Source organism: Rosa chinensis, chromosome 7, assembly GCF_002994745.2.
Source record: "Rosa chinensis cultivar Old Blush chromosome 7, RchiOBHm-V2, whole genome shotgun sequence".
NCBI classification, from domain to species: Eukaryota; Viridiplantae; Streptophyta; class Magnoliopsida; order Rosales; family Rosaceae; genus Rosa; species Rosa chinensis.
In genome coordinates, this window is record NC_037094.1 from 46,737,941 (window position 1) to 46,882,119 (window position 144,179).

Below are 144,179 nucleotides of genomic sequence, written 5' to 3' on the forward strand. Positions count from 1 at the left end.
CGCTCGATTTTGGATCCGTGAGGATCCGGCCTTTCGATCTATTTGTAGTTTTGTCATATCAACCGTAGAAGTATTCCGGAGACTTTTGGTGGTATCGGATGAAGTTCCGCCTCTAGTGGCGTTACTTTCGAGTTGTAGTCCGATTTGGGAATTCGAACTTTAATCGCTTGCTTTGAAATTAGATGCTTTCGTACCACAAGTGGTATTAAGATGTGACCTTGATATGATTAGGTATGTGGAAAGTGTGTTGAGTGGATTGAGGCGATTAGTACTTATCTTGATTTGTGTGTAAAGACGCAGCGGGATTCAGAGCTGAGTAATCTCACAATGTTCATTTATGAACGGGTTTACATTATTGTTTTGAGTTATTTATTTAACTACAAACTATAGTTGGTATTAGTGGTATTCCTGAGTGAATGACCACATGTGTGTGTGTGTATACGTAAAAATATATATGTGTTGGTGGATTTGTTATGATGAAAGCAATATTTGTGATAGGATTCATATTATTGTTTTCGGGTTTACTTTTCGAGAAATAATATATTGTGGAAATGGTTGATTTCTATTGTTTTGAAAAGTGTTGTGTATTGTTGAACATTTTTAGGTCATGGGTGACTTATTTAAATGTTAGGTCTTTGTACCGGGAGTAATTGATAGGGATCAATTACGGGGAATCTTTTATTTTAGATTCGGGGAACATTTTGGATCCATTGTGACTTACTTAATGTTTTGGTATTTATACCGGGGATCCAAATACCTGAGGGTTGAGGATCGGGGATTACCTACAGTGATCGGGGGTCACGAATGTGGCCATGACATATTATCAGGAATCACACCTTGGCCGGGTTAGTGGTTCCGATCAATTAGAGCTCTAGTTTATCTATCTGGATTTTAGTTGTATCTTATGGGGGTAATAACTGAGATTACTTGAGAATCATAAGTACGAGTTTGAAAGAGAGTCTCGAGAGTATTCTTTCTTTTATTGTCTATAGGGGACTTTGGGTTTCATATTCATTTTATTGTGTGATCAAATGATATGATTGTCACGGAGTGGCACGTGTTTTCTTTTGAGAAAAGGATGTTGAGTTTTGGAAAAGAAAACAATGCTTGTGTTGCTTCAAGTTGATTTGAGTAGATTTATCGCGATATGTGTGAGTTGCTTCCTAAAATAGATTTGAGTGGATTTATCGCGGATTATGTGATTTTGTGAAATTGAATTTAAGAATTCTTGTTGGTACATATTTCTTATGTCATCCTCAACAGAGTCGAAAGAGCACAAGACGCGCTCTAGTCCTGGAAACCACTTTATGATCATTTCATTAAACACATCCACATCATCGTTTTTTGGAGTAATTATTGCACTTTCAGTCATAAACGAAGCATCATTTACATGGCAATTCAAATTAGGAAATATTTCACTTACCAATTGGTTAATTGATTCTTCACCCTCCCATGATATGACTATAAGTGAAGGTAATTGTATCATATTCAATATCTGGGATATCATGATCCAGATATCTTAGATATTGGAAAATTTTACCTAAATATATATAGGACATATTTCTAACAATCATACCGGATCCCAATATCTTTGGGATCATACTTTCTTCCTTCTGCTTATAATATCTTTCACTCATACCTTCTCTTTTTAGATAGTGAATGTATGAGTGAAACAGATATTTGGTTTGCATTCTCTTTGCAAAGGATCGGTTTGCATTCTCTATGTCAAGTATACATTCCTATCACATTATGAGTCTAATTTTTTTTTTCTATGACGCTCTTCTTTTGCAACTAGAGGGAACTTAAGTTTGACATTTGATCTCGAATCCAACATTTGCTGAAACATCAAACATAATAAATTAACTAAAGTTCACAAAGAATATGAATTCGCTTACAATCTAGAGAATCATTTTCATATCTTAATATGACTGATCCCGGCGAGGTTGTAACCAATAATATCTTTCCTTTCATGGAAATATGCAAACCTCATCATATCAACAGAAATCCAAGTTTCTTTACCTTTTATATAGAAACTACATGCATTCGAAGGAGAATCATCTTAAAATGAACTAATAAACATCTGATTTTATGGCCTAAAATGAATGCCGAATGGTCTTGTTACCTTTAGTCCAAGATGAAAAATCTCTTTTAGGGATGTCAGTTTTGTTTTAATTGCTGCATAAAAAACAATAGTGAAAATGCAACTACAACAAGAATACAACTACCCTGCTGACAAGTTCAACCTAAAAACAATTGTTGTGTTTCTTCTCTTAAAGAAAAGAATATGTAGATTAATTCTAATTTGTAAATACTAAACTAGAAAATTTCATTTCTTATGTAGTCCTTAGTACAACCCTCAACTTCACTAAGTAAGAATCCACAACCTTTCTGGGATTAATTTTGGGACCAAGAGCACATGTGACTAGAAGAACCATATCTCTTACTTTAAGTAAGAGTTTCTTTCTGAGTTATGAGAATTGAAATTCCCACCAATATTGATATCGACCTCCGTTTAAACAAGTATTGCCATACAAAAATTGCATTTGTATCGTTTTATTTGGTTATGTATTTTAAAGCTGCAAACTCTTCTGTTTAATGTTTGCTTAGGAAAAGAGGAAAAAAAGGTAAAATGGTGACTACATTGGCTACAGGCACCAAGGCAGCTATGCTGTCTGTTTTGTTCAAAATGAGGAAAAAAAAACACATATGGTGTTGCACTACCACTACTTTGGCCTATTTCAGGTATTGAAAGTCCCTAAAATAATGGCAGCAAAGATATTCACCCTTCCAATAATCCAATAATTCATATGATATTATGATCAAAATTTCATCCAGCTATATCTATTGGTAGTCATATGTTATGACCCTAAGAGTGCACAATCACTCAGATAGATCAAAATTGAAAGCAGAGAAAGCCGAGTGAATCCAACTCTTTTCATTGCTCTAGTGAAGTTTGAATTTGCACAAACATGAGCAAATTAACTTTCTTAACACCTATCTAAAGCTAATGATCTCAAAAGTTGTAGCTAAAAAATTTTAGGCCAGCTACAAGGGGGCTTCAGTCTAATCATTCTGCTCCTAATACTAGAACAAAGTTTGTTGAACCATATGAGGGATTTTCAATCTTCCTCCTATGTAAAGATTTTTAGTTGGATTCACTAGATCATGTTTTCTTACCAGTGTCCGTTAGTATTACAAGTGATGACAAAAGTAAGATGTGAAGATTGGAAGGAGGTGAAATATAAGTGTGCTAGGCACATGAGACATTTTACAAGGTTTATCACATGTTTTGCATGTGAAAATTAAAATCAGACTTGGATTTAAGATTTCCCCACCTTGAAAGATTGATTTTACACCTATGTTGTGTAGCCTTTGGGGAACGTATCAAGATCTCTAGTGAGCATCTAAAATATTTTCTACTTTTTAGTAATTCTTTGATGTCGAACTTATTGTGTACGTCTACAAATTTTTCAAATTTATTGGAGGCTATAATCAGACTTGGGTTTAACGTGTTCGACGACGTTAGAAAGATGCTTCAAGTAGGAGATTTTCTTGGACATTTTGATTGCTCAAGAAAAGTAAGTCAACATGTGTCTGACGCTGAGGTATAAACATGCTGAGTTATAAACATGGAAATACCCCCCTCTTTCTACACTATAATATGTTATAATTAACATATGCACGTGCCCACTCACATCTTACATTAGACTAATTATGTTTTTCTTTTCTTGATGGTGATAGACTCTTATATTTGAAGAAGATATAAGAAAGACACGTTCTCCACGATTACCAAGTCTCAAGCATCTTAAGGTAGAGTTAAGCAAATATAACAGCAGTAACACATACTGCCTTGATATACTCCTTGTGTTGGATGGCACCCTCATCTATCAAGTTTCTATCAGTAATACAAAATTCAGGGCTTCTCTTTGAATTTAAACAGAGAGAATAAGTACAATATTCTTCAATAGCACCCCTTTTTAGCCACCTCTTTGAAAAATGTTGGTAGAGATTCGCAAGAGAATGAGAGAACAGATGTTGATCTGATGAAGATGAAGATGGGGCAGATTAGATTAGATAGAAAAAGAATAGGGTTTAAAAGATAAAATCAAGAAAGTGAAAAAAGACAAAAGGAATTTTCATAGTTAAGAAAAAATAAAAATATAAAAGAATTAGAAATTATACTTTGATGATGTGGCTGCCACCTAAAGTGGGCTCTAGGTGGTTCCTCAAAAGGTGGTTCACCTAGCATTACTCTAGACAAAATTTATTAATTTGAAAATAAATTTTTTTACTTTTAACAGTAAATAAAAGAAAATTTGTGCAACTGCAGCCATTGGCTGATGATCAGAATTTGCATTCATGGCTCAAGAAAAAAAATGAGGTATTTTTGGCTTTGAAAGCAAAAGGCATCAGCATTTGTATGGGAATGACATGTTCATAAGGACAAAAATGTCCGGTTAATTTTGTTTGAAAAAATTATTATGATTGTCGTTAATTCATGTTAGCTCATGTCATAAGTTACATGTTGGGTTAAATTGAAACTCTCGTGTGCAATAACTTAAATTCTATAGACAAATTTGACAAGACCCACCCCGAATTCCACCCTGGAATCCGGAGTGGCCCTGCGGGACCCACCTTTAAAGGAGATTTACCAAAAATTTCGGCATAACCTCCCTCAAAAATGGTTAACCCAAAAACCTGCGGAAAACCACAATTCACTTCTAATTATCCAACCACAACTCCTGGAGCCACCCTGCTCCCAAATTCAAACAATCCAATTTTACCTCGAAGTGGTCGAATCAAACCGGTGAAGGAAAGCCCCGAAGCCTCAAGAACCCTAGAAATGAAAAATCATCAATTCAGCCTCTACAATGCAAATTGGAACGAACTACCTTAGGGGAAATGATCTCCATCAAAAACAGAACCTTCGATGCTAACCTGGTGGCCGGAGGTGGCCGGAATGGCCGGAAATCGGCGAAATCCCAAAACTGCAACCGGAGCAAACCTTGCTTCGATCCGGACTTTCACGGCCAAAACTCCAAAATCCTAGGTCACTAGTGTCAAGAGCGGGTTGAGGCGCTCCTGTGGTGACCGGTTGCACGCCGGTTGGTGGCCGGAAAGTGAAGAATCGAAGGGGAAGAGGAGAACCCGAAGGGAAAGGGAGAAGAGTCGGGGGAGAGGAGAGAGAAAGAGGGGTGGGTTTCCGGTTTTGGAAACCTACCTGGGTAACTTTCTATATTTATTCAAATTTTACCATGAACAGTAACTTTTGTATTTCACTCATAACTTTTTCATACGAACTCCGATTTTTACGTACCACATATGCACGCGCTCGGTTTAACGTCCTCTACAACTTTCATGAAGAAAATTTTCTCAAATTATTAACTCATAAAAAGTCAATTTTTAACCACCCCCTAAACGTTAAAATTATAACCGCGAACGGTAACCATAAAGAATTTCATGTAACTCAGTAAAAAGGGTATATCAGATGTGGGGTGTAACAAAATTAATGGTGATAAACGAGAAAAAATTTGAGAATAACATAAAAAAACAAAAAGATACAGAGAAAATCAGTAGACACAAGAAATATTAATTATTGTTTCTATATTTCATTTTTGCTATGTATAAAAAGGTCTAATGGCAGAATTAGAAAAAGATCTAGAATTGCTAATTTTTTAACATTTTTTTCCTATTACTAGTGCCCTAAAATTAAAGTTAATTCACTGTCAATTTCATAATTACTCAATGACCTTCCTCCCATTGCAAAGTGTAAAGTAAACTTTTTTTTATTTGTGCAGTATTGCTAGCATGGCCCAAGGCACAAGTTCGAGCTACATCTACACAAAAAGGTACAAGAAATCTTATTCATGTGTTAATTGCTCTTCATATGATGCTTGCTTTTGTGTAATAGTTGCAGTAAATCTTGGATGCATGTTCTTTATTTCTCTTTCTCTTGGTTGATTAATAATAGAATTAGGATTCAAAATCACTAGAATATTCCTCATCCCAGTGACCCAGTCTTGAAAAATGAAAATTGCGTCCCCCAAATGGCAGTGTTTTACAAGCCCCAAATAGTTATTTTCGAGAGGGACAAAACTTCCCCACTTTTTCAACAAATATGAACAAAAAGCAATTAACCTCAAACATTCAAAAATAAAAATTTAACCCCAAGGCTTTTCACTCTCTGTAAGTTTCAAATAGGCACGCTGCCAACAATATCCCGGTGACGGCTTGTCTCAGAGAAGAGTCTTGTAACAGTCAGCAACATCCCCTGAATAAGCTTTAATTAGTGCAGTGATCACTTTAATTCCTAATATAAACCTAGTTTTGATAACCAGACAATGCAGTTGATAACAAAACTTAGTGACCACTATATATATCATCAACGCCATTTACTCCATTCAAGGAAGAAAAAATGCTGACAAGTGTGGCACAGTCAAACTCGAGTCCATCAACGTGCATTTATACAAACAGATCAATAGCTTGAGCTCCAAGTCCACGCCACTGAAACCCTGCAATCAATAGGTTGGCTGTTGGCATACATGTTGATGACGTGGTTGGAGACAAAGAGGTCGGGATGAGGAGTGATGGGGTTGTCGGCAAGCATGTAATGGTGCAGAGGGAGGCCTTGTTAATGGGAGTGGTGGCGAGCGCATGCGTGGAAGAGAGTGGCGTAGGTTTGGTTACAGTGAGTTAGAGATGGTGGCTGTTGAAGAGTGTAGAAGAGGGAGAGTGCTTCGTTGAGTTGGTTGCGTGTGGCCAGGGCCCCTACTTTGTCGAGAAGATTGTTCGTTTGCAGGTTGAGGCTGGGAGGCATGGGAAGAACCTGGATGGTTGATTGAGGTGAAGGTTCTATGACACGCTCGAGCACATGGGCGTAGCATGACGCTACAGAAGCTTGAGTAATAGGTAACCCAACGTAGCTTAATATACACAGGAATTGGGCGTCAGTCCATTAAATGTAAAAGTATATAACAATACACTAGTCTATGACTGCCCTGATTGTATCATTGTGTAGGTAACTCTAAAGTTACCTAAATAAAGCTATCCTAGAAAGAAAGCTCTGAAATCAGTAATCTAACAGTCTGACACTACAAAGGTTGGAGCTGAGCAATTCAAATAAGGGTCGCTTCCCTAGGACTATACATTGCAACTTCAGACCCAACTTGATCACAACATGCTCATTCATCACCATCTTCTTCTGCTTTTTGGGAAGCTTTTTCCAACAGTCATAACTTCTTCATACGAACTCCGATTTCCGCGTTCCGTATATCCACGAACTCGCATCGATGCACTCTACGACTTTCTTGAAGGAAGTTTTCATAGAATCTAAACGTATAAAAAGTCATTGAATCGAAGCATTCTAACGAATAATTCCTCGAATTACTTTCTGCTCCACCCTCAAACTACAAAATAGCTCAAACAAATACTTTATTAATTCCCGGAAACCATAAGAAATTAATAACGAATTTTTGGGGTCTTACAGATGGTGGCTCTCCTATCGGTAGCTTTGGCACTTACAGAAGAGGCAGAGGTGAATTTTGGAGACGTCATTCTATTGGTGGGGGAGGTTGATCATCCACAAGCCTTGGGATGACAAGGGTTTGCTCGGAACTTTGGCTAATGTGTGGGGATTGAAGGACAGATTGCCTATTATCGTGCGGAGGCCCTTGGAATTATAATGAAAGAATGGTGCTGCTGCGGGAGTATGATGGGACCGGAGATCTCGCAGCGTCCCTCTACATACAATGGAAACTTAGGTGATGGTTCGTGGGTTGTCGCCACATCTGAGGACTGAAGAAACACTAATCTTATTGGGTTCTTCAATGGGACCCTTCCTGAGGGCGGTTACCTTTGCTTTGCAACACTATGAGGTTGAGAACTACTTCAGGGAGGTGATTGACGTCCGGCGAAGTCTCTGGTCGGCCGGCTTTCAAATTCATACTGCGGTGAAGACTAAGGTTCAGCTGCATTATGAGACATTGTAGGGGCTTGCAGATCTTATGGTTGGTTTTCTCACAGAGCATAAGGTTGTGTTCAGTTTTTGATCAAGCAGTGCAACTGGCGGCGCTGGAGGCAGGACAGACTCACGCAGGTCCGGCTAAGCTGGTGACTGAGGCGAGAGTGGATGCTGTGGTGTCAACCCGTACTAGTTCTAGGTTAGGTTCGATGAATACTGGGGGATCTGGTACTGCTAGGTTTCCAAACCTTAGAGTGAAAGCAGATGCTAGCGTAGTGGTTTCTTCTCCACCTAGTACTGCGATGGTGAAGTTGGTTTTAGTGGCTTACCTTCAAGCCAATCCTAGTTGAGAGTCAAGGGTTGCGTCTCCTCCGCCAATGGTAATGGCTCCGAAGTAGTTGGTGGTGGCTGAGAGGGTTGAGCAAGAGGTCAAACTTTTAGCGGTACGCAGTGAGGGACCGACGGTGCTAAGTAGGTCTGGAAAGAGGTTGACTGGGGTGCAAGCTGATTGCCTTTGGATGTGGAGAAGGGCTTTGATTTGCCTAATAATAATGGGGTTCATATTTCTCCGAAGAAGAAATAGGACGCCCGGCAGAAAGGTAAGAAGAATGACTTGGTGCCCAAACCAAGGAAGCACAAGGTTCCCTCGGAAATAGGTTGATATGGTCATTGATGAGGTGGTTGTTGTTTCTACACTATGGTAGCTGTTCAAGAGGTTTTGGAAGCACCTCTGGATGAGAAGGTTGATGGTTGTGCTACTCTTGTTTTGGTGTTGGCATCAAGCTCGTCTAAGTTTGAGGATTGTCGCTAAGAGTACATGTAATATCTATGCACATTTGAGTTATACATATATAGTTAGTGTAGGGTATTTTTGAATGTGATTCATTGTCAATTTAAAAAGTTGAATTGCTTAGGTAATAACTCTTTCTGACAGCCCTACTGGTCGGGTCGTTATGTGTAATTTTGCTCATCTATAAAAGAGTTGACAATATTCTTAAAAAAAAAAAAATGATGATTTACTTGGGTTCCTAATGGGGGTCATGGTAAGTTTACGATTAAACAACTTCTGATCTTCAATCGAAACATATAATACCTCATTCTTAATCAAAATTTCTAAATTTTATATGGAATATAAACTTACCTCCCAAAATAAAAGTTTTCAGTTGGCAACTTTTAAGATCACGATGAAAAACAAGAGATAGTAATTATTCTAGTAACATAATTCATAGAAATTACCCTTTCTGTAATAACAGTAGTGAAACCATAGATCATCTTTTCCCACATTGCCAATTCACTAAACAAGTTTGGTTCCTGTTCTATAAAGATCTTATTCGTAATAAATGGAATCATTCCGATAATATTGATTGTCTCAAGTTCCTTCTGGTCTCTAATCATAAGGATAAAAAACAACTTATAGAATACATTTTAATTCTCAATTGAAACATTTGGCATTCAAGAAACAAATTAATTTTTCGGAATATAAATGATTCTGCTCATCCAATTATCATTGCTTGATAGGAGTATTTTAATGCGACGTTATAAATGTTATTTTCTCATATTTACTTAGTTATTTCCTTAAATAAATTCTTCCTTTTTAAGAAAGTTTATATTTTTAGTAAATTTAATAAAAGTTTCTATTTTTAGGTCCTATGGAGCAAATGGAGCTGGAATGAGCTTAAAGAAGAAAGAAAAGCAAGAAAACGTTGGAAATGGCTAAGGAGGGCACAAGGGCAGCGAAAATGAGCTGAAATGAAGAAATGAACTTTTCCTGGTTCAACCAGGAAATCCTGATCCAACTAGGAAATCCTGTTCAAAATAGGAAACTTTGTCAAAGCAAGACTCCTGAGTCAACCAGGAAGCATGGTTGGAAAAATGAAGACAAATGAAAAAAAGAGAGGAGCCCTGGAGGCACTAGGAGACCACATGGCTTGAAGATGACGCAAGAAAGCTCAAGATTCTTCTAGAATAATTGTGATTTTCGGCAAAAAGGAAGAGACCTAAGTATACTAGGGTTTCTTGGACGCAAAAGGAGTGAATTTTAAGTGAAATAATTGATTTTGCAGTGAGATATATAAGGGGGTATAAAAAGTGACGTTTTTGGGACTAAAAATATGTCTAGATACATTCCTGGAGAATTTCAAGGGATTGCAACAAGAAAATGTCCAAAACGAGTCTAGATTCATTGTCCAGATTCATTGTCTAGGTTCATTCCTATTTCTTTGGCCAAAAATGAAGAGAAAAATCAGATAAATCCTTGGAAAATTCGGCAATAATATATTTGAAGTATTATGGACTTTATTTTGGAGGTTTTTGATTGGTCGGATGACACAATAGGGCTTATGTGGCATTATTTGATTGGTTGAAGCTGTGTGGAGCATCCAGATAATTCCTTGGAAATTAAAAGAAGATCCATGAAGTCTTGTCGTCCCCTATATATACCCCCACTCCCTTGGACGTTTGACACACCTCTCTCCCCTCAGGAAAAAAAAAAAAAAAATCTCAACGTCCAAACTCTCTCTCTCTCTCTCCATCCTCTAGTTTCAAGTCTCTGTGTCTTTAAGCAAAAAGAAGAAGAGAAGAAGAAAGCTGTGAAGCCTCCTAGCCGCCCTCATCCACCTTGAAGCCGTGAAGCTTTGAAGCCTTGCTTTCAAAATTCAAGTTCAACGTCTCAAGCTCTCTACCACCCTATCCATTCACGGTGTAATTCCATCTTTTTCTTTATAACCTTTTAGGTTTTCTTTGTTTTGAATTCGTATGAACTTGATTTCTAGTTGACATAAACGTTTAAGGCAAAGTTTAAGCCCAATTCTATGTTTGAATAAAAATTTCGATTCCTATAAGTTCATTAAGTTGTGATTCTAAGGGCACGTTTACTTACTTGGAATGAGAGGGAATGATTATGGGGTAAAAGCATTCCTGCGTTTACTAACACAAAAGAATCAGAATGATTCTAGGTAAAAGAATTCATGCGTTTACTAACACATGAAGGAATTAGAATGGATGTAGGTCACACCTCCTTATCAGGAATTGATTCTTGAATACTCAGGAATTTGATTACGAAGGGGGGAGATGGGTTTAGGAATCAATACCAATTCATTTCTTCTCTCAGTCCACTTGTCTCCGATTTATGATTATTTTCCATTCTAATTAAGTAAACATGCCATAAGTTGCTTTTGTGAGTTTGTTCAATTGGTTTTGCTTGATTGATATCTTTTACATGTTTATCTTATTTGGGTCGACACTTATAAGATTTGAATATAATTGGTGCTAGATTTAGGTTAACAATTCACCTAAAGTTTTGTAACCCTAAATCAAAAGTAGTAAAGGCTTTGGACAAAAGTCGAAATCAATTGAAGAAGATTGCAAATAGATGAACTTATTCATACTAGGTTGTGCACTCAAGTTGATATCCTTTCTCTATGCTTATTGCGTTGAACAAGTCTTGATTAGCTAATTTTTTAGACTTTGATTGCATGTTTAATATGATTAATTTAGGTGCTTTCACTTAGATTAATTAATTAAGGAAAGTAAAATATGGGAAATCATTTGCTTTGAATGTTTCATATGATCAACTTCTCTCTCATGACTTAGATGATCAACTATAGGATTTTAATTGAATTCAATCATATGAATTTGATTTTGATCTTTATTCCTTGCGTTCCACCCTTGTATAAATGTTTTTGTTATTTCTTTCTTTTTATTTTAATTTTCGAAACCCTACTCCTAAAATCCCCTTTATTTCGTTACTTTGTATATACTCTTTGTTTTATTTTTGTAAATATAATACTCTATACTTTTATTAAATCTTTATTTGTTTTACAATGACAGTTGTATCTTCAATTTCCGGCTAGAACGATCCCTACTTACCGCATATTAACAATGACATTTTTTTAGGGTTAAATTGCGCCCTTACTTTTAGCGTATCATTGCTTTTGCAAATATGTACTTTTGATACAAAAATGCCAATGACCCTCCAAAGAAGTAAAAGAACTAGACAAAATTAATCAGATGAATTCCACCTATAAACTCTTATATCAAAATGAAATTTGATGTTCATTTTGATGCAAATTTCATTTTGATGGTTCTATTATTCAAAATAACTCAGCAGCTTCTACTTTTGTGTTTAGAGATGAAACAGGTATATTATTACTAGCTTCTACTAAGAATATTGGAAGAATAGATGTACTCAATGCTTAAGCTCAAGCTTTGAGAGCAGAACTGCTGGCAGCCTCCCAATTAATGGAAAGATTAAACTCCTTGGAGAATCAAAGTAGTCATGAAGGACATCGAAAATTTAGCAAGATCATTTAAAGACATAAGCTTCAAGCACATGTGGAGAGAAGTTAATTTCTTGGCAGATTCACTTGCTCACTTGGGCCACACTAATCCTATAGCAAGCTGGAATTAATGGAGCTCTTCCTATCTCAGTAGCTAATGTCTCTCATTTTGAATTTCTTAACATGGTACTTTGTTTTTTTTCTCCTCATTGAAAAAAAATATATATATATATATATATATACACACACACACACAGGTAAAGTGCAGACAGCGCTGCTGCAGCAGCTTTCAGGCGACTACGGGGCGGCGGGGCTTGTCGGATGGAGGCATCCCAGACAGCTTCTAGGCAGCGATCGAGGTCGGAGGAGGTCGAGGTTGCAGGTTTCTGGGCAACGACCTCACCTGCAACTGCAGGTTCCTGGCCAGCGCTGCAACCACGTCGCCGGCGACTCCACCAACTGTAGACCGGTCCGTTCGACCCTTGGCCTCCATCCGGCAAGTGCCGCCGCTCCGTCGCACCCCGAGCCGAGCTGCAGCAGCGCCGTCCGCACTTTAACGAAAGTACGAACGTCCTCTTTGGTGTAGAATAGCTGTAAATCTTATGTAATTATGATTCTTATTTATTTAGGTTATCATGTAATTATAGGAATGATTGTTTCCTATTAGGGTTAGACTACTCCTCTTGTCCTTGAATATATACCCCTTTGTGGGATGAATAGTATTATTATTGAAAACCCTAAAATCAAAGTATTCTTTTCTACTTGGTATCAGAGCAGGTTCAATCCTTTGAACTTGCCTGCATCCTTTGAATCCTGAATCCTGAATCCCAAAGCACACCACAAACCGCTGCGTACCACCACCATTAAAATCAAGCCATCCCTGAATTTTTTGAAACCCTAGAAAAACCAAACCTGAAAAAAAAAAAAAAAAAAAAAAAACAAAAACAAACAAACCCCAAATTCCTTAATGGCCAGACCTGCAATTGAAGGCGAACAGTCAAATCTCGAGAAGACAATGGTGTCATCCTCACCGATCATCCATCACCACTACATCACCCAACAAGACAACTCTGCTTTCCCCACAAGAGTTGTCTTGAATGAATCCAACTACACCATATGGGCTCCTCTTATGAGAATGCGCATTGGAGCACGAGGGAAGGTTGGTTATCTGACCGGAGTAAAGGCTGAACCCGCCATGAATTCTGCAGAGTATGAAGCTTGGGCCACGGACAATGAAAAGGTGAAAAGTTGGCTAATTGACTCCATGGAATCCTCTCTCATGAACCGGTATATTCGTCTTCCTACTGCGAAAGATATTTGGGAAGCTGTAGAGAAAACCTTTTATGATGATTCTGATGAAACCCGAATCTTTGAGTTGAATAAAAAGTGTTTTGAAGCAAAGCAGAATGGAAGGCCCATTCCGACCTACTACAATGAGTTAGTGGCAATGTTCCAGGAGATTGATCAAAGGGTGGCCTCTCAACATGATAATGTTGCAGCTGTCGTTCAAGAAACTTCAGCAATGTCCCGGATGCGTGTTCACTTGTTTTTGGGTGGACTTGACCCAGAGTATGATCAGGTGTGTCGAGAAATCCTACGCAAGGAGCCTAAATTCTCCTTGGAGCAGAGCTATGCTTACATTCGCAAGGTGCAATTAGACAAACAAGCTATGGGGCGTTCAGTACCTACCGAATCTTCTGTTATGGTCGTTCAACGCAGACCAGGTCCTCCTCCAGGCTTCTCAGGTCCTTCTCCACGCCGTCCTCATGACAAACCAAACCCATACCTAAACAAAAAATGTGTTGTCTGTGGGGAAGTAGGTCATACCAAGGAGCGGTGCTATGAAGTGATTGGCTACCCTGATTGGTGGGACTTCACCAGGAAACCGCGAAAGAATCCGAGCAAGGCGGCTATTGCTACTACAGAGGAAGAGCATCTCGACAATGCCTCCGCTAATGTAGCGCAGTCAGGTATGAAGGGTAAGGCTACTTTGAATAATACATGGATAATTGATACAGGTGCATCTGATCATATGACCAATGACCCTAGTCTTGTGAAAAACCTTAGATGTTCCTCTCAAAATATTGTCTCTACTGCTGATGGTACTCCAACTCTGGTCACCGGAGAAGGTTCTATTGTTGTATCTGATACCTTAACCCTTGAATCTGTCCTAGTTGTTCCCTCACTAGCTTATAATCTCTTATCTGTTGGTCAGATTATTTTAGCACTTGCATGTATTGTGACCTTCTATCCATCTTTCTGTGTGTTTCAGGACATTCTGACTCGGTGGATTCTTGGTTATGGTGTTAGAAGGGGAAAATTATACTACCTGGATCTGACAGAGACTGGAGAAAACCAGAAGCATCTTTTGGGGCAAGCTAATCAGATTAATGGGGTAGAGAATGCAAAGGAAGCAGTATGGTTATGGCATCGCCGTTTAGGTCTTCTATCTTTTAGTTATCTTAAGAAGCTGCAACCTCATTTGTTTTCGGTTGTCAGTGATTTGGATTTCCATTGTGACATTTGTGAACTGGCCACGAGCCACCGTATTTCATATTCACCAAGTCTTAATAAAAGTCTTGTTCCTTTTATGAAAATTCACTCTGATGTCTGGGGTCCTGCAAATATTCCTTCTCTTTCTGGAGCTCGGTATTTTGTAACGTTTATTGATGATTGCACTCGCATGACATGGGTGTCATTACTGCAGAATAAAAGTGATGTATTTGGAATGTTTATCGAATTTCACAAAATGGTGGCAACTCAGTATCAACAATCCATCAGAGTGTTTCAGTCTGACAATGGTGGAGAGTTTGTGAATGGCCCTATGATTGAGTTTTGCTGGTCACATGGAATTCGTCATCAAACCTCCAATTCTTATACTCCTCAACAGAATGGGTTAGCAGAACGGAAGAACAGGCAGTTGATGGAAGTTGTTCGTGCTTCCTTATTTGGCATGAATGTACCTCGGTCCTATTGGGGAGAAGCAGTAAAATCTGCAGCATATCTTATCAACCGTACTCCTTCACGGGTGATTGAGTTTCAGAATCCTCATCAGAAGCTTCATACATTTTTGACCATCCCTTCTATGCCTAATTTGGAGCCCCGGGTGTTTGGGTGCATAGCCTATGTTCATATTCCCAAGCCTCAACGCAACAAGCTTGATCCCCGTGCCCGTAAGTGTATCTTTGTTGGTTATGCTGACTTCCAGAAGGGTTATCGATGTTATGATCCCCTTACTGGCACTTTACATGTCTCTCTTGATGTTGCTTTTTGTGAATCCGAGCCTTTTTACTCAGGGGGAGCTTCTCTGTCTTCCCTTCAGGGGGAGAGAGGTTGTGAAGGAAATCCTCGTTCTATTATTGATTTTGATGTCTTTGAAGACTTGGAAAATTTGGAGGATACATTGAGGGTAGAAATTTGGAAACAGAAAATGTAGTTGCCGAACAGAGCATTGTGAATTCCGAAATAGACAATGCGACTGCCGAACGAAGTGTTGCGAATTCCGAAACAGAAAATGCGACCGCCGAACAGAGTGTTGTGAATTCCGAAACAGAAAATGTAACTGCCGAACAGAGTGTTGTGAATTCCGAGACAGAAGAGACGACTTTTCTGGATAGTTTGAATCAAAATCAAGACGTATCTGAAGCTCACACACAAGATATTCCTCCTTATGCATCATCAACTGAAGATCCCGGTCAGAATGATCCTCCTCAGGTACCCCTAAACTTTAATGAATCTTCTGGGTTAGAAAGTGTCGAACCTAGCAAATCACAAAGGGTTACCAAGGGAATTCCTAAGAAACAATATGAACCAGATATCAAAGCCAAAGCTAAATACCCTATAGCTAATTTTATGTCTAACCATAGGATTTCTGGGTCACATGCACTTGTTATTGATCAATTATCTATTGTATCTATTCCTAGTAATGTGCAGGATGCATTGACGGATCCAAAATGGACAAAGGCGATGAATGAAGAATTGGAAGCTCTTCAAAAGAATGCAACATGGGAACTAGTACCTATGCCGGTTGGAAAGAAGACTGTAGGGTGTCGTTGGGTATTTACTGTGAAGCTTAATGCAGATGGAACTATTAATAGATACAAGGCGAGGTTGGTTGCCAAAGGATACACACAACGTTATGGGATTGATTATGAGGAGACTTTTGCACCTGTGGCAAAGATCAATACTGTTCGGATTCTAATCTCACTTGCAGCAAACAAAGATTGGCCCTTACACCAGTTTGATGTGAAGAATGCGTTTCTTAATGGGAAATTGGAAGAAGAAGTGTACATGGATGTGCCCCCAGGTGTTAAGAATTACCCAAGTGAAGTTGGCAAGGTGTTTAAATTGAAGAAGTCTTTGTATGGCCTGAAGCAATCTCCAAGAGCCTGGTTTGGGAGATTTTCAAAGTCCATGAGAGCCTTTGGGTACAGATAGAGCAATTCTGACCATACCTTGTTTATCAAGCGCAAGAATGGTAAGATTACAGCTCTTATTGTGTATGTTGATGACATGATTGTTACAGGGGATGATCCGAAAGAGATGAATGAGTTACAAAAGTATCTGTCAAAGGAGTTTGAAATGAAGGATCTGGGGCAGCTGAAGTATTTTCTGGGTATTGAAGTTGCGAGGTCTAAGAAGGGAATTTCACTGTCACAGAGGAAGTATGTTCTTGACTTACTTACTGAAACGGGGATGTTGGACTGCAGTCCAATTGAGACACCCATTGAGATGAATCACAGACTTGCCATTTATCCTGATCAAATTCCAACTGATAAAGGAAGGTATCAACGTCTTGTAGGAAGGTTGATTTATCTTTCACATACTAGACCTGATATTGCTTATGCTGTGAGTGTTGTCAGTCAGTTTATGCATTGTCCTAGTGAAGAACATATGGATGCAGTTTTTCGGATTTTGAGGTATTTGAAGATAGCACCAGGTAAAGGATTACTGTTTGAGAAAAAGGATGAATTGGAAGTTGGGGGATACACAGATGCAGATTGGGCTGGTGATAAAACTGACAGGCGTTCTACATCTGGGTACTTCACTTTTGTAGGAGGGAACCTTGTCACTTGGCGTAGCAAGAAACAGAAAGTTGTGGCCAGATCAAGTGTAGAAGCTGAATTTCAAGGTATGGCACATGGAGTCTGTGAAATGTTATGGATTCGTAATGTCCTGAAAGATCTAGGTTACAAGCTTAGACAACCTATGGATTTGCATTGTGATAATAAAGCTGCAATTGAGATTGCACATAATCCAGTTCAGCATGATAGGACAAAGCATGTGGAGGTTGATCGTCATTTTATTAAAGAAAATCTTGACAGAAAGGTTATTCGTTGTCCATTTGTAAAATTAGAAGAGCAGTTAGCTGATGTTCTTACTAAACGAGTGTCCAGGAAGATATTCGACAGCTCAGTTGACAAGTTGGGCATGATAGATATCTATGCATCAACTTGAGGGGGAGTGTAGAATAGCTGTAAATCTTATGTAATTATGATTCTTATTTATTTAGGTTATCATGTAATTATAGGAATGATTGTTTCCTATTAGGGTTAGACTACTCCTCTTAGCCTTGTATATATACCCCTTTGTGGGATGAATAGTATTATTATTGAAAACCCTAAAATCAAAGTATTCTTTTCTACTTTTGGAACTCCTCTCTGTGTGTGTGTCTATATATATATATATATATATATATATATATATATATATATCCATTTTCTCTCTCTACAATTTTCAGTGAAACCCCAAACCTTACTCCCCTCTTTGGTCCCCTGCCAGCAACTCATTTCCCTTGTCCGAGCACCGTCAATGCTTATGAGCCCACCTTCTAGTGGCCATTTTCTTCCTCCCTTTTCAACTTCCTTATCATGGAAATTGTCTAGCCCTCTATTAAGGGAATCGAGTATGATTCTGAGTTCCCAAAGTTGGTTGATGATAGGTGGATCCCAAGTTTGGCACCTCACTAGGTGTGGGCAGATATTATTTTGGGGTTCTGGTTTTTGTCCGAGGCGGTAAGTTTACCTCTCATTATCGACCGCTGTCTGTGGAGCATTGTTGGTAGTGATTCCGAGCTCATTTTGGTTTTATATAAAGGAAATGTATCCATGTTTGATTCATTCTACAAGCTAAATCATTTAAACCACTGAGAATGAATAAACCCAGAAAAGAGGTAACATGGGAACTTGTATTTCTCCTTTTTCCCCAACGGGGACAACTATACTCTTTGCTTCGTAGGTTTAATTTATCCCTTTTGAGAGTACCATGTCATTACATGCATGCATGTTTCGTTAATTTTGCATTATTTTTGCTCTCTAACGTTTATGAAAACTTGACAATCATAATTCATTGTTACGTTAATATAATGATCTCACAAGGAAACCGAAATTTTATTAGGTCCCACATAAGGACTGAAAGAAATTTGGTACTTATTTCATTGAGAACAGAACCAAAAGAAACATACAGTTGCACGTTATTAGCGTTTGCTTGTAAGTTTAACCCTATTCTCCTTTGCAACTTGATTCATGGTTTGCTCGCAGTTATCTTTGCCTCTCAATGAAAATTCTCCTCAACTTGAGAATCTGTACACATCAATGAAAATATAGAAGGTGAAAAACAACCAATTGAAAAATTGCAAGACTACTATTGAAGCACTATAAAGCTCTTGTTGAAGAAGCAAAGAGAGACATATAGGAGCTTAATCAACAAGTACTTCCAAATGCATTTTTAGGAAGCAACTATATTTTTTGAAAACTTACATGTCTCTAGCTAAAGCACTTTTAATAAATGTAATGGCATTGAGCAAAAGCATTTTTTTTTTCAGTGCATAAAGCTAGAATAAATACAGAACAAATACAGGGAAGTGTCAAATAAAGCTAGCATTTCAGAACAAAATTGAATGGCTAAGAAGTTACCTGGACCACATTTAATCTGGCATTTGCGATCACATCGTGACATAAGCCTCGCTGCATGTAAAATACCCAAATCAATCATCATTAGGATTAGATAACTAAGTTGGAAACATGTATGATTTACTTCATTCATTGGAAGCCTGGCTACTAAATTGATTACTCATGATATAAAAGGCTTTGACCACATAAGAACGCATAAATCAAATTTTTTTTTTTTTTACCTGCGCAAGATCTAACTAATTGTACTTCATTTAATCAAGCTACTACCCTACTAAAACGTTTGGCATTTTAACTAATAAGCAACCACAGCCATCTCGATCAGAAAAAAATGAACAGAGCATTGCAATTACATGTAGGCAGGTCTATGGTCTTCATGATGGGTAAGAACTTAATTTACAGTACGTTCATATTACAGGCTATGCAATGAAAGCAAAACCCAGATTTCAATATCCTGATGAAATCGCAGATTTCAATATCCAGATTTCAGAGAGGTTTGAAAGATTGGTTGCGAGTGGACTTACGGTTGTTTATATATGAAACACAGCCAGTGGAACAAGCATCGTAGCAGTCAACCTGAGCAAGGCTCTGCTTCACATTAGAGGTCATCACGCATAGAACCAACACTAGAACTAGAACACTTATCTTCTTCATCTTCGATCTAGTTAAGCTTCTTCGATCTTTGGCGGTGAATACTGAACATAGATCATTGTTTTATGGGCTCCAAGGTTACAACACTGCCCCTCAGCAGGCAATGGAACCACGAAAAAGCCAGCGCTAGCTGGGGCTGCTAGTCGCCTATCTTGACTCATTAGATCACCCTTTAATGGCTACACGTGTGGTGGAGGCGGACACGTCTCATGCATATACGTCGTAGGATTACAGGGTGCGTAGCTCCCCCTTCACTGCAGATCCCAGTGCATACAATAATTTCCATTATTTTGTATCAACAAGTTCATCCATTGGGTCACTAGGTCACTCACCATTCATTACTTTTTAGTATTAATTTCACCATCTGGGTCACGGGCACAGTGTATTTCGTGACCCAGAGAATGAAAATATACACTAAAAAACAGTGAATAATAAGTGACCTGGTGACCCAACAGGTGAACTTGCTTTAATAGATACTTTGCAATTATTTTGACCGATCCACCTAGCTTTGACCTTACTGCTGTTTGAAGTCAAATAGTATTATATTAGGGGGGTGAAATTTGCACACCCTTAATTACAAATGGCACACCATTTTATTTTTTTAATACTATTTCATCTCACAACTTTTTACTCTTCCTAAAATACCCTAAAGTCTGTTTTTTTCTGTTTTCTTTTTTGGGTCCTAAAGTCAGCTTCACGGGGTAGATGATGCCATCGACAAAAGTAAACGATACCCATCGGCGGCTTCACTGGTTTTCTCAACAATTGTTTTTTTCCTAAAACTTTCTAAACCCAACGATACCCATCGGCTTGCCATCCTATTTCTTTGTGATGCTCAACAGACCCATGAATGTTCTCGGTTGTTGTGAAATATATGAAAGACTCCATCAACTTCAAGTATCTTTTTATAACTGAAAATGGAAGCCGAACCAGAACATACACCCACTTTTAAGAGGGAGGGAAGATTTATGCATTGTTAACCTGGGAACTTCTTGTCAAACAAAGATTACTACCAAATTTACAGCAAACATGCATGAAAAATGAAGGTGTCCACAATTTAACTGTAAGATACTTGAGTACAGTATTTTCAAGAGCAGAGCAATATCTAGTTCTTACCGAGCAACCAAATGTAACACCGATTGGTTTTGCAAGAATCAGGAGGCTCTGAATCACAGCAACAAACCAAGCAAATATCTCGAATTACTAACACTTGAACCAGTAGTATTCACAAAACCATCTTGCAAAACCCCAACTAGTGGCAGAACCATTATCTGAACAACCCCTGCAAGATCCTAACAAACCAACTCCACTGGTACCCAATTTGAAAACAAATCAAACTGCACCAATACCAAGAACTCTGAAGCTGTCAAAATGATCTACAAATCTTGGGTAACAGTAATCAAGCACAAAACCCAAGAAACTTACTATGATCCTGCATGCTCAAACTTGGTACTTCGAATCCGATCTCTGCCAAAATCGGGGTTGAATTTCCGATCTCTGCCGGAAGATTCACAGAGGATTGTAAAATGGGGTCTGGGTCTTGGATACGTCGAATTCACCCAAATTGACACTGTCTACGCTGCCTTCGAATCCGTAGCTGTGGGATTTCTTCCAATGCTCTGCAAATGGGTCTCTATTCTTTAACCTCGCAGCTAGAAAGAGGAACCCAGCATGGGCTCATACATGGAGAAGAAAGAGAGAAGATTGTCGTGGGTTTTGGAGAGGAGAGAGAGAGAGAAGACAATATGACTTTAGGGTATTTTAGGAAGAGTAAAAAGTGGTGAGATGAAATAGTATTAAAAAAATAAAAGGGTGTGCCATTTGCAATTAAGGGTGTGCAAATTTCACCACCCTTATATTAACACTTGGTGTGCTTAGTTTGAATTCACCTTAGATCGATGGTTTACTTTTTGGTCTTTTTCTGAAGAAATATTTAAATAATTTTTTATTAAATATAATAAGGACTAAATACTTGTTACTCCTCATACTTTTCCTTTAAAAACAGTTTAGTCCAAATTTTTAAAATTAAACAGTTTAGTCCTTATTCTCTCCAATTTTCACACAACAAGTCCTAAAATGACTATTATACCCCTCATTTCCTTTTAATATATATATATATATATATATATTAATTTTTCTCTCTTTTTCTCTTTTTTGTTTTGTTTTTGTTTTTTGTTTTTTTGTTTTGTTTTGTTTTTTTTTTTGGTTCCCCCTCTCTCTCGATGCGGTCTTCCTCAATTTCAGGCTAAGACTCGTGCTTTTGCCAGGGTCTTTAGTAACCCTCAGTTCATCAATGTTCTGAAGCTTCAAGAAGCAAGATTTCCGGCGATCCTGTATTTTCTGAACAAGGATTATCTCAAGCTTGGTTGGTCGCCGGAACACGGCAGTGGCGATAATTTCCGACCACCCCAAACTCATACCTCTATATTAACCTTCGGCCTGGCACTCAAATTCAAAGACTCCTCAATCTTTCTCAACTCATCGGAATTCTTCACACTCTGCTATAAAGGCTCCATGAAATTTGCCGCCACAACTCTGCCGCGCTTCTCCACCACCTTCTGGGCCTTCTCTAGTTTCCGCAATTCCAGCCTTGAATTCAATCGGCTTATCTCTTTCTCGATTTCCTCAATCTCCGAATCGATCTTCCCTAGGTCTCGACCTTTCTCTTTTTCAACCTCAAACCCCATCTTCTTCGGCGCCATCGATAGCTGCCGTGAATTTCTGTTCAGTGGCTTAAACGACATCGTAGACAACGTGAAAAGAGAGGATTTCAGAACGGGGCTCAGAATCTCTTTGCTGCAATCGGATTCGAAAGACTAGGAGAGTTTAACGGCGACGCTGGAGAATCAGAGCCTTTATTGTTGTCGAAGGAGACCAAGCGTTGTTCTAGACCTGAAGCCTTGGGACGTTAATGACATTTAGGTATTCAAGAACACTCATTTTTGCTTACTGGGTATGAGAAATTTCGAACAATGATTGATGGGTTTTTGGTCCTCCGGTTTGGATTTTTGTATTGAGTTTGTGTATGTAACGCTCTCTTGTTCTTGATCTTGACTTGGAAGATTTAGTTTTCGAGATTTGTGTGTGTGTGTGTGTGTGTGTGTGAGAGAGAGAGAGAGAGAGAGAGAGAGAGAGAGAGAGAGAGAGGCAGAAAATTTAAAAATAAAAAAGAGAGATAAATAAATAAATAAAGTGAGGGTGTAATAGTCATTTTAGGACCTTCTGTGTGAGAATTAGAGAGAATAAAGACTAAACTGTTATTAAGGGAAAAGTATGAGGAGTAACAAGTATTTAGGCCATATAATAAATAAGAAATTGAGAAAATTAGAACTTAATTAAAAGAGTTAATGACCACTAGCTACAAATTCTTTCATTTCTTTCCCATGCTCAAGGGCCACAAACACGGTCCCCGTGCGGTCAAATTAAAATAGCTACAGTAATGATTCAATATATTAAGGACAAAAAGGACAGTTAAATGTTTATGAAATTACAAAAATTGCCACTCGTTCAATATTTATCACGATGCAGCTCTCGCTCTCTCTCATATCTATTTCAGATCCATTTCTAAGCAACAAATTAGAGTAGCAAATAGAGGCTCCGATGGTTAAGTAGCCGGTGAGGCGAGGCGAGTGGCGAAGCGAGGCGGCAAAGCAAGGCGGCGAGGTGAGGCGATCGGCGAAGCGAGGAGTTGAAGCAAGTGGAGAGGCGGCGAATCGAGGCGGTGAAGCAAATTTTCAGGTTAGTGAGGTTTTGACAGATTGGGGTTAGCTGTTAGGCTTTGTGCATGTAAACCGTTGTGTTCGATGGTTATCATATTTGGAAGATCATTTTTGAATTTGCTTCGTTAGTCAATTAGTCATCATTTCTAATTTCTGCAGGGATATGAAACTACAAATCAAGCTGGGAGTGCCTCATATACTACAACAGTCGCTTGATGTCGAGAAGGCAAATCAGTCTTTTAATAGTGAGTCAACATCCATTAGCTGAAACATTGTGCACTCTAGGCTGTATTGACATCATTCTGTGTATCCAAAGGATGCAATATCTATTGTTTTTGTGGAATCAGTGAATGTGATTTGTGTCTGTAGTCCTGCTGTGGAATCATAGTTTTAGAATTGTGTTGTTGCTGGTACTATTATTCCTGTTTGATCAAAATTCTATGGAGAGCTTGAAATGGCATCTAGTACCTTAGTCTTATGGAGAAATGCAAGCTTCTATGATAACCCATCTTAGGACAGTAAAATAGCTTGGCAAATTTTTGCTTCATTAGTTTTCTTTATCAGTTTTGTATTGAGGGCCAGTAGTTTTAGTTTTGCGTTTATTTTAGTTTCTTATGGGATTGGTGGTGTTGTGTAATGCTTTAGTTTTATGTTTACGTTAGTTTGACAAAAAATTTGTTGCTTTTTTAGGTTCTGTGTTCTTTCAAGTTCATGGCTTAGTTGCAAAATTTACTGCTGGTATCTTCTACTTCCTTTTGTTTTTTAATTTTTATCTTAGAAAGAAATGGAAGAAACTATAGAGATTAGGCTCCAAGTTTAGTGACAGTTCCTATGTGTTTGAATGCTATGATTTTTGAAGAGAAAGGATTAGAGTTGTAATCGCCAAAACATTTTTTAGCACACTTTGTCATCCCTTATGCTCTATGTTGCTGGTTGACTTGCAGGATGGAGCTAATGAAAGCAATGCTAAAGTGAACAAACGTAAGAAGGCCAGGCTAGTATACTACTGGGGGTCAGTAAACTACTGGGGATCAGTACACTACTGAGGGTCAGTATACTACTGGGGCTAGTATACTACTGGGGGTCAATATACTACTGAGGGTCAGTACTCTAGGAAATCCTGCTGGAGAAACTTCTTCACCATAAGAAGAGGTGAAATTCAATGCAACTTGTATGTGCAAGCAACAAAGCCAGATATAAATGATATATTGTTCAAGTTTCATATTGTAATATTTATAAATAGTTTTTGGAATTATTAAATAAATGAGTTGTTTCTAAGAAAAACAAAGATGGAATATAGAAATATTATTTCTTCACAATACTACTGACATTCAGCAGTGTTAATTCACATTATCAAACTCACAATGGCAGATTTGTAAATTACTTACCAATAGAAATAATTCAAAAAGTGAAGGAGTTTGACCGCATGGGCCTTGCACAGTACCACATGGGAATTCAAAAAAATAGACCTGCTAATGGTAATTTATGGATTAAAAGTGTAGGTAGTGGTAATTTGCTATAATTAAAACTAATGTCAAAAACACTACCTCTAGTACTAAGTTGAATGCCAAATAGACTCTACCAGAAAAGAAATAAAGTTATTTGTTCGTATTGAATAAAGAGAGAAAAGAGGTTGAAAATATTATAGTAAATTACCACTATCTACACATTTTGGTTTAAAATTACCATCAGCAGGTCTATTTTTTACTTGAATTCCCCTGCGGTAGTACACAAGTCTCATGAGCAAGGTCAAATCCCTTGCGGTCAGATTCCTTCCATTTTTGAATTATTTATGTTGACAAGTAAATTACAAAACTGCTCCTATGGTTTGGATAATGTGTATTAACAGTGCTGAATGTCAGTAGCATTATGAACAATTATCTTTCGATGCTATTGTTTCTTTTTTAGTACATGTTATTCATGAATGAGTATTCTGTGACATTTTCTACATATATGGACTTGAAGAACCTATTTAGGATTTTCCAAATGTGTCATTAAACTTGAAGAAAAATATTCCTCTGGTTAAAATCTACTTTATCACAATACAAAAAAAAGTATTTTTTTTTTCAAGTTGTGAAATATACAAAGAAACAGAGAAATATTTCTACATTTGTTTTTCTGAGAAACTCATTTATATAATAATCTCAAAAACTATTTATACATATTACAATATGAAACTTGAACACTATATCTCTGATTTTGCTGCTTTCACATACAAGTTGCTTTGAATTTCGTCTCTTCTCATGGTGAAGAAGTTTCTCCAGCAGGATTTCTTCATGTATGAGGCTCTATTCGATTTCATTTTCAATTTGTAGCACATTGTCTGCCTAAACACTTCTATCGTTGACTTTTTGGTTAGCAACTTGTTGTATATAGTTTAGGATATATATGCTCCATTATCAAACTACAAAAATGATAAATAATATGTTATTTGCTTGCCTTCAATTATCACCTACTTTCGAATACAAGTTGCTTTCGAATACCAACTCTCGTCATGGTGAAGAAATCTCTCCACCATGGTTCTTCTCATTTCTTCAATCTGTACATCCTCTTTGTCTATTGTAGCAGCCTTCCTCTTTGTCATTTGCGATTAATATGTGTATATGAGAAATGCAAATATATGAGTATTGACACTCAGTAGTTTATTGACCCTCAATAGTGTACTGACCCCCAATTTGATTTAAAAACTATTACAGCTTATAGGAATGCAAAAGACCAAATCAAAAAAATACTCACAGTTGCAGCAAATCAATGACCAGAATTTCAAGCAGAAAATAAAGACCAACAGCAATACTAAGATCAAATATCCACAGAGCCTATAGTTACACATAATTGCAATGACCTTCCTGACCTGCACAAAGTTAGTGCTCAATTTAAAACTCTATCAATGTAGTAAGAGTAAGTAGGTTATCGTTCTCAACCGGGGATTAGGGCCTTATTAATTCCTGAAAAATAAATGTTAGAAAAAAAATTCAAAGAATATATATACATTATTCACGAAAATTACATGTAAACGGGATTTAGGATTTATTTTCTAATTTAATAACTAAGTAAATATATACATGTGTGACACATCAAAACACATAATCAAGTAGAATTATATGGATGGTATGAAATTAGATAGAATTAACTACCATTAACACATTGACAAGGTTTCAAACATCAAATCACGAATCAAAATATGTCACAGCATAGAATCAATCAAGAACAAAGATGAACGCATACAAAGTTCTTTTTACTTCCCTTAATTAAATTAACTAGATGAACCTACCATAGTTAACCCTATCAAGCATGCAATTACTAGTGGTAGCTAATCACTAACAAAAACACTTTTAATGCAGTAAACACAATGGAAGTTTGATCAATTCAAGCCAAGAACACAAGTTAGAACGCTAATCAAGCATGCAAGACTCATTGTTAATTTACCTAAGTAATTATAGGTTCTCCACTTTAATTATTAAAACCTAGAACGCTAGCACCTTAATATGGATTCAATTACATGTTCATTAACTTAAGTATGCATCCAAAGATCAATTAACACATAAAAGATGGGATTGAAGCTCAAAATTAACAATCATGCTTAACATATGTCAAATCGCAATTTATCAACTAGAAAACCTAAAACCTAAAACATGCTTCATAGTATTCGAAAATCACATATCTAAAATCAACACTTCATCAACCATAGAAATCGAAAATTAAAGATCCAAATAAGAAAATCAAATTGCAATCTTATATAAAACCCAAAATAGTTTACATTCAAAAACCGAAAACAAATAAAGATGTTCATGGTTACACTTTTTGATTTTCAAGGATGCAAGAAGCTTTAAAAGGTAGTGCAATGGATGAGGATCACGGTAGGGATGCTTGAATGGAGAGGATGATTGCTCACGGCCTTGAACTTTGGAATCTCTTGAAATTGCCGAAACTTGGAAGAAAAGAGGAAGTGTTTGTGGCTTTTGATTCTGAATTTTGTAGTGTGTGAAATGTCTTCACAAACCTCCTTTATATAGTGAACGGCAAGGGTTAGGGTATCAAGGTTGAAATCTACTTGTGACATCATCCGACCAATGAAAATATTCCTTGAGAATTAGAGAGCAAGTCACCTTTATTTTGCTGAAATCTTCCTTGAACATAGACCATATTTCGGCCTCCAAGTATGTAGAATGGAATCAGGAATCCAAATTCAATATTTATTCCTTTATTTTCTTCTCCAAAATTCCATAGAAATCCAAAATTAACCCAAATTGAGCGTTGCCGAAAAATCCTTGAATATCTCCTTTCTATGTCACCGCAAAAAGTAATATTTGTGGCCCATGGACTCCTCAAGAGACTAAAGTGCAAGTCACATGCTTCAATCTTTGGGCCAGATTTCTTCAAATGATCTAATTTGAAAGCCCATCTTTATGATTGCCGAAATTCTTCATTATTCTAGAACATTCTTGAACTATCTTGAGTCATCTTCAAGACATAACATCTCCTAGTCTCACCAGGTCTCCTAGCAGCATCAGGACTCCTAGTATCATCAGGTTTCCTAGTCCAACTGGGACTTTGTCATTTCTTCATTTCTGAACATCATTTTTTTCGAGCTCTTTCCTAGTTGCATTAGGATTCCTACTTCAACTGGGATTCCTTTTCCTGGTAGAATTGGGAAAACTTTATTTTTTCATTTCTCCACATATAACTCCTTGCCTTCCATTTCCAGACTCAAAACTACTTAAAAACACAAAACAAGTTAGAAATGACATTGTTAAGGAAATAACTAAGCAAAATGTAGAGAGAAATGATCTAAAAATGTAGTCGAAATTAGTCTCAACGCTTCCCATAAAGTAAACATAAAAATGAGGTTGCAATACAAATAAAATCAGCTAAAGCTACTGACCCTCATAAATAAACATAAAAATGAGCTTGCAATAAACATAGGGTTAGTGAAATCATGAAGCTAAGGCTGCTGACCCTCATAAATAAACATAAAAATGAGCTTGCAATAAACATAGGGTTAGTGAAATCATAAAGCTAAGGCTACTGACCCTCATAAAATGAAGCTCATACAATTCATTTTGTACTATTGTTGGTCACAGAACTCATCATTTTCCATCAAGACAAAGAAATCTCAGAAACTAAAGCTAATTTTATAATGGGCTAACAACCCATTACAATTGTTGGCCGCACAGGCTATTGGTAAATAATAGTGTCATTTTGTAGTTATTGATGTTTAACTCAAAATAATATTATATTGAAACTAATACAGTAACGACCGAATAGATCAAAGTCACACACAAGGGAGGCCCAATGTCTAACTTGGAGCCCAGTATGCACTGGGAGAAATAAAAGAAAAAAAAATTAGAAGAAAATAGGAAGTAAAAGAAAAAAAGAACTAGAGGAACATCAATAGCAAGATTCAAACTTGGGTGGGCTTGGTACAAATTAAAACAAGTACCAAGAGTGCAAAATCTTGAAATATGTTTATATTACATATACTCAGAAATATATTTTAGAAATCTTAGGTGGGCTTCAAACCAACCGAACTTGTACTTAATTAGATCAGCCCTTGAATGGAACCTGAGTTGATCAGTTGTCAGTTTTACGGAACAAAATGAAGAATAAGAACTTTGACTTAAATCTAGGACCGGACTTGAGATTTTGAGGTTTGAGGCAAAAAATAAAAATTGGCCTACATTTATTATAGAAAAGAAAAAAAATAGCCAAAACAATATTTACAAACAAAAAATTTAAAAGAAAAATAAATATACAACAGAAAGATGATTCGAACCTAGGCTAAGAGTTCTTTTAATGAATGCAACTTGCAAGCAATCCAATCTTATTGTTTAATAAAAAACTTACATTTTATTTACTTAATAATTTTTTTTAAATACTCCTAGAAAAAAAAATTTGGCTTGACGAGACACTAGACCTGAGACGGCCGACTTACGGGCCTTATGTCAGGTCCGGCTTTGCTTGAAACCCAAAATGACAGCAGACAAACACATGCACCGATAAGACTAATTGCTATATCTACTTATATCTTGATGTATGTTAGCGTGAGTCATGCCGTGTATTAGAGTTAACTTGTGATAATTCGGAGAAGTCTAAAAACTAAAGCAGGGATCAAATTGAATAATTTGCTTATGCAACTATGCACGCAGTAGAAATTGAGATTTGATTTCAACAATACACCAATAATGACTCCACAATTTAAGAAAAGCGCACCTAATTAATCAATATGGAGGCTCATAACATGATAATCTTACATCTAAATGAACACTAGGGATTCCACAGTTAAATTTATGTACCTAAATAATTATCATGGAGACGCATAACATGACAATCTTACATCTAAAGTAAACCGCAGAAAATAACCAAATGTAAATTTGGTATTTCCATACAGTATTACATGGTTTGCGAAATTGCAAGACTCTCCTGATTACTTCCTAAACTCTTGCCTTTTCTTTTCCTTCTGTATTAATTATCTGTGAACTTGATCGCCAATTGGGTAGCCGCCGCCGTCCGTCCGATTTAGCTCCGTAGTCTGAAGTCGATCTCTATTTCCAAGTTCATGGTGTCCAAGTGTCCAACAGCTGCACAACAGCAAACAATTCTCTGTAAACTATATGTCGGTAGCAAGGTGATCAAAGCTGTCGATCATTACTCACACTTTATGCATCACATGTCTGTGATGTTCTACTTTAGTTTATTATCAAATTAACGAGAAGGTAAAGAATGTACCAAACTAATATAGAGTTTACTTGCAATTAACTTACCAATTAAACTATCATTTGTGTTGTTGTTATTATCATTCTCAGTACTGGTGTTAACGCTCGGCTCTATAGGAGATGTTGAAGTAACAATTTCAATGGCTTGAGTTTCGGACGGTCGCGGGGTTTCAAGTACCGGTTCGACTCTCATCGGCTTCTTCATTTCCTTGCTTTTACCCCACAATAGTACGTATAATCCACATATAATTAGCGATGCTCCAAGTATGCTGTCATTCCATCAGAAAACAAAGCAAACCACAAGTAAATGCAGTGGTGACAGACAAGCATATACATTGGTCTCAAATCATGTTTCTGTTAATGTTTCATTTTACTTCGGAAAAAGAAAAGAAAAGAGAGTGATAGATGTAGCGTCATATAGATGTAACGTCATACATACCTTCCTAGGTACAACTTCTCTTGGAGCAGCAAAGAGCCGAAAATGGCTACGACTATGAGCGTTACAGGGTTAAAACTTGATACAAACAACGGCCCTCTCATATTCATACACCATAAAGTCAAGCACATTGCAAGTCCTGAACTCACTATTCCCTTCAGGTACCACATTCATTACATAAGTCATCAGAATGGAACTTGATGATTGTAGGAAATGTGTGTTTGTTGTATGTTAAGTGTTGGGGTGGATTGATTGAGTTTTTATTTTCAATTCTTTATTTTTAAACTTTTTACTTTGAAATAATGAAATAGATAGACAAAAAATAAACAAAAAACAAATGTACTCACCGAATAAACAACTCCAAGAAGTCTAATATTCCAACCCAACTTCCATTTACTCCAGTCCCTTTCCATACATAAGGCCAAAATGACAGATTGGATTGTTGCCATTACAGAGACTAGAGCTGTGCAGGACAATACGCATGGGTATGTTTTACTCATTTTACCCTGCATGCATTTCAAATAGCAATAAACATAAAAATAAAATCCTTAATAAGAAACTTTTTTATTCCGAGATCCCCATTATGTAGGAAGCTTATATAAACTTGGGAAGCTAGTTTTAACAAAAATCAATCAAATTGATTGTATTTACAAAAAATCAATTAAAAATATTGTTCCTTTCTTACCCAAACCGAAAATTGTATGACCATTTAAATTGTTCAGATCATCTAGACAAACACAATTGATCAAATAATATTAGAAGAACGACCAAATGTTGCAATAGTTTCCATATAGAACAAATTTTTAGTAGGAATGATTTTTGAAAGCGGATAAAGAATTAGAAGCTTTTGACCATTAATCGTTCTACATGTGAGAAAGTGGAGCACGTACATGCATTTTCATTTCTATTTGTTTTTTTTTTTGGTTGAACACTTCAGAAAACTAGAAATATACACAGGGGTCAAGGGATGCAAAAGGTGAAGAAGATGTACGGCTACATATGACTTTATGTGTACCTGAATTATGTACCAAGTTGCAGCGCATAAACAGCTGACTACAGCTAAAACAGAGCCCAAGGCTGGATTGGCAGAGTGATTTGCCTGTGATGAAGAAGTGTTTTTGTTCATATGAAAAAGGTGAGGATGTGTAGACCAGATTTGTATAATTGTGCCTTTGTAGAGAGTGAAGATCATCGCCCCTCCGATCCCGACCAGTGAGCCGACAACTTTCGCCGCCCCTGGAACGCTTCTTATGACTAATTTCTCCATCCTCAAACATACCGCCATTATGAAGGTGATGGCGGGTAACAGATTATTCATCGCGGCAGCGAATGTAGCAGATACCAATACTATGCTCTCCAGGTATAGGTTTAGAGCCAGTATTACCCTGCATTAAATACATCCAATTAATATGTTCTTTTGCGTTTATAATTTGCACTCCAGTCCTCCTAATAAAAGGATTAATCCTTTTACAAAGATTAAGTTCGAGTAATTAGCGGGATGAAAACCTACGTACCCAAATAACCCACAGAGAAATGCTTGCAGTAGTATAATCCACGTAAGTTTTGGTCTTTTGTTCCTGCATGCAAATGGTTAAAAAGGATCATGACGATGGTAGCAGTTAAAACATATATAACTAGAAGATATTTAACTAATTTCATTCAACTATTTTAAGAGATACAACCAAACCCAGCAACCAAAGATCCAAGTATTTGATATATCCAATAGTTTGTAACCAATTATGTAGGTTCAGAATCTGTTGCTATTTGCTAGGTAGTGCGCATGAGGTAGTGCATGTCAATCAATACGGTTTTTCTTTGCCATTATTTGTTCAGATCTTGTGGAGGGAAATAGCCAAGTTAGATATAATCCAATATTGTGAGTGACAATACTACTCACCATCCATAAATGAAATATACGTGTCATCTTTTATTCTAGAATTATACTTGAGATTTAAAGTCATTTAATTTAAGCTTATACGTAAACACACACACGAGGAATTATTCTGTGGTTCTGGAGTACCATATGGCACTGTCATGTGGTGGTTCAAGCTAATAATATCACTCGAATTTGGTAGAGACCATGTAGGAGATGAAAAATAGAAATTAAATTAGAGTGTTTCTATTGGGACCTCCAAATCTGCTCAGTAAACCTCACTCTATTATGAATTATTAAATGACATATGTAACTTCTTATAAAATGACTATTAAGGACAATAATTATACCCAAAATAATATTATATTTAATTTCTCTAGACTTTCCAATTTAATAATATTATATTACATTCTTTATTATTTTCCTTATCTATTTTCATTTTTTTATTTCACTACATACTCATTAAAGCATTTATATATATTTAATATGAATTAAAACTATAATCAAGATCATGTGACATAAAAATTCCTATCATCATATATGTTGAACGCATATTGGTGAGGGATAACAAAGAAATCATTTTATGACCTAAATCTCAGTCTATTCATTATATTTACAAAAAAAAAAAAAAGCTAGTAGTAAAAAAATGTAAAAAAATATTAAATAATTAATCATGAGGTACAGAAAATAGAGAAAATAATTAAACATTAAGAAAAATTACTCTTCATTTTTTTTTGCACATCTACAAGAAAAAAAGAATATTTTTTTATTAGAAATTAATTTTTAAAGCCCAATACCTTGTGTTTGAGTTTCTTTTTTATTAGATAAGAGATTTATGTAATCTGGTTAAGGAATGAATATGTAATTAATAGTTTGTTTGAAAATTATATGAGTGAGGTTATTTCAGGAACTTGAGTGAGGTTTAGTGAGCAAATTTAGTATTTGAAAATTTGATAGGAATTGTAAAAAGCAATGAGGTCAAGTGAGTAAATTTGGAGGTTCCAATAGAAAAACTGATTAAATTAAGAGACCAATCATAAATATCTACTTATCATATGGGCCAATAACATTAATCTGGACCACCACGTGTATCAAGAAAACGCTTACAATGATCAGACTTTGATGTTAAAATGAATCCGTTATGGCCAGTTGGCCACTACTCATCCTATAGAAATTTGGGAAAAAACAAACAAACTAACATTTAAAGAAAGGGGGCACCAGACGAAGAAAACGAACCTTTCAACTACGTGAGCGAGAGGCACCAAGAAGACAGTGGCCAAGATGACGCGGTAGGCGACGAAGACCCTCAAGTTCATTCCATCAATAGCGACCAGTTTGTAGAATATGTTCAACACTGCACCTAAAACACTTACCAACAGCATTCCCAGCACTGGTTTCAACCCATTTAACAAATTACAGATACACTCGCAGCCCCTCCGATTCCTCAGCTCTATGCAGTGTTTAGAGAGAGACCCCATAATCCTGGCTAGCTGCTAGCTATTCTTCTGATAGTGTGCAATCCTGGACATATGTACATATATATACACCTGCTTAAACTGGCCGGGTTCAAATCTAGTAAGGATTTTCTTCTAAATTTGAGAGTGGCTATATATTTTTTTGCTGGATTAGGTGGTGTCCTATTCCCTTTATAGTCATGCGTGTATCCACAAAATGTGTATAGACTTGGATCGTTATGGCCAGCACTCATAAATAAGAGATATTGTGAGATCTTGACACAAATCTATTTTTGGATTCTCAAAATCCTCTTTTCATGCTTGAAGCATTTAAACCACGCATGGCGTGCGCATGGCGTGCTTGTAACTTTGCAAAGTTCATTTCTTATAGAACTCAAACAGAAAAAGAAAAAGATGTAACGTATAATCCTCACGAATTTATGGTATTGCAAAGTTCATTTCTTATCTTGAGACAAGTTATGATATTGTGGTGTTTATCCTACACTCAATTTACATCTACTTAAACAAAAATTACAATTTATATGAATCAAAATTACAACATTAAGAACAAATTTACTATATTCATTTACACTATTTACATATAATATACTAAAATTACAAGATTGACAATGAATTTGTTCAAAAGCTTGTAAGAAGGTCGTATGTAGTGTAATCACTAGTAATAGAAATAAGCTTACACAAAATAGGACTCACGTATGTTATTACTATGACAACAATCTGTTGTTACATTTATAAATGTGTGTATGACGTACATACGGGTATGTATTATATAATTTTCCCATTAGCTTAAGTTAGTTACCCTTCTATATATGAAGAATTTGTTTACCCAATAAATATCCGGTTACTTACCTTCCTTCGAAAATTTGCTTGACCTAGTATAGTAAAAACTCTAATGCATTGTATAAGACTCTCAAATTCAGTGATGGGATCTGAATCAGCTAATTATTAGCTAACTTATTTGTTGTATACATGTTTTACATTGGTGTCATCGCCACTCCTAAAGTCCTAATATGTCACTCTCCATATGATGTCATAAGGCAGGTGCATGTCCAAGTATAAATGTCTCTTTCCCCACATGGAAGCTACTCTTTGTCTTTCAATTGTAAAACTTGACCTGATTTTGTGTAGTTTTTGTGTTGGTAGAATTGAAGCTCGAATATGCTGTAGAAAGTAAGACTCGGTATTGGCCACGCCCATATGTAAATTTATTGAGTCCCGGACTGAGGTCGAACTTTTCGGGCTAGGCCCAAATCGTGTTATTCTATGAATAACCGAATTAAACATAGACCGAAAGTTTTCGGGCTGTTTACTGGGTTTTCGGGCAAAAAATACAAACGAGGGACAACGGAAGATGATTTGGAAAATGGCCCTATCATCGGTCGAGATAATTTTTTGGTGAGAAAGTGTTGGTGCCTGTTCAATTGACGGGGCACTGTTGTCAACTTACTTTGCTCATGCAATCGTCTGGTATGTGCAGCTCTTAATTTTAACCAAAACCAACATGTATATCAGGAAACCATCCAGTAAATTCTTTAAAAAATTACCTGACGGAACAGTTGCTCATCTCCGACAACGGCACATTCCCCTGGGTACTATCCCCTGCTTCGTAGCAAGACTATACTTCTTTCACCTTTATATATCGAGGTCGATGCTGGAAACCGAGCTCAGGGAGAACAGATTCAGAAGTACCAGGCGGACCAAGCTCATCTGCACAAATCAACGGCTTTGAACAACTACTTGAGGCCCTTGCCGTTGGTGGCATGAACGTGGCGTGGCTCAACATATGCCCTGAGCCATGGCCTTGAGTGAGTAGGTTTGAGATTTCTTTTTGTTGTTGAAAAATTGGACTTGCATTGTGAAGTTTCTTGATAGATCGATATCCTATTCTTTAGAACTGAAAGTTTCTTGATAGATATATCCTATTCTTTAGAACTGAAGCGGAAGAGGAAGAAGAAAGGGAAGAGGAGGAGGAAGAGGAGGGAAGAAGAAGAAAGGGAAGAGGAAGAGGAAGAGGAGGGAAGAATAAGAATCTGAAGAGGAATCTAAATAAGAAGAATGAGAACTTTGACTCGTGGAGGAGAAGAATAATGCGTGGATAAGACTTTTACCTAATAAGAAAAAAGTTATTAATAACGTCGGGTCCACCGGGCTTTTTAGAATATCCAGTACCAGGACCGCATCGGGTCTGGCATAGTCCGAACCCAAACCGGCCCAATCTGTCAAAGTTTTTTGAAGACCCGAACCGTCGGTCTAGGTCTGTTTTTCGATTTTTTGGGCTTTTTTTCCCACCCCCTGGTAGAAACTCATATAACGTTATTGGAATTTATAATCAAAGCTCGTGCCCTCTCGCTAATAGTCGCTTTGCTCCAATTTGTAACCATGATGGTGTATGCTCAAAAATTGTCTCGGCCACGCCATGCGGCTGAAGGTTTCTTTAGCTTACATGTGTTCTTTTGGCTTGATAACGTGTGCATGGGCGTGCCAACTAGCGGTCGGGAGGCCAAGTGAGGTTTTGTGATACATTTTTAAGTTTGCGTTGTTCTGATTTATAAACAGTTGATTTTGGCCGAGGAAGGATCAATCTTAGCCGCGAGGTTCTCTTTGCCTTGGATGTAAGAACTTTAACACGGATTGGCTATACTAGTCGGAGTCTTCAAGTTGTGTAACTCAGCGAGTGAATGCGAAATTGAGAGTAACAACGATTTTTATGTTTTCTTAATATATTCAGAAAGTGAGTACAACAAGGTAAACGTATATGGAGGATATCCAGTGCAGGAATGTAAGAGCAAGAATGTCAAGTGTTAAGAATAAAGTGAAATATGATAAAAGCACGAAGATAAATTACAAAAATGTAAAGATGAGCAATATAAGTTGCAAGGAAATACAGAACTGGGAACGTAAATTGCAGCAAGTAAAGATAGACAAATATCAATAAAGAAAGCGATAAGATAAAGTAGATAATGTTGATAAAGTATTGAGATAAAATGTGTAATCGCATTGAGTGTTTGGTTGAGTAGCCCTAACAAAGATGTCTACAATCATTTTTATAGTGAAAGATAAAACAACTAATTAAATAAAACATAGAATCTGGTTGTAATTGTCAGGATCATATTGCCTACAAGAATTCAAAGTTGAGAACCCAAACACAGTTACATGCATTTGAATGGTGTCACTGCTAACTTGAAAATTAAAACTCATAACCTAACCGTGCATTCAAGCTGATCATCCCACAAATGTTTTGGCTAAAACTCATAATTAATTGCTAACTTTGAATGCTAACTAATTAAAATTGATAATCGCTGAGAGCAACTCCAACAGCTTCCCTATAATTTTTATATTATAGGGAAGCAGCAAAAATCAAAATCTCCATAATTTTTCTGCTCCAACTCCAACAGCTTCCCTATTTTACAGATTTCTGCATTTATTACAACAATAAAATATTCTACATTTAAAACAAATCTAAAATAACGGCTAGTTTACAACGGCTATTTCTAACGACTCCTTTCACCGGGTCTAAACCAATATTGAGCCATGCAAATACAAGAAGTTTGTCTTCTTCGATTGTGAAGTTGGCTTGTCTTTGTGCTTTCTTGCTGCTAGGTGCACGTGGTGTCTCTTCATAAGTGTAAACTTCATTTGTATGAGTCTCTTCATAAGTGCAATCTTCATATGGTGAATGAGCATAAGTAGAACCATTGGACTGATACTGACTCAGCTCGCCGGGAAATCGTGTGGTTCATTAAGGTCACTGAAGGCTGATTTGTTGTTAAGGAGGTTAGTGAAATTCAATGGCATCAAAGCCATCTGAAATTATTAAACAAGGCAAAGGCTGGTAATCCATCTATATGAGAAAAGTACTCATAAAATTAAACAAGGCAAAGGCACACATTAAGTACAATATCAATGGTATAAGCTGTGAATATTGAAGAAAGAAAACAATGGGACCTGCAACCAGATTTGCTGCTGGTCAATGAAGAAAGAAAACAATGGGACATGCATACATGCGTAGACAACCTATTTCAAATGATCATCAACTATCTGTGCATCAAGTCGATCAAAGCGAACTAAATTAATGTGTTTTTAATCCAAAAACAGTAAAGCAGGAAATTGATCAAATTATTGATGATATGCTGTAACAAGAAATTAATCCAAAAACAATCAAGCAAGAAATTGATCAAATTATTGATGATATGCTATAAGCAAGAAATTAATCCAAAAACAGTAAAGCAAGAAATTGATCAAATTATGTTCCTTGTTGTCAAATGTACAAGCTGCGAAAAACCCATTTTCTTGATCAATGGTTAATTAAATATGATAACTTGACAACATACGGATATTTAGGATAAGTAACTTCCTATATATGATGATGCAAGGAACTTGATATATTTCTAAAGATTTGGCTATATATGATGATGCAAGGAACTTGTAGTACGTAGTTGGTTAGAACGTTTCTTTTCGTCCAGATTTGTCTATTATTAAATAAAGAACAAGATGCATGGAATAACATACACCTTGATGCAGAAACTGTTGTATTGCGTACACAATATAATTCTATGAAGATGTAGGATCAAGAATACAACATATAGAAACTAAATGGTGGTGAATAGCTAGGAACTTAGGTTAATTTGTATAAGCCTCAATCATAACCCCTACAGAAGTCTAGCTTAGTGCGCACCAGGAACAGGGGCAGAGCAAGCAATTCCTACTTGATATCTCCCAAGGAAAATCCCGAATTATATCTCAGATTGATGGCATACTGCATACATGTGTATGTGCATAATCTTTCGGTCTAGGATAAATGATTGTACCTACCACCACCTTTGTATACAAAACCTTTTTCCACACTTCAATTTTATAGTGTATGTTATCTACAAGGGGTTATATACAAGAGTTTCTCACTAGGAAAGAATTTGTCTACCGTTGGTCTCATATTGCATCCTCTATGACAAGAACACAACTTCTTGTTCTAAATGTGAGAGGGAAAAGGAAAAAAAAGGGTAGAACAAAGGAAAAATATCCAGGTCCTTCAGTTCAAACCTATCTACCAAACCACTACTCAATACTATGGTTCACTGTAATCAACTAACTAATGACTCCTATTATCTGTACATATTAGGTCTAACACTTGGCCTAATTGACAACCCATTGTTCCATGTTCCAGAGGGTATGATATCATATGATGATATTTCATATTTGTCAAAAGTAAAAAACAAAAAGTGAAAAGGAGAATGAAAACTTTTTCAGTGCCTAACTGAGACCTAGAGAGAGTCAAGCCAAGCTCACCAATTCATTCCTTCATCCCTGGACTGAACTTTACATGTGTATTGGGTCACCACTACACTAGAAACCCCCCCCCCCCCCCCCCCCCCCCCCCCCTTCTTTCCTTGTAGGTTTTAGTTAAGAAGATACATGGAAAAGGTATTATGCTTTCTGGGCGTTGGGTTCCATTGTTTTAAAATGAGTTGCAGACTTGCAGACAAGCTTGAAAATTCATCATTCTCTTTGAGGCATTTTATCAGTAACCAAAGGGGCGTTATGAATGCATGACATGATTTACAATGTACAGCAACACTTATCTAGACATCACCGAAACAACAAATTATACATAGGTGTAGTTTTATCCAGACTTCATAATATGAAAAACAAACAATTTGAAAGTTTTCACTAGGGAGATTGCCACCCCTGTAACATACACAATCAAAAATGACATGACCACCAAAAGTGGGAGAGCATTCAAATGCCTTCAGATAATTATTACCAGAATTGGCAAAGCATTTCTAACCATTAAAGAACAATCAAGGACTCAATAACTCAAAATTTTCAAATTCCCTAATCAATCAAAACAAACGAGAGTGGAAAAGACAAAAACAAGTACAAAATTGGAATGAATAGAACCGAACGGAGGTGGAGGAGGCGACTCACTTGCGACGCCGTCTTCTCTCTCGGTTGAGCTTCAGTCGAAGTAATTGAACCATTTGAGTCATTGGGAGAGGGGAGCACGTGAAACATTTATGAACTTTTCTATCGCTATATTTTTAGCTTTTGCTGTAGATTTAGGGAATGTAATCTTCTCTCTCCTCAAAATCCCTATTTTAGAGGAAGGTTTAGGGAAGCTGTTGGAGTTAAAAATGACCCAATTTTCTCTAAAATAGAGAAAAATGAGGAAATGCAGAATCTGTTGGAGATGCTCTAAGTTTGAATGCCTTAAATTTTCTTAACTCCTGCAATTGCTAACTTTGAAGACCATAAAATTTCTTTAACTCATGCAATTAATGGTTTTTTTGAGATGAAATAATACTTGAGTTCAGGAGGTTAGCCAAACCTCAACCTAGGTTATTGATCGACCTCGACCTAAATTGGTTGCGGCTGCAACATAAGCTATGCAATCTCGCTGCAGCAGTGCCGATCACCTTCATCCATTATTGCCATGGCCATTTGATCAAAGCTTCAAACAATTTCATTCGTTACACTACGGCCAGGTTGAATTGGATTCACTAACAAAGAGACAGGTATTTGGGCTTATAATGCTGACACCCCCAAATATAAAGCCTGTTGGCCATAAATAGGTCTTTGTTAGAAAGCGTAATGAGAAAAATGAGGTTATTAGATACAAAGCCCGCCTTGTGGCGCAAGGTTTCTCACAACGCCCTGAAATCGACTACGAGGAGACATACTCTCCCGTAATGGATGTTATAACGTTTCGCTACCTTGTCAGTTTGGTAGTTTCCGAAAAACTTGACATGCAGCTTATGGATGTGGTTACAGCATATCTCTATGGGGATCTAGATTCAGAGATATATATAAAGGTTCCAGATGGACTTCAATTACCCAAGTCGAGTAGCTCTAAACCACGGAGCGCGTTTTCAATAAGATTGAGACGCTCACTATATGGATTGAAACAATCCGGACGGATGTGGTATAACCGTCTAAGTGACTACTTGATTGGGAAGAGATATGTCAACAATGAAATATGCCCATGCATGTTTATAAAAAGGACAAGTTTCGGATTTGCAATTGTAGCAGTTTATGTCGACGACATGAACCTAATTGGAACTTTAGATGAGTTAAAGGAAACTGCTAAGTACTTGAAATCTGAATTTGAGATGAAAGATCTTAGAAAAACACGGTTTTGCCTTGGACTAGAACTCGAGCACCGTAGTGATGGGATTATGATCCATCAGTCAGCATATACTCAAAAATTACTGAGGCGCTTTAATGAAGATAAAGAAAAGCCTGTGAGTACTCCCATGATCGGTCGTAGTCTTGAGCCTGAAAAAGATCCGTTTCTTCCAAGGGATGAGGACGAAGAATTGTTAGAGGGTGAAGTGCCCTATCTAAGGGCAATAGGCTCATTATTGTACTTAGCTCAATGCATAAGACCAGATATCTCATTTGCAGTGAACTTGTTAGCTAGACACAGTTCTGCCCCAACACGCCGCCTTTGGATTGGTGTAAAGACAATCTTTCGATACTTGAGAGGTACGATTGATATGGGCTTGTTTTTATCCCTATAGAGAGAAAAGAAATAACGAAAGGGTGAGATCGGACTCCACAAGGCAAAACGCCACCTTCCGTGCTCCTCCTCCCCTCCATCAAAATGACAACGATGTCTTGATGGGTTTTGCTGATGCAGGGTATCTCTCTGACCCTCACAAAGGTCGCTCCCAAACAGGTTATGTCTTTACCATGGGAAGCACTGTGATATCTTGGAGGTCTACAAAGTAGACCCTTGTTGCTACTTCCTCAAATCATGCAGAGATTATCGCTCTACATGAAGCCGTGCGAGAATGCATATGGCTAAGGTCTGTAGTTAGACACATTCGAGGAACTTGTGGTTTGAAGTCTACCACAGATGAACCTACATGCATTTATGAAGATAATGCAGCTTTTATTGAGCAAATGAAATTAGGTTTCATCAAGGGCGACAACATCAAGCATATATTGTCTAAGTTCTTTTACAATCAGCAACAACAGGCACTTCTAAATATTGAAGTGAACCAAATCCGATCTGAGGATAATGTAGCGGACTTATTTACTAAGTCGTTATCTAAATCCACCTTCGAGAAATATGCACTACTAAAAAAAATTGCTTTTGCGACGCTTATTTTGAGACGGCAATTTGGGCTTTTGCGACGGAAGAAACTTTTCGCGACGGAAAAATGAGCCTTTTGCGACGGAAATATTGGCGTTGCAATAGGTGGCGTCACAAAATCCATTTGCGACGGTAAAATGCCGTCGCAAAAGATAATTGCGTCGGTATTCTCTTGCCGTCGCATCAGTTATTGTTTTGCGACGGCTATTTGCTACGCAGACTTCCGTCGCAAATTATCCATTAGGGTAGCCCAGGTGGAGGTATTTGCTACGGCTATGTTGCCGTCACAATGTGTAATAACCGCCAAACCTTGCCGCCAAAATTGAACCGCCAAACCTTGCCACCAAAATTGATGCCACGGTTAATTTGCCGTCGCAAATATATTTAGGGAGCTTCTATTCATACCTCCTAAATTGGTATTTGGACCTCTCATTCTAAAATTTACACAAATCTTCCAATCTTACCCTTTTTTGTATCCACATAATTTTTTCCAATACAAATCTACTAGCTAGTAATATCTTTTTTTCATCACTTAAAACTCAGTTCATAGCCATAACTTAACACCATTCACCTTGTAAGCTTGGATACTCTTATGAACCTCCTTTTATTTCTTAATAAATTGTGCAATTTACAATACCACAAGAGAATTATTATCAAAATCAATTTTCCTAAACCCAAATCAGGCTAGCAACATAGTCTACTCTAGCAAAAAAAAAAAAAAAAAAATCATAAAAAGAGATCAAGATAACAATTAACGATCAACTCCATGAAGTGAAGCAATTAAGCCAAACTAGAAAGAAACAAAAAGAATAGGAAATAGAAATTGCTTTTTGATCATTATTTTCTCGATTGTTCTTCTCTATATTTTTTGTCCTTTATTCCATTTTGCAATCTTTAACATTCTACCTTAATCAAAGTTGCCCAATAATCCTCATGTATGGCTGTAAGAGAATGAGAGAGGGAGAAGGGGGGTGAAGAGAAGGTGCATATTTTATTGAATTTTTTTTTTATCTTTCATTTTGTTCATTTTTTAGAAGGGCAAAATTGGATTTAAAAACTTCCAAAAATTGTTGGAGGTCTAACTACCATTTTAGGAGGTATGAATAGAACTTCCCATATATTTATAAATTTTTATTAAAATATTTTGATAAATGAATAAAACTATATAATTTTATACCAATTGCGACGCTGAAATGGCCATCGCAAACGCTCATTTTGTTTTATTATTATTATTTTTTCCTATTTCCACAAAATTAAACAAATAAATAATAATAATAATAATAGTTAAGCAATTAAATATCTTCAGAAATTAACATTAATTAATGAAAAATATAGTTAAACATATCTATTGAGTCATCATACCATATGCAAATACAAACACTAAAATGAAAATAAATGTGTTGTCATTTTCAAGTATTGAAAATTATAACCACACTTGAAATAAAACAACAATCACAAGTGCACCATTTTACTTTGTCATTTTGTGAGCTTTGCACTTGCTTTCATTTGCTTTGCTCTTTTTGCCATGAGAACCTGTAATATAAACATAGAAAAACCAATGTTACCTTAATGTCCAGTAAGCAAGATAGACAACAAAATGCACATATTCTTTCTTGATGGTGTCTATACAAACAAAACAAAAAACATTAAGGCATTGATGTACCTCAATCAATAGTAACAATACATACTAATTTCCAATAAAAATTTTGGAATTGTTAGTGTAATTAATGGCTGGAGCTCTATCTTTGTTTGAAAGCCATTAGTGCAATTGTCAAAACCTTACGGCAAATACAAGTTCATCAATATCCTTCAATTAAAACTAGAACAAATCACAAAGCGCAAAGTCACAAACAAATACATAAAAAAACATTTGCAACACACAGATAACCAAATTCCATGTTAAAGAACATAAAAAAAATCATACGTATAGACCTCGATAACTAGCCTTAAGGTTATAAATCAGTTCTTACGTGCGAACCGATATGGCTAGCTACTTTCACAACGACACAACTATCTGAAAATAAAGTCTGAAATATTGGTATACTTTTGTTGGGAAGTTAAGAATGTTTATGTTCAGTTCGTGAACAAGTCTGAATAAGGGAAATTATTAAAATCAAATGAAACAAACAGAAACAAAGTATCAATTGAAGAATTTCCTAATGCAGACCCTCAACTTCGAAAAATCATAACTTACTCTAGAAAACTCCTTTTCATGAGATTTCAATTTTGACATGATCTTCTAGATGGCTACTGAAAATTTCATGAAGACACCAAGTTCAAATACTCAGCCAAAATGTACAGTTTTTAGTAAGAAGGCAACTGGGTCAAAAACTACAAAATGCAGACTTCTGTCATTTAGCCTCGAAATTAACCACTGAATCTTAAATGAAATTATATAAACTATATAGATATTAGGCCTAAAGTATAAGCTTTCAACAAGAATATCTAAAGCAGAAAGTTTAACCGGTTTTCCATTTACAAATTCAACTGTTATTTACCAGCCAAAAGGCCTAGGCAATTGAACAAGGTTCGACTAATTCATACAAATAACTTTTTGAAAGGCTTAGTCAGTAAACACCTTACACAATATGCATCAATACATGAACAAAACATAGAAACACGAAGTCCCAACTTCCCTGGGTACAAACAGAAACATAGTATCAATTGAAGAATTTCCTGATGCAGACCCTCAACTTCAAAAAATCATAACTTACTCTAGAAAACTCCTTTTTGATACCCAGATATCCCCCACAGTCCCACACCCACTTTGCAGGCCTGGACCTGATAATTCCTCCTAACCCCTCTTTGGTTATTCTTCAATGATTTCCAACAATCAATTAACCAAGGAAAAGATTCAAGGAGATTTAAATCGACACAAATAATTCATCTGAAATCGTACCAATGACCTGAAGCAATCTTCTTGATGGAGTCTTGTCAGATTGACGAGGGGTTGATTGATTCTTTACAACCTACAATCAAAGAAATACTATTAGCTGTCTGCAACATACTCAAAAAAAAAAAAAAAAGAGGGTGAAATACAACGTGGAAAGATAAAATAACAAAAAGGGTCTGATCAGAAATAGACATGCATAAATTTGTCATCCTTCCTTTTTCTGTGTTCAGTCTAGCATTAAGTCAAGCAAAGCAAAACCAAGCAAAACTTATTTGTCTTAAAGCTTTGTCATCTCTCCAAAATTGAAAGAACTAAACAGATACTGTGCAGGAGAAAAGAAAAAATAGATTTCTGAAATGGCGGAGGTATGGTTGGTAATCACCAAAGAAATGAAAGAAATTGGGTAGGACAAGGGCAATCTTGAAATTGCTGGAGACTAGGATTACGAGAGCTTAATAAAACTCAACAGAAAATTCATATCAACAAGCTTTCCTATCTAACTATGTGGCAACATTTTCTTGAGAATCTTATAGAAGTCATCTTTGCAATAAAACTAAGTTCTCATACTTTCGTCCAACTGACCAGATTTGGAAGGCAAATGTCCCTCCCAAGGTTCAAGTGCTTACTTGGTGGGTGGCTCATGGGAAATTAAATTCTTGTAACAATATTCAAAAGCAACAGCTTCATCAAAATCCTCAATGTTGCATCCTATGCAAGGCAGGGAAGAGAGTGTTGATCATGTATTCCTTAATTGTCCTTTTACATCACAAATCTGGCTGAGATTTTTCAAGGAAGCAATGTGCCTCAGGATGCACTTTAGGTGTATCGGAAGAGGCAAGAAGGCTAAAACTCTTTGGGATGCAAAATGTTCACAAGCTTGGGTTATTTGGATGGAGAGAAACAGAAAGATTTTTGACGAGTAAGCAGGAGATGACAGAGCTTTGGAATCAAATTAGTTTCAGGTCTGCTCTATAGCTGCCAGTGCAGTTAGCTGACCTAGTGTTGTTACCTGGGAAGTAAATATTAAAAGTGTTTCTAAGCCTCAGGGTCTTTGAATGAGGACTTTGATTTTGCTCTCTTATTCTACAAAAAATTCAGCTTCCTTCCCGAAGAAATAATAATAAACATCAAAACTTTTCATCAACGATTAACATGTGAAAAATCTCTGCAAACTACCTCAATTTAATGTCATCCAATAGTTGTTGTCTGTAACTTTCCAGTGTCAGATTCATGCATAACTTATAGATACAAATACATTTGAGACCAGACCACCAAATAATGTATCGTCCAGAACATAGTTCAGTGTACATAGATATATACAGACAGTATAACTTACCATTTTGTTGAACTTATCAATTGTTGCCAAAGGTATTGTACCAAGCGGAATAACATTTCTAGTTCCCTCACACTGAAATAAAAAAAAGGAAGCATATAAAACAAGCTAAGGTGACAAAATGGCAATAATTGGGAAATCGAATGCACACAACCACCAGTGTCATTATACTCAAGGTTTAATAAATAATAAATATGTGTGTGTGAATTACATAATCTGTATTCCACCTAACCATAGACTTGCTAAGTTCGAACAGTTTTCTCAAGCAAAAAGATAGTTCTTTTTCTTTTAATTAGCAAATGATAGGGCAAGAATTGCCATCGCCTGTTTATAACACGGCAAGAGAAAAAGATATCCAATCTCTTCTGATAATTCTTCTTCTTCTCATTATAAGCATCCGAGGTCAGTCAATATCTAGCTTTATGCGAGTTATGGCTCTAGAGATAGAAAGAATTTTTGTTTCAAACTCAGGGCATCAAACTCTAGATCTTAGTGTTACACGGATTAGAGCACTATTCTAACAAAAATTTTATCCCACAGGTGCACATGACGACCAGAATAATGCACATTGAAGATGGATGGTAAAATTGCCTGGTTATGAATCACTTACCAGAAAAAGAAGCTGAAAATTGGTGACTATCAAGGTACCTGCCTCGTCAGTATTAATAAGAACAATGCCATATCCCTGGCAGTAAAGTTTCAAAAATTAGAAAAACCTTGAGAATCTGTAACTTGCAGAGGCATAATGTGTACGGGAAAACTCAACCAAATTACATTTAATTCAACAATAATTATAGGTTTGAAACTCACAATTTCTGCATAAAACTCAAGAATTCAATAAAAAAGCGTGATGGAGTATCCATTCCTCAACTTCAACTTGCTCACCTTCAAGCATGCAATCCAACTTCAAATGCGAAACGGCGCGTGGAGTAGCAACGAAATAGTTATAACTGGGCTTGATTTTCAGTTTAAGCTCTCTAGCAATAGAGAAACCAAAGGAATTGCAGCATTCTATCATTGTAATGATCTAGTATTTGTCCTTATAAATGCATTTCACTGGAGTATAACTTTTCATTTAACTTCAATCAATTCTAACACTTGAAATAGGCTAAAAACGTTGACTGTTGAATAGTGAAGGATAAGATCATGCATTTCTATGATATTGTCTAATTTCATTCAAAAAAATGATTAAGTTGAAACCATAACAACGCGCATTGCAGTTGCTCTATTGTGCAGTAACTAATTTGTTCACAGTATAAATTTTATTACAAAATTTGTATCATTGTAAACAAATTATGATATGCAGTACTATCATCTTTCAATATACCAAGCCATTACATTTTTCTACGATATTTCAAAGAGCAGTAGTACAAAATATCAAAAGATTGACTAATACTATAATTTCTTTCTGAGAAATATGTGCTATCATTGTAAACTTCAAACTAAACTTGAAATCATTGACAGTAAAACCATAAAGAATATACAATCTGAAAATTCCAATTTTTCAAATCTTAATGAAAGCTGTAAATTAATTATATCATTTTGTGGAACTCAATCAGTACCGAGTTGCTGATACACAAAGAAAACTCAAAGTCTGAAACTTTATAGGTTTTGGGAGTCCTCCGATTTCAAAGTTAAAATCTTTTTGGGGGTTTTCATTCGAATTCGTTTTGGGGGCTCCTCCCTCCTCAAGTTTTTGTTCTATCGCATACAGACCCAAAATCAGAACATGAATACAACCAAGAGCCAAATTACACAGAAAGCTGAAAATCAAAGAGTCACCTGTAAGCTGACGGCGAGAAGAAGATTGGGCCATCGGAATGTTCATAACGGCGGGAACGGTGAGGTTCCGGAGCTGAGAAATTTCCAGTTTGGGACTTTGGGCGAGAGGGAGAGTGGTGAGGTACTGAGCAAGAGAGAGAGAGATCCAGAGTGGTTGTGTTTGGGACTTTGGGGAAAAGAGGGAAAAAGAATTAGGGCTGTTTTGTTAGTACGGAATTTTGCCCCAAAAAAAAGAGGGAAGATTATTTGGATTAGCGCCAAGAGTAATACGGTAACGTTTATGCGTTGCCAAGTCTTCTTTCCTTTTTTTTTTTTCTTTTTTTTTCTGGTAAAGTAAACATACAAATGTATTTTACGACGGCAAGATAAAAATCCGTCGCAATTGATTACAAAGTTACTACGGCAAATATTTTCCGTCGCAAATAACTAGGCTTAATCGCGACGGAACATTTTCCGTAGCAATAGGGTCTCTATTGCGACGGCAACTGTTGCCGAAGTAAAAAACCGAAGCAATTGCAATTCTTTTTAGTAGTGATGTGAAGAGCAATGGATTAAGAAAGTTATCCGAACTCCCATGATTGTAGCATTCAGGGAGAGATATTAACATCAGGAGGAGGTATGATGTCTACATGTTCGATCTCGAAGAGTGAATGACGTGTTGTGCTCTTTTTTCCCTTCGACTAGGGTTATTTTTGTCCCACAGGGTTTTGTTACTTGGCAAGGTTTTTAATGAGGCAACGATCAAAGCGTCATCACCAAGTTTGAGCAGCACAAGAGGGAGTGTTGAAGGATGTCAACATTTAGAGTTGTAATAGGAAAAGGTTTTAGGTATTCAATTGTATTCGGATTCTGACCTTTTGTGTACCTTTGTAACTCCCTATATAAGGGCTCCTATTATCAATAATATACACACGATTACATTGCCCTATAACACTTCTTAGTATGTGTGCATCCCACAAGCACATTAAATTTTCTTCTACAGCTGACAACTTGAAATTTCATGAACAAGTATTGCCAATAATTTTCCAAACTCATATAAAAAAAATTTTGGTATCAGAAGTTCTAGCCTGGCTTTGGCTAAGAATCTTGCTTCAAGGTGATGCAGCAGGTGTGTGCTGACCTTCTTGAGGAAAATGGAATTGGTTTTCATTGTTTCCAAGGATGAAATTGATACTGTGAGTAGTTACTCTTTCTTGGAGCTTGCCTCTATTGTAGATTCATGCAAGCAAGCATTAAATATTTGCATCAATTTAGCAGCACATATTTAGTAGCTACTTATGATGGTAGTTTTCATTTCTAATGTATTCTTGAAACAGTCTGACTGCCTGTATTCTATTGCAGCGATCATATGTGGTGGTTGCATGAGGGTTTTCACAGTCATAAGTGGCATGATCCTTAACCTGCATAGCTCCCATCACTCAACCACTCCCATCGATGAGAGTGGCATGCTAGACTGGCTCTCATGGCTTTCGTGTGCGAATCCTGAACAAAAGAGGCCTCGTACTGGAGCCAACGATGATTATCACCATCAACTAGGGCAGTAGGTGCAACCATTTCCTACAAAACGACACTGCATGTGGAGCAACCATCAATAGCTCCCATCTCCATCATCAATGAAGACGACATTTCTATTCCCTCCAACGATTACTCTGCATCCACCTCAGATATGTGGTGGAGTCCACTGGATCAAATATTCCAGACTTCTAATTGGCAAGCAAATCCTGATCCTCTTCGCAATTCACAATTGACTCTCGCGAATCTACAGTCTACATCACCATCAACTCCAGAGTTCCAACAATAATGCCATGCACTTTGATATATTCTTTCAGAGACTATCTGCTATTTTCAGGTTTGGCTTTCCCCTTTGTTCTAAACTTGTAGATTTGATGTTTTTATAGGAATGAGGTTATAAGAGGTTTTGGATTCATAGGAATTAGCTAGGAAGTTAGTAAATTTATATTTTCAGTAAATTGCATCATGTAATCAGCACATCATTAATCTCAACTCACCAGGTTGCAAGGGTTACTTTCACCTTAAGAAAGAGGAGCAAAAATACATGGTTATATCAGTAAAGAACATTGGCTTCAAATTAAGGTTTCCATGCACTAATGCCTATTTTGATTTCTAATGTGTTTTTGGAAAACTTGACTGCTTGTCTTCCGTTGCAGAGATCAAGTGGGGTGATTGACAAGAGTTTTCGGAGTATAAGCAAGTGACATGAGGCCCTTCAGAGGCTGCTGCTAGATCAGGCTCTCTCCAACAAGTTTTTCTGCTCATTAGAACTAATCAATGTACAAGTATATATATGTAGTACTCTTAGAATTATGTCATTTTAGAGGAAACATTAAACAAATCAATTTTAGAATAACAATATTTACTGAGGTTTATTTGATCATAATCCTACATTCAGAAACCGTTGATTAATAAGACAAATGGAACATCGAAAGAATAACTCATTTTCAAAGGTTCCTCAGTCTAAAGACATCTATATTGAGGTCTCAATTATCTCAATGGCATTATCTTAATTACCTGGAATCCGCTTCAATTGTACCCCTGACTGTTGTTTCAGTACTCTGTTTTGTCAGCATTCAGATAAGAAAGGGGAAGTCTATTTGGACTGTTATTGCATTAGAATTTGGCACCTTGTTATTACAATAACCACGCAATATTATGTGCATACGATTAATTCTGGTCTATTTTAAGGAGCATTAGCGGAAGCAAATTTCATTCAGATGTGTTCTTTTAGAGTTGTTCAAATCAACTTCAAACAATGTTGCTGTTTTAACTTCCAAGGTTCGAAGTGTGAGAATCAAGATTTTTATGAGTCTTCCTTTCTCCAAGATTTTCCAATTTAGGGTTTTCTCTTTGTTCTAAAAACTACAGTAATAGGGTTGACATTTTTTTTTCCTCCTCTGTTTTTTAATATGCCTTTTTTTTTTTTCAATCATGTACTAGAGGACAAACATTCTCATGTTTCAGTACTTTGATTTCAGACCTAAGGATCTTATTATATAATTCTTATACTTTCAAGTAGTGAAGAATATGCCCTCTTTGATTCTGGTGATCGATAAGACAGACATTGCTGTACTATCTGGGAATCTATGATGAGGCTGCTTCTTAGAAGCCAATCTGTATATATTGAGGACATATGGAATCAATGAAGGCATGGCGCTTTGAATCTGGTAGGCTCTTGAGATTGGCTACATGGTATCAAAATTGTTGTAGTTGTTCTCAATTGATTCCATTGTTATAGGAGAATGTTGGTGGTAATCAGCTAGGTTGATATGATCCATCATTATCATTTGTTTCTGGTTTATTGTCTTTGCTTCCATTTTGTTAATGTGTTGCTATATGACTGATATGATGCAATTTGTTTGTTTTTTCCATCTGCAGTGGGGACTATAGATTTTCCACTTAGTAAAGTTACAGGCTCTGGCCAAGTTGGCTACATGCTGATTGCAGATCCAACTGAATATGATACGACTATAAATAATCTAGAAGAAAAGGTAAATGCTTTCTCCTCTAGCTGCACTCTTGCCTATGCTTTTTCCTAGTAATTCTAGGCTGAAGTGCCCATATGTTGTTGCTTACAATTTTCTCAATACATATCATGTTAAAGAGGCATGATGTTGCATTGTCCACATGGTCCATGGACTAAGCACATGGAATATGAAATGCATCACTTTAAGCAAAATATTCTAGCATATGTACATGCCACAAGCATTTTAAGTTTTCTTCTATAGATTACAACTTGGAATTTCATAAATATGGCCAATGATTAATCAAACTCATATACAACAACTTTTTGGTATAAGAAGTTCTAGCATGGCTTTGGCTAAGTATCTTGCTTCAAGGTGATGTGGCAGGAGGATGCTGACCTTCTTGAAGAATAAGGAATTGTTTTTCATTGTTTCTAAGGAATTGATACTGTGAGTAGTTACTCCTTCTTGGAATTTGCCTCTGTTGTAGATTCATGCAAGCAAGCATTAATTATTTGCATCAATTCAGCATAATATATTCAGTAGCTAGCACTTGGATCTTATATAATATATGGTTCCTTTAACTGATCGTTATTTTGATTTCTAATTTGTTGTTGAAAAAGTCTGATTGCCTGTGGCAATCATTTGTGGTGGTTGCATGAGGGTTCTCACAGTCATAAGTAAGTTCCATGAGTCTCTTTAGAGGCAGCTGGAGAATCAGGCTCTCTCCAACAAGTATTTTTATTCATCAAAACTGATCAATGAGTAAGTTTATATGTCTAATCCTCTTAGAATAAATACCTTTCCTTCTTTTTTTTTTTTTGTAACTTAGAGGAAGTATTAAAACTACTCAGTTTCAGAATAATAGTGCATACGTATTAAGGTTTGTATATAGGTTTTATTTGATCATAATTCTACAATCAGAAACCGGTTTAATGAAATGAAACAGAACACTGGACGAATAACTCATTTTCTTAGGTTCCTTTGTAATTTAAGAAACAGTTGGAAGTACTGGATTATCCTCAATTTAAAGACCTATACATTGAGGTCTCAAGTATCTCGACATTTCCATTATCTTTATTTTTTTTGTTTTTTGATCATTGATTATCAGTTGATCCCACTGTTGTAGGCCAATATTGGTGGCAGTCAGTTAGGCTCTGCAAATCAAGGTAGTCGATACAAATTGGTTGATATGATCCAGTATTAATATTTGGTTTCACTTTGTCACATTTAGATTAATGTTATCTAATAATAATACTACTGGATGATAAATGTTATACATTTTGATTGTTGCTTCTGTTTGCAGTGGGAACTATAAATTTTCACTCAGAATTGTTGTAGATTCGGGCAAAATCTGGTACATGCTGATGTGTCTGAATTTGAGAGGACTGCAAATAAACTAGAAGTAAAGGTTTGTGCTATTTCCCTTGCTCATCATCCATGTCTCTTTCTAGTTGATGTAGTTTTATTGTCGTTCAATGTCCAATAAAAGAGAAAATTTCTCCTCCTACATATTTCAAAGATTCTCTTTGTTTTTCTTTCTTGATTCAGAAGGTACAATATTTGGTTAATTGGATTAAATTAGCATACGTAACTTAGCCCCTTATTGGCTTATTGCCTATCAAATTTGCAGGTAACAAGCATACCAATAGTGATATACCCCAATAGTAATGAGACCTATGATGGTAGAGCAAGCAATGGGTGTAAGTCTCCTTCTATTCAAATGCACAGTGCTTGTTGCCCTACACTTTCAGTTATGGAATCCTGTTTTAGATCATTTCATTCATGGTATAATTCACAAAGTAATGTTCTTTTTGTAGAATCGCTGTAAATCTGTATGTAATTAGGATTTTATTTAATTAGGATATCCTGTAATTATGGAAAGATTGTTTCCTATTAGAGTTAGACTACTCCTTTGTACTTGTATATATACCCTCATTGTGGGATGAATAGAATCATCGAATTAACCCTGAATTGAAGTATTCTTTTCTACTTGGTATCAAAGCCAGGTTCAATCCTTTGAACTTGCTCTGCATCCTTTGAATCCTGAATCCTGAAGAACACCACAAACCGCTGCATACCACCACCATTGAATTCCAAACCACCATCACCCTACCTTTTTTCGGAAAAAAAAAATAAAAAAATTCAGATCCATCTTGAAACCCTAGAAAACCCAATCCTGCAAAAATCCCGAATTCCTCAATGGCCGGACCTGTAATTGAAGGCAAACAGTCAAATCCCGAGAATGCAATGGTTCCATCCTCACATATCATCCATCACCACTACACCACCCAACAAGACAACTCTGCGTTCCCAACAAGTGTTGTCTTGAATGAATCCAACTACACCATATGGGCTCCTCTATGCGGATGACATTGGAGCACGAGGGAAGGTTGGTTATCTAACCGGAGTGAAGGCTGAACCCGCCATAAATTCTGCAGAGTATGAAGCTTGGGCCACGGACAATGAAAAGGTGAAAAGTTGGCTCATTGACTCCATGGAGTCCTCTCTTATGAACTTGTATATTCGTCTCCCTACTGCAAAAGATATTTGGGAAGCTGTAAGAAAATTTTTTATGATGATTCTGTTGAAACCCGGATCTTTGAATTGCACAAGAAGTGTTTTGAAGCAAAGCAAAATGGACGGCCTATTCCTACCTACTATAATGAGTTAGTGGCGATGTTCCAGGAGATTGATCAAAGGGTGGCCTCTCAGAATGATAATGTTGCAACTGTAGTTCAAGAGACCTCAACGATGTCCTGGATGCGTGTTCACATGTTTTTGAGTGGACTTGACCTAGAGTATGATCAGGTGCGTGGAGAAATCCTGCGCAAGGAACCTAAATCTCTTTGGAGCAGAGCTATGCTTACATTCTCAAGGTGCAATCAGAGAAACAGGCAATGGGGCATACGAAACCTAATGAATCTTCTATTATGGCTGTCCAACGCAAACCAGGTCCTCATCCAGGCTTCTCAGGTCCTTCTTCACATCGTCCTCTAGGTAAACCAAATCCATATGTAAAGAGAAAGTGCATTGTGTGTGGGGAACTAGGTCATAGCAAAGAGCAGTGCTATGAAGTGATTGGTTACCCTGATTGGTGGGACTTCACCAAGAAACCACTAAAGAATCTGGGTAAGGCTGCCATTGCTACTACAGAGGAAGAGTGTCTAGACAATGCCTCCGCTAATGTAGCGCAATCAGGTATGAAGGGTAAGGTTACTTTGAATAATACATGGATAATTGATACAGGTGCATCTGATTATATGACCAATGACCCTAAGCTTGTGAAAAACCTTAGATATTCCCCTCAAGTTGTTGTCTCTACTGCTAATGGTACTCCACCTCCAGTAGCCGGAGAAGGTTCTATTGATTTATCTGATACATTAACCCTTGAGTTTGTCTTAGTTGTTCCATCACTAGCTTATAATCTCCTGTCTGTTGGTCAAATTATTTTAGCTCTTGCATGTATTGTGACCTTCTATCCATCTTTCTGTGTGTTTCAGGACATTCTGACTCGACGGATCCTTGGTTATGGTGTTAGAAGGGAGAAATTGTACTACCTGGATCTGACAGAGACTGGAGAGAACCAGAAGCATCTTTTGGGGCAAGCTAATCAGATCAATGGGGTAGAGAATGCGAAGGAAGCTGTATGGTTATGGCATCGCCGTTTAGGTCATTTATCTTTTAGTTATCTTAAGAAGCTGCAACCTTATTTGTTTTCTATTGTCAGTGATTTGGATTTCCATTGTGACATTTGTGAACTAGCCAAGAGCCACCGTGTTTCATATTCTCCAAGTCTTAATAAAAGTCCTATTCCTTTTATGAAAATTCACTCTGATGTCTGGGGTCCTGCGAAAATTCCTTCTCGTTCTGGAGCTCGATATTATGTAACGTTTATTGATGATTGTACTCGCATGACATGGGTATCATTACTGAAGAATAAGAGTGATGTATTTGGGATGTTTACTGAATTTCACAAAATGGTGGCAACTCAGTATCAAAAATCCATTAGAGTGTTTCAGTCTAACAATGGTGGAGAGTTTGTGAATGGCCCTATGATTGAGTTTTGCCGGTCACATGGAATTCGTCATCAAACCTCCAATTCTTATGCTCCTCAACAGAATGGTTTAGCAGAACGGAAGAACAGGCAGTTGATGGAAGTTGTTCGTGCTTCCTTGTTTGGCATGAATGTACCTCGGTCCCTATTGGGGAGAAGCAGTAAAATCAGCAACATATCTTATCAACCGTACTCCTTCACGGGTGATTGAGTTTCAGAATCCTCATCAGAAGCTTCATACACTTTTGACCATCCCTTCTATGCCTAATTTGGAGCCCCGGGTGTTTGGGTGCACAGCCTATGTTCATATTCCCAAGCCTCAACGCAGCAAGCTTGATCCCCGTGCCCGTAAGTATATCTTTGTTGGTTATGCTGACTTCCAGAAGGGTTATCGATGTTATGATCCTCTTATTGGCACTATACATGTCTCTCTTGATGTTTCTTTTCGTGAATACGAGCCTTATTACTCAGGGGGAGCTTCTCAGTCTTCTCTTCAGGGGGAGAGAGGTTGTGAAGGGCATCCTCGTTCTGTTATTGATTTTGATGTCTTTGAAGACTTGGAAAATTTGAAGGATAGATTTGAAGGTAGAAATTCGGAAACAGAAAATGCAGTTGCCGAATAGAGCATTGTGAATTCTGAAACAGACAATGCGACTGTCGAATGAAGTGTTGCGAATTCCGAAATAGAAAATGCGACTGCCAAACGAAGTGTCGCGAATTCCGAAATAGAAAATGTAACTGCCGAACAGAGTGTTGTGAATTCCGAGACAGAAGAGATGACTTTCTTGGATAGTTTGAATCAAAATCAAGAAATATCTGAAGCTCACACACAAGATATTCCCCCTTCTGCATCACCAACTGAAGATCCCGGTCAGAATGATCCACCTCAGGTACCCCTAAACTTTAACGAGTCCTCTGGGTTAGACAATGTCGAATCTAGGAAATCACAAAGGGTTACCAAGGGAATTCCTAAGAAACAATATGAACCAGATATCAAAGCCAAAGCTAAATACCTTATAGCTAATTTTATGTCTAACCATAAGATTTCTAGGTCACATGCACTTGTTGTTGATCAATTATCTACTGTATCTATTCCTAGTAACGTGTAGGATGCATTGATGGATCCAAAATGGACAAAGGCGATGAATGAAGAATTGGAAGCTCTTCAAAAGAATGCAACATGGGAGCTAGTACCTATGCCGGTTGGAAAGAAGACTGTAGGATGTCGTTGGGTATTTACTGTGAAACTTAATGCAGATGGAACTATTAATAGATACAAGGCGAGGTTGGTCGCTAAAGGATATACACAACGCTATGGGATTGATTATGAGGAGACTTTTGCACTTGTGACAAAGATTAATACTGTCCGGATTCTAATCTCACTTGCAGCAAACAAAGATTGGCCCTTGCACCAGTTTGATGTGAAGAATGTGTTTCTTAATGAGAATTTAGAGGAAGAAGTGTACATGGATATGCCCCCAGGTGTTAAGAATTACCCAAGTGACATTGGCAAGGTGTGTAAATTGAAGAAGTCTTTGTATGGCCTGAAGTAGTCTCCAAGAGCTTGGTTTGGAAGATTTTCAATGTCCATGAAAGCCTTTGGATACAGACAGAGCAATTCTGACCATTTACAGCTCTTATTATGTATGTTGATGACATGATTGTTACAGGGGATGATCCGAAAGAGATAAATGAATTGCAAAAGTATTTGTCCAGGGAGTTTGAAATGAAGGATCTGGGACAACTGAAGTATTTTTTGGGTATTGAAGTTGCAAGGTCTAAGAAGGGGATTTCACTTTCACAGAGGAAATATGTTCTTGATTTACTTGTTGAAACGAGGATGCTGGACTGCAGACCCATCGAGACACCCATTGAGATGAATCACGGACTTGCTATCTATCCTGATCAAGTTCCAACTGATAAAGGGAGGTATCAACGTCTTGTAGGAAGGTTGATTTATCTTTCACGTACTAGACCTGATATTGCTTATACTGTGAGTGTTGTTAGTCAATTTATGCATTGTCCTAGTGAAGAGCATATGGATGCAGTCTTTCGTATTTTGAGGTACTTGAAGATGGCGCCAGGTAAAAGGTTACTGTTTCAGAAAAAAGATGAATTGGAAGTTGTTGGGTATACAGATGCAGATTGGGCTGGTGATAAAACTGACAGACTTTCTACATTTGGGTACTTCACTTTTGTTGGAGGGAACCTTGTCACTTGGCGTAGCAAAAAGCAGAAAGTTGTTGCCAGGTCAAGTGCAGAAGCTGAGTTCCGAGGTATGGCACACTGAGTCTGTGAAATGTTATGGATTCGTAATGTCGTGAAAGACCTGGGTTACAAGCTTAAAAAAACTATGGATTTGCATTGTGATAATACAGCTGCCATTGAGATTGCACAGAATCCAGTTCAGCATGACAGAACAAAGCATGTGGAGGTTAACTGTCATTTTATTAAAGAAAATCTTGAAAGAAAGGTTATTCGCTTTCCATTTGTAAACTTAGAGGAGCAATTAACTGAGGTTCTTACTAAAGGAGTGTCTAGGAAGGTATTTGACAGCTCAGTTGACAAGTTGGGCATGATAGACATCTATGCACCAACTTGAGGGGGGGGAGTGTAGAATCGCTGTAAATCTGTATGTAATTAGGATTTTATTTAATTAGGATATGTTGTAATTATGGAAAGATTGTTTCCTATTAGAGTTAGACTACTCCTTTGTACTTGTATATATACCCTCATTGTGGAATGAATAGAATCATCGAATTAACCCTGAATTGAAGTATTCTTTTCTACTATTTTTCCAGATATCATGTTATATTACGGTATTACCAAATGGTGAATCTCGTACCATTTGTTGGTAAAAATATGAAACCGGCCTTCCTTTTATATGATGAACTGTTCCATGAATGATGAAAATGTGAATTAACATGTTTGCAACATATTAAAAGGGGCGCCTTAGGCGCATCTTGAAGCATTAAAGGCGCAAATCTGCAGATAAAATGAGTGAGTTTTGATACCTAGGCGTGAAGGCGCAGTAAACGCGCTCAGGAGACTTTAAAGGCGTAGAAATCAGGCAGAAGGCGTACGCGCTGTCTTTTTTTTTTTTTTTTTTTAAGTAAAACCGGATATGCTACTCTACTGTCAAACTTCTGTTTCCCGACTTCAATACTCATAGTCTTGAGTTATTCTAAGGAAACAACTTCTGGCAGAGGAAACTGGATTCTTGAACCTAAACGTACAGCAATGGGAATAGAATGAGAAGCGGCAAGAAGATGGAGCATAGGTCCCTGCTTCACACAACAAAGCTTGGTTTATTATGAATTGCTATGAGCCTTATCTTTATCTTCTGATGATAAGGATTGTTCTTCAATTGAATTCACAGTTTAAAAGTTTTAGTTTTCATCTTTATCTCATACAGCTATTTTAGTTTTTACACTACTACAAAAATTGAATCAGACGACGCATCATAGTTTTCTGTCGTCTGATTGATTTTTATTTTTTTGTACGTCGCTTTTATAAAACCTGTCGTCTGATATGGTATAATGAACTAATTCAGAAGACGTTTAAGGATAAAACTGTTGTATGACCTTAAAGTAATTGAGCGGCAATTTTCCCACCATGTCTGTGGTGCCAAACTCTTCTTTAAACCCAAATTTTTCCCCAAACATGTAGTAATCATACGACGAGAAATAATAAAAATGTGGTCTGATTAATATGTGTGGCAGAAAGCAAGGAGATTTCCCACCATCATTTTTCTCCAACTCCCCAACAAGGGAAGCCAAATAGATAGGAGACAAATTTCAAATTTAAAACTCATATACTCAGACCACATTGTTATAAAATTCTGTTGTGTGAGTCTATGCGAGGGCTTATCCAAATTCATAGGACAGGGCTTGAAACCCTACATTTAGGCAAAAAAAACATGAACTCCTCACCTAAAAACCAAAACCATCACTCCTCACTATCGACAGTTGCCCACTCTCTCTCGACACAAAGCCAGAACCAAAACCCTTACTCGATCTCTTATTCGAGAAAGCTCTCTCCCCTAACTTCCCCCCAACCCCGACCCCGACCTCGACCTCTCTCTCTGACAAACCCTATCTCTTCTTCCACAAACCCCAAAGAAAGCTCTCTCTCTCTCTCTCTCCGACAAACCCCGACGAAAACCTAATTGGATCTGGGAAATAGCGAAGGCCTTCATTGAGACCACTCTGAGCTCGCCGTTGACCTCTACACCCAGGCCATCGCCGTCGATCCCAACAACTCTGAGTTCTACTTTGATCGCGCTCAGGCCAACATCAAATCCAACAATCTCACCGGTAACGACCCCCTCTCTCTTGCAATTTCTGACGCCAGTTCTTCGTCATCTTCTTGTTTCGTTTCTGAGACCTAAAAATTGAAGGAATTAAATTGCGTTTTTTGTGTTAACTGATTGGTTTGGGGTTTTCTTGTTCAGAGGCTGTAGAAAACCTAATGGGTAGACCTCTAGTGTTCTTCAGATCTTTCGACAGTGGCGTGTTGCTTTCCGCGGATTTGAAATTCAGCTATGGGTAACCAAGATTTGAATTCGAACATTGGAGCTGTGGATTTGGGATTGAAGGCAAAAATGTCAATATTGGGGCTAAGAAGATAATTAAGAAGGTTTCTGGGTAAGTTTTGATTCAAAGTTTTAGTCTTTTGATTATGGGTAACTAAGTTTTGATTCAAATGTCAAAATTGTTAGGTACTAGACATATGATGATCCAAAGCTAAATGTAGAAGTTTAGAAGAAGAATCAGGCTCGATCTCGAGTCCTTGAAGCATTAAATGCAAAGAGGGTGAGTTGAAGTTCTTTGTTTTGAATTTGGCTGCGTCGTTAACAATGTCGATTGAGCTCAAGCTTTCCCGGATTAATCGAGTTTATCGTCCTTCTGTAATTCTCTCTCTGAGATTCTGTATCATTATTTATTTTATATTAATGATGAAAGGTGATATTGGAATTTTCCTGGAACTGATTGAGGGCAAGATCATAGTGAAGTCTGCGTCTTCAATCTCGCACTATGGAATTCGCATCGCGGTTGATGGATCTGTCAACTTGCAGGTTCGAATTTCACTGTCCGTGTTATAAAATGAAACGTGGTTTAACTTGAGAAACTGGGTAAAGGTGGTGTGGTGAATTATAGGTTTCTTATTATTTTTTTTTTTGCTGTTGTGAAGGTTCGGGGAGGGACGGCCGGAGTTATAGAGACTTTGGTTGGTGCTGCCAAGCCTATTTCGATTCTGTGAGTGACATTTTTCTTAGCTTTTGGAGACATTACATCTTTTAGTAGTATGCTTTGTTTTTAATTATGTATGTATAGATAGGGAAAAATGGAGTGAAGTTTAATGTGTTTCTGGTGTCTTACTCTCCTATTTTGGCTAATACGGAAGCGTTCTGCAACCAATTTGTTTTTCTCACTTGAAAGCAGGAACAAAATTGTTGAGCTTAGACCTGCTGGAAAGATTGCTTCAGGCATAACCGAGGTACGAATAACAAGTTGTTTAACTTTAGCAGTGCATCCTCTAGCCACTTTCGATTTTCCAGTTGCAGTAAATTATGGTGGATTCGAATTCCTATTATACCATTTGCGAATTAAAAGTTCTGTGTTTGTGGCAGATACCGTTTTCTATGCATATCAGGCAACCAAGAGAAGATAACCTCGATAAGTTCTATGAGACATTCCATGGAGGAAATATTAACATTCAGGTGCATCTTTCTACCTTGGAAAGTACACATGTTCAGTAGTTAACCCTATTAGTTGGGAATGTATCATTGCTTCTGATTGCCTTTGAAATGCATTTTCCTTTTTCATACTTAACCGAGACATGATAATGAATTATGCCATAGTATTTAGTGACTGTAGATATATCGAGAGGATACCTGTACAAGTCATTATCTACAACAATGGAGTTCATAGTTGAGAGTGATAAAGGTATGTATTGACTATAGATTAAGATGCTATCTGATTTTATTCTGTGTGGTTTCATTTACATATATTAGTTAAAGTAACTTGCTTTCTGATTTTGTATTTAATCAGCTGATGTAATTGAGCGACCAGTTTCTCCGGAGATGGTTGTCTTTTACATTACTCAGGATACCCAAAGACATCCGCTACTTCCTCAACTGAAATCAGGTTTGCTGGTTACTTCCTGTTATATCCTATCTATCTCTAGTTACTGTTCTTAAAAGTTTGGAGTATTGTCAACCTTAGGGAATGCTCATTTTCTTTTTCATGATACCATGACTGACAAGAGGTATTGCTGAATAGGTGGATTTCTTTGTTTTTAACAAAAAATTTCTTTGGCCTTTGCTTATTTTGTCATGAACGATACCTCTAAATTGAGGAAAGTAGGAGCAATGGTTGTGTTCAGCACTTGCAGGGTTTAGTTTTTGTTTACTCATGTGCATATATTCGGTTTGGAATGAATTATTTTTCTAACATTCTTTGTTTTTCTGGTGGGTTTTGGGTCTTGCCGAGATGGTTATGTATGTAATTGAACTTGGTAGCTGCAAGTGTGTTTGGGTAGTATTAGAGATATACTGATTTGATAATGAGGTTTTGTGTACTGGTGTTAATCTCACTGCCACCCCCCTTATCATATCCATCACAGAAAGTAGTTTCTGCGAGGGAGAAGGAGAGCCCCTTTGAGTGAGAGTGAGAGAGTGTGAGAGAGAGAGAGACAGATTTTCATATAATGTTGTTTTTCACCATAAATTGATAAAGCTGTGGCCTATCCCTCATGTCAGCACAGTACAAGTAATCAATAATGGAATGGAACCAATTTAATACCCACGCACCAAACTATCTTTCATCCCCCCTTCTCTGCCAAAATTCTCATACTTTTTGCAAATTTCTCTGTGAGATTTGCTGATGATCAAACTCTCTATGAGACGCGAGTGAAGAGGAGGTTTGGCCAAGCATATCTTAAACTTTATTTTCTTTATGTGCTTGCTCTGATGCACATAAATTCATAAATTTATGCTACCCCAAGCATATGATTGCATTCATAAATTCATCCCACAGTTTCCAGTAATTAATTACATGTAATCCATTTATGTGCTTGCTCTGATGCACTCTTGTTTATGTGTTATGAATGTAGGAACTGATTACTTTTCCATTTCTACCTATGATGAAGCTATTCCGGCTCATATTGCTTTTCTAAAGGGAAGGGTAAGAATTCTTATTCAATAGAAAAGAGAGCTTCAAGTTTATACCCTTATATTAGTACAGCTGCTTGCCTGCTTCTTATTTAAACCAATTTTTGTTCACACATATGGGGCACTGATTGATGGTTATGGCAGAGCTGGGGAACTGGCAAAGGCATTTGGTGCTTATGGGATAATGAGGTCTAAGGTACTATTACACTGACAAACATTGACTTTGAAGCAGCAATGGGAGAACTTGAAGATGAAGATAATGCCGGGAAGAATCAGCTGCATGTTGATGCAGTGAAGAATGTTACGAGGAAATAGAATCAGTCGATTTGACCCTCCTAGATGTGCTCCATATTTTTGACAAGACCCGCCCCGAATTCCACCCTGGAATCCGAAGTGGCCCTGCGGGACCCACCTTTAAAGGAGATTTACCAAAAATTTCAGCATAACCTCCCTTAAAAATGGATAACCCAAAATCCTGCGGAAAACCAAAATTCGCTTCAAATAATCCAACCATAACTCTTGGAGCAACCCTGCTCCCAAATTCAACCAATCCCATCTTAAAGCTAATAACATCATACACAATCTCCAAAAGTTAAAAGTTACTACAATCACCAAAGTTAGGTCGTAGACCTCAAATATAATTCATACAAGTTTGGGTCACATATCCCTTAGTAATCAGAGCATTCTAGGAATATAAATAGACAAGGAGTGCAGTAGGTTAAACAGGTAACCTACAGAATGTGATGGCGGAAGCAGGTACGGTCACTATGGCTCACACTCGTACACCGAGCAGCAATACTGCAATCTGGGCATTTGAAACCGAAGGGCCCAGGGAAAAGTATATAAAAACGTTAGCGTGAGTGGACAAAAATAAATCATTGAAAGGAAAAAGGGATTTTATACTTTTCCACATTTATAACAATCAAAACTCCCGATGCATGCAATGATTAACAAAAATAAAATAAGAGGAGTTTCGCTCTTTAAGGCCGACTAGCCCCGCTAGTCACATACGAATAAAAGAAAAGGTGGAAACTCCGATACTCAAAGAAATAGAACCAGCCCCGCTGGCTAAAACAAATCGGACTAGCCCCGCTAGTCAAAAATAGTAAAGTGAGTAGGGGAAGACGATAGCCATACGAGTGAGCCACCCAGGCTCGGGTGATAGCCTCCCAGGCTAAAGTACTCTCATTACTCCCGTAATATACCCTTACGCCGCCACTATGTGTAACGATAGGATACTGGGCTTTAGAATTACTGTCACAAAGACAGTAACCAGCGCCACAAAGGCGGAGGGCTTCGGTGATCCCATCACCTCGCCGCAAAGGCGGAAGATCAATGCTAGCAATGACAAGTCACCCAAAGTATGGCATAAGAAATCCGAAAACCAAGTAAAACCACAAACACATAAGGCTTCCCCATATTTCGTAAAAGAATTTCCCATGACGTGACCCACACGCCAAGATAGTCTCAAATTCAAGAAAAATAATTAGGATATAAATAAGTAGAAAGATTAACTTCATCGCATTTCATAAAAATCTTAAATCGCCGAATATAAGTATAATATAAATAGTATAAATCCGGGAATCACATCGGAAATAAATAAATAAAAGAAGATAAGCGTAAACCAATGACGTGACCCCGCACGCCATAAAATCTCCATGTAAATCAATTAACCAAAACCGTTTCCGAAAATAACCGTATGCTCAAGAAAGTAGATTGATAAATAATTTATAACTTCGGAACCGTTTAAATAAATGCATGCATCATTCTTTGAAAAAATAAAAGTCCACTCACTATATATGCTCAATCCTGACGTCGCTTGGTATTTTCCTCGTACGAAGATTCCTCTCGTCCTGTACAAATAGCACTCGTAAAAAAAATACATTTATAGAACGACAAATAACTTTATGATAATTAGAACTTGAAATTCATAACGTCCCCCCTTCAAATCCAACTCCTTAATTCACAATAAATCCATCCTCGAAATTCCATCAATATCCATTCATCGATATATAAATTCTAAAGTGAATTCGAACGAATTTCGGCGATCGAATTCACGTAAATCGTTAATTATTCGTTTATACACAATTTGTAATCCCTCCAATCTCCACCAAACTTCATGTATATACTACTACCATCGTTAAGGGATTTATGGAGCCAAAACAGAGAATAAATTGCAGCTCCACACGCCTCCACGCGCCACCCACAGTGGCCGCGCGTGGGGCCCACGCGCCCCCGGCCAACCACCACCAATGGCCACCAAATTTTGGCAGCACCACCTACTCAACATGCCTAATCTCTTTCTCAGCTACAACAAGTGCCAATTTTACCTGGAAGAGCTCCAATTAAGCCGGTGAAGATTTTCCAGAAAAATTCAAGAACCCTAGGATCGGGTCGATCGATTCGACCTCTACACTGCAAATTGAGAAGCAAGACCTTAGGGAAAATAATCTCCAGCAAAAACCCGACCTTCGACGCCGGTCTAGTGACCGGAGAAGGCCGGAATCGCCGGAAACCGGCAAAAATAGTAAACTGCACCCCTTACCTTCGTGGGGCGAAATCAAGCTTCTCCGGCCAAATCTTTGCAAAATACCACCGCCAACGTGTCAAGGGGGAGGAGGCGAGCTCGGGGATAGCCGGATTCCGTCGTGGGTCGGCCGGAGGAGGGAGAAATCGAAGGTGGAACAGTTCGGGTCGAAAGGGGAAGGAGTCGGGGGTGAAGAGAGAGGGAGAGTTACCGGGTTTCCGAAAATGGAAACCCACAGTGGTAACTTTCCATATTTATATTTTTGTTACCATGAACAGTAACTTTCACATTTTAAGCTATAACTTTCACATACGAACTCCGATTTTTACGTACCACATATGCATGCGCTCGGTTTAACGTTCTCTACAACTTTCATGAAGGAAGTTTTCTCAAATTAATAACTCATAAAAAGTCAATTTTTAACCACCCCCTAAACGTTAAAATTATAACTGCGAACGGTAACCATAACGAATTTCACGTAACTCAGTAAAAAGGTATATTAGATGTGGGGTGTAACAATTTTGGTGTTGGAGTAGTATATAGTGCTCCTTTTTGGCAATATTGTCTAATACAATTCAGTACAATTATGTGGATTATAACAATATTAGATACATATATATATATATATATATATATTGGAAATTACTGTTCATTTGGTAATTTTTGATTTCATTTTCTGTTGTATGTACACAATATTCACAACAGCCATACAATAAAAACTGTTGTGTGAGAGTAATACAGATCACGGGTGCTATCAATGTTTTGTTATTCACACAACAGTTATAAAAAAAAAAGACTTCTGAATCACAATCACACAACGGGTTCTTAAGTTGCCCGTTGTCTGAGTGACGTTCACACGACAGTTAATGATGTCGACAAGCTATCGATAGCCTGTCGACATGGATGCCGAGTTCTTCAGACGACAGTTCTCTAAATCATATTTCATCAGACGGCAGCGAGATATACGACAGTCAGCTCTACATCAGACGACAGTTTTTAGCCGTCGTCTGATTCAATTTTTGTACTAGTGTTATCTTCTACTCATATACAATTATCTCATATATATAACTAATATATATATCATTATATCTCAATCAATAATAATCATCACAAAGCTTTCATAAATAATAATGAATAAGTTTTTTTCTCTATTATTAATGTGCTATATATAAATATATGTATATATCTTTTATATCATAAGGCTTACGCCTTAGTGAGGCTCTCCCGAAAACGCCTCGGGGTACGCCTTAGCGTTTTAAAACATTGCATGTTTGTGAAAGAGTCTTGACTGCATGTACTTTCCATCGCAGCCATCAAGTGGGCGGGTTGATAAAGAGTTTGCAGACATAGTCATAGATAAGTGGCATGATTACGTGAGGCTGGGGTTTCCCTTTTTGGACGCTGCTGCAGAATAACTCCAAATGCCATCAGGGCAATATCTAAGGCTTTCTAACGAAGCTAGTCTTTTGCATTAACAACTCTTAGTTGAGTTCCAAAACCGAGGTGTAAATATTTGTAATCCGATGCTAACAATAAGGGCACGTGTCATTTTCATTTCCTTGTTTTGTAACTCAGGAAGTAGCAGATTACTATCACCACGGTGCTGCTGTGTATGATGACTGGTGAGGTTGTTTCACATCCAATAACAGTGCTTGTTACCTTTCAAAATTAAATCTCTGAAACGTTCCGTAGTGTGTAGTGTGTACTAAACAAATTTCTGAAATTAGATTGGCATCGTACCAAGTCAATTGAATACTGCATGCTGCTTCCGATCATAAATAGAAAAAGAAGAAATCCAAAACTCTGCAGCTGTTAGAATTAGATCCTATCTCTTCATTCACTTGCATAACGTAGCAACTACTCTACTTCAAACTGTTTCTACTTCCAACAAGATTAAATCTCTCACAAAGTAATGCATTACATGAAACACGATTATTCCAGCCGACTGCTTTAGGCTACGTACCAACCAGTTGAGCAGCAAATGGTCCATGTACGTATACTTTTAGCAGCACTCTTGCACGTACTCTTCACACCTGCCCTGTGCATATTCCTTATTTAAACTCTTCATCCGTCGCAGTTGAAGCAACATCTGGAACTGAAAACCATTAAGGTTATCAATTATTTGTCACATTTCTGTCATTGATGTGGTTCATGTCCTCCATAGAAGATGATGTAATGACTTCGATCGTAGGAGATTGGTGTTCATCTTGGCATTGGAGGCTTGCTGTCGCCGGTAATGGAGTTATCTGATTCTTCATTTCCTTACTCTTACCCCACAATACCATGTATAGTCCACTCACAACCAGCAATCCACCTAGTACACTGTCATTTCCAGATGCATATATAAATATTTGGTAAATTTCTTATTTGTTAATAAGCCTAAAATATGTTTAAATACAAGAGAACAATTACCACACTATTTAGAAGGCCATGCCAAACTGGTATTCACAGTTCTTATGAATGTAATGTTGAGCAATTGAGTATTTGCATTTTATTTTCAGATTTTCTAGCTGTTTCCTTTTCCATAAAGGTTTTGCGTTCGTAATTTTGGGAAATTTAGCCTATAACCTATGAAATTTATTGCCTTCAATGTATATTACTTCACTTATATTGAAGCTGGTAAGTTGTAATTCTGTATAGGGTTTGTTGTTAAAATTCAAGAAGCTCGCAACTATGTTGCTGCATGACATTAAGTCATACCTTCCAAGGTGCAACTTCTCATCCAGAAGCAGAGACCCAGCAACTGCAACCATCACAAGCAAGAGAGGCTGAAAACTTGCAACGAACACTGGTCCTCCCTTCTTTACGCACCATGCCATTAGAGTCACAGCAATTCCAGAGTTGAAAATACCCTAAACACAGATGAGGATGAGAAAAGAGCCCCGATAAGCTACTGATGAACTACGAATTTATTGCTAGTTAAATCATTATAGGTCAACTTTCTAATTTCCAATTTTAGACCATAACAAGAAAATTTGTTTCCAATAAATTTGGAAACAAATTTTTATCAATTACCGAATAGGACATTGCAAGAAGTTGAATGTTCCATCCCAACTTCCACTGCTTCCAATCCCTATCCATGCAAATGGAAAAAGCTACAGATTGAACTGATCCCATGAAGGCCATTAGAGCTGTGCTCGAGTATAGGTAGGGATATCCCTTATTCATTTTTGCCTGCACTGTTAAATTGAAATAAATACATTTGTGATTTTTTTTTAACTAGATCAAAGGAAACAGTTGAACAATTTAGTAAAGTGAATGATAGCAAAAATAGTGGGAATTGAACTATGAAAGATAAAAGGAATAGTGCAGTAAGTGCAAAAAAGAAAATGAACATTGGAGAGCAAAAATGACCTGGATTATAAGCCAAATAGCGAAAGATGTACAGCTACCCAGAGCCATGCCTGAGCCTAACAAAATACTTCCCGAGTCCTTGTTTGCTGATGATGGAGCTTGACCATGGTTGTTTTTGTCACCGTAATGGCGTAGAAGATTAATGTTTGTAGACCAAATATTAATCTGAAAGCCTTTGTAGAAGGTGAAAAGCATAGCCCCCCCTATCCCCAAAATTGTTCCGACAACTTTAGCTTTCCCGGCATGAGTTCGAATGGCCAATTTCTCCATTCTGAAATGTGTGTGTGTGTGTGTAGCAAGTGATTAGCAATATGAACTCGACATGCATACGCAAATCCAACCATTAGAGTGCAAATTATAAATGAGTGCATTACCTCAAAGAAGTGGAAAGGATAAACGTAATCGCTGGAACAAGGTTAAATATAGCTACTGAATATGTTGCTGATGTTTTGGCTAGGCTCTCGATATACAAATTTTGTGCTACTGTTCCCCTACAATAAATAATCACTAGATTCATTAATTAGTTATTTGTCATTAGATTGTTGATTTACCAAAATTGAATTATGAATATGACAGCGCACTGATAAGCATAAGGTTCAACAAGGCAAGTTTTTTACCCAAATAGCCCAGTTAGAAAAGACTGAAAGAGTACAGTCCATGTAAGGTTTCTCCAGCTTTTCCTGAAATTGAAAACAACTATTGATAAAGATGTTATAACCGTACGCTAATAATGATCATAAAAACTCATCTAAATATGAATCAGTAGTACCATATATGTTGGCTTTTAAGCTAGAACTGCATCATGTAATACATCTGAAATCCTTCTGAATTCTCTCTTTGCAATGCCAGATATTAGGAAATTAAACCTCCCCGAAAAATTTTTAAAAAAATAAAAAATCTACCCGTTCTCATCCTTTTAATTAATGATGCCTCACTTACATTTAGTGGTATAAGTGATCACAAAGAATTGAATTTTGTTTCCCTTATTAGTTATAAGAGAGAGAATATCAGAGGCTCCCAAAAAACAACTGATAAAAACGGCCACAGAGATGAGTATGGTAGCTACAGAAAGGAAAAGTACCTTATTTCGAAAACGAGAGCAAGAGGAGTCATGAAGGCAGCAGCAAACACCATGCGGTAGGCAATGAGAATCCTGAAATTTATGCCATCATTTGCCACTAATTTGTACAATACATTCATCCCTGCAAATAGACTCTGAACCAACACCATAACCATAACAGGCTTCATCCCCTCCATTGCCTTACAATTCTGCATGGTGTCCTATCGATCTTCTCTCTTAATATGAGAGAATGATCAGTAGCTAGCCGCCTATCAGATTAGTATCGATCAGTATTGTGATTATTCTTTTCAGGCTTAGGGTTGAGGGTTTCTGGTTTTCCCTTTTTTTGAGTACATGCACCCTACGACTTGATGTGGCGGTCATGTATAACAACTTCATCATAATTCTAGTGTGACCGTTGACTGTCTACAATACTACATGGTCTTAACAAAAATCAGAGATATCCAAGGCATGGGTGTAGGAGTTGATGTGATCCTTGACATTAGTATTCATAGTTATTAAATTCTTTCCTTAAATCTTTCAAGCATTGATTTATGTCCATTTGTTTTTCTTTTGCTGAAACGAATGTCCTTAAATTTTTCAAGCATTGAATTATGTCAATTTTTTTTTTCTTTTGCTCAAATGGTTAAAAAACATTTTTTGTTAAATAGTACTGGCCTCTTGACACCCGCTCCGTGTGTCAATTGACATTTTTTATTTAAAAAAAGGACTAATATTGTAAACGTGCGTAAGTTTAAAACTAATTAAGAGGAAAAAAAATTAGAGAAAATTGGTGCCTTAGATTAGCATTTTTTTTTTCTTTGCTTAGTGACTTTACTTCTGACTACCCGAGGATTGTGGGTTAGCCACTAATTCCAGTGGTACGATATTCTTGGACTTAATATTTTCATATCTTGACAACGATACGTACGCTTGGGTAAATGTGAATTAAGTCAATGACGCCGTTGCCGGGGATTAGGGTTTAATAGCCTTAATCCCTTGGTGAATCGGTTCTTTAGGTCACTTTAGCATATTTTTATTTCTTTGTTATAAAAAAAAAAAAAACAGAATTGTGTTTAAGGATATTTCTATTTGTGTTTGGCCAAAACTCTAGGTTACTTAACCTAGTGGTAATAGGGTTTAATTAGAAGAGTCTAGAGATTATCTTTTCTTGTATGATTCTAACTCTATGCATTGTAATCCTCTATATAAAGAGGCCCCTATTATCAATGAGAACACACAGCAATTTTCTCTCAATTTCAGTTTCTCTACAACACGTTATCAGCACGAAGCCCTAACCCTAAAACCCTAAATTCATAGCCTTCAAATCCCAGGAACCATCTCCGCCCACCTTGAAGTTTTCACCTCCAGGAGCCCAGAACCGACGGCGCTGCCCCTAGAACCGGCCAGAATCGACCTGAACCGGCCACTAGAAGAGACCAAACCGGCCTCCTAAGAAGGATCCGAGATCTCCTGCCTGGTTTGCCACCTTCCAATCCACCTTGCACTGCCATCTTCTGTCAATAGCTGAACCTCGTCCCCAGACTCCAGGAACCGGCCCTGACCAGAACCGGCCTGGAAACAACCAAACAGTCTGCCTGAATCTGCCGCACCTTTGAACCGCCGTCTGCCTCTCCAGCCTCTACCTTCAGCCCTGTGAAGCCCAGCCCAAAGACAGAAGCCCTAAGCCTAGAAGCACAGAAGCGACTCGGCCCAAAGACAGAAGCCCAGAAGCCTGAAGCCCACTGACGTCATCCCTGCATCATTAGCTACGTCAGCATCCACGTCAGCCTCCAGTAAGCGCCCAGTCAGCCTGCCACGTCAGCTTCAGAGCGCCACCTCAACACCTGGCAGCCACGTCAGCACCTGCAGTCAACGCTGGTCAACGGCCAATCAACGCCGATCAACACTTTTTTGGTGACTTTTCCGGCCACTTTTCGGGCAACATTTTTCCGGCCAACTTTTCGGTTAAGATTTCCGGCAATTTTTCAAGGTAAACTTTTCTAAAAGTTCCCTTTTTTAAAAGTTTTTATTACTTTTCTCTTCTTTTTATCGGGGACTTCCAACATCCCTTCTTCTACCCCTCTTTCTTCTTCATAGGGGAGACCCAAAAGCCGAACTGTGGGGGTTCGTGCTCACTCCAAGCTTGGAGCTTGTAGGGTCCTCCAAACTTAGAATTTGTTGAGAAGAAAACGATCGACCACATACATCGTTGTTTCGATCTAATCCAAAACCCCTCTTGGAATCGGATTTTTCTTGGAAGCGACTATGCTCAGAAAATCCCTAATTTCTTGGAAACGACTACTCTCAGGAATTTAATAGTTTTTCGTGGTAGCCTTTTCGCTCCGAAACTAACCCTGATCTTGTGTTGTTTTTCAGGATGAGTTACCTGAACAAGTTGAAGTTTGTTCCACTAGAGACAACCGGTGTAGGATACCATACATGGGTCCGAGATGTGCACCAACATCTTAAGGCTGATTGACAGGACCCGCCCCCGGATTTCACCTTGAAATCCAAAGTGGCCCTGCAGAGTCCACCTTAGAAGAAATTTTTCCAAAAATTTGGCAGAACTTCCCCTAGAATGGACTACCCAAAACCTGGAGAAATGAAATTTATACTTCTAAATTACCCATCCTTATTCTCTTGGAGCCACCCTGCTCTCCAAATCACAACATCTTCCAATTCACATTACACAAATCTCAACTTAATAACATTAATCCCACAGGTAATTAGAGCAATTCTAATAAAAATGGTAAACAAGGAAAACCTAATTCAAAGGAAACCGCGGAAGCCATGCTGTTGACTATGCCTCAACTCCATGTACGCCCGACCTCAACTAATTTCGCCTGCAAACTGGGCATTTGAAACCGAAGGGCCCAGGGGAAAAGTATTGAAAACACGTTAGTGTGAGTGGACAAAAATAAATAAATAAGATGATTTAAATGAAGCAATCTTAAATACTTTTCCCACTTATTTAAATTTATAAAACTTTGATGCATGCAACGTTTATAAAACTTATTTCTTTAAACTCAAAAACTCGTGAAAAACATACCAGCCCCGCTGGTTAAGAGAAATCGGACTAGCCCCGCTAGTCAAGTAATAATATAAAAGTAGGGGAAGAAGATAGACATACGAATGAGCCTCCCAGGCTCGGGTGATAGCCTTCCAGGCTAAAGTACTCCCATATACTCCCGTTATATACCAGCACGCCACTAAGTGTAGCGATTAGAATACTGGGCTTCAGCATTACTGTCACAAAGACAGTAACCAGCGCCACAAAGGCGGACGGGCTTCGGTGATCCCATCACCTCGCCACAAAGGCGGAAGATCAATGCTAGCAATGATAATAGTCACCCAAAGTATGGCAAAAGAAAATCCGAAAACCACATAAATCCATAAAGCTTCCCCCAAATTCTCACAGTAAGGCGAAATATCATCGACGTGTCTCACACGCCAAAAGTATCTCAAAATCAATAGCAGAAAGGCGAGATCAAACAAAATCATAATTCTCAAACCGAAATCATTACTAAGGCATTCCTAATGCCAAAACCAAGATCGAATAAATAAACAAGAATTAATTCCATCGAAATCCCATTTCGAAAATCTTTCAGAAATCTCAAATCGACGAATAGAAATATAATTAAATAGTATAATTCCTGAAATCACCTCGGAAAATAATTCATTGAAAATCACATAATCATAATTTCAAATAATAATCAATCTCTGAAAATCAATTCATATTCTCAAAAATAAATCATAAATCCAAACCCGAGCATAATAAGTTCATATCCGAAACTCATGAAAAATCAATGTCAAATTATAATCCAAGACAAAATATCATGCTCGACAAATAAACGATAATTAAATAAATCAATAATTTCAAAATAAATGCATGCATCATTATTTAAAACAAAAGTCCACTCACAGTACTATTTAGGCGTTCACGCGTACAAGTTCCTTCGTCGAGCAATAGCTCGGTACGTCGCCCTGTACACAAATATATTCCGTGAATAACTATTCTAATTAAATACGATTCTCAAAATCGAATCCTCATAGATCATCTCTCTCTTATAACTACTCCACCAGCCCTAAATAGAAACATCTCCAACTAACTGTCTGACAAAACCTCATGACAATCTCATTACAGATACAACATTGCGCAAATTTTCCAAACCCTGTATATACCAAATCCTTTAATGGACTACGATGTCTCTAACAACACTAGTAGATGTTCCAAATTTGATCCAAGAGTTGACCAACTAGATTAGAAACTCAATACTTGAAATGAACGATTCTCAAACTGAAACCTTGCCAGTCATAATAATTTGATCGATTCCATAGCAACCGAACTCAAACATTCTAAAAGAGAGAGTTTTCCTAACTAATTAAGAAAGCTATTTTATTTTGGATTGATCAAAATTCGAGTCTAGCATCTAGTAATTCAGATTGTGGTGCTCTCGGTAGTTAGAATTACATGAGTATATGAATTAAGAATATCATTTGGGGCAATAGAGATCAACGAGAACGACATGGATTTAACCAGATTTCAGATTTATGACTATTAAAGAAGTGTAGCCTCAGCTAAGAACAATTTGAGTGTGATGCATCTTCTTCCGGATATGATTCGTTGAGCTAGAGTAGAGTTAGTAGTTATCATTCTTTTTGCTTGCACCGGATTTCTGAAGACTTGGTACATAACATGGTAGTTAAGTGAGTACTAACTTGTGAGAAATAGTAGCAGTTTGATTGGAGACATTGGTAATTAGTAAATCTCTTGAGACACCTTTGATTTAGAAAAGTTTTTCACATTATCGTATTTATAAAAGTTTTCGAGTGAGGTGTTATATGTGTGGCCAGTAAGGTAGCTATCAAATGAGTTTTCTTAGTCGACTCGAAATGTCATCTCAAGGCTGGACCAATGATTTTAGTCAGGTATCAAAGTAGTACAGCGGAAGTGTATTGACCCCATAACCTACTTGATTAAAAACTTATAGGTTCGTTCGAGGTTGACTGACATGCTAAAAGCAAGCGCATAATTTAACCCTGAAAATGTGATCGTTAGTATAGAATAAGTAGGGATCGTTCTAGCTGGGGATTGAGGGTACACCTGTAATTGCAAAAACAACTAAAGAATTAAAATAAGTATAAAATATTATTTACAAAAATAAAACAAGGAAAGAAATATATACAAGTAAACACAATTAGGGTTAGAATTAATAAATTGAAAATTAAAATAAATAAAATAAAAGAAAGGTAAAAAAATATATACAAGGGTGGAACGCAAGGAACAAAGATCAAATCCACAATCATATGAATGAAATCCAATCACAATTCCTATAGTTGATTTTCTATGTCATGAGAAAGAAGTTGACCATGTGAAACGTTAGAAAGCAAACGATTTCCCATTTTTTACTTTCCTTCAATAATTAATCTAAGTGAAAGCACCTAAATCAATCCTATTGAACATGCAATCATAGTCTAGAAAGCTAGCTACTCAAGAACATATTCAATGCATGAAGAACAAAGAAAGGATGTCAACCAAAGTGCACAACCTAGTTATGAATAAGTTCACACTACTACAAATAGCCCATATAAGGACACCATATGAGGACACTTTTTGACCGGGGTGTCCTAATAAGCTTACGAGGACGACTTGAGAAAACAGGAGCAAAATACTGCTGCCCCGCATATTTTTTTTCATCAAAAGTTAAACTTCCCTCTTCGGTTTTTTCCCAAACATATTCGCACTTTGGCCTCTGTTTTACAGTTGACCTCTTTCTTCTCTAGTCTCTCTCTCTCTCTCTCTCTCTCTCTCTCTCTCTGCATCTCTTGATCTCTTCCTCGTCCAACAAATTGGAGCTCTGATTCCTTAGCTCTGAGCAAAACAAATCTCACCACAGCTGGGTACTTCTCTCTCCTCCTCTATCTGCCTATATCTTTTTCTTCTCGCTAGATCTATATGCTCTATCCAGATCATAACGTGGCGATGGCTTTCTCCTATATCCATATCGGAATTAGATGGTATGCCAGGTGGTCGATTCATAATCCTTTATGTGGATGAGATGCTAGAGGTTTAATTTTGTTTTCATCTACTCTTCCGCAGATGCCAAGACCAAACCTTAAGGTCAAAAATCCTCTCAGCAATGCCGCCCCCGTTGTCTCTCTCCAAATCCCCAACCTCGCCGCTATCCCTAGACGCCTCCAACCCCGTCCGCGATGCCATTGAGGAGCTCCAGCGCTGCCAGCGCACCAATGTTGTACGATTGAGAACCTTTGTCGAAGCTTTCTGCTAACATATGGAGTCAGAGTTGGAATTGAGATTTTGCTTCGCATGTTTAAGCTGTCTCGCAGACAGTCCTACTCTTCCTTGCTCGATCTTAAGGTATAGAGTGGCCTTTTTTTAATTTATATTTGCATTTCGTGGATGATTGGTTTCGTTAATGGTAGTGATGATAGGATTGGGGATGAGAATTAACTGTTCAGGATTAGAAACTATATTCAATTAAATTTATGAAATGAATTTTTTTTTCTTTTGTTCATTAGTGCAATCTGCAACAAGGGATGGAGGGAAATCCTATTGCTGAAATCATCCAACCCATCGATATGATGAAGGTGAGTGTTGAAATGCATCAAGGTAGTAATTTCTGTGAGATTTGGATTGGACCCATGATTCCAACTCGGGTCTTTGAGCTTAAAGTTGGTTTCTTTTGATGGGTTTCAGATCTATGATTTGTGGGTCTATTTCGGATTTTGATTTGATTTAGTGGTGTAATGTGGTTTAATGGGATCGATGGTTTAATTGGTTTTTGTTGTGTTGGTTTTGGTGTAGTTGAGAATTCAATTGGGTCTGGGATCAGCTGGACAAGTTGCCAGGACCATGATCAAGGAGGAGGGTTTTGGTTCATTGTATAAGGTAAGCTTATTTGGTGTGAATACAATTTGACTTTTTGATTCATGATTTACTTGATTTAGTGCTGGATGTGTTGGATGAGGAATTTATATCTGTTTGAGGTCTCGAATTTTATATTCTTCATGCCAATCAGATATGTATTCCTTTCCATTAAAATGGGGATTGTTAGATTGGTCTATATATATATATATATATATCAGGCTGAGACATTAATATATAGATTGGTAAAGGTTAATATATTTTTTTTCCAGACAAGTATCTTGATCTTAACTGTTTATGGTTGCAATTTTTTTTCCCTCCGACTCATATTATTCTCTACACAGGACTTGAGTAACCAACCTAGGTTATTGCAAACCCAACTTTCCGAAATAAAGAAGAAATTAAGGTGAATGCTAGAAAATTGAGTTGTGTTTTCTGGTTTCATTCACTTATGTTGCTGTAGAGCCCTTGGTTAATAATCCCGTACTAATTAATATTATGCAAATCTTGAATTCTGCAGCTGTTGGATGAACCTTGATAAGATCAACAATGTAGATCAGTTGGGGCAAATGGAAGATTCAATTCGAGAATCGTGTAACCAGATTCAAACACATAAGGTATCATCCTGCTTTAGTTGTGGATTATAAGAAATTATGTGTATGCCCTGCTGATGTTAGGATTGTGCTGTTTGAATAATGTCACATGATTAATCTTTTGTATAATTGTGAAATTCTACGGTTAAGCGGTAGATTTCTTTTCCAATTATGATGTTTAAATATATACTTGTCTCTCTCCATCATCATCATCAACATATGTTGCAGTACTTTGAAAGTATATTTCCCCCCTGTACTAATCTCTATTGAATTAAGTTACATTGTATTCCGTTCTACACTGTCCTGAATTAAGTTACATTGTATTCCATTCTACTCTATTGAATTAAGTTACGTTTTTCATTCTACTCAAAAGTTGGATTTCATAATTTCTGTTTTAGCATGGTGACACTGTTTGTGAGTAGTACTATAGCTTTATTTCTTATGTTCTATATAAATAGATTCATTATAATCTCTGACCTCCATATTCTGAAAATAAATTTCTTTGATCAGTAACGTCTTCTAGAAAATGAAGGATTTCTCATAGAAAAATTAGGAACAAGTTATTCTGTTCTCTCTGTCTGTTTCTACCTCTGTCTCTTTCCCTCTCTGGATATCAAAGAGTCTTGCAGACACTGTTTTCTTATACCAAGAATATTGTCCTGTGGATGGTTAATTTAGTTTAATTTGGATCCTTAGCATAATGAAGATATCATATTGTGAGTGGTCCATTCTTCATGATTAATACATGTTTAAAAAGCACAATTTCAAATTGAATCATGTTATGCATCCCATCAGCTCATATGCAGTGGGTTTTCTCTTTTCTATTTCTTTTCGCATAGATTAATGATTTAAGACGCTTTATTTTTTGTAGTGTTATGAACCTCTTCGGTGTTCTCAAGTATAAGAAGATGGGGGAAGACGTTCTTTGTAATTCTGGTCTACCATTTACAATAATCAGGTTTCGAAACATTCTAAGAAACTAAACTAGGGCAGCTTACTAATAAGCTGTATATTCTTAAAATTGTTGTTTATCATGAATATAAGTTATATGTCTTTCAGGGCTGGTAGATTGACAGATGGACCTAGCTTACACATCATATGATCTTAATACATTGCTCAAAGCTACAGCTGGCCAACAATGTGCAGTCCTAATAGGTCAAGGTACGATTATATGTTTACAGAAGTGGAAATGAGCATCAGGTATATAATTATAGGTTTAGTTCCTGAGGCTGAATAACGCTTCCTATAATTATAGGCTTGCTTATGTCATATTTGTTGCAAAAATGCTCCTTTAGGGTTTGTGATGCATCTAAGTCATTCAAAACATTTATTCCAGTTATGAATGTGTTCAAGAACAAAATAAGAAAGGCAAACTGAGATACCATAATAATAACGATAAAAATTACATTTTTTGTTTGAAGTTGTCTATTCTAGGCTCCTGCAGTTCAATATTATTGACGCTCTCTATTTGCTGAATCCAGTCTAGTTCCGGGAACATTTCTCAAAAACCTAGAAATTAGCCACACATTGAGCCACTTTCAATATGTGGGGAGGATTATTTAGTTTGGTGGAATGTGTGGTGATTTACATAAGGAATTGCACTAGATACCAATATATTAGGTTTTCCTGGTATGCATGGCTTTGGTTTAGGAAAGGATATTACCTGTGTATAGTGTTAGTAGTCCTTTGTATCTTATGCCTTTATTTTGATGGGTTTAATTATTTATGTGATCCAGTAGATACACTAGTTGGAGAGGTTAGCAGACTTGTTGTTGCTGAAGCTTGCATACAGGCCCTGGACATAAAATGCACTGAAGGAAAAATATTTGAAGTCAACTCAGTTGAGGTAACAATCTCTTTGTAACAATCCTACAGAGCATATATATATATATATATATATATATATATAAATCATGTTAAGTATTAAGTATTTGCCATTTAGTTACTTTCAACTTTCATTTTTTTTTGTCAGTAGCGTTATGTTTTCAACTTGTTTGGCAGAGCTATAATGGTTTGTTTTCAACTACCTCCATCTTAAATATAAGTGAATGTCACTCAAGTTTTAAATTCTGATTGTGATGATAATGGATGCATTTAACTATAATGGTTTGTTTTCTAATGGATCATATGAAATGACTTTTTTTTCTTCCCCAAATTTCACCACAAGAACCAAAGGTGGTTGATCTTGCTCGATTCCTGACTAAAAGTGGGACCTGTATGTAAGGAGCAGAAAGCTAAAGTTACCTAAACTCCACAGCTAAACTTACTTCAACTTCACTAAATAACATGTATTTGATCTTTTCTTTGCGGTTGAATCTCTGTTAATCAATTAGTAGGTCCTTTTGCACCTCATAGATAGGATTCATACTAATTATAATTTTCTGGTGATTGTTTAGCTGATCAAGATGGAGGCTGATATCCTCCTATCTCTGAAATTTGAAATGGGAAATCTCAATGTTGGTACATCCTTGAGGTAATGATGGTCTACACTCATTTCTGGTTGCTTATTACGGCTGCTCAACAAGCCTAAAATGGTGACTAATTGTTGCTCATTTGACATTATTTTTGGCAGAAAATTCATTGATCTTGCTCAAGGGAGTTACTACAAACTAAGTTTCCTTTGTAACCTCTCTCTTACATATTTGGATTTGCCAAGTTGATACTATCTGATATTGACTGCTTGCTCTTTTGTGTTTTCTGCAAACTCCTAATATGCAGTTTGAGACTTTAAGGACATTGTATCAATTATCTAAATATCTGTTTATTGGCTTGTTTGTTTAGGTTCTTATTTTGTCAAGGGCAGATCATTGGAGTTCCTTTGGCTTTGCATCTATTCAAGGTTTATAGAACATACCTAATGAGAAAATTAGTGTAGTAGTTACTATACTTTGTAAATTTCTTTGTAGTTGACTCTCCTTAGATCGGATCTTAATTAGTATACATATTGTAATAGTGTATTTTGGTGACTAATATATTGCTTTTGGTGCTTTTGAGAATGCTTGTGATATTTTTTTTTTGCATGGTTTTCAACATTTAAGGACACTGGAAAAGAGTCCTCTTTTCCCTACCAGGACACTTAAACTGTGTCCTTAAAAATCCAAATCAAGTGTCCTCGTATACAATAGAGGACACATTTTTCTTGATATAGAATGCATTTTATGTGTCCTCTATTGTATACGAGGACACTTGATTTGGACTTTTAAGGACACAGTTTAAGTGTCCTAGTAGGGAAAAGAGGACTCTTTTCCAGTGTCCTTGTATATGACTTACAATGACTGCTGGATAGAGGACTCTTTTTTAGAGAGTCCTTAAATGTATTAGAGGACTCTTTTCCAGTGTCCTTATATGTAGTTTTTGTAGTAGTGTCACCTATTTGCAATCCTCCTTAATTGATTTCGACTTTTGTCCAAAGCCTTTACTACTTAAATCTAGCTCCAATTACATGCATATATCCTAAGTTGGCCACCAAAGAACACAAACATGCAAAAGTTTTCTGTAATCCAAAATCAAGCAAGCAATCTCACATAAGCAACATATAAATCAACATCAAGAAATCACAACTTTATTTCAAAACATATAAATGGGCTTTAAACTTTGCCCTTAATATTTATGTCAACTAGAAATCAAGTTCATACGAAATCAAAACAAAGAAAACCAAAAAGGTTACAAGGAATAAGATAGAATTACACATGAAGGATGAATGGTGGAAAGCTTGAGACGTTGGTCTTGGATCTTGAAAGCAAGGCTCCAAAGCTTCACGACACAAGGTGGATGATGGCCGCTAGGAGGCGTCATGGCTTCTTCTTCTCTTCTTCTCTTTGCTTGAAGACGCAGAGACTTGAAACTAGAGGATGGAGAGAAAGCTTGACGTTATGGAGAGAATTTTCTAAATGAATAGGTGTGGTGTGGTGTGGTGGTGTTGTTGTTGTTGTTTATATAGGGGAAGGCAAGGCTTCATGAATTTAATTTCCAAAGAAATTTCTAGTTGCACCACACAGCTTCGACCAATCACGTAGCGCCACGTCAGCTCTGTTGTGTCATCCAACCAATCAAAAAGCTCCAAAATCAATCCCTAATATTTTGTTGCTGATTTTCCCATGATTTAATCTGATTTTGTTCACAATTTTCGGCCAAATATCTAGGCATGAACCTAGACAATGTATCTGGATGCATTTTGGACCTTTTCTCCCTTAAATCTCTCCATGACTTTATCCTTAACATACTCCCCTTGATTTTCTCTTGATTTTCACATTAAAATTGCAGATTTTATTCTCTAATTTCAGCCAACATATCTTGAGGGAATTAAGGAATGAAGCTGGACTTGTTTTGAGTTTTTTCTTGTTGCACAATCCCTTGAAACTCTCCCTAGAATATCTCCAACGTTTTTCCTTGATTTCTTCTTGCAAAAATCAGATTTAATCTCCCATAATATCTCCCACATCATCTTCAAGCCATGTGGTCTCCTAATGCCTTTAGGTTTCCTAGCCTCATCAGGATTCCTGCGTTGACCAGGATTCCTAGTCGGACTAGGAAAACTCCATTTCTTCATTTCAGCTCATTTCAGCTCCATTTATTCCAATGTATCTAGAAAATAGAAACTAAATTAAAAATGATTAAGTAAAGGAAATAACTAAGCAAAATACGGGGAAATAATTATTAAAATATGGCATAAAAATGCTCCTATCAAATTCCCCCACACTTAGCTTTGCTAGTCCCTTAGCAAAATCAAAACAAATAAACTAAAAACATAGACTCAGACTCAATGAAAACTTAAAGAAACAAAATAAAAAACATTACGACATACAATGACTCTATTGCCCTTCAACGTTTAGTCTCAGAAATCTCTTACTTTCACAACATCAAGATTAGCACTCAACAAAGAATCAATATTCAGGCATTCGACAGTTAATTCAAACATATGATCCACACATACATAAGTAGGACTTGGTGGTGACAATGGTGATGGGGTGGAGCTTAGCATGTTTCAGACAAGTATGATTCATATCCTCACAAGGTATATTCACTCTTTCTTCTCTCAGATCAAGGCAATGCTTTAGTAATGATTTCGGTTTGAGAATTATGATTTTGTTTGATCTCGCCTTTCTGCTATTGATTTTGAGATACTTTTGGCGTGTGAGACACGTCGATGATATTTCGCCTTATTGTGAGAATTTGGGGGAAGCTTTATGGATTTATGTGGTTTTCGGATTTTCTTTTGCCATATTTTGGGTGACTATTATCATTGCTAGCATTGATCTTCCGCCTTTGTGGCGAGGTGATGGGATCACCGAAGCCCGTCCGCCTTTGTGGCACTGGTTACTGTCTTTGTGACAGTAATGCTGAAGCCCAGTATCCTAATCGCTACACTTAGTGGCGTGTGGGTATATAACGGGAGTATATGGGAGTATTTTAGCCTGGGAGGCTATCACCCAAGCCTGGGAGGCTCATTCGTATGGCTATCTTCTTCCCCTACTTTTATATTATTACTTGACTAGCGGGGCTAGTCCGATTTCTCTTAACCAGCGGGGCTGGTATGTTTTTCACGAGTTTTTGAGTTTAAAGAAATAAGTTTTATAAACGTTGCATGCATCAAAGTTTTATAAATTTAAATAAGTGCGAAAAGTATTTAAGATTGCTTCATTTAAATTATCTTATTTATTTATTTTTGTCCACTCACACTAACGTGTTTTCAATACTTTTCCCTTGGGCCCTTCGGTTTCAAATGCCCAGTTTGCAGGCGAAATTAGTTGAGGTCGGGCGTACATGGAGTTGAGGCATAGTCAACAGCATGGCTTCCGCGGTTTCCTTTGAATTAGGTTTTCCTTGTTTACCATTTTTATTAGAATTGCTCTGATTACCTGTGGGATTAATGTTATTAAGTTGAGATTTGTGTAATGTGAATTGGAAGATGTTGTGATTTGGGGAGCAGGGTGGCTCCAGGAGAATAAGGATGGGTAATTTAGAAGTGTAAATTTCATTTCTCCAGGTTTTGGGTAGTCCATTCTAGGGGAAGTTCTGCCAAATTTTTGGAAGAATTTCTTCTAAGGTGGACCCCGCAGGGCCACTTCGGATTTCAGGGTGAAATCCGGGGGCGGGTCCTGTCAGTTGGTATCAGAGCAGTATAGCGGAAGTGTATTGAGCCCATAACCTACTTGATTAAGAACTTATAGGTTCGTTTGAGGTTGACTTTATATGTTTGACAACTATGGGATCTTTATGTGAACGACTAAGGAAGGAAGTGCTGTGTTGTGGTAGTGCTAGGTGATGTGGTTATGATCTTAGTTAAAAATCTTTGAGTTATGGCGAAGGTTTGGTAGTAGTTTTCCTTACTGGGCAACGCTAGTCAACAAGTTTCGGGATTCTAGTAGCATTCTATGATGGGTTTCTCGATAAGTCTTTTGAGGATTATGAAAGAATTTCTTTCCTGAAAGTTACAGTGAACAGTAACTTTAGTATTTAGGCTATAACTTTCACATACAAACTCCGATTTTTACATGAACAATAACTTTAGAAAGTTACCGTGAACAGTAACTATAGAAAGTTTCCATGAACAGTAACTTTAGTATTTAGACTATAACTTTCACATACAAACTCCGATTTTTACGTACCACATATGCACTTGCTCGGTTTAATGTCTTCTACAATTTTCATGAAGGAAATTTTCTCAAATTTTGACCCGAACAAAAAGTCAACTTTTAGGACCACTAAAAGTACCGAAACGATAGTAAAAGTGAAAATAGTTGTCGTTTACCGTCCAAATGACTAGTAAACGGGTAAATTAAGATACGGGACGTTACACTGATGGACTTCTCGAAGCCATCCAAGAGCCTAGTCAGAACGTGCTCTCCATTGAGCAAGCTACTGCTTTTGAAGCAAATCAAGCTAAAGCCATCATTCTCATGACAAGGCACATGAATGACGCACTCCAAAGTGAATACCTCAATGAGGAAGACCCAAGAAAGCTATGGGTAGAACTTGAGTAGCGATTTGGCAACGTTCGTGACTCCCTGCTTCTTGATTTAGAAGTGCGATGACATAGCCTCCGCTTTTGTGATTTCAAGTCTGTGCTTGATTATAACTCGGAAGCTCTTCGTATCAAGTCTCTGATGGAGTTTTGTGGCCAAGCCATAACTGATACGATGTTGATCGAGAAGACTCTCTCTACCTTCCCCGTTTCTGCCCTGATGATTTCAAAGAATTATTGGATTGATGTGAAAGCAGGACGTATCACAAGATTTCATGAGCTTATTGGTGCCATGAACGTAGCTGAAAAGCACGACAACATACTTGTGAAGAACTATAACACTAGACCCGTGGGAACTAAGTCTATTCCAGAGTTTAACTATAGTCGCGCCCCCAAGGGAGGACGCAAGGAGCGAAACCCTAAGAGTAGGGATAATTCTGGACGTTCTGGTCCATATTCTCGCCCTAAAGAGGAAGGAAATTTCCAAGAGAGGTGTGGACGGAACCGTGGAGGTCAATGTGTGAAGAGAGAGAGAGGCGGAGCCTCCGGCTATGGTGGTGACGCCACTAAGAGTAATAGACGTCCAAATCATGCACCAAAAGCATCTCGATCAAGGGAGCCCGACCATAAAGATGTTTGTCTTCGATGTGGATCAAGTGGACATTGGGCAAAGAAGTGTACTGCATCCCAGAACGTTGCCAACGCATACAAGATGTATCGTGAAGCAAGGGAGGCAAATTACATGGAACAAGATCAAGATGGAGATCTCGATCTAAGGGTGGAAGACTACAAGGATCAAGACCCATAAACTGGCGATTTTGATTGAGTCCTTTTATTTTCCAAGAGATGTAGGCAATTGCCATATTACTTTTGTAGTAGATGCTAATGATATTAGTCTTTCTTCAAAGTAGGCGTACTCAATGTAAAAGTGATGTCTAGGAAGGTTTTGAGATAAGTGGTACTTAAGCGAGCTTTGCTCCACCGACATCTCTCTAGTCACCTGGTCACATTTGCATTGAAATTACCAAAAGAAGTTAGACGACTACCATTGTTTTGCATTAACTAGTTTATTGGATTAGATTTTCTTTGGTTAAAGAAACGATGATGTAATTCCGTTTGGCTTATTAATAAAAGTTGAGTTCTTTTCTTTATGACTCTTTAATTACGAGCTTTTCTTTTAGGAATGGATGAACTTCAATGTCTTGCGGATAGTGCGACTACGCACACCATTCTACGACATAGGCAATTATTCTTAGAGATGTTGCCTACATATTCCTCTATGACTACGATGACTGGGCCATCAAGTTTAGTTCAAGGACATGGAATGGCCCAATTCCTTTTGCCCAATGGCACCTTCATTAAAGTCACTGAAGCTCTCTACGCTCCTAAGGCAAATCGAACCTTATTAAGCTTTAAAGATATAAGAGCTAACAGATTCCATGTAGAAACGCATAGTGAGAACGGAATAGAATTCATTTGCATTACCTCTAATGATTGCGGACGAAAGCGCATCTTAGAGAAACTTATGTGTCAATCTAGTAGACTTTATGTCACTACAATTCGACCAATTGAATCCAATAATGTCATCAGAGAAGATCTATTGGATTCCGACACATATTGGCTTTGGCATGACTGACTAGGACATCCTGGTCATGACATGATGCTCCCTATACTTAAGACTTCACACGGGCATCATTTCTTCATAGTGAGAAGAAGCAAGAATCAAAAATTGATTCCAGGACTTAGCAAGATCGCAAAAATTGCAGCTTCTGGCGCTGCTGCTGTCTTGGGCCGCCGAAAGGCCGCCCTTGTCCCTAGTGATGATGCCATAAATGGCGCCAACCATGAGCATGATGCCATGGTTGCTCCTCCTAGTGGCCATGACGCCACACAAACCAATTTCCATGGCTCTAACGCCATAATGGGAGATGTAAACACACACAAACTTTGCTTCTAATAGCGCCACAGACGCTCAGGCCGGACCAAAATCCTCATTGGTTGCATCTAAGGCCCCTCGCTCATTTTGCAAAGCCTATTCCTTCGGGAAATTGGGACCGAGACCATCCTATGCAAAGGATCCTAAAATACTCATTCCGTTCTTACAGAGAATCCAAGGAGATATCTGTGGACCAATTTAACCATCATGCGGACCTTTTAAATACTTTATGGTATTGGTTGATGCGTCGACACGCTGGTCACATGTCGTGATGTTGTCCACTCAAAATGCTGCTTATGCTAAACTCCTCGTCCAGATTATCCGTCTACGGGCTCACTACCCTGACCATCCTATTAAGTCCATTTGACTTATTAATATTGGGGAGTTTACATCGAAAACGTTCGATGACTACTGCATGTCACTGGGGATTGATGAAGAGCATCCAGTTCCCCATGTTCATACCCAAAATGGTCTCGCAGAAGCCTCTATCAAACGACTACAAATGATAGCGCGGACATTGGTTATGCGCACCAATCTCCCTGTTTCTGCTTGGGGATATGCAATATTGCATGCAGCGACGCTGATTCATCTACGACCCACTGCAACCCAATCTTACTCTGCGTTACAGCTAGTGACTGGGTACGAGCCTGATATCTCGCATTTACGCATTTTTGGGTGTGCTATCTATGTGCCTATTACGCCGCCACAGTGTACTAAGATGGGTTCACAACAACGAATGGGCATATACGTTGGATATGAATCTCCAACTATTGTCCGCTATCTTGAACCCTTGACAGGCGATCTCTTTTCAGCTAGATTTGCGGATTGTCACTTTGATGAGACAGTCTTCCCATCGTTATGGGGAGATAAGAACACAGATGTTCAACAGGAACGACAGGAATTGTCGTGGTCTGTCCCCACTATGTCTCATCTTGATCCCCGTACCGCACAGTCCGAACTTGAAGTGCGAAGAATAATCGAGCTCCAGAACGTAGCAGATACTCTGCCTGATGCGTTTTCTGATGTTGCCAAAGTGACGAGATCACACATACCTGCTGCAAACGTGCCTGCAAGGATCGATGTTCCGAATACTGGACATCACGCCACTCCTATGACACCAGGAGATGGAGCCATTGCCCAGCATGGCAATGATGTGGCGTCTATGGCCGCAGGTCCCGCAAGGAAGCCCGGTAGACCAATTGGTTCGAAGGATACTCGCCCTACAAAGAGAGCGAATGATGCACAAACAAATCCTTTGATCATCGATACTCAAAATCCGTCCCATGAGAATGTTCCGGATTATGGTTATGTCCAAGAGACATCATTGGGGGACGCCTCAATGTCAGAACCTATCCCTGAGAATGTAGAGATCTATGTAAATTACACTAGTGTACATGGGACGTGGGAAATAAACTCCATAATCATTGATGATATATTCGCGTATTCAGTGGCGCGTGAGATTATTGAGACCGATGACATCGAACCATGCTCCGTTGATGAATGCCAACGTAGAGCTAATTGGCCAAAATGGAAAGATGCGATCCAGGCAGAACTTGATTCTCTAGCGAAAAGAAAGGTATTTGGCAAAGTTGTACCAATACCGCCCAACACCAAACCAGTTGGTCACAAATGGGTATTCGTTAGAAAGCGTAATGAGAAAAACGAGATTGTAAGATACAAAGCTCGCTGTTAATGCTTGGATCCGTGGGGATCTAATTAACGATAAGTAAAGAGAGAGAGAGAGAGAGAGAGAGAGAGAGTGACACAAGTGAAGTATAGTGGTTCACCTCCCGCCTTAGCGGGAGACTACGTCCACTTGAAAGCTTATACTAGTGTGTCGAGCCTTGCGGCCTAACAAGATTACAAGAGATGTAATGGAGTTATGTTGGATTGTGTTTAAGTGGGAGGAGGCATTCCTTTTATAGGTGAAGGAAGCCCCCTCATTTACATTTTCTTAGATGTGGGACTCAAAGCTACTATTCTAGTCTAGAAAGCCTATTTGTGAGGGCATGTTGGCAAGGCCGGGAAGGTGGCTTCCCGGCGACGGATTTGCGACTTCCGGATACCGTAGCGTAGCTTGAACATAGGGCTACAAGATGCATGTCTCGGTTGGGCCTCACCATGGCTTGTGGGTGTCCCAAAGAGGGTGTTACTTATGCTTGGTGATGTAGTAAATACTCCATATTGTTGGAGGTATGTACAAGTCCCCGAAGTCCCCAAGTAAGAGGAGCTTCTTGGTTGGGGAGTTATAACCACGATGTCATCAAGCATAAGTAACCGGGCGGCACGAAGCCCCTACAAGTCCCCGAACTCCGTAAGCAAGAAGGGACTCGTGAACCTGTAGGATTCTCGTAGGATTCTCGTAGGATTCTCGTTGCATTGGGCAACAAATGTGAGTTGCACTTATATGCGTTGGCATATATGAACGTATGGGGTGCATGATACATGTTGATGTATATACTCGAATGGCGCCGAGTACGATCGCTTATGACGTACAAACTCGAGAACGCGTATGGTCGCGTGAGCATATGGATTGCATACGATAAATGTAAGTTGTATGAGCGTTGCGGAGGTAAGCGTTTGTAATTCGTGAGTGTTGAATGCTTGAACGCTTGTGTTTGTTTGGTTGTCGCTCGTATTAATGGAACGTGAAAAGAATTCGATTTGTCACAAGCGACAAATGGTAGAAGAATTCAATGTTCCATTAACGTGTGGTGTGTCGAGTAGACATGAGTGTAAAGTTCGAGGATTGCCGGGCAGGCATGAGCGAAACACTCGGGGTTGCCGGGAAGGCATGAGCCGAAGCTCGGGGGTGCCGGGAAGGCATGAGCGGAAGCTCGTGGGTTGCCGGGAAGGCATGAGCGGGAAGCTCGTGGGTTGCAGGGAAGGCATGAGCGGAAGCTTGTGAGTTGCCGGGAAGGCATGAGCGGGAAGCTCGTGAGCGGAGGCTCCAGGGTTGCCTAGAAGGCATGAGCGGTAAGCTCGTGAGCGGAAGCACGAGGGTGCCGCGAAGGCATGAGCGGTAAGCTCGGGGTTGCCAGGGAGGCATGAGCGGGAAGCTCGTGAGCGGAAGCTCCAGGGTTGCCGAGAAGGCATGAGCGGTAAGCTCGTGAGCGGAAGCTCGAGGGTGCCGCGAAGGCATGAGCGGTAAGCTTGGGGTTGCCGGGGAGGCATGAGCGGGAAGCTCGTGAGTTGCCGGGAAGGCATGAGAGGGAAGCTCGTGAGCGGAAGCTCCAGGGTTGCCGAGAAGGCATGAGCGGTAAGCTCAGGGTTGCCGGGGAGGCATGAGCGGGAAGCTCGTGAGTTGCCGGGAAGGCATGAGCGGGAAGCTCGTGAGCGGAAGCTCCAGGGTTACCGAGAAGGCATGAGCAGTAAGCTCGTGAGGGAAGCTCGAGGGTGCCGCGAAGGCATGAGCGGTAAGCTCGGGGTTACCGGGGAGGCATGAGCGGAAAGCTCGTGAGTTGCCGGGAAGGCATGAGCGGGAAGCTCGTGAGCGGAAGCTCCAGGGTTGCAGAGAAGGCATAAGCGGTAAGCTCGTGAGCGGAAGCTCGAGGGTACAGCGAAGGCATGAGCGGTAAGCTCGGGGTTGCCGGGGAGGCATGAGCGGAAAGCTCGTGGGTGCCGGGAAGGCATGAGCGGTAAGCTCGGGGTTGCCGGGGAGGCATGAGCGGAAAGCTCGTGAGTTGCCGGGAAGGCATGAGCGGGAAGCTCGTGAGCGGAAGCTCCAGGGTTGCCGAGAAGGCATGAGCGGTAAGCTCGTGAGCGGAAGCTCGTGGGTGCCGGGAAGGCATGAGCGGAAGCTCGTGGGTGCCGGGAAGGCATTAACGGGTAGCTCGAAGGTGATGCTCTGAGGCCTGAGCGTGACCGTTGCTAATTATGCTGGGCTGTATGTACAAGTCCCCGAAGTCCCCAGTCAAGGAGGGTGTGCTCACGGGTTGATACCAAAGCGTAGCTTTGTGCCGTATATCAAGCATAATTAGTGCGAGTGCGTCGTCCATCTAGAATTGGTTGGAGCGAACGCTTTTGCCCTTTAGGGTGGGCCCCTGCTAGGCCCTGCGAGGAGTCCCCTACTCCTGGCTATAGACCTCCGGATGGTCGAAAAATTGTTTGATGAGGGGAGCTGCGCGGAGCAGAGGGTGTTGGGTAGCGAGCCCAATCTTAGATACCCAAGCGTCGGGGTTAACTGCCGGATCAATGGCTGCTGTGGGCTGTGTTAACTAGTCCCTTGCTGTTTTCTCGAAGGAGAAAAGCTTGACTGCAATGCCGCGTAGCGGTCATTGTCATTATGAGGCGTTGCCTTACCGCTTGGCGGTGACCATAGACTCATACAGTGTGTACTTGTATGAAACATGGCAAACAAAATAGAGCAAGTAATAAAATTTTGTTTGAGTGTCCCACATTTATTTAATTGGGTTGCAATTAAATAGGAGCATGGCATATGTGTCTAGCATATATTTGTAATGTGGATGCTAATAATATTTTATATTTTTGTAGGCATGCTTAGAGATCGTTTGAGATCGATATAAGAAGCATGGCATAGCTAGCATGGCATATGTGTATAGCATGTTCTTGTAGTAAAGTTGCTAAGAACATTTTGTAGGCATGCTTAAGGGTCATAGAAGCATGTAAAAATATATCAAAGTGTGATATATTGTAGTCATGCTTAGTAGTAAAAGCATGTAACGGCTCTAATTGCGAGAGCGTAAAAGAATAAGATAGTGACTTATCTTGTGCCGATTTGGAGGCTAGCCGAGTTGGAATTGATATAAGTACCCAAATCATGTTGGAGTTGTCCAAGCATGACGCTCCATTGCTTCGGTGAAACATCTTAATAGAAGGATGATGACTTCGTTAATTGAGGAGACGATTGATGATTATGCCGCCTTAGCATAAGATAGAGAAAATAATTAGCATCGTTGATCATTTACACATGTTTGAATCATGTTGTTTCAAATTTATGTGTGGTACTAACTGACATGAAGTGCTTGAGTTTCATGAGCATGTGAGATGCACGTTTTGATGTGTACATGAAATGTACCTAGGGATGAGTGAGTGGCGGTTTGGTAGCATATAAACCATAATATCCCAAAAAGGTGGCACATGTGCATAAGCTTAATTTCAATGCTGTGAAGTTTTAACAAGCAAACAAATGAAATATTGACAAGCTAGTTTCTGTGTGACAGAGTTCATTAACATGCATGTGCGGTCATAGAGGAAACTTAAGCTTAATTCGGACATGCCCAGTGATATTGCAAATAAGTACCACGTGGCCGTCGCCTAACCCACATATCAATAGGCAAATGAGTATGCATGCCCAGTTGAGGACTTATACCTTTGTATGTGCATACACATTTAATGTGATTGAATACAGCATGCATGTGTCTAGCAATTAAGCTATATGTGTGCAGGCGTATAGTATAGAAAAATAAGCCAGGTCCAATTTGTATGGTGCCAATAATATTATAAACATGGGAGCATATAAGGCTCTGTTAACCTTCTGATTGGTGGTCAAGATAGTTGTATATGTATGTGAGGTGTTCAATTGAGAGCTATGTGCATGGCATAGAACTAACGTATTGGACACGTGCAGCAAAGCTATGTACAAAATGCGTGTACGTGTGCATGGGCACACACGTATAAGTATAGATGCTTAGGAGATAACCTACACGGCCATTAATTGTATGATCAAGCAGGTATACGTAAAGCATAATCACACATTGCACAATTGTTCAGTAAGATCAACAGGAGTTCTGAAAACTTAGCTTTTGGTGATGGGTGCAACAAGATGGGCGTGGTCTGCAAGATTTGAATGAGAGATGAGCTGACGAGATAGAGGTGCTGACAAGCTAACGAGAGTCCAGCGTCGTGCAAGTTGAACGTCAGACTTGTGCTCTGAAAGTCAAGCTTTGGAGCGAAGAGATGATTTGAAAGTTACTCCAAATTGTTTTGACAAAGTTATTAGCGTTCGATGTTTGCCGCTAGGTGTTGCTGATGGAGCTGCCATGGGTGCCCAGAGTAGTTTTTCTGGGTGACCGGCAGATTGAAGTTCCGTCAGAAAAATTGAAGCTCCGCTAGGTCCGCTGGGACTGCCAGAGATTGAAGTTGATGCTTCGCTGATGCCTGGGCTAGCGGTGTACAGTTCAGCGGCTGATGGTTAGCGGTGGGTGTCTATCAGTTGGGTTTGCCGCTGGTGGAGGTTAGCGGAGGATTGCCGCTCATGGAGCTCAGCGGAAGAAAGTGTCGCTGATGGCCTAGCGGAGTCGTTGAGGTTGCTGGCACGTTGGTGTGCTAGTTGACGAGCTTGTTATTGTCGGAGGGCGTAATATTGACGGAGCACATGTACCCCTGGGTCGCTGCCATGTTCGCTATCCGCTGACAAAGAAGGTTGGCGGTGCAAGGCCGCCGGACATTTGTGGAGCCCAAGCTTGGCCGTGGAGTCCAGCGGAGATGGTGGCAGCGTAGCACTCAACGGAGCTGGGCGGAGCGGAGCCGCTGGTGCTAGCGGAGGTTTGCACAGTGCGTTAAGATGGCTGGTGGAGCAGAGCTGGCTAACGGAGGGAGCAGCAGTTGGGTCCGGCGGAGCTGCAAAGTAGAGCTGAGGCGCCGAGCTCGAGTTCAGCGGAGATGCTCGGCGGAAGAACTCGGCGGTGACCTGGAGGTTGGCGGAGGATCCTGGCGGAGGAAAAGTTCGGCGGTGTCGCTGACTAAGTTCGGCGGAGCGGAACCTGATGGAGACCACGAGTTCCAGGTCGAAGGTGGACGGAGCTGCAATTGGTAGTGGCTGGCGGGAAATTTGAAAATTGGAGGGGTGCCCAGAGAAGTTTGCCGCCAATTTTTTTTTAGTTGGCGTTGACCAAGTGAATAGTTTAGCGTTGACCTTTTTTGAGTTGGGCGTTGACCAAAAGTTGATCAAGCCTTGATGGGCGTTGACTTTGCCTACGGGCGTTGACCGACCCCGCCGGGCGTTGACCGTCCATGTTGGGCGTTGACTTACCCCGCCAGGCGTTGACCAGCCCCAATTTGATGTTGAATGAGCGTCGACTCGACATTTTCGGGTCAAAGTTCGTGGTAGGTGATGAAGCCTTTGTGTGTCGGGTTCCCACAGACGGCGCCAATGTTAATGCTTGGATCCGTGAGGATCTAATTAACGATAAGTAAAGAGAGAGAGAGAGAGAGAGAGAGAGAGTGACACAAGTGAAGTATAGTGGTTCACCTCCCGCCTTAGTGGGAGACTACGTCCACTTGAAAGCTTATACTAGTGTGTCGAGCCTTGCGGCCTAACAAGATTACAAGAGATGTAATGGAGTTATGTTGGATTGTGTTTAAGTGGGAGGAGGCATTCCTTTTATAGGTGAAGGAAGCCCCCTCATTTACATTTTCTTAGATGTGGGACTCAAAGCTACTATTCTAGTCTAGAAAGCCTATTTGTGAGGGCATGTTGGCAAGGCCGGGAAGGTGGCTTCCCGGCGACGGATTTGCGACTTCCGGATACCGTAGCGTAGCTTAAACATAGGGCTACAAGATGCATGTCTCGGTTGGGCTTCACCATGGCTTGTGGGTGTCCCAAAGAGGGTGTTACTTATGCTTGGTGATGTAGTAAATACTCCATATTGTTGGAGGTATGTACACTCGCCTTGTGGCGCAAGACTTCTCACAACGCCCTGGAATCGACTACGAGGAGACCTATTCTCCTGTAATGGACGTCATTACGTTCCGCTACCCTGTTAGTTTGGTAGTTTCCGAAAAACTGAACATGTACCTTATGGATGTGGTTACTGCGTATCTATATGGGGATCTAGATACAGAAATATACATGAAGATTCCAGATGGAATTCAGTTACCCAAATCAAGTGGCTCTAAACCACGGAGAGCATTTGCGATTAGATTGAAACGCTCACTATATGGATTGAAACAATCCGGACGGATGTGGTATACTGGTCTAAGTGACTACTTGATTGGAAAGGGATATGTCAACAATGAACTATGCCCATGTGTGTTCATAAAAAGGACAAGTTCCGGATTTGTAATAGTAGCGGTTTATGTTGATGACATGAACATAATTGGCACCCTTAAAGAGTTAAGGGAAATCGCTGAACACTTGAAATCCGAGTTTTAGATGAAAGATCTTGGGAAAACACAGTTTTGCCTCGGTTTAGAACTTGAGCACCGTAGAGATGGTATCCTGATTCATCAATCAGCTTATACCCAAAGATGCTTAGGCGTTTCAACACTGACAAGATTAAGCCTTCAAGCACCCCAATGGTCGTTCGTAGTCTTGATCCAAAGAAGGATCCATTCCGTCCAAAAGATGGTGACGAAGAAGTGCTAGAGGCAGATGTGCCCTATCTAAGTGCAATAGGCGCATTATTGTACTTAGCACAATGCACAAGACCGGATATCTCATTCGCTGTGAACTTGCTAGCTAGATATAGCTCTCCGCCAACACGACGCCATTGGACTGGTGTTAAAGATATCTTTCGATACCTAAGTGGTACGATTGATATGAGCTTGTTCTATCTCTACAGAGAGAAGATGGATTCGGACCCATCTAGTGTCAGGGACGCCACACATGGTGGACCGCATTCCATCTCCCCACCCAAAACGATATAAGTGTTTTGTAAGGTTTTTCTAATGCTGGGTACCTCTCTGACCCACACAAAGGTCGCTCCAAAACTGGTTATGTTTTCACCATGGGAAAGACCGCGATATCTTGGAGGTCTACAAAGCAGACCTTAGTCGCTACCTCTTCGAATCATGCAGAGATTATTGCTTTTCACGAAGCAGTTCGTGAATGTATATGGCTTCGATGCATAGTTACGCATGTTCAAAGCAATTGTGGTTTGAAGTCTACCACTGATGAACCAACGAGCATTTATGAGGATAATGCTGTTTGTATTGAACAAATGAAGCAAGGCTACATCAAAGGCGGCAACACCAAGCATATATAGCCCAAATTCTTCTATAATCAGCAACAACAGAAGCTTCTCAAGATCAAAGTGAACCAGGTTCGATCTGAGGACAATGAGGCAGACTTGTTTACTAAGTCATTGCCCAAATCCACGTTTGAGAAACATGTGTCAAGAATTGGCTTGCGGAAATTATCTGAACTCTCATGATCGTAGTCATCAGGGGGAGGCATAGACATCAGGGTGAGATGTCTACATGTTCGTCTCGAAACGTGAAGGGTGTGTTGTGCTCTTTTTCCCCTTCGACCGAGGTTATTTTTGTCCTACTGGGTTTTTGTTACTCGGCAAGGTTTTTAAAGAGGCAACGAGAGAAGCACCGCGTTTGGACAACACAAAGGGGAGTGTTTAAGGATATCTCTATTTGTGTTTGGCCCAAACTCTAGGTTACTTAACCTAGTGGTAATAGGGTTTAATTAGAACAGTCTAGAGATTATCTTTCCTTGTATGATTCTAACTCTATGCATTGTAATCCTCTATACAAAGATGCCCCTATTATCAATGAGAACACACAGCAATTTCCTCTCAATTTCAGTTTCTCTACAACAAATTGGTAGTTTAATTAATTTAGTTATGTTTTGTGTAGTTATTTTTCTATTTTCTTCCTAACTTTTGTTTCTTTCACTTTACTAGATTGGAAATCTAAGCTTCCTAATGGAGGGGACACTACGTCAATAATGGCATTAGACAACATGCTTCAGACAATTGCAAAAAATTTAACTGTCGTCTGATACTTTGGGACAACTGCAAAAAATTTAACTGTCGTCTGATACTTTGGGACAACAGCAAGAATTATTCTGTCATCCCAATTTTTGAATCAGACAATAGTTGTTACATTGCTGTTGTGCAATTATAAATCAGACCATGATTATTTTGTTGATGTTGTCTGAATCAATCAATTCAGACAACAGTTATTACCTTGATGTTGTAAAAGGCTGATTAACACAATGGCTGAGAAAAGATGTTGTCTGATTGTTTTTAATCACACAACAGTTATTACTTTTCTGTTGTGCAATTATTATTCGGACAATGGTGGCATTTTGATGTTGTCTGAGTAACTTAATTCAAACAATAGTTTTTTTGTGTCAGTTGTGCGATTATTATTCAGATAATGTTAGTATTTGATGTTGTCTAACTATATCTTCAGACAATATTTTTTTGTGTCTGTCACTCTATTGTGCGATTATTATTCATATAATGTTAGTATTTGATGTTGTCTGACTATATATTCAGACAACAACTTTTCTATGTCTGTTGTGCAGCTCTCCTTCAAACAATGGCTGTGTGTTTCTGTTGTCTAAGTTTTATGACTTGATAAATGTTGCTGCCCTAATTGACTTCCCGCACTCTGCCAAAATTCAATTTTTCGATTCCCTCCATTTCGACTACTGCTGCTCTAGTTGAATTAATGAGTTGCCCAATTTCAAGGGAAAAACCTTTGCAGCCTTCCTAATTTTTTCTCCCTCTCTCACTCTTCCTCAGCTCGAGTCACTTCACATCCCGCCTCCATCGCTGCAACTACAATGCGAGCCTATGGCCGTTGGCGTTCGTCACCACCACCACCACCACCAAACCATACCGCGGGGGTTGAAGAACAAACCCCAGCCCACCGTCGCCGAACAACAACTCTTCACTGCACGCACGCTGAGAAGGCGGCGACACCATGGCTTGTGTTCCCCGATTTAGATCCCATCAACTCTCTCAGACAGTGGTGCTTTTTCTCATTAGCTTTTTCATTCTAGCTGTTTATATTGTTGTCACAGTGGGCTCTCTCTCTCTCTCTCTCTCTCTTTGATTCTCGCTTTTGGTTTATGAAACCATTTGTGATGCACTAAACACCTTCTGCATCTCTCACTTTCTGAAGGTCAGCACACCCTTCTCTTTATCTCTATCTCTTTTTTCATGTGCATTGGTGAAAATTTAGATACCCAATTCGGATTTGATTTGATTCTGTGAGTTGTGCCAAAATCTGGGGTCAACATTTTTGTTGGCCGAGTTTTGGTGAAAATTTGACTACCCGATGAAAAAGCTTGGGACTTTTATTCGATCTTGGTATGAATTGAGGGAATTGTGGTTGATCTGTGTACCCAAATGGAATGATAGTGAGGAAGTAATGAGTGTTGTGCGAATTGGGTTGAATAAAGAGAATTGGATTGTGGTTGAGTAGCTTTGTTTGGTCAATGCTTGAGTTTTTGTAAATTTTTGATTGGTTGGTGAGTGGTATCTGATCCAATTATGTTTTGCAGGGGGCTGTGAGGTAGATCTGGAGAAGGGTAATCGATTTTTCAATGAATCTTGAAGAGTAGCAAAGCTGGCAACCACAGCGGGTAGGAGGTTTGCTGCCAGCAATGGCTGTATTATCTCATTCTTATCAAGAGTTCTTCTTATCCATTTGGTTTAATTTTGTGTTCAGAAAATGCACATGGATTGAAATTCTTCTACTTGGGAAAAATGCATGCAGCTTGGTCATTAATCCCATATTGAAGGAAGCTGAGGAAACCATGAATTTTCACTCTAAAAAAGAAGAGGTTTGATTTGTAATCAATCTACAAGTGATATTATTGAACTGATTTGTGTAAAGCTTATTGGAATTAGTTATGGGGTTCAATATTTTAAATCGATAGTGCACTCATATAGTTCTTCTAGTATATGATGCTACCGACAAAAAAAAAGAAGAAGACAAAAATATGAAGTTTTGCTTCTGGCTTCATCAAATGTCTAGCCATCATCATTCCTTACTGTGATGAGTGTATGAAATGTATAGTAGTTACAAGTTAAAGTGATTACTTTTAGCTATTATGCATGAAGAGATTACTTCTTTAATTGAAACTAATATGCATGAATTTGCAGATCTTACTAGCTTGGCTATCTGGGCTTCACTTTGAAATGTAGTGGTACTTCATGACTTTATGATTGCAACTACTAGGAAGTATTGGTAGTGCTGCTCAAAACTAGTGTATGCTCCTCTATGTAGAGCATGAGGAGACCAAGCTACAATAGGAGGGTTCTAATAAAGATACTAATGCTGCTATGCTTAGATGATTTTTGTACTTTTGGCCTTTATATTTAGGTATATATAGGCAGGGTTAATTAGTATGTGTTAATGTTGGGATGAACATACTATTGATGGAAAAAAAATTTTGGAATCAATGGATGTGTTTTAATTTGGATGTGCTATGATTCTCTCTCAGACAATTCAATTCCAACTAAAACCTATTGTTTAACAATTAAACATTAAGAAGTGGAATGCAAAAACTGTTGTATGAACCACCTAATGACAATATCTTTCAAACATATTTAATGGCCTAATTAGAGAATACACAACAACAAAATAACATCGTCTGTTGTATTAAATATAAATAGACAATGGTTTTCTCAATTTTCTGTTGTCTGACTTATCTTTACAAGTTGCTTTCCGTTAGGCTACTGTCAACTTACTTTGCTTTGGACAACAGACTTGGCATCTAGGTCTGTTGTTCTTTCTGGTGTTCAGACAATAGATTTGTACATGCCTGCTCTCATACAAAAGCAAATTAGATGACAGTTTCCTGCTATTGTCTGATTCTCCTATCAGACGGCACAAACTTTCACAACAGCAGACAAGGTCATGAGACGACAGTCCAAAACTGTTGTCTAAAGCTATTATTGGGGTAGTGGGAGATATTTGAAGATGATTCTGAAGAGGAGGATGGCTTGTCTAGTGAGGAGGATGCTGAGTTTGAAGTCATGTACCACAATCCCTTATCCATTGAGGTCGTACTTGAACATAATTCCAAAGAGCTAGGAGGATGGCTTATGTAGTGAGGAGGATGTGGAGTTTGAAGTTATAAACCATAATCCCTTATTCTTCATTGAGGCCGATATTCCCATGGAGGAAGAAAGTCCTTCACTACCTTATGATGAAGAAGTTGAAAAGCCAAGGACTTTCTCTCCTCCCGCATCTAAAGAGATCCATCATGAGCTTCCCAAGGTGGAGAGTAGGAGATTGAGCATTTATGTTCTTAATGGGAAGATTGAGATTAAGGTATTTTTACCTCTCAATCCACCATTAAGTGGTCAATGTTTCTACAATGAGGTGATGGATTTGAAAGGAAATGGAGCACCTGTACTCACCCTTTTCCACCACTTTCAAGATCTTTTACCACCTATTGTTCCTATGAGCATCAATTCTATACCACTTTTCAAAGAGAAAACAAGGTTGGCTCCTATAAGAATAATTAAGAAGAAGAGGACGATTAAGAACACTAGTATAAAAATTGAATCAGATGACGGCTAAAAACTGTCGTCTGATACAGAACTAACTGTCGTATATCTCGCTGCCGTCTGATGAAACATGATTTAGAAAACCGTCGTCTGAAGAACTAGGCATCCATGTCGACAGCATGTTGATAGGCTGTCGACTACATTAACTATTGTGTGAACGTTACTCAGACAACGGGCAACTTAAAAACCAGTTATGTGATTGTGATTCAGAAGTCGTTTTTTTTTATAACCGTTGTGTGACTACTATTCACACAACAGTTTTTTCATAGCATCAGTGATCTGTTTTGCATTCAGACAACAGTTTTAATTTTGAGGCTATTGTAAATATCGTGTACATATGACAGCTTTGTGTGGTTATTGTTGTACTAAAAGAATGATTCAATGCATTATATATGCTGGAAGCGGAATCAAAAATGACCAAATTAACAGTAATTGATCAATATATATAAGAACTAATTGTTATAATCCACATCATGCACCAAAATGGATTGTGCAAAGGTAATCTTTTATCTACAAAAGAAATACATCTAATAGTACTCTCCTAGCAATATACATCTAGAAATTTTCTCAAGAAGTCTAGCTTTGCAAGCTCTGTTGCTCTTATGGCCGTTTGGAGTCTAGCTTTGGAAGCTTCCAAGCAATAATTCAGTAGGATTGTGAAGATGTAATAATGCTGCCTACCCCATCCTCAGGATTCCATCTCTCCTTATACAATTTTTCTAGAAGTTGAAATTAAGAATGCACAAGATGTTAAAAAAAGGTTCTTTTCTAAACATATGCAAATAAATACCAAAGGAAAGTAGAGGTGTTGCTTGGTGATTATAGAAACTGTAAAACATAGTTCAAAAAAAAAAAAAAAAAACCCTCCCACACAGATATGCAATAAATCAAAGATCAAACTCCAGAAATCTTTAGCTAATAATTCGGCACAAAGCACATGTTCCACAACTCAACTAACTCAACTAAATACTAGCAGTATGTAAACCCAGCAACTTAATAGTTATCTGTCCACTTTCTCACATTTCTCAGCAACCAATGACACCCTCCCTAATATAGGTCAAATAGAATTTGTTAGTACAAAGTAATGAACCTCATGAAGTGCAAACCACAACTCTTGTGAAAGTAATATCAAACTTATCCGTTCATCGAAATCATGGAAATAAATTAAACATCAAGTTCATGAGCAAATAATCCCATATATTGTCACTCGCATCTATTCCAAGAACCTTGGTGATACCATACATGTAATCTGTGTGCTTAACGACAGTTCTACAGCAATATTTGCTCTGCTTTAATAAATAACTTCTCTGACATTCATATGTGCATTACACATGAGAAAAGGTCACAAATAGAGTTAAACATAGGGTAAACTATTTTAGTATGCAACGGCGTCACCAACACTATTTATTACGAGTTATCAAATACACACACACACACACACTCCAGATATCTACAAGAATATCTTGTTGGAGAATGAGACCCATAAATATATAGTGCTGGTCTCATAAATATATACATAACACATATATATGTATGCGCACACACATACTACTCAAAGAAACAGACTTTATTTTAATCAAATCAACATCCCACTAATGAGTTAACATTCACCAAGAGAAGAAAATAAAACACCATAATCAATTGCAGAAGAGATTAGCATCTTGAACAAAAATGGTGAGCACCAAATCTACCTAATCGAAAGAACTATACATTGTCGAAAAAAGAAATCGACAGAGTTGAACTACACATCAATCAAACTCTAGACCAAGTAACAAACAGAGAAGAAGTCGTAATCGAGAAGAATGTTCAAACACAGTGCATGTACTTAAAACTTCAGCGCAAGAGCTGTGAAGCTCAGTAAGTCAACCAGTGCAGATCCCTAAAGTGAAAGACTTTAGATTACCAAGAGATGATTCAGTTGAGACAAAGCAAAGATATAATTACCAGCCAGTGAGCCAAGAAGCAAATGGTGCCCATTTTCGGCCAGCAAGCATGGCATTGCAATAGTACAAACACCCATAAGTTGGGTAAGAAAAACAAATCTCAGCCATGGACGAACCAACAAACATGATGAAACAACCAGCTATAAACCACCAATAAACAATACAAACTTTTCAAACCAAAAAAAACCAAGCAAAAAAGATTCTCTCTTTTTGAAAAACCAAACCAAGAACAAGTTGGGATTTTGGGAAAGATTACAAACAACCAGTGCACTACTCAATTGTTCATGGAAACAACTAAATTGTAAATCAGTAGAGAATAAAAGAACAATACCACTCTTTCTGGAATTAGGAAGAGACAAAGGTTGAAATCGGGAGCAGGCATTGCCATCAGTGCCTACACATTAACATACAAAAAACTTCAAACAAATTTCTTATTCCACCACTTAATCAATAACAATCTAAATCAAAATTCGAAAGCTATTCAAGATTGAAATGCAAACCTTAACCAAAATACGAGCAACAATTTGAGTGCCAATATGATCTGGCTCAAATTACACCAAAAAATTACAAGAACAAACCATCATAACATAGCACATAATCCAAATAGAAACTAGTCAAAACCATAAACTCTATTCCTAAACCCTAAATTACCTGATAGAGACGAAGAAAGGCAGAGATTCGCATCAAGACTATAGGTTTGTGACGAAACCTAAACATCAAAAATAGAATTCACTTAATTAAATCATTTAAAACCAATTAATCAATGAATCAAATCGAATAGAAACAAAACCTACTCGGTGACGTAGCCTCAAATGGATCACTATTGTGGTCTCCTTTGCCTCTTTTGAAATTTGCATCAAGCTAAAACAAACATATTGAATATCAATTGAATGACCCAGACCGAATCGATGGAGAGAATCAGCAGTATATATAAATCAGTAGTATATGAATTAGAGACTCCAAATCTCTAGTCCAAGCTTTCTAGGTAAATGAACAAGTTGTGAAGCTTGACTACTAACATACACTAAACAAAAAAGGAAAGAGTAAGCATGGTAGAAGGAAACAAAACGAGCAAGTTGTGAGGTTGTGATGTTGACTATCGATGGATATGCATTCAAGAAAGAAAAAGGCGAATTATGATGAAATGAAAAGATTGAAATTCTGAAATTTAAAAATCAATCAAGCTCACTATATTTTGTCAAATGGATCTCAATCCTGGCAAAGAAATGCAGAATGTTTGGCCTAGCAAATTCCAAAACAAACTTTTAAGTCCTACATTACTGGGCAGTATAAAGAATGACTAGATATGGCCACAGAGTTCTCTGAGGCTTGTACTATTTGTTCCAGTTAATAAGAGTATATGATCTTCAATTAACAGGCCACAATTTGGATTTTTCAAAAAGCAAACAAACATAATTCATCATTTCAAAACCCATTTGAATGATACAATCAGGAAGAATGACAAGATCAAGTCAATATAGGTAAAAAGACAAGTTACATAAACCTACTCCAGAACTGTGGGATATGTACTAAGAGTTATGGTTGTCAAAGCTTATTTCTAACAAAAGTTAGAACATGAAATCACTTTCACCCCATCCTACCAACTTACCACACAAGGAAACATGTGCTATAGATATGTTAAAAGAGGAGAATACCAAATTCAATTGCTTACCATAGTTCCATAAACAAGGCCACCTCTGACAGAAGGATGAAAACAAGCTACGTTGACCTCATCTTCTGCACTAGGGAGAATTCTCACAAGTTCCATCGCCGTTGACCCCATTCCTTTCCTTTTTAGCCATTTCATCTCCATGTGATCCAAATTTTATGGGCTCATTATGGCCTGACCCTTCTTCCAGTTTCCCATTTTCCGTGGTGGAATTCTCTCCTTCAGTGACAGTCCCAACTGGTCCTTGGACCTTCTCAAATCCCAAATCTTCGACCCCCATATCTTCCACCAAAGAACAGCCTTACAAACCAAAGTCCTGATATAAAGGCAAAATCATGTTCTGTGAAGGAAAAACAAGGAAAAGAATACTGTAGGAAAAAGCCAGAGCAATCCAAATCAAAGATTATTTCAATAGAGAATCTAACCAAGAATCACATGATTAATCTTCTAAGGCCATTTTAATTGATCACAAGTCTACCCAAATAATCAAAGAAAACAAGAAACACATAAATCTAAAACTGATAAATTTGCGCATCCTTCTTAGTTATCTAAAACTTTGAGAACAAAAGACTAAAACTTTGAATCAAAACTTACCTAGAAACCTTCTTAGTTATCTTCTTAGCCCCAATTTTGACATTTTTGCCTTCAATCCCAAATCCACAGCTCCAATGTTCGAATTCAAATCTTGGTTACCCATAGCTGAATTTCAAATCCGCCGAAAGCAACACGCCACTGCCAAAAGATCTGAAGAACACTAGATGTCTACCGATTAGGTTTTCCATAGCCTCTAAACAGCAAACCCCACACCAATCAGTTCACACAAAAAACACAATTTAATTCCTTCAATTTTAGGTCTCAGAAACGAAACAAGATGATGACGAAGAACCGGTGTCAGAAATTGCAAGAGAGAGGGGGTTGTTACCGGTGAGATTATTGGATTTGATGTTGGCCTAAGCGTGGTTGGAGCAAAACTCGGAGTTGTTGGGGTCGACAGCGATGGCCTGCGTGTAGAAGTCAACGGCGAGCTCAAAGTGGTCGTTGATGAAGGCCTTCGCTATTTCCCAGGTCGAATAACCCATTAGGTTTTGGTTTGGGTTTGTCGAAGAGAGAGAGAGAGCTTTCGTTGGGGTTTGGGGAAGAAGAGATAGGGTTTGTCAAAGTGAGAGAGAGATTGGGGTTTGTCGGCGGGGGGGGGGGGGGGGATGGAGAGAGAGAGAGAGAGCTTTGTCGAAGAAGAAAGTAATTAAGGGTTTTGGTTTTGGTTTTGGTTTTGGCTTTGTGTCGAGAGTGAGGAGTGAGGGCTTTGGTTTTAGGGTGAAAAGTTCTTATTTTTTTTGCCTGAACGTAGGGTTTCAAGCCTTGCCCTATGAATTTGGACAAAGCCCCACAAAGACTCACACAACAGAATTTTATAACAATGTGGTCTGAGTATATGAGGAAATTTGTCTCCTATCAATTTGACTTTCCTCGTTGAGGAGTTGGAGAAAAATCTCCTTGCTTTCTGCCAAACATATTAATCAGACCACAGTTTTATTGTTTCTCGTTGTATGATTACTACATGTTGGGGGGAAAATTTGAGTTTGGAGTGGCGTTTGGCACCACAGATATGGTGGGAAACTTGCCGCTCAATTATTTTAGGGTCATACAACAGTTTTATTCTTAAACGTCTTCTGAACTAGTTCATTATACCATATCAGACGACGGGTTTTATAAAAGCGACGTACAAAAAAATAAAAATCAATCAGGTGACAGAAAACTATGATGTGTCGTCTGAGAGGTGTCGTCTGATTCAATTTTTGTAGTAGTGGAAGTTACACTTTTGGTCACCAATTAGATTATTTATGGATAGCACTTGTTCTTGCCTCTATGACATGTCAACACTACTACAAAAATGCAAACAGACAACACTCATTACACAAGAGAATGAAAGTTGACCGTTGTCTGATAACGTAAACTCCATTGTACAACACTGTTAATGAAGTTCTATTGTGGGAATGCTACCAAATTGAGAACTTTTTCTTTAAAATTTTATCACACAACAGAATTATGCATGTTCTGTTGTATAAATGACATAAAATTTAGCAGCAGATATCCTGCCATCACTGAACTCAAAATTCCCTCCCAAGACAAATTCACCAATTGTATCACACAACACAATTATTGTTGTTCTGTTGTGGAAATGTGCTGCAAGGTACAACAGTGTAGTTGTTTCCGTTGTATGACAATTTAACAATTTCTACTAGGTGTACCTAGTGCAAGATGCAAAATCTTGTACAACAGGTATTGTCATTTTGTTGTCTGAATGACATACATAGGCGGCAGCAATGTTTTCATTTTGGTTCAAATTGATTTGAATTCCTCCCACCAAACTAGGCAAGCGGTAAATTTCCCTCCCTCCTTTGGCACTCTACAACAGTCTTTTAATTATCTGTTGTGGGAGGAACAAAGTATGTCGCAAGTGACCAAATTACCTTATATCCAAAAGAAAAAAGAAAAGATAGAAAGACTTAGACCTATTCTAGTCCCAGCTCCCCCGAAATCCAAATCTTCGTCTTGAGCACATCTTCTTGAGCCTTCCCCTCCCATCAGATCATGATCTACCGCTCCGTCAGTAAGCAACTCCACCAAGTCTTGCCTCTTCGACATCTCTCTCTCTCTCTCTCTGGTGAATCTCTGGCTTGCATATATCTGCGAAAGCTCTCTGTCTCATGAAACCTCTCTCAGCCCTCTCTCCCCAGTTTCTAATTCCTAAATCCCTAAATCCTCCACATTCACGGGGAGCTGACTACGATGGCCTCGATTCTCAAGCCGTCCAAGGAGGTGAGATGGGAATACAACGGCGACATTTCGTTGCTGTTTCTGTAGAGGCAGAGGGCTCACTTCAACAGTGTTTTGAGAGCAATGATTGTTTTCACTACTCAGGCGATTGCGCCAGTGAAGTGGCCTTCAAGGGGCTAGGGGACTTTTCGAAGAAGGAGCTGGACTTGGACTCAAAGTATGAGTCGGAGACTGAGGTGGTTGAGCTGACTAATGAAGACGAGCTGGCTCTTTCGAAATTGGGCTTGCCTCAGTGGCGTGGCATTTTTTCGCCTTTTCCCATTCAGGTAGTCTCTTATTCCTTTGAGGATGTGTTCTTTACATCAAGAGCTTGCTCTAATTTAATCTGAGTCGGATTTATCCTTTAGATTATGTGTTGTTTGTGTGTAAAAGTTTTCTGCAGATGAAAATAATTCGCACATGTTCATATAGTGTGGCTTAAGTTTTGAATATTTTGTTGAGTTTTATAGATTGAGGTCTAAGATACGGCATCACTATCAATAGAATGGATAAGAGGTGCTATGCTTTCTCTGGGCAAACAGAGAAAACATGGCACCCTTATCGATTCTATTGACAGAGGAGGAAGGACTTGTCACGGTGGCCATAGAAGCGGTTTCGGCCATAGAAAAAGAAGTATTTTGTTTTGGGTTTGGGTTTTTATTTTGTTGCTTGCAGTTCTGTTTGGTATTTGAGAAAAGTGTGTGTGTGTGTGTGTCTTTATGCATAGGCAAATGATTCTCTGTGTGTTTACATTTGCTTTGAAAAATCTACTGTGAGATTTATATGCTTGAGTTGCGATGCTGTACAAATAATTCACTTCTTGCAGCTCATCGTATTTTCATCTTGACTAATTAAAATGACTATTTTGGTTTTACTTTGTCTTGGGTTTCTTCAAAGGTTAGCATGAACTTTTCACATGATATGGATGATGAATATGAGAAAAGTGGTAGGAGAATGAACCCAGAATTTCAAGCTGAAGCATACTAAACCAGGTACGTACTGTCCTATTTTACACCTTTTTTTTTCCTGAGTGGTAAGGATTTTCACAGCCTGGCTATGAAAATGGGTAGGTGCATTTTATACTTGAGTATATTTTTTATTCTATTGAAATGGGTAGGTGCTGTTTTCTTTGATTTCTGGTATCATGATTTGTGAATTTTTGTTCTTTGCTCTAAGAATGTACGTACTGTCCTATTTGACACCTTTTTTTTCCTGAGTGGCAAGGATTTTCACAGCCTGGCTATGTTTGAACCTATATGATATCAACAAAAATTTGATCAACAAATAAATACAACTAATGCATATTTGATCAACAAATCAGTACAACTAATTCGTAATGTTATAGCCATGAAATGCTCCTGTGCATTTCAGGTTTGCTCTATCAATTAAGCTGTGTAGTCTCATTGCAGGTAGGATTGAAACTCTAGCAATCACAGAAACCTTTAGGGAATTTAGGTAACCACTGTTTCTTTTAGTATCACTGGTGTCCATAATCTGAAATGTTTCTTTGAGTATCACTGTTGTCCATTGCTTGTATTAAACGTAAACACTAATTTCAGATCTGGGAAAACATAGCTTGCACACACACATTGTTTAACTATACATGTTTGTCTCTCTCCTTAAGTTGTGACGTCTTAGCATACTGGAAATCATGCCATCATTGTGCAAAATTCGGTTGCGGTCTTTCACTAAAAGTCTGGCATTTGAGTAGTAAAATGTTAAGTTTACATTGACTGATTTTTTAGTCATCTTGCATATCATTCAGTTTGATTAACAGAGAATTGTACACTATTAAGAAGCATGTTACTGAAAAAGTTATAATTGTGGGTTTTGGACTACTGCAATGCCATGCCAAGTGAAGTTGAATGCCAATACTGCTTTTCCAATAGTGCATGCCATATCTGGTCTTTGTCGAATAATAAACTAGTAGCTACCTAAGATTTCCGTACTTGAATATGCAGTTCAAAGGCAGCAAAGGCAATTGCTGCAACTGTCCTTGGCATCCAAGTTGACTGTAGATTCAGACCTAAGATTCCATGTAGGAGATGAATCTAGAGCTAATGCTGCACAAGATAATGAACTAAATGCTGCACAAGAATAATGAACTTGTCCATCAGAATCCTCAAGCAAATGTTGCACAACATGGAAATTGGATTGCTCGTTGTAGCATTACCTGTGGGTGAGGATCAAACACTCTCTTGTATAGCTTATGAAATTGGAAGGCATAGTTCAATGAAATGTTCAAAATGTTTATAAAGTTGTATATGGTGAATCGATTGGAGTTTGTTTAATGTATCAAAGTTATTTTTAGCATTAATATAGATTTATTGTTCATTGGTAATAATCACTAGCATTGATTTTGTACAATTTCACCTAGCATTGATCTCATACAACACAATACAAAACAATGTGTTGTATGGGTAAAAGAGTTCAAAATTAAGGCTTCTCCTACAACAGTCATTGGGTATTAGCCAATTTGATTATAATATTCACACCACAACTAACCAAATATAGTTGTTGTATGAACTAACAACCAACAACAAAAGAGAACAAAATTCTGTTGTGTGAGACTCATTACACACAACAGAAATAAAATCTAATCAAATTTAGTTGTTGTGTGAACTAACAACCAACAACAAAAGAGAACAAAATTATGTTGTGTGAGATTCATAACACACAACAGAAATAAAATCATCTCTGTTGTCTGAGTGAATCAACAGACAACAGAGAAATAATTATAGCTGTTGTGTGTTATTAATCTCAGACTACAAAGAATGAATTATAGTTATTGTATGTTATGAATCTCAGACAACAAAGAATGAGTTATGGTTGTTGTGTATTATGAATCTCAGATAACAGCAAAAATTATCTTCTGTTGTCTGAATGGCCGAGGCATCCCTGCGCATGCCATGGCAGGCACCTGCTGCGTAGAATTCACACAACGGAAAAATAGCTATTCTGTTGAGCCAACTACTGTCAGACAATGGTGGAATTACCGTTGTGTGATTTTTCAATCACACAACACTTACTTAGACAACGGTGGACTTGGTCAACAGACAACAGAAATCCACCATTGTCTGATTAACTTTTTGTAGTAGTGCAAGGAGTCCCTTTGCCCCAAATAATAGGGTGGTCGCACTTGAGTACCTTGACAAAGATCACATTCTGAAGACTGGCTTGGGGTCTTTAAAAACAAGTGCTTCTAGGGAGGCAACCATTGGTGTTTTTGAAATTAACTTGTTTATTTTGCATTAACAAGGCTATCTAGTCATTTTTGGGAAGTTGTGAGGTGTCCGAAATTGAAAATGTGCAGAAAGAAAGAATGTGGTAGTGAGCAATTTCTGTCCAGAAATTTCAGTTCATTTTGGTGACTAAAATTTCAAATCTACATGCTAATTTGAGCTGAATTTTTCTGGAGATATTCCCCTGTGTGTCTGCTATGAACTGCCCAAATTTCAACCTTGTTGAGTCACTACAACTCCAGTTAATGGTCAATGCATGGAGGTTAGAACAGAAATAGCTTTTGTATAGTGACTTTGGGAAGCTACACCCTCTACATATCAAGCTATTTAGAGATAAAAATTTTAAGAGGTGTATCTTCACATGTTCTCTGTATGTTGGTATAACATTTTTCTATTTGAACCTTCCTAGCTTCAGATTTTGTGTTCCAAGTGGACAGAGAGGTCAGAAACCGGGAAGAACAGAAACTGCAGAAGAGATCAGTGAGTTTGGAGGCCAACGATATTTGAATCAGGATTGATAATTCAATGAAATTTTACCATCATGTAGCCTTATGAGTCTAGTTTCATATCCATTTGGTCTCACCTTTTTTGCACCCTCTAGTGCTTCAGATATTGCAGTTTTGGTGATTGAGGGTCAGTAGCAGACTTCATTACAAGCCGGCAACTTTGACTAGCTTTATTTTTCATCTCAGTTGGATGTAGGTGGCTCACTTTATATGGATAGAAAGCTCTCCAAGTCTACTTTCCATTCCAAGTAGTCTCACTTATCTATCCTTTCTGAGTCTGAGATATGAGCATTTGAAGACAAAGGTCATTGCTGGAATTTCGCTGCACCCACTAGTTTTTGTTCACTTGGGTGGTTGGACTTCTTGCACTTCAATTCTTCAATGGAGGTCATTATAGGGAAGTTTTTGATGTATTGGAGGTGGCAAAGCCTATGAGCTTAATAGAGGACCTTTGTCTTTATTTTTTGATGGGCCTACTGTGTGACACATTGCTCTAGGATATTCCTATATTTTTCAACAGAGTTGATCTTTTCATGAACACTTTGAGCAATTAAGGAGCATACGTAAGGAAGTCAAGACCTTGTGCCTTAAGGTTGGTGTCTCATATTGGTCTTCTCTGAAGTTCATGAGCAATGAAGGGTCATCACGAGGGGGTTTTCCATAACTTTTCTCCGCATTTAGATTTTCATTTTCATAGTTAATTTTTGTGCCTTCACCCAAACTTGACTCTCATGCCTAAATCCAACACGAATTTCAGCTTTCGAACTCACTTGACAACATTGAGGACAATGTTGGTTTTAAGTGTGGGGGTGAGAGCTCGGGTGCCCAATTTCTTTTCAAAAAAAAAAAATTCAAAAAGACTTTTTCCTTTTTAGATTAGATTTTTTTGTAATTAGAATTTAGTAGTTAATGCTTTTTTCAACCCCAATGACGAGACATGGACTTTGAATTAGGGTTAATTAGAACTTGTTGTGATTGTGAATAGATTAAGCATGATCTAGGACTTTGAATTTGTTTTGTGATTAAATGCATATGTGATCTCTGCTTGACTATATGTGTGCACATAGCCTATGGTTATATTGGTTCATCATAATTAGCTAGAGAAGCATATAGATGATTTGATTGACTTGCATGCCATTATTTGTGAGCTTTTGTGCCTATATCTATAGTGTATGCATCGTTCATTCACATATTCTTTCATGTGTGTACAATTTCATGACATTGCGTATCTAGAACTTGCTTGAAACCTCTCAAGACTACTTGTTAGCTCACAACAGGATGGAAAGGATTGAGGCATTAGGGTTAATTACTACCATACCCAAAGAAGCATGTGCCCAAAATTATTTACCACTAGATTGCCACTTTGAGCCTATTTATATGTTTAGCCTTTTTATTCATTTGCACCACAAATTCCTACCTAGCCAGTACACTTTTATCCTACCCTTCCATGGTAGTTGGTGAAGTGATTTAAGAGAATGACTTTATGTTTTGAGTGCTTCAAAAGAAAAGAAAAGTCAAAGTGTGAGGTTACAAAAGAATAAGTGTGGGGTGAGTGATTTTATATAGAAAAGAAAGTTTCAAAAAAGTAAGAAAAAAAGACAGAGAAAAGGTGATCGAGAAAAAAAAGAACAAAAGAAGAAGAAAATGTTGAAAAAACAATAGTATTGTTTATAGTTGCAATGTGGGTTGTACAATGGGTTTTAGAGTGAGTGATTTAGCATTCGCATGCAAAAGTCATATATCTCTACAAGAGAGAGTCGCTTCACTGGTTTTTATGGACTCTGTATTTCCTTATCCTTCATTTCTCTTAACCACTTGCCCTTAGCCCCATTATAACCAAATAAAAGACCTCTTGATATTAAATGTTGTGAGCTACCTAGAGGAGATGAGATCAGAGAGTAAGCATATGGCGGAGTATGTTGTGAAATTGCTTTTGTGTGAAATACATGTAACCCATAAACAGTTGAGCGGTAATATTTAGTGAACCTTTGTGATTTTAGTAGGTTATATCGGGTCTTCTATGTGCATATTTGATTATGGTGGATTAATTTGATACATGGATATCACATGCATATACTTGAGCATTTATTACATGTGCATCTTAATTGCCTTACAAATTCAAAAATCTTATGTTGTGTTTAATTACATCTACTTCATGGTCATATACATAATTAGTTTTCCGAGGGTTATGGTTGGAAAGGCTAATACCGCATTTTACTTCTATTTGAGTTGGTAGATTTTCATATTAGATTTCATTTAGTTTGCTTGAGGACAAGCAAAGTCAAGTGTGGGGGTGTGATTACACGCGTTTATATATATGCATGTAATTGTATCTAAAACACTAGAAATAAGCTAATACTTGAGCCAATTATAATATAATTAATTCAATTTTATTTATTGTGTAGGAAATAAGCAGAATTATGGAAATCGAGAGAAAATGGTGGAAAATTGAGCAAAATGGAGCTCTTGACAAAAGAACGAAATAGTTAATGCGGGTCAATCATGGTCAACGCCATCAAAGGAGCATAATCTAAATGCCTTCAATAGTATTTGCAGCAGAAATGCATTGATGAGAAGAAAGAAGAAGAAAAGAAAGAAAAAGAAAAGAAAAAAAGAAAAAAAATAATATAATGCCTCATGATGACGTCGGCACAGATATTTTCCTTTCCTCCACACACGTGCAGCATAATCAATTATGATTTTCTTCTAGACCATGTTGGAAAATTTGGTCGACGGATGCTATTTATTTTCGTCACCGGATTTTATCTCCTAAAAAATCACATAAATACAATATATTAATAACAAATAACAATTATCATTTCATTGTGATAATAGACTAAAATTACAAGAATCATAACACTTATCTATTGGATTTTTAGGTTTCAGGAGGACAGATCATTCAAAAAGAGTTTGTGGTTGAGGCGTGTGAACACTGCCCTTAAGAGTAGATTTCGCCCCTCGGAGACAATGTCTCGGTGTAGCAGGTTTGTGGCGCCCTACTCTCCAGGCTACAACAACCGTTAATCCTTGTAAGCGTACACTCGCAAACTTGGATCCTGGAAATGCTAGATTTTTTCCTTTGGTATTATGGAAGAGCAAGAACAAGGAACACTCTAGAATATGTCACTAAAGAATGGCTACAGAGAGAACTGTAGAAGATAATGAATTTTATTGTGTATCTAAGACCAAGAAGTGATAGGTATATATAGTAGATGAAAAGGCTTAGAGATATTACGCAAATTTAATAAGATAATTATTGGAATATCATAACTCCCGTAACCTTAATATGCCATAATATTATGAACATAATGAATTAGTACCGGTTTAGAATAAATGTATAGTAAATAGCTTTTCAATGAATTGGGAGTTACTCAAAGTATTTTGAAATACACAATCAAAATTTCCAACAATCCCCCACATATTTCAAAATACGGAAGCTGCTAACTGCAAAAGGAAATTATAGAGTGCCAAGGAAAATTGAGAAAATAATGCATCTGAACTGGTGTCTTTTGGACTATGAACCAGCCATAGGATAGGTTAGCCATGACTCACAAAAATTTGGTGAAAATTAAATTTTCTGTGAACCATAATTTCTTTAGTGTGAATCATGCAACTAACCACCCACATTAAGTCCTCGGAATCAAGCTGTTCTCTACGGGTTGAGGCAAATTGGCCATGCGCACCTGGATTTTCATGAGTGCTCTAGAGAACCTGCCCAAGTCTCATAGGAAGCGGCCCCACTTCCACACTCAAATAGGTGAATCCATCAAGTGTGTACTGGAATCAAACACACCACCCTTAATAAGGGCTATGGTATTCATTAAGAACAATTTTGTTCAACCTTCACTACCAGAAAAAAAGTCTTTTACGGCGCACAATAAATGATCTTTTACGACCCACAAATGCAGGTCGTAAATGGGCATGTCGTAAAAGACAATTATTATTTACGGCACACATAAAGTGCGCTGTAAATGAGTCACAATGTGCGTCGTAAATGAGTCAAAAGTGTGCCATAAAAGATGGTGCATTTACGGCACATACCTTGCACGCCGTAAATGAGTTACAATTTGCGTCGTAAATGAGTCAGAAGTGTGCCGTAAAAGAGGTTACATTTACAGCACACATACCATGCACGCCGTAAATGAGGGTTGAAAAAGTAAAAAAAAAAAAAAAAAAATCAAAAACCAAAAACCCACAATTTATGTATTATTTCATGTTTCTATTTTTTTGTTAGTATATAAACTTAATTTATATAATTATTGTACATATATAAAATTTGATTACAAGCAAAGAAAAACATATATATAAGCAAAAAGAAACCTTTACACCTACTTTACATTCATTTCTCTCATTCACTTCTGCAACAATGCCTTACAAACCACCTGCCGTGCACATCTTAACTGCTTCTTCCAAAGAGTTCTTTCTAACATCAGCATACATTTAAGACCCTCCTTCAGGCTAGAAATATACCTGGAGATAATAAGTATATATATTACCAAGTCAGTCACTGCAAAACCGTTCTATCTATTCAAAACACCAAGTTTGCATGAAATTTTCCAATCAAGGTGATCTATTACAGGGTAACTGCTCTGCATTTTTCTTATCAAAAGAGCAGCATCAGGCTGAAAGGTTGAAAAGAAGATTCGCCTGCCCTCTACATACTCATTTACCACATGTTTAAACAACTTTCAGTAAAAATTACCACCTATATGTTCAATAGTGTATAACAAAGAGGTTGAAAACCCATTTTCAATTTCAATCCATTTCAACAATTTAGTGAAATGACCTATATGTATTGAAGTATTTTACATTGTAGAAGAAAGAGGTTGAAGTACCCAATTTTGATTTGTGTTCTACCAGTAAACCTTAAGACAACAACTATTACACATATATAGACTATAAAATGAGCATTGTTACCTGCAAGATTACTTGAAGAACATGCTTGAGCTGTCTCTCTTTGTAGACTATGTGGTCATCAAACTTCAATTCCACAAAAAATCCACAAATACAAAAATCATCAATATGAAAACGAACAAATCAACATTGATGATGACCTCTCCAAGCTGTTTCTGGGGTTCATAGGAAAGAAATTCTGGTAGCTTAAGGTCTGTAACTCTCTTCCCAATGAAAACATCCTGAAACCAAATTCCACACAAGATATCACCTACGTTCAGATTACATATTACACTAAAGAAAATAAGCAGATTAAATCAAGAACTTATAGATTTAGAGGGATCAATCAAGAACCAACTAACCTTGTCCTCGCTGACGATAAAGTTGTCATGAAAAATTACTGGACAGTCATCTTTGGTCACCTACAAAAGTAAATTCTGCTTACAGTACAAGCAATACTACTAAGAAACCAAACTGTGACCATATGCATGAAGGTGCATCATGATTCTTGATTTTGTTTAGAAATTGGGAACCCAAAAGAAGTACAAAGATTATGCTTAGTTAATTACCTGAACGTCGAACTCAACAAAATCAATTGGGAATTGAGCAGCAGTATTGAAGGAGAGGATTGAGTTCTCTTTGATTCCTCTCATTCTGATATCAGAGGACTGCAACATGTTCGTTCCATTTCCTCTGTGTCTTATCAATACCAACATCGGCCTCTGTGTCCTAAACCCTCAAAAGGCTTGTCCTCTCTATTTCTCTAATAGAACTGTCCATCATCCTCTTGTTCTCCTTGTTCTCCAGCTGGAGTTCTCACACAAAAAATCCTACATGTAATAAATTCCAGCTTATAAATGATATATAATCTTAACAGGAAATTGAGACAGCTAAGTTATGTGCCTGAACCAATATATAAATCAAGGCCATTATCAGATGGTCACCATCATATAACAAACTAAACAAATTTGTAAATCAAAAAACTCAATTAGGCAGTGCCTTTTTTTTCATTTTTTTTTCCAGAGGACACAGAGTTAGAAACTCTGCCCATCTTACCATCCAAATGGGGCACACGATAGAGCCAAAACGGCCCATCTTAACAACACCATTCCCCTCTTCTTCCCACCGAGTAACTTGTGTCTTGCTGTCAACAAAACCAATAGGAGCTAGCAAAAGATGCTCCAAGTCCAGCTTTCTTTAAGACCCAAAAAAAAAAAAAAAAACATATGTGATCCCTATTAATTATCAACTACATTGATAGAGCTCAACATATTTTTGGAATATCACATAACACTCCTCCTGTCATTATGTATACCAGCTACAAAAATCCTATTGAAGACTTATGAATTGCATATCAAATATCAATTTTCGAAATAGAATGCAAACCAACTTCTAAGCTTCAAAAAACTAATTCAAAGGCTATAGAAAACAGTGATAAGAAAGCAAGCAGGTTGAATTTGTAATGTAGAGAAGTAGACTAACTTGTAACCAAAGATGTGATTGAGCACCATCCCGATATTCTGGAGTAACTAGTGCACCAGAAACAGCACCTGGAGCACCAGCGGCTATGATTGGCACAATTGCCATTGCCGGTTCAACACTATGTGAGAATTTGGTTCAACATAAAGGAGATGTAGTACATGTCATATATGTACTTGTCAAAAGTCACAACCACCAAAAGATCAGGCTACTATTTCATATTATATATTAACCCAACCAGTAACCATTCACTAATGAACTTGCAGACCATGAACCTATACAACAACAAAAATAGGAAAATCTGCTTAGTACGTTTAATGCACTAAGTTTTCCATTGTTTTTCATCAACAACACCATTACATTTTTAGTGAAATGGTTAGAGAAATAGTAACCACTAACCGTTTCACTAAAAATGCCAATACATAACTGGATTTGGCTTCTGAAAGAAAGTGGAAGAGGAAAGTTTGTCCTCGTTTCAAATCCAAAAGGAAGAAGTCCTGAGACAGCAGAATGGATATAATCTCTATGAACCACCAAATTTAAACACTACGACCATGGATTTTGCTTTATGGGTTTTCCAAAATAATTGAAGAAAACACAGAACCAACACCATAGAATATCTCGGAAACCACTAAAAGAAATGGGCTTTGTGACTGAACATGATTAGAACAAACCTGGAAGGCAATTAAGTTCTTTTGACCAAAATCCGAGCTATTTCATCTGCACAATTTTCAATTTGAATTGCAAACACAAAGAAATACAAAGCATAACAATGTTAAAAGTAAAAAGGCTGATTTACAAAACCCTTGACGGGACTGATTCCACAAGAACATTATTTTTACAGTTCCGAATTATAAACAACCACCATCATAGATTTAAATTGGGGACTTCTACCTTTCGGAAAACCACAACTAGATTTATTTTCCTAACAATCCCAAAGAAATTCCAGCAATTTTTGATAATTTATCTTAGTGATGAGAGAAGAAGACAACCACCAAACAAAATCCTCCAAACTAAAAACCCTAGAAATTTCAATTAAAATTAAATTGGGACGTTTACCTTTCCTTTCGGGAGGCAATCAGCTTTGACCGGTACCGCTGCGATGGGGTTCTTCGTCATATGTGTTAGTCACCGACTGGATCCTCTTCACCCATTCATGGGGTCGCAGAAGCTCGAGCTTCAGGTTCTTCTGCGCATATGTAGAGAGGCCAAAATGGAGAAAGAGATTCGAAGAATTGGAGAAGAGAGGGTTTTCAATCTAGTGCTTTCTCTAGTTGAGGGTCTTCTAATTTTTGTGATGCCGGCTCTTGTTCTCTTGAGTCTTTTGATTTAGGTCTTCAAAGGGTTCTGGCGTGGGAAAAGAAAAAAAAAAGTGGGAAGTCAAATTTTAGGGTGAGAGTTTGGGTGCGCTAATGAAATGCCATTTATGGCGCACTAAGAGGTAAGCCGTAAAAGACTTCAAAGAAGTCATTCAGGGCATGCAAAATATGCAAGCAGTAAATGAAGAGCAACATTTAGGGCGTACATTAAATGCACGCCGTTAATGACCAAAACCATATATTTTTTAAGGCGCATTTCAAAATGCGCCGTTAATGATGGTCAATTACGGCGCGCCTAGGATGCACGCCGTAAATTGTGCGTCGTAAAAGAGTAATTTTCTGGTAGTGCTTCCACGTTCTAGTTAAGCACTATCTACACCATAGGGAGGGACCATCAATAGTTTTATTTGGCAGTGCATCACTGACCAACAAATGACTTGTTCTTACCCATATGAACCTACTTCATGGGATCTCCAATCACATAGGTTGGGTTACCATCACTCTTGACCTTTGATACAGGCATAAGTCCCATCCCCCTCGATGTATCAGCCACTAGCTTTGGCCTTTAGCCTAGTGGTTTTGTCAGAGTATTGGCCAAAAATCAACTCTGACCTACACAGCTTATTGAATAATCTCAATAATAAGTAATCTTCATTGGATTTTTAGTTATAGTTATCCAATCTCATTTAAATATAAGAGCCTATATTTCCTTGTTTTTCTCTTAACCCCCACATTTGAGTCTGTCTGAATTAGCCTCAGGCTCATATATATATAGGCAAGATAATATCAAGCCATATATATTCGGGCAACGAATCTTTGCAGGTCAAGGACTTGGGAGTTTAATAGGCAACATTATTTGTCCGATTTCGTGGCTTCGGAAACTTTAATCACCCCCACATTTGTAGCCATCAAGTGCCTCTTAATTCTTGATCAAAATTAAATTTGATCATGGAGATACATTGAATGTCCATTTTCTCAAAGCATAAACCGAAGGTAGCAATCAATGAGATAGTTTTTCAAGACATCAGCATAAGGGACAATATCGAGGCGTCAATGAATAAAAACTGCATATATTTATTTGTTTTGAAGCAACATTGACCGAAAGGCAACGAATATTCGAAAGGCAACCCAAAACCTTAAGGCAGCATATGCTCCATCTGAGCAAATATGGCTAGGGAACCATGTTTGGAGACTTGTTGTCTTTGCATTATATCGGAAAGCACTGATAATATAGAATCAGGCATCTATTTTCTTGGCAACCAAATTCTCAAGGCAACATACCATGTTCATTACCATTAAAGTATCGAGGCAACCGTTATATCTAATCCATAGGATAGGATCCGATTCATCATTCAAGATGTAAATGAGGCAACCTTTATTACTTGTGACCAAACTTTAAGGCAACATTATTTTTTTTCTTTTTCTTTTGGAGGACATCAACCGTAGGGACATTAATCTTCCGAGGCATCAAATTGCCATAGGCAACCGTCAATGTAAAATTGACAAAATAATTTCTCAATGCATTATACATGATAACACATTTATTTTTCAGGCAACCGAGGCATATATCATCTTAATCAAGAGGCACTAGAAATATTGAGAGGCAACAACTTTCTTATTTCCGAAGAAACAATAATCCGAAGGCAACAACAAAGGAACAACTTTTCGAGTTATAACGATAAAAATATTTTAATGCATAGAGAATAATTATGGTTCAAATCATATAACAAATAGAATTTAAAAACTCTTGCTAAACCATAATTAAGGTTAATAGCAATGATGCAAAATAAATAGTACAAAAATGGTAAAACGATATTAATACAGCTATTAATATAGAAAAGTAGAAATGCAAACTGTTTGTTTTAAGTTACAAACACCATGCATTGAACAATGAAGTGAATGCAAATTAAACTAAAATTAATAGTATCACACAACTTAAATCATCATTACACCTTATAATCATAAGCCAAAATAAAATAAAATTGAAACTTAATGCATGATTAAAACGCAACGGACATTTTGCAATTTGCAAGAAGCTAACTGCCATACTAATAATTCTAAACCAAGAAGAACAAACTCATTCATAAATATATCTAAAGATATAATAATATTAACTCCATTCTAAAACAACTCACAGTATATTCTTTTCAAATTTTAGAGCGGAAAGGCAATCTATTTAATGAGAAAGAGTTATACTCACAACAACTAAATGAATACCAGACTTATCTTTATGTCCAAGCTTTCCACATGGAAACATCCACCAACGGTTCTACTCTTAAGATTGTTGGAAAATTTGGTCGATGGATGCTACCAAGGTTCTAAAAAACGCTACGCGCTAGTCGGGCGGTAGTCCGGGGCCTAGCGCGCAGGAGCCTAGGCGGGGACTAGGCGGTTTTCTTTTTTTATTAATTTTATTTTTATAACACATATAAATAAAATAAGTGTTAATTAATGTGTGTGTGTGTTTTTTTTCCTTTTAAAACATTTCTTTTTTCTTTGGTCTTAATTATCTCCACTCTCTCTCCCCACCGAATCAGTCTTTCTTTTGGTTTAAACTTTAAAGCAAATGTCAGATACTTCTTATCTTATATACTATAAGATAATATATTTTTTTATTCTTTGTATTTGAAACCAGCGTGATCTTAATCCATTAGTGTTGACCTTATCTGCAAAGCATATTTAAACTATTTACTATTTAGATAAACATAAGAAGAAATACAGAAAAACCAAACCACTTTAGCCTGGGCTCTTCGCTTCTGAAGATTATCAATCAAACCCAGCACCATCAAGCTCAAGCTATAAGCTCCAAGAATGTCTGTAATCTCTCTCTCTCTCTCATTGGTTGATTGACGGAACCACCACCGTCCGATGACTCCGATCAAGACAGTACCTTTCTTCTTCATTGCTTCTTCAATTTTATTTTCTGAGTTTTGGCCTACCATGTCGTTGCCTAAGAGAGTGAGAAACTCTGAAACTGAGAGTTTGAGAGAGAAGTCTAAGATTCCTATACGAAGTCGAAGCCAAAGTCTGAGAAAAAAAAAAAAAAGGCAAAGCGCCCAGCGCCCAACGTCGAATGCCCAGCGCCTAAAGCCCGCCTAATGACGCCTAATACCGCCTAGGCGGCCGCCGAGAAGCCAAACGCCCAGAAGGATCGCCTAGCCTCTAATCGGAACGGTGAAGCCACGCCCAACGCCTAGGCGCCGCCTAGTCGGCCGCCTAGGCCGATTTTTAGAACATTGGATGCTATTTTCATCACCGGATTTCATCTCCTAAAAAATCACATAAATACAATATATTAATAACAAATAACAATTTTCATTTCATTGTGATAATAGACTAAAATTACAAGAATCATAACACTTATCTATTGGATTTTTAGGCTTCAGGAGGACAGATCATTCAAAAAGAGTTTGTGGTTGAGGCGTGTGAACATGCCCTTAAGAGTAGATTTCACCCCTCGGAGACAATGTCTCTGTGTAGTAGGTTTGTGGCGCCCTACTCTCCAGGGTACAACAACCGTTAATCCTTGTAAGCGTACACTCGCAAACTTGGATCCTGTAAATGCTAGATTTTTTCCTTTGGCATTATGGAAGAGCAAGAACAAGGAACACTCTAGAATATGTCACTAGAGAATGGCTACAGAGAGAACTATAGAAGATAATGAATTTTATTGTGTATCTAAGACCAAGAAGTGATAGGTATATATAGTAGATGAAAAGGCTTAGAGATATTACACAAATTTAATAAGATAATTATTGGAATATCATAACTCCCGTAACCTTAAGATGCCATAATATTATGAACATAATGAATTAGCAACGGTTTAGAATAAATGTATAGTAAATAGCTTTTCAATGAATTGGGAGTTACTCAAAGTATTTTGAAATACACAATCAAAATTTCCAACAGACCACACACACAAAATTAAGCAAGGCCATTCTCTATCTTCATATACAACACAAACCATTCCTCATTGTACTTACATGAGCTTTTGCCAAGCTAAATTAGCTATAATGAGCCACGCTCATGCTACCGCCAGCGGTACCAATAACCACCAACGTACGGTGTGACCTACGGAAACACAGCCAAGCAAGCTATCACCTAAGCCTCGGCTCACCCCCAGGTCACCGCTGACGCGCCGCACCATGATCGCCTCACTGAAACATTAGAAGCTGGGGACTGAACCATATCAGTCCCACATCGAAAACAAGGAAGAGATCAGTCTCTTCCCCACCTATAAAATGTCCACTCCTCTCTCCTCATTAATTACGCATTTACTACTTACCTACGGTTATGTTGTCAACACAAATACATTGACTAACTTAGGCATCGGAGAAGAGAAGACCGCTAACCGCGGTCTCCCTCTGACGCCCTTTGTATTTAATTTGATAGATAACGGGAATCACAAGAGCATCACAAGTAGCGGTCCGCCCATCGGACTGTATTTAATTTGATAGATAACGGGAGTCACAAGAGCATCACAAGTAGCGGTCCGCCCATCGGACCAACGTTAACCGAGATTTAGCTACCACTGAATCTTAGGCATTAACATTGGCGCCGTCTGTGGGAATCCTTGAGCAAAAAGCCATCCTACCACAACAATCACCATGACTAACGATAGCGGGGGAAAAGCCGAGGAGCAAGCGGATCAATCCGCCAACCCCCAACCCACCAACCCAGCGGTTAACTTTAACCGCGCCTTATTCAACACTCCAATCAATCCTAGTGTGGAGTCGCAGGCCACCCCCAAATCCAACAAATCCAAGTCTCAATGGAGGCTCATCTAGGCAGCAGTCGTCGCCCACCAGGCCAAGACCTCACCGCTATGTATGAGCTGGCATTGGCGGACCTCCACAAGACAAATAGGGAGTGCGAACAAGAGTGCAAGGAAAAGGCTGAGGCCCAGAAGTAGGTGGCCACGCTGATTTCGAAGTTCGACGAACTAAAGAAGGCGCTGGAGGCTAACCGAGCACAGAGCGAGCAATCAAAAAGCACTAGGCACAGCCGATCTAATGTCGGACGATTGATACCCGCACCCGTAATACATATGCAAGTACCACTGAACCCGCCTGAGTTGTTGGGAATGGGTCCTCCACCCCACCACGACTAATGTTAGAACAAGAAGCGGAATCACAACCGCACCCCAGCCGCTCTGCAGCCAGGGCTAGAACTGAAGGCAATCCGCCTGCCCCCAGGCTGGAGCTGGCACAACGGAACCTCCAGGCAGGGCCCGCTAGCAACACAACCGCCCTAATCCTAAAAAAGATGCAACAATTATGGCAAAGGCTAATCCGGGTGGAGGCAGGCGCTCCAGCGCGAATTCCCAATCAACTCTTCGCATCCAGGCTATGACCATTCACCGCCAGAATCCTGCAGTCCGTTAAACCAGCACATGTGAAGATGCCACAGATGCCACAATACAGCGACATGATTGACCCTTTCGTCCATATGGACACCTTCAAAAAGTCACTAATAACAAGGGATTCGATGACCCCACCCTCTGCCATTTGTTCAGTGAAACGTTAGACAGAGAGGCCATGAGTTGGTTTTTTGAGTGCCCATCGGGATCCATCGACTCGTTCCACGCATTGTCAAATGCTTTCCTGTCGTGTTTCATTTTGCTGGCCGCTGGACATCACAACACAAGCCAGTTGTTCAGCGTTAAACAGGGCGCAGAGGAAACATTGAAGGCATTTGTCACCAGGTGGAGAGCAGCGGCATCGCAGTGCCGAATCTTGATAAAATGATGGCGCTGACAACCTTTAAGCAAGGACTCCTAAAGGGACCATTTCTCTATCATCTCAACTACAATCATCCAAACGCAGCGTATGACCACGTCATGAGCGAAGCCGTCATCCATGCACAGGCAGAGTTCATCACATACGGAGAAACCCCACCATCACCGCCAACGCCAGCATAATCCACTCAGCCTTCCTCCAGCCATCAGGAGACCGCTAACAAAACATTTGCTACGCCGCCAACTGAGAAGAAGAGAGAGTGGCAACAAGGCAACTATCAGAACAAGCGGCAAAAGGACCAACATTACAACAAAGGAAACCGCTCATCCCACGGGGATAACCGTAATAAGCAAACGGAGTCCTCCCAACGGTACGTAGTGTTCACAGTCCTCACAGCTTCCTATGAAGAGATATATGATCAATGCAAGGACCAGATTCCACCGCCACCCCTAAGAAAATACCCAAGGGTAGGCAAACCAAGAAACACTGGCAAGTGGTGAAAATACCATGAGGAAAACGGTCACAACACCAACAACTGCAACACTCTCAAAAAAGCAATTGAAACTTTATATTGTGATGGTAAGTTGGACCAGTTCCGGGTACGTCAGCCGCCCCCTGTGGTCACTAACATCGAGCCTATGCGCCACATCAACACCATCGACGGCAGTGTTCCGATCACCAACATGTCTCATAGGGCAAGAAAGCGGTATGTACACGCTAACCACCCCAAAGAAATTTGCAACATTCGCTATGAGAGATCCGTTAAACTACCAAAATCTGGGTGGGTGCCCATTACCTTCTCTGAGGAAGAAGAGCGCGAAGTACATCTCCCCCACGACTACCCATTCTTGATCGACGCTATGCTAGATAAATGGTCCTTGGGAAGTGTCCTTGTTGACAGCGGATCCGTTGTCAATGTCATCTTCAATGGCTACTACAACCAACTCCAGCAGAATAGGAAATTACTCTAAGATCATGAGCCCCTGCTCAGTTTCTCCGGCGACGTCACGTAACTTTAACTGCGCCCATGCACAGCGAAGATACACACAGTGTTCATGGTTGTCGACTACTTCAGTTCATACAATGCCATTATCGGTCGACCCGCACTCAACAAACAAAAGTGCATCATAGCCGGATATATGCTTCTCATGAAGTTCCCTACACCCAACGGGACAGGCTGTGTGACGGGAAGCCAACAGCTAGCACGAGAATGCTACTCAACTACTGTGGCACGATCAACACGCCGCCATGAGATCCTAACAGTGGGAAACCATGCGCCGTTGACAGATGCAATTGAAGATCCTAGGGACGACAAGAGGAATATGCGAAAAAGGAACCTGTCAACCCAGAAACAGTCTTGCGGGTTATCAGCATCTCCGAAAAACACCCTGAGCTGACGGTCCGAATCGGCGCCCAGCTCTCACAGTTTCTAAGAGACAATGTCGCCGTCTTCGCGTTGTCCTACGCTGACATGCCGGGTATCTCCCCTGAAATCATCACGCACAAGTTAAGCATCAAACCGTCTTTCTATCCGGTCAGGCAGAGGCGAAGGGCCTTTGACGAGGAAAGATATCGTGCAATAGGGGAAGAGGTCGCCAAGCTTCAGGGCATCGGGTTCATCCGCCAAGTCAATTATCCCCAATGGATTTCCAACTTGGTCATGGTTAAGAAAACTAACGGAAACTGGCGGATGTGTGTAGACTTCAAGTGTGATGACCTGGTTATCTGTTATTTAATTTTGGTAATTAATAATGGACCAGTTGTACGAATATTTGTTATAGTATTTTATTCGTAGGTTGTATGTGAAGTGGAATAGTTTTTGTACGTATAATTATTTGAATTTCACAGTTTAGGGGGTCGTGTGAAGTTTGACTTCTTATATGTTGGGATTCTCGGAAAACTTCCTTCACAAAAGTTGTAGAGCGCATCAATACGAGTTCGTGGACATGTGGAACGCATCAATCAGAGTTCGTATGAGAAAGTTATGGCTAGCGGAAGAAGTTTTCATTTTAGTATAAATAGAGAAAAAAATCAGAAATTCTTCATTTTTCCCTTTCCTTTTCCGGAAGCCCATTCCTCTCTCTCTCTCTCTCTTCTCTCTCGGTCGATACCTTCAGTATCAAAGATTTCCGACTGACCCGACCCGAACCCGGTGACCCGACCCGGCTTTTCCGGCGAACTGCGGTGGTCTCTGGCCGTGAAACTTGGTCAGCTGGTTCTCCTCCTCCGTCCGGTCGTCCCTGTGGTGTTCTCTAGCGACGATATCCACCGTGTGCGGCACTGCAAGGCGGTGCAGTTAGCGTTTTCAGACACGGTCGGAAAACACAACTCCGGCGACTTCGTGGCTTCATGCTTCCCTGGTTCAGTTCAGAATAGGCTTCCTGATCGATCTATGGTGTTTGTTTTGATCGATTTACGTGGAAATCGGTTCAACTCAGTTTGAGCAATAATCCAAAGCTTGTGAGGTAGTTTTCGACCCTTCATGCTTGTTTTCTGACATCGAGCTAGTTATGAGAATTCACAAGCATGCTTAGATGAAGCTTTTTTATGTTGGGAGTTTTGTGAAATATTGAGTTTTGGCCAGCGGCTGTGCGCCACAGCCTGTGACGGCGTTCCGGCAGTGTTCTGGCCATGTAAGGGACTGTTTGTGATATTATATATGTTCTAGTCGTTGATACGAGCATTTCGATATATAATATGCAAATTTTGGAGTTCGTATGAAATTGTTATGATTTTTACAGTTTCATACCGATTGATTTATTCGATCCGTGAGGATTCGAGCGTCCGATCGACTTGTGGTTTGGTCACATCGATCGTGGATATATTCCAGAGACTTTGGGAGGTCTCAGATGTGGTTTTCCCTCGATTGGCGCGACTTTGGGGGTTTTAGTTCAAAACAGGGGTTTCGAACTTAAATCAAATGTGAATCGTCACTAAGTTAGAACTGTATGTGATTAGGTACTTGACGAAGTACAGTGGACGATTATTTGTGAATTGGCGGCTTTGTGCTTTATTGAAGACGCAGCAGGAGTTCGAGGTGAGTAATCTCACAAGGTTCTTTATGAACAGAATTACCATTATTGTTTTGGCGTTAATCAGTTAACTGCAAATTATAGTTGGTATTAGTAGGCATTCCTGAGTGAATGTCTACGTATATATATATATATATATATATATTTTTATGTGAAATATATATATCCTTGTGGATGATTGTGATGAATAATAATATGCGTGATGGTGTTCATATTATTGTTGAATGTGACTTTTCAGGAAACAATATTGTGGAAAAAGATGTTTTCTATTGTTTGAAAAGTATTGAGCTTGATGTTACATTTTTGAGTCAAGCTTGACTCATTTTAAATGTATTGGTCCTCATCCAAGAGTCACAGATGGTGAGCAGGGATTAGGAAAGCCGAAGCTAGATGTTTGTAACGTTTTTAGGTCGGGTGAGTCTTACTTAACGTTTGACTTTAAGACCAGATAGGGTCTAAGAAGATTACATATCACAGATGGGGACAGGTTGCAGACGGTGACCTTGATGTTTGATTTCATGACCAGACGAGGTCTGAAGATCATGTGTCACAGATGGTGACAGAGCACAGATGGTGACCTTAATGTTGATTTTGAGACCAGACGGGGTCTGAAACCACATGTCACAGATGGTGACAGGTCGCAGAAGGTGACCAAGGCAAGAAATAGGTAATCACGTCCGTAGTCGGACAAGTGGTTACGATTTCAATAGAGCAATAGTCTATCTGCCATTATAGATTATGGGAGTAACGGTCGAGGTTGCTGGAGACTCATAAGTATGTAGTTGAAGGAGAATTCCTCGAGTATTCCTCTTTTATTGTTTAGATGAGACTTGATTTGCTTCTTGATGGTTAAGTTAGCAAATTGAACATTGTGACAGCGGTGATTTATGTTTTCCTTTAGATGGAAAGGTTATGGAGTGTTAGAAGGAATCATGGTTGCATGGTTTCCTTTAGCTGATGTGTGTGAGTTGTTGATGGATGTTCATGAGTTACTCATACGAGCTTTCATAAGCTTACCGGGTTTTGTTGTGTGGAAACCCGGTGCACCATTCTTTTGGTGTAGGGGTTAATCCTGCAGGTCAGGAAAATTGTGGCTGAAGCTAAGGTAGCTTGTTGGCAGCTGAACGGGTAGGAAGCAAATTTTGTTGGCTTTGCCATTGTTATGACTTCCGCTCTGTAGCCTCCAGGATAAACTAACCACCCTTTCTCTGTTCATATCCAGGCTCACCGACAGATGTCTCCCATTCTTGAAGGTCATGAAGAGGACCCACAAGAAAGAAATTGACTGGACCCTAGATTGTGAGGCGACATTCTAAAGCTTGAAAGAGTACCTAGCGGCAGTCCGACTTCTCTCCATCCCTGTACAGGGGGAGATACTCTACATCTACCTAGCGGTATCCCTTTCAGTAGTAAGCTGCACCATTGGACGGAGAGAAGGATAGGATGAGCTCCCAGTATTCTACGTCGGCAGAGGCATGAACAGGGTGGAGACAAGATATACCCCCTGAAGCAACTCGCTCTCGCACTAATTGTAGCTGCTAGACGCCTCCGCTAGTACTTTCAGGCCCACACAATTCATGTCTTGACGAATCAACAGCTGAAGCAAGTAATGCAGAACCCTGAGCCCTCCGGACACCTCAACAAGTGGGTCATCGAGCTCAGCGAGTTCGACATTGACTATAAGCCACGAACGGCTACGAAAGGCCAGGCGATGGCCGACTTCATTGCTAAACTCACGGAGCAACAGGATACGCCCATCTCAGAGCCAGCGGAGGGCAACATGGCCATGATAACAACTGAGGAACCAGCACCCAAGCAACAATCAGACTAGAACCTCCATGTGGACGGCTCCGCTTGCGCCAAGGCATGTGGCGCCGGCATTATTTTCACAGGAACAGGGGGACTAAACGTGGAGTACGCGTTGAAGTTCTATTTCACAGCTTCAAATAACATGGCGGAGTATGAAGCGCTCATTGCAGGCTTACTCCTCGCCATCTACTCAGGTGCTGACAGCCTCAACATATTTAGCGACTCCCAGCTAGTCGTCAACCAAGTCAACGATAGTTTCCAAGCCAAAGACAATCCGTTAGCCGCATACTTGGGATACATCAAGACACTCCTTAGAAAATTCAAATTCCACACAATCACACAAATCCCCAAAGAAAAAAACGCCAAGACTAATTCACTGGCAAGATTAGCAACTACTCAACCACACCAAAGTCCAGCGGACACAAGGGTGGAATGCCTTGACAAACCAAGCATCACCAAAACCCTAGCGGAAATCTTCAACATTGAGGTGAACCCCAGTTGGATGGATGAAATAATCGACTGCAAACGCAATAGAACAATGCCAACCGACAAGATCGAAGCAAGGCAACTTAAGCGGAGGGCAACCCCTATAACATCCAGAATGGCAAGCTTTACCGCCAAGGGTTCACCTATCCCAACCTCCGGTGTCTGACCCCAGAAGAGGGAAAGGTCGTGCTAACAATGATACACACCGGAGAATGTGGAAACCACTCAGGCGCCAGGTCTCTATCCAATCGCACCATGCGACAAGGCTACTTCTGGCCCACGCTCGGCGACGACGCCAGAAAGGTTTCCAGGTCTTGCCACAAATGTCAACAGTACGCTGACCTCCTCCATGCCTCGGTGGAACCGATTTCGATAATCATTGGCCCATGGATTCACTCCACTTGGGGCTTGGAACTACTTGCCAAATTCCCAACCGCTAGAGGTCAGTTCAAGTACATCAATGTTGCCATAGACTACAACAGCAAATGGCTAGAGGCAGAGTTGCTGACAGTAATAACTACTGCCAAGGTAACTCACTCCCTCTGGAAGAACATCTATTGTAGCTACGGCATCCCCCATACATTCATCACAGACAACAGAACACAGTTCAACAACAAAGAGCTCATATCTTTCAACGCCAACCTAGGCACTAAGATGAGCTTCGCATCTGTCGCTCACCCTGAAACCCTAAAATCATAACCTTCAAACCTTATCTACCTCCGCCGCATACCTTGAAGCCCTTGATCCTAGGAGTCCAGAACCGGCGGTGAAATAACCGGAATTGGCTGGAAAGCCCCCGAGCTGGCCGGGTTAGCCTTGCTTTGCTAGCCTCTCTTCACCATCCCTGCCGCACAGCTCTGTGCGCTCCTACGCCAGTATTAGCCTCGCTAGCGCTTTCCTACCGCCAATGTTAGCCTCGCTTTGTTCCCAGCATCCTCGCCTGCACTCCCTTTGCACCTGCCGAAGCAGATAGCCTCGCTAGCTCCTACGTCCAGCGCTGTGTTAGCCACGCCCAGTGCACAACACGCCTGCCTACATCTGCCTAACCCTTGCAGCAACCCTCGCAACAGCTCCGCACAGCCTACCCTACGCCTCGAGCATACCTTGCGCACGCCAGCGCATAAGCATGAGAGCCAACGCCCAACGTTAGCTTCGCCAGCTACAGATTGTTAGCCTCGCCTCGAAAGTGCAGCTCGAACGCCGGCGCAGTGCATGCACAATGCCCCCTTACAAAAACCTAACACGCATAAGGCAAAGCCAGCGACCCCTCACTGACGGCCACCGACAATTTCTTCTGGCAACCTTTTTCCAACCAATTTTTTTTGGCGACTTCAAAAAGAGGTAATTTTTTTTATTAAGAGTTCCTACTTTGTGTACTTTCAATTCCTTTTCTTTTCTCAGGGACTTTTAACCTCCCTTCTTGCATTCTCCTTTCTTCTTTCATGTGGGGGTTCGTGCTATCTCCAAGCTTAGAGCTTGTTGAGACCTCTAAACTTAAAGTTTGTTGAGAATATATGATCGACCACATACACATCATTATTTCGATCTAATCCAATACCTCTTGGAATCGAATTTCTTGGGAGTGATTACACTGAGAAATTCTTAATTTCTTGGGAGCGACTATGCTCAAAAATTTATATTGTTTTCGTGGTAGCCTTTTATTCTCGGAAACTAACCATTTTTCTTGTTCTCTTTCAGGATGAGTAACTTGAAGAAACTGGACTTCGCTCCATTAGGAGCAACTGGCTTTGGATATCACAAATGGGTTCGTGATGTCCGCCAGCATCTCAAGGCCCAAGAAATCCTGGATACGATTCTTGAGCCTAGCCAGGACGTGCTAACTGTTGAGCATGCTCAAGCTTTGGAAGCAAATAGAGCAGCCTTGGAGGCAAATAAGGCGAAAATCATCATCTTAATGACTCGTCATATGGATGATTCACCGCAGTATGAGTATATGAATAAAGAAGACCCCAGAAGGTTGTGGATCTCACTCAAAGAACGCTTTGGCAACGTCCGTCACTCCCTGCTTCCTGACCTAGAAGTGAGATGACATAATCTCCGCTTTTATGATTTCAAGACAGTTCTTAACTACAACTTGGAAGCACTTCGTATTAAATCCTTGATGGAATTCTGTGGAAAAGATATCACATATGCGACGTTGATGGAGAGGACTCTCTTACCTTCTTTGTCTTTGCTTTGATGGTTGCTAAGAACTATCGAATCGATGTTATTGCAGGACGGATCACAAGGTTTCATGAGCTCATTGGAGCCATGAATGTCGCTGAAAAGAATGACAACATCCTTGTGAAGAACTATAATTCGAGATCCATGGGAACAAAGCATATTTCGAAGTTCAATTATAGTCGCGCCCCTAAAAGAGGGCGCCAAGAGCGAAACCCTAAATCTAGGAAATTATGGATGTTCTAGTCCATATTCTCGCTCTAATGAGGAAGGTAACCACCAAAATAGGTGAACAAAGATTGAAGAGGTCAACGTGGAAAGAGAGAGGGAGACAACGCCTCTGGCCATGTTGGGGGCCCCACCAATACTAAGAGCCATCCTAATGACGCTTTCAAAGTGACTCAATCAAGGGATCATGAGCACAAAGATGTATGTTTTTGATGTGGAGCATCCGGTCATTAGGCACATATTTGTAGAGCTCGTGAAAATATTGTCACCGCCTACAAAGCATATTGTGAAATAAGAGAAGCTCACTACATGGAACAAGAGGATCAAGAAGTCGATCCCAAACAAAGGGTTGAAGACTTCAAATCCGACCATGATCAAGAGACTGGCGATTCTAAATAAGTCTTTATTTTTTCAAGAGATGTAATAGGCAATTGCCATTTATTTTGTACTAAATGCCATTGGTTTAGTTTTTCTTCAATTAAGCTCATCCAAAGTGAGTATGATGTCTACGAAGGTTTGAGATAAATGGTACTTAAGCGAGCTTTGCTCCACCGACATCTCTTTACTCACCTGGTCATATTTATTTTGGAGTTACCAAAAAAAGTCAAACGACTGCCCATTTTTTTGCATTAGCTAGTTTAGGATTAGATTTTCTTAATTGCTAACAAACAATGATGTACACCATTGGCTTTTGAATAAAAGTTCTTTTCATTATGACTCCATTTGCAATTTTTTTAGCATATTACTTTGTGACTATGATGGTTAGGCCATCAGGATTAGTTCAAGGACATCCATTCCTTCTAGTGAAATGAAGCAAAAATCAAAGATTTATTCCTGGACTAAGTATGACTGCCACAGCCACTGCCTCTGGTGCCGCCGCCGTCCACTGCCGGCTTAGGGCCACCCCTGTCCACTCTAATGACACCATGGTAGGCGTCTCCCATGGTCATGTCGCCATAGATGATATTTATCATGGTCATGACGCCATAGAAGGTGATGTAGTCACCAATTTTGCTTCTAATAGAGTTTCAAATGCTCAGGCCCAACCAAAATCCTTATTGGTTGCTTCTAAGATCTCTCGCTCGTTCTACAAAGCTTGTTCCTTATGGAAATTAAGACCAAGACTATCCTATGCAAAGGATATGAAAATACTCATTCTGCTCTTACATAGAATCCGAGGAGATTCTGTGGACCGATTTAACGAACTTGCGGACGTTTAAATATTTCATGGTATTGGTTAACACATAAACACGCTGGTCACGTGTTGTGCCATTGTTCACTTGTCATGCTGCTTATACTATACTCCTAGCACATATCATATGATGACGGGCTCACTCTCCGGATCATTCCATTCAGTCAATTGGACTTGACGACGCTAGAGACTTTACATCGAAGACTTTCGATGGTTATTGCATATCACTGGGACTGATGTTGGACAATACATCATATTCCCATGTATACACCAAAATGGTCTCGCAGACACGACTAATGGTAGCCCGGACATTGGTAATGCCCACCAATCTTCCTATATCCGCTTGGGGTAATGCAATATCTCATGCAACTATGCTTGTTAGTCTATGACCCACCTCCACTCAATTTATCTCTGCATTACAGCTAGTGACTAGGCACACATATCTCGTACTTACGTATATTTCAGTGTGCCATTCATGTGCCTATTGCGCCACCGCAACGCACTAAGATGGGTCATCATAGACAAATACGCATATACGTTGGATATGAGACTCCAACAATCGTCCGCCACTTAATGCCCTTGCTAGGCTATCTCTTTACCGCTAGATTTACAGATTGTCACTTTGATGAGATAGTCTTCCCATCGTTAGGGGGAGATAAGAACATGAATGTTAAACGGGAACGACAGGAATTGTCGTGGTCTGTCCCCACTATGTCTCAGCTCGATCCCTATTAAAGTGACGAGATCACATATCTGTTGCAAATATGCCTGCAAGGAAGGACATCCCTACGAGAGAACGTAGCGCTACCCTACACGGAGGTAGGCATGGCGCCAACGCCAAAGAGAGTGGCACTCTAGCGTTATAGGCCATGGCCCCCGCTAGAATGCGTGGGAGGCCTGTGGGTTCGAAGGATATTTTGGTACATTCCATCCTTTGATCATCAAGACTCAAAATCAGTCTCATGAGAATCTTCCGAATTATGATTTTCGTTGGGGGATGCCTCAATATCCGAACCTATTCTTGAGAATATAGAGCTCTTTGAAAATTACACTAGTGTACATGAGACGTTGGATAGAAACTCCATCATAATTGTTGATGTAGTTGTGCATTTCGTTGCGCATGAGGTTGTTGAGTCTGATGATATCGAACCACGCTCTGTTGATGAATGAATGCCAACGTAGAAATTTGGCCTAAATGGAAAGATGCGATCTAGGTTAAGTTGGATTCTCTAACAAAGAGGAAGGTTTTCGAGCCAGTGATGCCAACACCTCCTAACATAAAATCTATTGACTAATAGGTCTTCGTTAGAAAGCGTGATGAGAAAAAGAGATGACGATCTCGCCTTATGGCTCAAGGCTTCTCACAAAACGCCCTGGAATCGACTATGATAAGATATATTCTCTCGTAATGGATGTCATTGTACTCCACTACCCTGTCAGTTTGGTAGTTTCCGAATAACTGAACATGCAGCTTACGAATTTGGTCACTACGTATCTCTATGGGGATCTAGATACGGAACATACATGAAGGTTCATGGTGAACTTCATTTACCCAAGTCAAGTGGCTCTAGACCACGGAGCGCGTTATATAAAGAGGTTGAAATGCTCACTAAAGTGACTACTTGATTGGGAAGGGATATGCCCGTACTTTTCCATAACAAGTTTCGGATTATATCGTGGTTTATGTTGGACATAATCTTCATTAGAAGCCCTTAAAGAGTTAAGGAAAACCGCTGAACACTTGAAATCCGACTTTGAGATCAAGGATTTTGGGAGAACACGATTATGTCTCGGTTTGGAACTTGAGCATCGTGTTGATAGATGCTTAGACATTTTGACAAGGTCAAGTCTTCAAGCACCTCCATGATCATCCGTAGTCTTGATCCTGAAAAGGGTCCTCTTCGTCCAAAGGATGATGACAAATATGTGCTAAAGGAAAAAGTGTCATGCTTAACTACAATAGGCGCATTATTGTACTTAGCTCAATGCACAAGACCGAACATCTCATTTGCAGTGAACTTGTTAGCTAGATATAGCTTTGAGCCAACGCGATGCCTTTGAAATAGTGTAAAAGATTTCTTTCGGTACTTGAGATGTACGATTGATATGGGCTTGTTCTATCCCTACAAAAAGACGATAGATTCGGACCCATCACACACCAGGAACGCCGCCAACACTGGCCTACGTCCTTTATCCCCATCCCAAAACATTAAGTGTTTTGGAAGGTTTTGCTGATGTTGGGTATTTCTCTGACCCACACAAAGGTCATTCCCATACTGGTTAAGTGTTCATCATGGGTAAGACCGTGATATCTTGGAGGTCTATAGAATAGAGCCTAGTCGCTATATCTTCGAACAATGCAGCAATTATTACCACTACTAGAATAATGTTATTAGACATTGCCACTATTAAATCGGACAGGATTGCACCTGATGTTAAAAAAACGTGCTAACATCAGTTTGTGAAAAAATCGATTTCTATTGTTATTATGGACATGAGTCACCAAATTAAACGATTTGAAAAGTTTCGTTCAAAAAATTTTAAAAAACGCGGAGGGACTAAGTTTAAAAGTTTGAGAACCGCGGGGACCAATTATTTCATTCCCCCCAACACTTGGTATTTTTTTCCGCTTTCTCTAAAACTTTCGAACCCTAGCCGACTCTCACAATTTGACTTCAGCAGCTCATTCACCTTGTCGACCTCACCGTTCTCCAAGTTGACCTGCGTCAAGTCCTCGACCTCCTTCTCCAAGCTGACGTGCTCCAAATCCCAGACTTCATTCTCCGACCTAAGCCAACTGGAGCCGCCTCTAACTTGTCTCTCCCTCATTAACTGCCTCTTTCCCCTCACCAGCGCCATCGCCTTTGCCGACAAGCTCTCTCCAGCAGCAAGCCGGTGCTTCTCGTCCGACTATAGCAAGTCCTTGCTCCAAGATCCAAGCCCAACAGGTCCAACTAGCCTCCACACTTTGTTCTTTGTTTCTGGGTTTGCTGATTATGGGTTCTTCCTACTCCCTCTCTGTCTCTTTCAATTTTTATTTAAAGGCTCTGAAAGATTTTGTTCAAGATCTAAGAATTCACTTGTTTGTGATTGTTAGTGACACTGATATTGTTCTTTGTTTGATTTGAATTGACTAGGTTTATTTAGGTCTCTTTGCTTTGGAGAAATGGAGGACACAATGCCCATTCTGAAGACTGATACTCTAATTCCGGTGAGTGCCTATATTTTTCGAAGCTTATTTTGATTTGGATCTGGGTTTTGAATGTACAGTTGTGTTCAGATTAGTTGGAATTTGATGTATATATAGAAGTTAACTACAGTTTTGTTAACCTTAACATTGGGAAAGCTTTCGTTTTGATCGATTAGAGCTTGTTTTTGATTCGTGTATTTGAAATTTTTTAGTAGAAAGTTGGTTTCCAGGGTTCTTCAGTGAAGTGGATTAGAAGTACCTATTTTAATTTGGTATCTTTTATTATTTATGTATGTATGGTGTGTTTCAGTTTAAGATGTGGATGAGGTTTCAGTGATTGAATCGTATATACTCTTAGCTTCATTCATTTTTAGTTTTTAATTCAATATTTTGAACCACCCTTTTGATGTGTGTGAAACACTGGTCTCAGAGATATTGTTTTGAGTGGTGAGTTTACATTGAATTAGGCTTGTTTTGAAAGTACATTCATTTATCTGCCATCCACATTTGTAGAGATCGGTGAAGTAGTCAAGGTAGTGGTTCTGGAGTCTGTTCTAAAGAAGAGGAAGAGAGAGGAGGAATGGGCCTTGGCAAAGAAACAGGGGCTTGAAGCCACCAAGAAGAAGAATGCTGAGAATAGGAAGCTTATTTACAACAAATCCAAACAGTACACCAAGGAGTACACAGAGAAGGTACATCATATTTGGTTTAGTATATTAATTTTTCACTCTGTTTCTTTGAATTAATTTGCCCTTTATGTTTATTCTTCATGTCAAAATACTATGTGTGTGCATTATATAGGACAATGAGTTAGTCCAGTTGAAGCGTGAAGCAAGGCTGAAAGGAGGATTCTATGCTGAGCCAGAGTCTAAGCTTTTGTTTATCATTCATATATGTGGGTAGGTCATCATCCTTGAGTTGTTTATATATTGAGATCTTTATAGTTTTGATTCTTTTGCTTATACTTTTAATAATTGTATTTTCAGTATCAATGCCATTGATCCAAAGACAAAGAAGATCTTGCAGTTTTTGTGATTGAGACAGGTAATACTCGTACCTTTGGAAATATTGATGGTTACCACTTACCTGCATTGTAGCCATGTTGTTTGTTTGGTAATTGATTGGAATTTTCTATTCCTTCATGGTGGAAGTTGGAAATGCATCTAGGAGTATGAAAATAAGAAGTTTGGGTCATTTTCTTCATTGACCTTAACATGTTCATCATCTAAGCTTTCAATTCTTTGTTACCAAGGTTTAATGAATGTTATCGGGATGTTATTACTGACATCTCCTTGTGTTGTAGTGTTCTGCACATTGCAACTATTTAAAAAGCTATGCTCTTACCAATGTAGTCAAGTTTGCTGACTAACTCTTGCATTTGGGCTTTGACAAGGTTCATCAACTGTGAACTGATGCATAATGAATCTCTGAAAACTCTATTTTATGGTAAGGCTATTATTTTGTTTATTGATTTTACACTAAGATAAGGAGATCCAATGGTGCTAACGTATTTCCTGCTTTACAAGATAAAATTAAAATGTTGAGTACATTGTTTACCTTCTCTCACATCAGAGGAGTTGGTTCACATACTTTTAGTTTGTCATGTATTGTAATCTACGTAATGTAGTATTTCCTTTTATGTTTGGTTTAGATAGAATCGTGGTTATTGTTAACTTATAGTTTGACATATATTCAAGCACATGTCATAGTCCTCCTCTTGCACAATCTAGCTAAAGTCCATAACACATTGTTGCACCCTATCTTAGTTTTGTGTATTATTTATCTTTATTATTATCCTCTCATGGTCTCTTATTTTGCTAATTTTGAGTTCCATAATATTTTCCTATGTTAAGACTGCTGGTGTGGTGCAGGAAGATGGTTCTGAATGGGACACAAGAGAGAGAAACTTCATACACCAACAATTGTAAATTATAAAGCCGTATTCGTAACACAAGTCCAGCATGTCAATATGCCTCTAGCTTGCTAGTATGTCTCATATCTTCTGCTGTGTGTATACAATTAGCAACCTTTTTTTGTAGCTAATGTTATATGCATACTGTTAACCTCTTCATATAAGATAAATCAAGAATGATTTTTGAGACATATTGTTATGTTCTATCCATACCAAGTTTAATGTGCAAGTTAAGGTTTCACAATGTGCTTAGTTTTTAACTTGAGGTTAATTTTCAAGTTGATGCTGATCTGGTAAATTGGAACATCCCCAGAATGAACTTCAGGAAATGAAGAACAAAAAGAGACAAGAATATGTTGGTCACCAAAGAAGGTATATTTTCCTATTTGTCAATGCGTCATATAATGGTTGTTTATGTCATACTACCATCGTAGGCAACGTTGTACTACCATCGTCTTCTTTAACATAATGGATTCCATACCTAGTTAGGTTCACAGCTGTGTCATGTTAGATTATTCCATTAGTATTAGCTTATTGACCACAATGAAACATGTAGTTGCAATTTACTGCTATGTGCTTCTCACCGTTTTTGTAAGATACATGATAAAGAAGAGCTCAATGTTAATTTTGTTCATCAGTACATGTTTATGGAATTTGAATCCATGCTATAGGACTGCACTACTGCTCTATGTTTACTACTATCTACTGCTCTGTGCCTCTGCACTCTGTTGCCTCTGCCTCAAACTTTCTATAGGATTGTAAGCTCACCAAGTTGTAAAGCTTTGTTGCTTGATTGTTTTAGAGTGGATAGGTTGTCTCTAACTTGTTTATTTTGAATGTTTTCTCAAAACCAAAAACCCTAAAATCATTTTGTTGTTTATTACTTTAGTTTCTGATTTCGCAGGTTTCTATCCTCTGTTTTCTTTTAATTTATTACCATAGAAAATGATCTCCAAAATCCCTAAAACTTTACCAGTATCCAGTTTAGTATGTTAGCTTAATGTCTATAAAATTTCATTGATATCTGAGTAGTTTAGGTTAGGTTTCTATTTTTGTTTTGGTTTCTGGTCAGAGTAGCAATCTGTTTTGTATTCATTATTTTAGTTGTTATCCAATTTTCTATGGGTAATGACTCCCGCTTCCCTGTCTAGAAGCAACTAATTCATTGTTTGCAAGGTAACGTAGTTTGTCAGGTTAGTTTCCTCTTAAGGTTGTGGTACTAATCACAATGGTGGTGGTGGTGCCATAATGACAGTGGTGACATAACGACTCTAGGTAGCTTCAACTCTTGCAAGAATTGTTCTACCTCTTTGATTGGGAGCTGGAAAAGAGAATTTCTTCCCACAAATTTCTTCTAGAATATAACTCTGATTAATAACAAAAATTTAATTTGAAGTGGTTCTGCAAAGTATAAATTAAAATATACAGATAAATTAAAATATACAGACTTTCTATCCATTTATTCTTGCTCTAATTTTTAATAAAAGAGATCCTTAAGAGCTTAAGGATCTTTATAAGTTGCTCAACTTGTAGATATTTCTAAGCAAGTGAATTTGTATGCAGGTTGTGGAGACAACACACCAAGTGGGAAGAATGTCAGTCTCAACTGCTTCAGATATGCTCAGGATTAAACGAAGCGCTTTCTTCAATTATGAACAAAAATGAATACTAATTGTTAGGCTAGCCCTTATAGTAGGTGAATTAGGGTTTTATTTTGCCATTTTGTAAAATGCTAAGGATGATGATTTCAGATAAAATACCCCAATATTCAAATCACTCTTGTCAACTGTTGAAATTGCAATTTATAGCAGCAACTACATTTTTTGTGGACATCATCATCTTTATAGAATCTGATGTCTAGTTATAAAGTTGAAATCAATTTTAACCATAAAAACTGATGTCCAATAATAGAGATGCATCAGTTCCAAAATGAAAATCGATGTTACTAAAGTATATGGATATCGATTTTTTGTCAAAAAGGATATATTACTGAGTACCAGACATCAGTTCGAAAATGAAAATCAATGTTACTAAAATATACAGATATCGATCTTTTGTCAAAAACGATATATTACTGAGTACCAGACATCTTTTTTCCAATAGAAACGATGTGCTATAGATAATTAACATCGTTTTTTCCTTACACACTAATGTTAATCTAAGTAAATATATCGGTTCATACAATACTAGACTTTGTATATTGAATCTAAAATTGTGGTATATGTGGCAAATTACGCTTCAAAATCATGAACAACAAGAAATGTTTATGGGAACCGATGTCTGTAACAGTATCAGTCATCATTTCTTAAATCAATAACGATGTTAAAATGCAAAGTTGTGTTGTATGATCTATATTTCTTTAAGCATTAAATACAATAAAATGAGGGTTTAACAATAGTAAAACATGCAAGTTTGTTATCATTTAAACCTATTTACATCGCTTTATAATGAGCAACTAATACAGACATCGGCTAAAAACCGATGTCTGGATTTTCCGGATCTTTCTCATCACCCACTAAGACATCGGTCGGGTTTTTGTTTCTCATTGGTTTTTTGCCGATGTCTGAGGCCATAATTCTAGTAGTGTGCTCTTCACGATTATTGCTCTTCACGAAGTGGTTCGTGAATGTATATGGATTTGATCCATAATTACGCATGTTCGAAGAAATTGTGGTTTGAAGTCTACCACAAATGAGCCTACGAGCATTTAGAATAATGCTGCTTGTTTTGAACAAATGAAGTAAGGCTACATCAAATGCGACAACATCAAGCATAATCAACAAAAACAGACTCTCCTCAAGATCAAAGTGAACTAGGTTCGATCTAAGGACAGTGTGGCAGACTTGCTCACTAAGTCATTGCCTAAATTTCACTTTCGAGAAACGTGTTGGTAGCATCGTTTGCAGAAGTTATCCGAACTCCCATGATCGTTGTCATCAGGGAGAGATGTAGACATCAGGGAGATGTGTCTACATGTATGGTCTTGAAATGAGAATGGTGTGTTGTGCTCTTTTTCCCCTTCGACCGAGGTTATTTTTGTCTCACTAGGTTTTTGTTACTTGGCAAGATTTTTAATGAGGCAGCGAGCGGAGCACCATGTTTGGGCGACACAAGGGGGAGTGTTCAAGTAAATCCAGAATATGTGTCTGGCCCAAACTCTAGGTTACTTGACCTAGTTGTAATAGGGTTTTGAATTAGAGATATTCTTGGAGATATTTATAGATATCCGATTAATTGTACGATTATCTTTCCTGTACAACTCTGATTCTATGTCTTGTAATCCTCTATATAAAGAGCCCCCTATTATCAATGAAAGCACGACTCAATTCTCTCCCAATTCATATTTTCTTAAACACAAACATCTTATGGAAAAAATGTAAAAGAAAGAAAGAAAGAAAAAATGTGGGACATTTATGAGAAGGGCAGACATGGAAAAAATAGAAAATGCTTTTTCAATGTAATAAATTTGAGTTTTAGATTGTAGTGGAATATATATGTCATTTGTTGAGTGGAAAAGATTGAAAGGAAAAGGTAGAAGAGAAAGGTGGCTAGCAAGTACGAGCATTAGTTGCATGGAAACTATTAGCCATGATCGAATTCGCCCCCGTTGCAATCTGTTGTGGGTTCATTGGATAATATATCATCCATTCATCCCATAATATATCATCCCGGCCTATCCAGACAAACAACAGCAGGACCAAAATAAGCTTCATCCAGCTCCATTTATTGGTAGCAGTATCGAGTAATTTTTCAACCAGTCCGAAAAGAAATGATCTTAAGAAGTAGCTAGAGAACCCATAAGTGAAGTAAGAATAGCTAGCTTGAGCGACCCTGCAATCCCGAAATAGGTGACAAATGGATTCATCTTCTCCCTCACATAGAACACAAGTGTGTTGAATATAGACTTGACGTTGAATAAGGTTGAGTAGGGTAGGCATAAAACTCTTCATGAGTGCCTTCCACATACAAATGTTCACTTTGCTTGGCACGTTTCCCAAAGAAATTATCCAACATAGGAGATCCATTGGAACGAGCAGAGGTAGAAGGGTTAACCCAAATTGTCAAGCCACAGTATAAGCACTATTCACTGAAAAAATTACCTTTTGAGGTGAATGATCTAAAATCTGAGGGGAATCGGGAGCCTAACGGAAGAGATTGCATAGCTAGCACATCCTCTGGACAAAACAGAGGTAACAATTTTGGGACTACCAACCTTGGAAGAGAGGATTGTGCAGCCAAAATCCTCAGTAAATCCCCAGGTACGGACTCGATCTCCATTGGAGGCAAAGCCGTAGATACCCGTGAACCTCCAGACTTCATCAGAACCAAGAGCTCCAACCTCGATGTCGATATGGTTATGAAAATAACGACGTAATCGAACCGGTATTTCGCAGCTCGAGCCAAACTCCTAGATCCATTAAGAACAAAAATGACTGTAAGCCATTAAGAAAACCTGTATGTCGATATGGTTATGAGAATAATGACTGGTTTTTGCTTATGAAAACCTTTTTACCCACAATTGTAATTTTCAATATATATATATATATATATATATATATATATATATATATATATATATATACATACATACATATCCTTTCCAGAGCGATGCCTCGAGGTTAGGTTAGGGTCTATCTCTGAAATTTTACAAAGATAATCTATACATTAGTACCTAAAAAATGAACGGTCGAGATGTGAATATGCGACCGAAACCCTAACCCTAAACCATAAATTTCAGAGCGAGGATAGGGTTTAGGGTCACTTTTCGGTCGCATATCCACATCTCGACCGTTCAATTTTTAGGTACTAATGTATAGATCATCTCTGCAAAATTTCAGCAAAATTGATAATCGTTAAGGCATTGATAACTGCCTTAAAGCTAGTACTGTTCAGGTTGGACATATTCAGTTCGTCCACTGGTTTAAGCATGTTAGATACCTTAAAGATTGTCAATTTCACTAAAATTTTGTAGAGATGATCTATACATTAGTACCTAAAAACTGAACGGCCGAGATGTGGATATGCAACCGAAAAGTGACCCTAAACCTTAACCTCGCTCTGAAATTTCAAAGCGAGGCCTCGCTCTGGATAAAATCTGTATATATATATATATATATATATCCATGAAGAACAAAAATGACTATAATCCGTCAGTGTAAATCGCACCATAGAGATAGACTTTCAGCAATCGGATCATGTATTTCAGAGTTGATTATCACCTAAGAAAAAAGAAAGAAAACAGGAACAGTCTTCTTGATGTCTCACTCCCTCTCATATGATCTCCTAATATTTCTTTCGATAAACTAGCAAATACAATTAATAGTAGATACTAAAGTTGCATTAACTAGACCCAAGATTTGTGTTTTTCTTATTAATCCTGGAGGTATTAGTGTCTAATGCTCGAGTTGTTGCGACGATTTCGATGAGTTGGGGATCTTGGGGTCTTGTTCAAGATGGTAGTACTGAGGCTGCATGCAGCTGGTTATTCTTGATCACTGTCTAAATTATTAATCGACTTCATCTCCTTGCTCTTTCCCCATAGCACCATATATAACCCACATACAATTAGAATCCCTCCTAATATGCTGTCATAGATCATCAGCAATAACCAAGCAAGAACACATTAATACATGTTTATTACTTAAATTCGTTTTACATACTTTAGCTACTTCTATTTGAGGCATGCGCGCATAATATGCAATATGGAAAAACTTGCTGCTTACCTTCCTAGGCTTAACTTTTCATTGATCAACAAAGAACTAGCAATGGCCACAATCACGAGGCAAAGCGGAGTGAAAGCTGACACGAACAATGGACCTCTCTTGCGTATACACCACGAGATAAGAACCACCACCAGCCCCGAAGACACAATTCCCTACATCGATTGATCACATGACAATAATTTATGTTCGTACAAATGTATAAACATTGTTGATCTTTCATTATTGCTCAGTACTATCAAAACTGCCGTAGATTGTCATAATTGACGGAATTTCTACCCAATCAAGCTATGATATTTAGTCTTTATATCAATCGGATACACTGTGTGAGAGTATCTATATTGAGGTGTATCTGAAGATTTGTTATTTGACGCATGGTGGACGGTATAGATAGACTTGCTTATTTTACGGCTCAGAGCGGGAGCCCTACGAGGTAGATCGAATATAAAACTCATGTAGTTATTCTTTTTAATTAATGATTGATGATTTTACCGTATATGCAGCTGTGAGAAGCTTGATGTTCCAACCCAATTTCCACTGGCTCCAATCCCTCTCCAAGCAGAGTGCAAAAGCTACCGACTGAATCGATCCCATCACTGACATTAGAGCTGTGCTCGAGTAAGGGCATGGATATCTCTTGCTCATTTTTGCCTGAAACTCCATCCAATAAGTTGTGCAAAACCATTATTTCGAAAAGCAAACACATCACACAAAATTACATAAACAAGCTCACCTGAACTGTGAGCCACATTGCATAGGAAACGGCGCTGCCGAGAGCCGAGAAGGAGCCCAGCAAGTGACTACCGGTGCTTCTGTGTAAGGAGACCGATGACGGTGATGGTGCCGCGTGGTGTCCTCGAAGAAGGTCAACGTGAGTTGACCAGATGGAGAGCTCTGGTCCTTTGAAGAAGGTAAAGATCATAGCACCACCAATACCTACCACTGTCCCCACAAGCTTTGCCTTCCCTGCATGGCTTCCTAGTGTCAACTTCTCCAACCTGTGACATAATTCATTAATTAACCACACGTATACTTCCAGATCAATTCATTAAAAATGAAAATAAATGGAAACGTAATCCATTTACCAACCTAAAACAGATGGCCATGATCAAGGTAACCGCCGGAATCAGATTTGCAGTGGCTGCAACAAATGTCGGTGATGTTAAGGCCAGTCCCTCTATGAATAAATTTTGTGACAATGATCCCCTGCAATATTGGTCGACGTGCAATATTAACTTCGACAAGTTATGTCGATTAGTTCTAGCTAGATTACTAATCAAGTCATGAAATTATGAATCACTACCCAAATAATCCGCAGAGAAAAGCTTGAAAGAGTACGACTAGAGTAAGTTTGGGCCTGCTGTTCCTGTAAATATATATAAATTGCAAGAGAACTTTTCTTTTCTTGAATAGATAATTGTAAGAAACGGAAAAAAAATATGATTAAAAAAA

General features: G+C 38.6%; 4 protein-coding genes, 4 long non-coding RNA genes and 2 pseudogenes across 8 annotated transcripts in view; 4 read left to right on the forward strand and 6 right to left on the reverse strand.

Annotated features, from left to right (window-relative positions):
* Positions 1–18,592: 18,592 nt before the first annotated feature.
* On the reverse strand, positions 18,593–19,913 carry LOC112179258. The gene is made up of 3 exons (XR_002927709.2): positions 19,670–19,913; positions 19,152–19,202; positions 18,593–18,818 (listed from the first exon to the last, which is right to left on the reverse strand). It is a non-coding gene; the product is annotated as an uncharacterized LOC112179258 (long non-coding RNA).
* Positions 19,914–29,678: 9,765 nt separating this feature from the next.
* Positions 29,679–36,045, reverse strand: LOC112180011 (WAT1-related protein At1g68170). Its single transcript, XM_024318498.2, has 8 exons — positions 35,557–36,045; positions 33,774–34,084; positions 32,179–32,241; positions 31,680–32,049; positions 31,012–31,170; positions 30,668–30,819; positions 30,277–30,497; positions 29,679–30,093 (listed from the first exon to the last, which is right to left on the reverse strand). The coding sequence occupies exons 2-8, from the start codon at positions 34,013–34,015 to the stop codon at positions 30,032–30,034; spliced, it is 1,269 nt and encodes a 422-aa protein (XP_024174266.1). The 5' UTR covers positions 34,016–34,084; positions 35,557–36,045; the 3' UTR covers positions 29,679–30,031.
* Positions 36,046–43,413: 7,368 nt separating this feature from the next.
* Positions 43,414–45,879, reverse strand: LOC121050864. Its single transcript, XR_005804249.1, has 3 exons — positions 45,624–45,879; positions 45,004–45,073; positions 43,414–43,637 (listed from the first exon to the last, which is right to left on the reverse strand). It is a non-coding gene; the product is annotated as an uncharacterized LOC121050864 (long non-coding RNA).
* A 14,026-nt stretch (positions 45,880–59,905) lies between these two features.
* LOC121050794 lies at positions 59,906–60,522 on the forward strand. The gene is made up of 3 exons (XR_005803906.1): positions 59,906–59,964; positions 60,145–60,294; positions 60,369–60,522. It is a non-coding gene; the product is annotated as an uncharacterized LOC121050794 (long non-coding RNA).
* Positions 60,523–60,605: 83 nt separating this feature from the next.
* LOC112178008 (vacuolar protein sorting-associated protein 26C) lies at positions 60,606–63,017 on the forward strand. The gene is made up of 8 exons (XM_024316230.2): positions 60,606–60,725; positions 60,842–60,906; positions 61,093–61,147; positions 61,281–61,370; positions 61,512–61,596; positions 61,702–61,797; positions 62,765–62,835; positions 62,967–63,017. Exons 1-8 carry the CDS (start codon positions 60,606–60,608, stop codon positions 63,015–63,017), a joined length of 633 nt encoding a protein of 210 aa, XP_024171998.2.
* A 4,120-nt stretch (positions 63,018–67,137) lies between these two features.
* LOC112178010 (WAT1-related protein At1g25270) lies at positions 67,138–70,089 on the reverse strand. Its single transcript, XM_024316232.2, has 7 exons — positions 69,785–70,089; positions 69,321–69,383; positions 69,078–69,194; positions 68,704–68,974; positions 68,365–68,523; positions 68,050–68,201; positions 67,138–67,671 (listed from the first exon to the last, which is right to left on the reverse strand). Exons 1-7 carry the CDS (start codon positions 69,976–69,978, stop codon positions 67,464–67,466), a joined length of 1,164 nt encoding a protein of 387 aa, XP_024172000.1. The 5' UTR covers positions 69,979–70,089; the 3' UTR covers positions 67,138–67,463.
* Positions 70,090–76,117: 6,028 nt separating this feature from the next.
* LOC121050523 lies at positions 76,118–76,677 on the forward strand. The gene is made up of 3 exons (XR_005803235.1): positions 76,118–76,145; positions 76,307–76,375; positions 76,593–76,677. It is a non-coding gene; the product is annotated as an uncharacterized LOC121050523 (long non-coding RNA).
* Positions 76,678–107,762: 31,085 nt separating this feature from the next.
* On the reverse strand, positions 107,763–116,191 carry LOC112178011 (annotated as a pseudogene).
* Positions 116,192–135,071: 18,880 nt separating this feature from the next.
* LOC112178012 lies at positions 135,072–136,464 on the forward strand (annotated as a pseudogene).
* Positions 136,465–141,087: 4,623 nt separating this feature from the next.
* The window catches only part of LOC112175561 (WAT1-related protein At1g25270), a 3,361-nt gene continuing 269 nt past the window's right edge, over positions 141,088–144,179 (reverse strand). Inside the window, exons 2-7 of the mRNA XM_040511466.1 lie at positions 144,031–144,093; positions 143,817–143,933; positions 143,461–143,725; positions 143,220–143,378; positions 142,731–142,882; positions 141,088–141,415 (exon numbers count right to left, since the gene is read on the reverse strand). Of these exons, the coding sequence (XP_040367400.1) occupies positions 141,088–141,415; positions 142,731–142,882; positions 143,220–143,378; positions 143,461–143,725; positions 143,817–143,933; positions 144,031–144,093 (1,084 nt within the window). The remainder of the gene's footprint in view (positions 141,416–142,730; positions 142,883–143,219; positions 143,379–143,460; positions 143,726–143,816; positions 143,934–144,030; positions 144,094–144,179) is intronic.

Excerpts from the sequence above, each read along its gene's own strand:
- LOC112180011 (XM_024318498.2), bottom strand. The coding sequence starts at position 34,015 with ATGGGGTCTCTCTCTAAACACTGCATAGAGCTGAGGAATCGGAGGGGC. Across the intron at positions 31,171-31,679 it reads CAACTTGGTACATAATTCAG|GGTAAAATGAGTAAAACATA; the intron begins GTACACATAAAG and ends AAATGCATGCAG. Across the intron at positions 30,094-30,276 it reads CACAAATGATAGTTTAATTG|CTGTTGGACACTTGGACACC; the intron begins GTAAGTTAATTG and ends GCTGTTGTGCAG.
- LOC112178010 (XM_024316232.2), bottom strand. The coding sequence starts at position 69,978 with ATGCAGAATTGTAAGGCAATGGAGGGGATGAAGCCTGTTATGGTTATG. Across the intron at positions 69,195-69,320 it reads TTTCTAACTGGGCTATTTGG|GGGAACAGTAGCACAAAATT; the intron begins GTAAAAAACTTG and ends TATTTATTGTAG. Across the intron at positions 68,975-69,077 it reads ATCCTTTCCACTTCTTTGAG|AATGGAGAAATTGGCCATTC; the intron begins GTAATGCACTCA and ends CACACATTTCAG.
- LOC112178008 (XM_024316230.2), top strand. The coding sequence starts at position 60,606 with ATGAAAGGTGATATTGGAATTTTCCTGGAACTGATTGAGGGCAAGATC. Across the intron at positions 60,726-60,841 it reads ATGGATCTGTCAACTTGCAG|GTTCGGGGAGGGACGGCCGG; the intron begins GTTCGAATTTCA and ends GCTGTTGTGAAG. Across the intron at positions 62,836-62,966 it reads TTGCTTTTCTAAAGGGAAGG|AGCTGGGGAACTGGCAAAGG; the intron begins GTAAGAATTCTT and ends TGGTTATGGCAG.